The sequence below is a fragment of the Oryctolagus cuniculus genome, chromosome 6 (assembly GCF_051225735.1).
Source record: "Oryctolagus cuniculus isolate XC-2025 breed Fujian yellow rabbit chromosome 6, ASM5122573v1, whole genome shotgun sequence".
In the NCBI taxonomy this organism is placed as follows: domain Eukaryota; kingdom Metazoa; phylum Chordata; class Mammalia; order Lagomorpha; family Leporidae; genus Oryctolagus; species Oryctolagus cuniculus.
The window spans coordinates 78,417,382-78,561,560 of NC_142872.1; the positions used below are offsets into that span (position 1 = coordinate 78,417,382).

General features: G+C 39.4%; 1 pseudogene; it reads right to left on the reverse strand.

Annotated features, from left to right (window-relative positions):
• Positions 1 to 41,512: 41,512 nt before the first annotated feature.
• LOC103348058 (epithelial cell-transforming sequence 2 oncogene-like pseudogene) lies at positions 41,513 to 96,883 on the reverse strand (annotated as a pseudogene).
• Positions 96,884 to 144,179: the final 47,296 nt, after the last annotated feature.

Below are 144,179 nucleotides of genomic sequence, written 5' to 3' on the forward strand. Positions count from 1 at the left end.
AGAATAAAAACAAGCCTCCAAAGAATCAAACCATCCCCTAAATAATGTACCTTATTCATACATTTATTTATTTTAGTGTACTTTCTTTTTCTCTAAATTTTATTTATTTATAATTTGAAAAGCAAGTTGGGGAAGGAGAGAGTGGAATTTCCATCTGTTGGCTGGGTCAGGTTGAATCCAGAAGCCAGGAACTTCACCCATATCCCCTCTGGTGGCAGGGAGCCAATTACTTGAATCATCATCTGCTGCCTCCAAGAGTGCACATTAAAAAGAAGGTGGAATGGAAGCAGAGGTGAGTCTTGGTCCCACACAAGCAATCCACGCAAGCAACCGTGTCATGATGCCTGACCCAGAACAAATTTTAATACCCTTTAAAAGAAGAAAAAAATTTAACATTAAAGACATAAAATTAGCAATGTCTAGAATTTCATATAAAATTGCCAAGCATGCAGGTAAGTAGGAAAACACTATCCATAACCAGAAGAAAAAAAATCAGTAAGCATGGGTGGATTCATGAATAGCAAAGATACAAAGATGGTGGGATAAAGGACGTTAAAAGAGTGTTCATAAACTCAATGACCTAAACAAAAACATTAATATGATAAGGAGAAAAACAGAAAATCTAAAATGCCCAACTTGATAATCAAGAAATGAAAAATACAACATTTGAAATGGAAAATGTACCTTGTGGAACTAATTATAGATTAGAACAAAAGATCTGTGATCTTTAAGGAAGAGCAATATATTATACCCACAGAGGGTGGTTTAGCATGTTAATCTGCCACTTGTTATCCCACATCACAGTACTTGTTGGAGTCCTGGCTGCTCTACTTTTGTTCTGTATCTCTGCTAAAGTACCTGGGAAACAGCAGATAATGGCCCAACCCTGCCAGTCTGTGGAGATCTGGATGGAATTCCTGGCTTCCTGCTTCAGCCTGGCCTAGCTCTGGTTATTATGGCCATTTGGAGAATAAACCAGCGAATGGAAGCTCCTGTCTATCTCTCTCTGTCTCTCTTCTCTCTCTCTTTCTGTATGTTGTTTGTGTGTGTCATTTTGCCTTTCAAATAAATAAATGAATATAACAAAATAATTTTAAAAAAGAAGAAAATTAAGCACGGACAAGAGAAAGATTTTAAAATTATGTATACAAGATTAATGACCCATGGGAAAATATCAAGTAGTCTAACATACATTTGATTGGAATCTCAGAAGGATTTGACGGGGGGAGCAAAAACGATTTCAAAAACTAATTTTTAAACAATTTTAAATAAAAGAAGTAAGCCAAATCTATAGACCCAAGATCAGTGAGCACAAACATAATAAATATAAATAAAATGTCCAAGGAATTTGAATTACTGTAAGCCTCTGATGAAGAGAAAATATTAGTAGTAGTCAGAGGAAGAAAAATCATGTTGTGTATTGCAGAATAAAGAAAGGAATAACTGACAATTTCTCATTAGAGGCAATTCAAGCCAGAATATGGTGAAACAGAATCTTTACTATTAAAGGTTCATTAATTTATTTTAGTTTTATTTGAAAGTGTGTGTGTGTGTGTGTGTGAGAGAGAGAGAGAGAGAGAGAGAGAGAGAGAGGAAATTTTCCCATCTGATGGTTCATTCTCTAAATGCTTGCAACAGCCAAAGCTGGACCAGGCCAAAGCCAGGAGCCCAGAACTCAATCTGGGTCTTGCCTATGGATGTCAGGGATCCAATTACTTGAGACATCACCTAGTGTCTTCCAGTGTGCACACTGACAAGAAGCTGGATTGGAAGCAAAGTAGCTGAGACTTGAACCTCACACTCTACAACAGGATGCAGGTGTTCCAAGCGACAGCTGCTGTGCCAAATGTTCACCTTGGAACAGCATCTTTAATGCACTGATAAATAAAAGCTTCCAACTTGGATTTAGAAATATGTGTCTTTCAAAACGGAAGTGAAATAAGACCCTCAGACAAACAAATTTTTTTTAAATATTTATTTATTTATTTGAAGGTCAGAGAGAGGGGAGGGAGAAAGAGAGAGAGAGAGAGAGAGGTCTTCCAACCGCTAGTTTACTCTTCAGTTGGATGCAACGGCCGGAGCTGAGCCAATCCAAAGCCAGGAGCCAGGAGCTTCTTCCAGGTCTCCCATATGAGTGCAGGGGCCCAAGTGCTTGTAGCATCTTCTACTGCTTTCCCAGGCCATAGCAGAGAGCTGGATCTGAAGTGGAGCAGTTGGGACTTGAACAGGCACCCACATTGAATGCGGGCATTGCAGGCAGTGGCTTTACCCACTACACCACAACACTGGCCCCTAGACAAACAAAACTTGACAGACTTCATTGCTTGAGGCTTGAAATATAAAAAATATTTGGGTAGGCATTCGTGTAGTGATTAAGATACTGCTTGGCACACCCACATTCCATGTCAGAGGACTTGGGTCCTAGTTTCAGCTGCACTTTTGATTCCAGCTCCCTGCTAATATGTATCCTGGAGGGTAGCAGGTGATGACTCAAGTATGTGGGTCCTAGTCACCCATGAAGTAGAGCCAGACAGTTCTAGGTTCCTGGTTTTGGCCTGATCCAGCCCTGACTATTGAGTGCTTTTGAGTATTGAATTAACAGATCGGAGTTCTCTGTCTCTCTGCCTTTCAAATGAAATTAAATTAAATAAATCATTTTTAAATGGATGGAATAAAATAAAATTATGTTAAAGAAAAAAATATTAAGATACTGCTTTGAGCCAGCATTGTGGCGTAGTGGATAAAGACACTGCCTGCAGTGCCGGCATCCCATATGAGTGCCAATTTGAGTCCTGGCTGATCCACTTCTGATCTAGCTATCTGCTATGGCCTGGGAAAGCAGTAGAAGTTGGCCCAAGTTCTTGGGCCCTTGCCCCAGTGTGGGAGACCTGAAAGAAGCTCCTGGCTTTGGATCAGCACAGTCGATTGGGGAGTGAACCAGGGGATGAAAGACCTCTCTCTCTCTCTCCCCCTCTCCGTGTAACTCTTTCAAATAAATAGATAAAAGTCTTAGAGAGGTCTTGGGCTGGTGCCACAGCTCACTAGGCTAATCCTCTGCCTGTGACGCTGGTACTCAGGGTCCTAGTCCCCGTTGGGGTGCCAGTTCTGTCCCAGTTGCTCTTCTTCCAGTCCAGCTCTCTGATGTGGCCTGGGAGCGCAGTGGAGGATGGCCCAAGTGCTTGGGCCCTGCACCCACATGGGAGACCAGGAGGAAGCGCCTGGATCCTGCCTTCGGATCAGGGCAGCTTGGTGGCCATGGCGGCCATTTAGAGGGTGAACCAATGGAAGGAAGACCTTTCTCTCTGTCTCTCTCTCTCTCTCTCACTGTCTAACTCTGCCTGTCAAAAAAAAAAAAAAAAAAAAAAAAAAGAAAGAAAGAAAAAAAAAGAAAGAGAGAAAGAGAGAGATCTTCAGCCTTCTGGTTCACTCCCCAGTTGGCTGCAAAGGCCAGAGCCATGCTGATCTAAAGCCAGGAGCCAGGGGCTTCTTTGTGGTCTCCTACGTGGGTTTAGGGCCCAAGCACTTCAACCATCTTTGACTGCTTTCCCAGGCCATAGCAGAGAGATGGATTGGAAGTGGAACAGCTGGGACCTGAACTGGTGCCCATATGGGATGCCGGCATTGCAGATGGCAGCTTTACCCACTATGCTACAGCGCTGGTCCCAATAAAAAAATCTTAACAAAAAAAGAAAAAAAGACATTGCTTATGCAGTAACAGAATGATTCCAGATGGAAATTAACACAAAGGAAAGAAGTGTGTTCAGAAATGACAAATATGTGGATTAAAAAAATTTCTCTAATTTTTAAATTTCTCCAAAGTATACAGCAGCATTTCAAGTACAACACATATAGAAACACAATGTGTGAAAATAATAGCATGCCAATAAGATGGAGAAAATGGAACACTATATTCCTACACTAGTCACAAAGTGCTTAGCATTTTCTGAAGGTAGACAATAAGATTCTAAAATATAATTAAAAGTGAAATAAAACAACTTAGAGTGACACACTAAAAGCATTAGTAGTGGCAGTTAAATAAATCATAATTATATTCAATACTGGAGAAAACAGAAAAGGGAGGGAAAGAAGAATAAGAACCAGATGGTACAAACAGAAAGAAAAAACAATGCAGTAGCTTAGACTCAACCATATCAATAATTACAGTAAACATAAGTAGTATAAACTATTTATTTGTAAAGGAAAAGACCATCATATCAGGTAAAAAGTAAGAGCCAGTTCTTTGCTTTCTGTAAGATATCTATTTTAAATATAAACATACATTTAGGTTAAAAGTAAATGATAGCAGAAGATATGTCATGCTAATATTTAAAAAATATGGATTGGCTGTTTTATATCAAAGTAGATTTTTAAAAGTTAATATTATCAGGGTAAAGAAATTTCATAAATAATGGGATCAATGCATTAAGAAGACCTAATTATCCTAAACATGTATGACCTATAACAGGGTCTTATAATAACACAAAATAAAAATTTGATAGAACCAAAAGAAGAGTCAAATCAGAATCGCAGACTTAAATACTCCTTTTTCAGTAAATGATCAACTAAGTATACAGAAAACCAGTAACATTTTCAGCTAATGAGCTAATGGATCTTTCAGATTAATTCATTCACAACAGCAGAATACTATCTTTCACTTACGTATTACCCACTTCCCCCAACCCCTCACATCCTGGAACGGCAGTACAGCAGTTTAAACTGCCACTTGCGACATTGGCATCCCATATTGGAATGCCAGTTTTAGCTCCAGCTGCTCCATTTCTAGTCCAGCTTGCTGCTAATGCCCTGGAAGGCAGTTGACCATGAGCCAAGTATTTGGGTCCTCACCACTCATGTGGGAGATCATGATGGAGTTTATGGCTCCTGGCTTTGGTCTGGCCCAGGACTGGCTGTTGTAGGCATTTAGGAAGTGAAGTAGAGACAGAAGATATTTCTTATCTCTTTCTGTATTTTCCTATCTCCCTGTTGCTCTGCTTTTCAAATAAATAAATCAACCCTCAATTACATGTGACCTATCCACTAAACTACACATGTATTTTTGACCTACTGTAACTTTTAATAAATTCTGAACCCCAAATATTTAGAAGGTACACTGTGGTGCAGCGGGTTAACGCCCTGGCCTGAAGCACCAGCATCCCATATGGGCGCCGGTTCTAGTCCTGGCTGCTCTACTTCCAATCCAGCTCTCTGCTATGGCCTGGGATAGCAGTGGAAGATGGCCCAAATCCTTGAGCCCCTACACCCACGTGGGAAACTCAGAGGAAGCTCCTGTCTCCTGGCTTCAGATCGGCAAAGCACAAGCCGTTGCAGCCATCTGGGGAGTGAACCAGTGGATGGAAGACCTCTCTCTTTGTCTCTACCTCTCTCTGTAACTCTGACTTTCAAATAAATAAAATAAATCTTAAAAAAAGGATATATTTTGAAATTAATGAAAATGAAAAAAAGATATGTGAAGTTTTTACAATGTTTTAAATCAATGATTTCAGCTTCCTCTAAACAAGATAAAGTATAGAAAATTAAATTTAAAATATTCAAAAAGAAAAAAGAAATAGTGAAGATAAAACTAGGAAAACATAATGTAGACCAGCAACAGAGAAAATTAGCAAAAACAAAGCTGGTTTTGAAAAGAAATAAACAAAATGTATCAACATCTCAATATATTGATAAAGAAAAATATATTTATAAAAAGGAAATTAATGACATTGGGACTGAAAAATGTGACTTCACTACAGACCAAGAGACATTAAAAGATTAATAAGGAGTATTATATTTTATTTCAACAAATTCATTAACTTAGATGAAATGGACAACTTTGCTGAATGATATAAAGTTAACAGTTCTTGGTAAAGTAAAAATCAACAGGATATCTCAGTATCTATTGAAAAGAACTTACATTTTAACTTAAAACATTTCCAAGAAGAAAGTATAAACAAATGATTCTGGCAAGGAATTCTGCTAAACATGTGAGCAAAAAGTAATGAATTATATTATGAGGGTATTTAAAAAGTTCAAGGAAAATGAAATTAAAAAATATGTTTATTTTTGGTGTAAAAATATGTGAAATCTGTGCTATTTCAAAAATTTAATGGAAAAGTCACATTAGAAAAAACTGTGTATAGATTTCAAAGCTTTTTGCATCAAAGTAAAGATATTTTAATTCCATTTTCCGCAAATCTTTTGAAGTATTCTTGCACAAACTTTTCCAAAAAAAAATGTAAGAGGAATTAGCACTTCTCAAGTCTTTAATGGGGCAAGCATTATTCTGATACTAAAGCTAACTAATCGTACTGCAGATTTTAAAAATTATGAATGAATATAGCTCTGAAAATTCTTAAGGACATTTTGGTATGTAAAATTCATCATATTCAGAAAAGAAAAATCATATCTGAGGTGCATTTATTTCAGAAATGAATGTTTGGTTCAATATTAAAAAAGTTAAACAATATAATTCACCCAGTAAATAGCCTGAAAAAAGAAAAACCATATTATTATCTCAATAGAAGCAGGAAAAAAATCATTTAATAGCCATTCATGTTAAATACTCTCAACAATTAGAAATAGTAAAAAAATCTTCCCAACATAATAAAGTACATCTCTGAAACTACCTAAATTATATAATATTTAATGGTGAAATGTCAATTCTCTCTTGATGATCTAAAAAAATTTCACTTATGCTTCTATTTTACAATGGTCTGGGGGAAAGTAATAACATTCCTTTGTATTGTAAAAATAGAAGTAAACATTTCTTTATTAATAAGACAATATTATCACTTACGTAAAAGTCCTTACTTATGTAAACAAAATTTATAAAAATGCTACTAGTGTTAATATGCACATTTATCAGTGACTTTGGATAAAAGGTCTATATATTCAAATGAATTGTATTTCTGTATTATTTCTGTATTGATGTGAAAACATTTTTTCAGTATCTTTAAAATATATTCTTTACTGAATTATAAATTTAGCAACAAGTGTGTAAAAATTACAAAAATTAAAGGAGATCAAATGGAAGACTATATGAGCAGTATTTTCATGATTTTGGAGACAATATTTTTAAGAAATAAATCACCAAATTGATCTATAAGTTCAAAACACCCCCAACTGAAATGAAAAGACATTTTTTTAGAAACAGAATCTGAAACTAAATTTTATATTCAAATTCAAATTTTTTTAAAGATTTATTTTATTTGAAGGGCTGAGCTACAGAGAGGCAGTGGGAGAGAGAGAGAGAGGTCTTTCATCCACTGGTTCACTCCCCAGATGGCCACAACAGCCGGAGCTGTGCTGATCTGAAGCTAGGAGCCAGGAGCTTCTTCTGGGTACAGGGGCCCAAGGACATGAGCCATCTTCCACTGCTTTCCCAAGCCATATCATATTGCTGGATCAGAAGAGGAGCATTTGGGACTCGAACCAGCACCCTTAGGGAATGCTGGCACTGCAGGCGGTGGCTTTACCCACTACACCACAGCACAGAGCCCTCAAATTAAAATATTGAAATAGAATAGCCAGAACATTTTTGGAAAGAAAAAATACAAAGTTGGTGGATTTAAACTACCTGATTTTAAGATGTACTATAAAGCTAGAGTAATTAAGAATAGTGATAAAGATAAAGAATAGACACATAAATCCATTAAGTGGAAGAGAGATTTTTCCATGAAGCTGGCAAGATATGTAATTGAAAAAGGGTCTATTTTCAGCACATGTTGTTGGAACACAAAAAAGAGTGAATCATAATCCTTACCTCACAATATAAATAATAGCTTTCTAGGGTTGCTATATCAAAGTACTGCAAACTTGTGACTTCAGATAACAGAAACTTACTCTGTCAAGTTCTAAGTGCTAGAAGTCAAAGTCCAGGCAGAGCCAGGCTCTATCTGAAGTCTGTAGGAAAGAACAGGTTTCATGCCTCTACCCAGCTGCAGGTTTTATTTGCAATTCTTGGTGTTCCTTGCCTTGCAGCCAAGTCACTCCATTCTTGTCCTCTGTTATCACATAGCATCCTCCCCTAGTTCTCTGTGGCTTTCCTTGACTAAGGTCCCTCTGCTTCTTGTGTCTGTGTTTTTCTCTTCTTTAAAGACACCAGACATACTGAATTAAGAACTTGCCCTGCTCTACCATGACCTCATCTTAACTAATTACATCTGCAAAACCTAATTTTCGAATAAGGTCATATTATGAGGTACTGAGGGTTAAGATTCCAATGTATCTTCTTTGGGGGACATAATCAATAACACTCCACCTTTGGCCTTCTAAAATTCATGTCCTTCCCATGTGAAAAAATCCAGTCACTATATCCCATCATCTTCCAAAGGCTTAGCGCATTTCAGTATCAATTCTTAGTCCAAAATCTCATTTAAATATAATAATTTTTAAAAATCTGAAATCTCAGATTCTAAATCAAACATGGGTGAGACAGACTCTGAGTGTGGTTATCTGAGAAGAAATTCCTCTATGTGTGTTAACCTTTAAAACCTATAAACGAGTACTCAAACAATATATTTCACTTTGTGTTTCTATGGGGGTACAAACTGTTGAAATCTTTACTTAATGCATACTAAACTGATCTTCTGTAAAAAAAAAAAAAGAAATTATCAATTCCCAACTTGACTCTCACTGGGATTAAACATGACAATAGGTCTGATCTGATTTCATCATCATTTAAAAAAAATCATCTATTATTTTTCACTTTATGTTTCTGTGTGGGAGCAAACTGTTGAAATCCTTACTTAATGTATGCTAAGCTGATCTTCTGTATATTAAGAGAATCGAAAATGAATCTTGATGTGAATGGAAGGGGAGAGGGAGTGGGAAAGGGGAGGGTTGTGGGTGGGAGGGACAGTATGGGGGGGAAGCCATTGTAATCCATAAGTCGTACTTTGGAAATTTATATTCATTAAATAAAAGTTAAAAAAAAACTATAAAATACTTTCAAGGCACAATGATGAGTCAGACATAACACAGACATTCTCACTTCAAACTTGAGATATTGGAAAGAAAAACAGTGGTCACCAATCTAAATCAAATTTGCAACTCAACAGGAAAATACTATTAGAGTCCAAGGCCTAAGAATAATTCTTTGTGACTTTATACTCTTTCCTCTGGGCTCACAGAGGTAGCCCCAACTGCTCAGTCCCAGGTTCACAGAGGTGTTCATGCCTCTTGGGTCCTGGATTATTGCTGCATACATTTTAACTAAGGCAGTAGCCCCTCCCCGTGAGTGCGTCCTGTCAGACAAGGTCTCTGTATTCAAGGCTCTGCGCTTAGAACCATTATTTCTTCATTTCATTTTGTCTCTGTACTTTTCATTCCAGACTATAATATGATATAATATAATATGATATAAAATTCTCAAAAATGTTTCAATCTTCTGGGTTGTTTATGGGATCCACACCATTAAATACAGATACTTTGTGGATGATCAAATGTCTTTCTGGGCCCTTCTGAGATAACTAGACCCCTAAATCACATGCCTAATTTCATTAGCAAATAGTTAATTATTCAGTCACACCCTTGATATTACTACTAGGTCATGCCATTTAGAGAGTCTGAACATTTTCCAAATCATCAAGAATTGATTCCTGGGCCTGGTGCTGTGGTGTAGTGTAAAAGGTATCTGCCTACAGCACCAGCATCCCATATGGGCGCCAGTTCGAGTCCTGGCTACTCCACTTCTGATCCAGCTCTTTGATTTGGCCTGGAAAAGCAGTGGAGGATGGTCCAAGTACTTGGGCTCCTGTACCCACGTGGGAGATACGGAGGAAATTTCTGGCTCCAGGCTTCAGATTAGCTGAGCTCTGGCCATTGCAGTCATTTGAGGAGTGAACCAGAAGATGGAAGACCTCTCTCTGTCTCTCAAGTAAATAAATGTCGCTCCCCCTTTTCGTGGAGGAACGACACAGGACCCTGCGCTGTTCTTTTGTCTGCTCAGCCCTCCCGTGTTTGCTGCTGGTTCTTCCCTGGTTGGCTACCGTCCCTTCCACCTCCATGGAAGGGCGGTTCCCCCTGCCACTTTCCCCACTTCCGCGGGGGAGCGGCACACCGCCAGCCGGCTCTCTCGGGGGCTGCACAGGTGTTCCTTCAGATAGATGTTCCTGGTGCATGTTGTCTCTCTCCTCCTTTATAGTCCTCTTCCACCAATCCCAACTCTGCTACCCCACGCCGAGTACGCTGCTCTCCTCCAATCAGGAGCAGGTCCTACAGTTTATTGGTTGAACTGGAGGCAGCTGTGTAGAAGCTGTTTCCTCCTCTCCCAGCGCCATATTGTGGGAGAGCAGATGCATAGAATAAGTCTTAATTCCAGTAACTTAGCCTAGTCTCAGTTGCTCCCCACAAATAAATAAATCTTAAAAAAAGGAAGAATTGGTTCCTTTTGTTGGACAATTCATTGCACCCCCCCCCCCACTCCACATTTTACAATAAATGCCAAGAAAACCCAGGCTGTCTTCCACAATTTTTCTTAAAAATTTCCTTGGTTAAGCATAAAAGTTTATCGCTTTTAAGCTCTACTTCCCACAAAATAGTAGACTACAACTCAGACACTTTTCTGCCACTTTATAATAAGGATCATTTTTCATCTAGTTTCCAATAACATGCATTTCATTTCTATCTTAAATCTCAGCAGGATCATATTTAATGTTCATATTCTTAGCAACTTTCTGTTCATGACAATGCATGTATTTTCTGAGATAATAGGCACTTTCTTTACAGCTCTCCTATTTTATTTGGGTTTCACCACAATATCATTTACCATACATATTTCTACCAACAGTCCTCACAAAGCAACCTGAGTTTTTCCTATCATGAACCCGAAAGTTCTTCCAAACTCTATCTAATTCCAACATCATGTCTGTTTTTAAGATATTTCTTCCAATTATCCAAATCTGTATTAGATTCACAGGCTTATCACAGCAAACTACAATGAATTAGTGACTTAAAATAAAAACCTTATTCTTTTACAACTTGGAGGCTAGAAGTATACAATAAAGGTGTTGACGAAGCCATACTGGAGCTAAAGGAACAATGGAAGAATTTGTTTTATGTCTCTTCGATAGCTTCTGGTAATGGCCAGCAACTTTTGGTTTTCTTTGACTTATAGCCACATCATTCCAATCTCTGTTTTTGTTGTTACATGATGTTTTCTTATAGGTATTTGTGTCTTCATGTGACTATCTTCTTTCTGTGCCTATTTCACTATGCCTGTGCCTATATTTTATACACACACACACACACACACACACAGATTTTCTATCTGCTGGTTCACTCTCCAAATGCCTACAATGGCTGGAGCTGGGCCAGGCCAAAGCCAGGAGCCTGGAACTCTGTCTAGGTCTCCCATGTGGGTGGCAGGATCAAGTACTTGGACTGCCACTGGCTGCCACCCAGAGTGTGCATCAGAAAGAAGCTGGATTAGAAGTAGAGGCAAGACTTGATCACAGGTAGTCCTTCTGATATTTGATCCAGGCATCCCAAGAGGCTGTTTAACTTGCTGTGCCATGATGCCTGTCCCAATCCAGTATGACCTTATGACCTCATCTTAATTAGTTATAGCTTCAGTAAATTAATTTTAAAATAAGAGCATGTTCTGAGATACTGGGATTTAAGACTTCAGTGTATTTTCTTGGTGAGACCCAATTCAACCAATTAACAACATATAAGTAATTAACTAGAATTAAATAATAGAACTGCACACAAAAGCTATAATTACATAACCTCTGAGAAAAATGGGAGGCTTTGTGATTTTGAGTTAGGCCAAAAAATTTTAAACATAATACAAAAAGTGCAAACAATAAAATAAAATGTTTCTGGTGAATTTGACTTCATCAGATTAAAAACTTATAGTCTTTTAATGACATTTTCAGGTAAATGAAAAAGCAAACCACACATGAAACACATATTTGAGAAAGGACTTATGTCTAAAATATACAAAGGACTCAATTTAATAATGAATCAAACAGCATGCATTTTTTAAATGGGCACAAGATTTGAGATATTTCACCAGAGAAGTTAATTGAATGATAAAGATGATCAGGAAAATATCTTTACCATCATTAGCCACTGGAAACATAAATTAAAATTACATCACATAAACCTACAAAACCAACAGAGTGGCTCATGTAGACAATATGACAATATTAGGTTTAGAAAGAATATGGAACAATTGGAACTCTCACATATTTCTGGTCAGAATGCAAAATGGTACAGCCATTTTCAAACTAATTTTGCTACTTTCTTTCTAAAAATAATTATTTAGGTATTTAAATTGAAAGGCAGAGTGACAGAGAAAGAGAGTGGAGAGAGAGAAAAAAAGTAAGAGAGAAACCTTCCATACACTGGCCAATTCCCCCAAATGGCCTGCACAGTCATGCTGGCCAGGCTGAAGCCAGCAGTCAGGAACTCCATCCAGCTATCCACACTGGTGGCAGGGACTAACATACTTAGGCCATCATCTGCTGCTTCCCAGGCAAATGAACAGGGAGTTAAATCATCAGCAAAGTAGCCAAGAATTGAACTGGCACTCTGATATGGGATGTGGCACTCCCAAGTCGCAGCTTAACCCATTGTTTCACAACACCTGCCCCATTTTGTTTCTTACGACACAAACATCCACTTTCCATATGATTACAGTGTAGCAATTTACTCCTATATTCCCAAGAAAAATTAAAATATATATCCCCAGAAAGACTTGCAAATGAATTTTCATAGTATTTTCTAATCAATAGAAAAAGCTAGAAATTAAACTTATGTCCATTAGTGGTAAATGGATAAGCAAATGTTGGTACATCTATACAATGTTTATAACATAAGTGAATAAACTACTGATATACTAAGCAACATGGATTGCTTTCAAATGCATTATATTTAACAAGATTTGCTGTATATAGAAATACTATATTCTGGGGCCAGCATCTTGGTGTGGAGGGTTAAGCTGCCACCAGCAATGGCAGCATAACATATGGGCGCCTGTTCAAGTCCCAGTGCTCCACCTCTGATCCATCTCCCTGCTAATGCACCTGGGAAATCAGCAGAAGATGGCCCAAATGTTTCATCTGGGAGACCCAGATGAAGCTCCTGACTCTTGGTTTTGGCCTGGCCTAGTTCTGGTCACTGAGGCCACTGGGGGAGTGAACCAGTTTTGGAAAATATCTCTCCTTCTCTTTATGTTTCTCCCTCTCTGTGTAACTCTGACTTTCAAATAAATAAGTAAATCTTTTTAAAAAAGAAATACTTATTCTACATCATTTCATTTATATGAAATTCCTGAAAAAAAACTATAGTGATACAGTATAGATCTCTATTTTTGCTAGAGGTTATGAGTAGAGAAATGATATTGAGTGCAACAGGACCTGAGGGACTATTCTGGAGTTTGGGGTGATGGGAGTATTTATATCTTGATTGTAGTGTTGATTACACAATAGTGTGTCTTTGTCAAAACTCATCAAACTGTACACTGATTTAAAGAGTTTTTTTTTTTTTTTTTTTTTTTGGACAGGCAGAGTGGACAGTGAGAGAGAGAGACAGAGAGAAAGGTCTTCCTTTGCCATTGGTTCACCCTCCAATGGCCGCTGCAGCCGGCGCACCGCACTGATCCGAAGGCAGGAGCCAGGTACTTCTCCTGGTCTCCCATGAGGTGCAGGGTCCAAGTACTTGGGCCATCCTCCACTGCACTCCCTGGCCACAGCAGAGAGCTGGCCTGGAAGAGGGGCAACTGGGACAGAATCTGGCGCCCTGACCGGGACTAGAGGGACTAGAACCCGGTGTGCCGGCGCCACAAGGCGGAGGATTAGCCTAGTGAGCCGCGGCGCCGGCAAAGAGATTCTTCTTTTATGCAAGTTGTACATTAATAAAGTAACTGAAAGTAAATTAAGTTAAAAGTCATAAATAGATATGAATAAATGGGATGATTACTTTACATTGGCTATAACAAAGTGTTAACAGATCTCCAGCTACTGAATTTTCCAGACGTAATTGCTATCCAACACTAGAGTTGCCTTTTGGTGGACAGCTTTCTCTCATTCAATAATTCAGGGACTCAAATATTTCCTATAAGACTGATGGCAAAAGAGCAAAAAGGAGCACAAAAACAATCTTCTGGGCTGTGACTAGAATTTGTACATACCACTTGAGTTCACATTAGAATGTACAGAGCTCACTCGCCTGTCCATATCTAAATACAGAACTCATTTGTGTGGCTAAGAAGAAGGAGATACAGATCTTGGTGAACAGCTAACAGGCTTCATCTGAAAGGTCACTCTGTGTCCATTCATAATTGTATTTCACATATGTAAAAGCCATCATCCTATGCTGTGATTTGAATATGATTTGTCCACCCAAACTCATGCAGCAATTAAATCCCAAAAGTCATATGGTAATGGTATTAAGGCAATGGAAAAAATGCAACTATGGTGTTTAAAAGTGATCTTTTAGGAAGTGATTGGATTAGATTAGATTAGGTCCTTAGGGAATAGTCCTCAAGATTGAATCCTAGTAGATCTGTAAGGAGAAAGAAAGAGAGAGACCACACAAAGATGCATGTCCACTGCCACCAGTGATGTAGTCTAGGGGGTCACTGTAAGTGCCTGGGCTGTGTTTTCTGGACAGTTTACTTTCAGAACGCTAAATCAAAATAAACCTTTCCTCTTTTTAAAGTAACCTGCCTCAGGCATTTTGTTATAGAAATTAAATGTCTAATAATACTTTCTTCTTTAAAATGAACAACTCAACTCTTATGCACCTATTGTCTTCACCTGAAATTCTGCTATCTCCATTTGATGCACAGCCTTCTTTGTTAAGTCATGATTTTTTTTCATACCTTAGTACCTATGAAGTAAGATACAAATCACCTACCAATACACACACCCAGCATGCAATGGAGCAAGGACTGTGACTCTTGCATGGTAAAGGATAAACAGGGTACACAGAGCAAGCCTTGGTTCTTGGTAATTGTGGAATCCTCCTAGGTAAGTGTTATAATCCTGATGATAGAGAGATCCATAATTAGACTCCAGGCCTACTTTCTGGAATGAATTCCCTTGCTAATCTGTCCCTTGTGTCCATCCCCTGGGTAGTGCATCATTTTTTACTTTCATTGGTCACATCTGAGATGAACATTCATTAAGTATAGGAGTGATGATCATAGGGGAGGAAAAAAAATCTTTCTCCAGCTGGACCCCTCCAAATTAGACTGCTTGAAGATAAACAGAGTGGGGCCAGTGTTGTGGCAGAGCAGGTAAAGCTTCTGCCTGCATTATGGGCATCCCATATGGACTCTGGTTCATGCCCTGGCTGTTTTACTTCTGATTCAGCTCCCCGCTAATGACCTGGAAAAGCACTGGAAAATGGCTCAAGTGTTTGGGCCTCTGCCACCCACATGGGAGACCTGAAAGAAGCTCCTGGCTTCTGGCTTTGTCCTTGCCCAGCCCCAGCTGTTGGGGCCATCTGGGGACTGAACCAGCAGATGGATGACCTCTGTTTCTTTTCTTCATTCTTTAACTCTGCATTTCAAATATATAAATAAAATCACTAAAAAAAAGACAAGTGAGCAAGGCAAAGCAGAATTTGTTCATACATACAATGTACAAACAGGCAAGAGAAATTCAGTGTCCAGTAATTCAGCGGGGTGGTTACAATGTGGGTTAACTCAGCACATTAACAAAGAATGATACATGTAGAGAACTGACAAGAAAAAGGAAGGCTCCAGGGCCGCAAACTTTGGGGAGGTAAATTCGTGGAGAAAACCAATGGAGTTAGGTTTGTTTGTGCAGGTCCATTTTGGCACCAACATTCCATCTTCTTCATGACCCTAAAACTTCTCCAGGAAAGGGAATTTATGGTTCACCTTGTTTCTTAGAGTTTTCCACTATTAAGCAGATAAGAAATTTCTAGGAAAAACTTTATTGTATAGGTCAATCTCAAATAAATTCAACTCAAAAGAATCCTATGCCAAATGGAATATTTGGGGCTGTCATACTTTTGATCTCTTACATGAATACTAACTAACTTTAGAATTTGTCAAATTAACTTATGGTAAATGTTAAAGGTATCACTTATAAAAATGGACATACCAGGGGATTCCAGTTCAATCCCAACAAGGTGGCATGTACCAATGCCATCTCACTAGTCAAAGTGATAAGTTTCAGTTCACAATTGATCATAATGAAAGGATTAAGAGTCAAAAGGATCACATAAACAAGACTAGTGTCTGCAAATACTAACCAATAGAATCAAAAAGGGAGAGAATGATCCAACATGGGAAGTGAGATACACAGCAGACTCATAGAATGGCAGATGTCCTAAACAGCACTCTGGCCTCAGAATCAGCCCTTAAGGCATGCAGATCTGGCTGAAAAGCCCATGAGAGTATTTCAGGCATGGAAAGCCAAGACACTCTGGAAACAAACAAAAACAAAAACAAAAACAAAAACAAAAACACCTAAATGAAAGATCTCCGCGAGTGAGATCCCACTGGAAAGAACAGGTCATCAAAGAAGGAGGTACCTTTCTCTGAAGGGAGGAGAGAACTTCCACTTTGACTATGACCTTGTCTAAATATGATCAGAGTCGGTGAACTCAAAAAGCTTCCATAGCCTTGGCAACTCATGATAAGAGCCTAGGGTGATTACTGATACCATAAACAAGAGTGTCAATTTGTTAAGTCAATAACAGGAGTCACTGTGCACTTACTCCTCATGTAGGATCTTTGTCTTTAGTGTGCTGTACATTGAGATTTAATGCTATAACTAGTACTCAAACAAAATTTTTCACTTTGTGTTTCTATGTGGGTGCAAACTGTTGAAACCTTTACTTAATATATGCTAAACTATCTTCTGTATATAAAGAGAATTGAAAATGAATCTTGATGTGAATGGAAGGGGAGAGGGAGCAGGAGAAGGGAGTGTTACGGGTGGGAGGGAAGTTATGGGGGGGAAGCCATTGTAATCCATAAGCTGTACTTTGGAAATGTATATTCATTAAATAAAAGTTAAAAAATTAAAAAAATGAGATGTTATCTATAACTCCCAAATCATAGGAAAAAAAGTAGGAAATATAAAGATTTGGTCAAACCAATTCAAAACAGGATGAAAAGAAAAGAAATCACGTGTGTTAAATAAAACACACGAACTATTTGGTAGAAAACCAGAATATATCCCTACAATACAATAGAGCAGTGAAAATTACTAAGAGATATTCTTACATTGGCTAAATTACAAAAATCCAGTTACATTCTTTTTACAAGATGATCACAGAAAACACAATTACTTGAAAAAGGTACAAGTAAACAGATGGCAAATGGTACATGTTGGTTGCAACGCCTCTGCAAGTGACTAAAATTAGAAATAAGGTGAGTATGAGAATTAACAGTAAAACTATTCTTCAAACAGTACTTTATACTTTGTGTGTCTATGTGGGTGCAAACTGATGAAATCTTTACTTAGCATAGAGTTAATCTTCTGTATATAAAGACAATTAAAAATGAATCAATAAGGAATGAGATGGGAGAGGGTGTAGGAGGTGGGATGGGAGTAGGGGTGGGAAACTGGGTATGGGGGAAAGAACCACTACATTCCAAAAAGCTATGCCTATTAAATTTATATTTATTAAATAAAAGCTTTCAAAAAAGTGAAATACCTAAGCAAATATAGTTATTGCATTTGATGTGTATGGACCAGATTTACTTGAAACAACATGTATAACTCTTAAAAACATAATGTGAATAAAACCTAGCGAGGAAAGAAGATGTTTAGTATAATACCAATTATTTAGAAAAACTTATGATATACACAGTGTAAGTATACAGAAGCATAGCAAAGTGTAAAGGTAAGGCTACAAATTATCTTTAGGGTGGTGGAAACATATATGTAGGAAGCAGAAAGAGATACAATTTGGCATCTCATTTAATAATTGTTATTTTATAGGTCTGTATATTCAAAAACATCACAATAATAAATATCAAGGTACATTAGACTCATGTCCATACTTAAAATGTATTCGATATCATTATTACTTTTTCTCCTGAAAAATGCCCTGGTTATTATTTCCTTTGTTCCTAGCATCAGTAGGGAATTAGCCCATGAACAACTCAATATAGTCTTCTTTCTAACATGACGTTTGATGCCCAAGTCCCCTTTGTGTTTCTAATCTCTATTCCAAAGTAAATGGCGATCATGGAAATGTGGGTAAGAGTGCCTTCGAATCTGAACTCCTTGCTCGCCAGAACAGAAAAGTCCTCTAGATATTTCTAAATGCTAAATTTAATAGCTAGTGGGTGGCACAGAGAAGTAGATTTAGAGGAGAAAGGCAATCTCAAGGAAGAAATCAAAGAAACAAATATAAAGACACAAATGTTCAAAAGGAAGTCATTTGATAATTATTGCTTTTTAGCAAAATTATTATTTTCTTTTAAAAATGTTCACTTATTTATTTTCATCTATTTTAAGGCAGAGCGAAAGAAGGGCAGAGGGAGAGAGAGAGATTCCATTCACTGGTTCACTCCCCAAATATCTATATCTACAACAGCCAGTGCTAGGCCAAGCATAAGCCAGGAGCCAGAAACTCCATTCAGATCTCCCACATGGGTGACAGAGACACAGATACTAGAGCTATCACCTGCTGCCTCCCAGGATTCAACAGTAGGAAGCTGGAGAGTAGAATAATAGGGTTTGTATAGAAAGTGAGTGTCCCAACAGGCAGCTTAACCCACTGTGTCACAATGACTGCCCCTATGCAAAATGATTGAGGTGGGTGAACTGAGGCTTCATAATGATATAACAGATCAAAACAAAACAAGGTCTGACAATCCAAGGTATTTGATGTTTAAGATTTGACCGCAAAATTATAATTCTTAGAAATCATATGGTATTGGAGCTGGCATTGTGGTGTAGCAGGTAAAGCAATGCTCACATCCCAAATGGGTGCTAGTTCATGTCCTGGATGCTCCACTTCCAATCCAGCTCCTTGTTAATGTCCTGGGAAAAGCAGCAGAAGATGGCTCAAGTGCTTAGGCCCCTGATAACCAAGTGAGAGACCTGGAAGAAACTCCTGGCTTCTGACTACGGCCTGGCCCAGTCCTGGCCTTTGTGGCCATCTAGGGAAGGAACAAGTGGATAGATGATCTCTCTCTCTCTCTCTTTCTGTCTCTCCTTCTCTCTATAATTCTGACTTTCAAACAATCAATCTTAAAAAAATGTAAAAAAGCATGGGGCATTTTAGATACTTTCTATTGATGATAGGCTTAAAAATGGTGAATTCATTGCTTTACACAATGAATTCAAACAAAGGTCATTATATAAGAATGATTTTTCCATAAAATTAGATGTTTATACCTTACTCTAAGAATTTTATTGAAAATATAATTTTGTGAATAATGTTGGGGGAGAATTTGTCTTTATTTTATCCCCCACAGCCTTTAATGAATTATTTTTAAACATTTCTATGAAAGATAAATAGTACATTCATTGGCATTTTCAGAACTTCTTTGCAATTTATTTCAATTGGTGAAACAGATATTTGTACAAGCATCTGATCGTATTTTGGCTTCAAAGAGTCACATTTCCAGAGTTGGATGTCACCCCACTTGTAGATACTGTGAAGATGCTGTCATTAAATTCTCATGGAGCAAAGAATCTCAAGACATGCTGTCTGAAATAGATTTAAACATTAAACAAGCAAGCAGGATTAAAGATCAAGATGCCAGGATTTTAGTTAATATTTTCAGAATAGTATGAGATAACTACCATTTTTCAATACACACAAACCTGCTTGATAGATATACTCAAGTGTTCAATGTAATAATTTAAAAGAAAAAATTTAATAAGTAAGCCAAACAATTTTACAATATTGAACATTTAATTCTTCAATGACTAAAACCATTTAAATTAGTTTGAAACCAAACACTGGAGGTAAGCCCTATCCTTAGCCCAACATTAATCCTGACCCTATAAAATAATACTTAGATAAGATTATAATTTTTTTTGACAAGCAGAGTTAGACAGTGAGAGAGATAGAGAGAAAGGTCTTCCTACCGTTGGTTCACTCCGCAAATGGCCACCACGGCCGGAGCTACGCTGATCCAAAGCCAGGAGCCAGGTGCTTCCTCCTGTCTCCCACGCAGGTGCAGGGCCCAAGCACTTGGGCCATCCTCCACTGCCTTCCCAGGCCACAGTAGGGAGCGGGACTGGAAGAGGAGCAACCAGGACAGAACTGGTGCCCCAACCAAGACTAGAACCCGGAGTAACAGCGCCGCAGGCGGAGGATTAGCCTAGTGAGCCGTGGCACCGGCCAATATGATTATAATTTTTAATGTGTGTTCTTACCTTCCTATTTCTTCTCAGAAGTAAATAATTAAGTTTATTGAAGGAATTTCTTTTACAATGTACACGGGTACTTCAATGAGTTAGTGGAGGGACCGGCGCTGTGGCGCAGTGAGTTAAAGCTCTGTCCTGAAGCGCTGGCATCCCATTTGGACACCAGTTCCAGTCCCGGTTGCTCCTCTTCCAATCAAGCTCTCTGCTATTGCCTGGGAAAGTAGTAGAAGATGGACCAATTCCTTGGGCCCCTGCACCTGCGTGGGAGACTTGGAAGAAGCTCCTGCCTCCTGGCTTTGGATCGGCGCAGCTCCGGCCGTTGCAGCCATCTGGGGAGTGAACCGGCCTATGGAAGACTCTCTGTCTCTACCTCTCTCTGTAACTCTGTCTTTCAAATAAATAAAATAAATCTTATAAAAAAAGAATTTGTGGAAAATTAAATTAAAAGATGCTTTTCATGAACTTTTGAAAGCTCTCTCATGTATTAATTCAATTAAAAGAGCTTAAAAATAGTTACTGTACTATAAGGTGTGACATCTATAGTATTTGGCATTGCTCCAAGGCATACTTGTGCTCAGATGCACATTTAGTGGAAGGCATTTCAACATTCTGGTATACAAGGAAGACCTTTGGGGGACATTAGGACTTTGAACAATATTCCATGAATGTTTCCTTTTAAGGTGTCCCTGACTTGTTCATTCTCCGACTCCCAGTCCCATGCATATAGTCTTTATAATGCCATTGCTGCTTGTACCTCTGACTTTCGTAGAATTTCATAAGGTAGGAAGGGTACTACAGAGCAAGGAGATCATGTTAGATAGATGTAGTTTCAAAAGGTTGCTGAAATGATGCTGCAATAGGCAGCTTCCCATGGCCCAATGAATAGGGTATGCAAAATGAACACCTTCTCTCCAGAACATGCCATTTACGTCTCAACAGGTGATTTAACAAGACAGTAATGATAGTTTTCTCATGGCTATTTATTTGAGGATTGGCATTTCAAAGCCCTGACCCACTGTTTCTGGAATATTTTAAAGTACGCTTTTACATGAAATCATTAGAACTACCCTTTCCTTGGAACGCAATCTTTAATGCCTCCTGATGATCTGTGATTATGAATCCCCAGTGATGGCTCTTGGCCCCTGATCAGGCACTCCATCCAAAAGTAAGTGCACTTCATTTATGCTGGAAGGCCTCAGATAAGTGAAGTCAAGTAGTTTTCTAAATAATTGGCCTGAAACACACTGGATTTTCGTTCAGCACGGCATGTAATAGGAATAAATTGTCCCATTTCTGTGCAACACAAAAAAAAACTCCATATTTTATCACAGTTACAGCATTTCTGCCATTCTGTCTTCAGTCATACCTTACCTCAGTTCCTCAAGGCTACTGATAGTTATTTTTATGTCTCAAACACTTAAACACAGATGGTGACATGGGTCAAATGTTTAATTATTGCATATTATAGACTAAATAACTTTCACCATATTCAAGTATAGGATAATTTAAAATGTTTATGTGCATATGGTTCTATGAAGATTCTTCAAAAAGGCTGTGGAAAAAATTGAATTAAAAGATAATTTTTTTCTGTTTTTTTTTTAACTTTTATTAATAAATTAAATTTCCAAAGTACAGCTTTTGGATTACAGAGGCTTTTCCCTCCCATAATTTTCCTCCCACCCGCAATCCTCCCATCTCCTGCTCCCTCTCCCATTCCATTCACATCAAGATTCATTTTCAATTATCTTTATATACAGAAGATCAATTTAGTATACATTAAAAAAGATTTCAACAGTTTGCACCCACACAGAAAAACAAAGTGTAAAGTACTGTTTGAGTATTAGTTATAGCATTAATTCACATTGTAAAACACATTAAGGACAGAGATCCTACATGGGGAATAAGTGCACAGTGACTCCTGTTGTTGACTTAACAAATTGACACTCTTCTTTATGGCGTCAATAATCACCCTAGGCTCTTGTCATGAGTTGCCAAGGCTATGGAAGCCTTTTGAGTTCACTGACTCTGATCTTATTTAGATAAGGTCATACATAGTCAAAGTGGAAGTTCTCTCCTCCCTTCAGAGAAAGGTACCTCCTTCTTTGATGACCCGTTCTTTCCACTGGGATCTCACTCACAGAGATCTTTCATTTAGTTTTTTCTTTTGCCAGAGTGTCTTGGCTTTCCATGCCTGAAATACTCTCATGGGCTCTTTAGCCAGATTCACATGCCTTAAGGGCTGATTCTGAGGCCAGAGTGCTGTTTAGGACATCTGCCATTCTATGAGTCTGCTGTGTATCCCGCTTCCCATGTTGGATCGTTCTCCCCTTTTTCATTCTTTCAGTTAGTATTTGCAGACACTAGTCTTGTTTATGTGATCCTTTTGACTTTTAATCCTTTCATTATGATCAATTGTGAACTGAAACTTATCACTTTGACTAGTGAGATGGCATTGCTACATGCAACCTTGATGGGATTGAATTGGAATCCCCTGGCACGTTTCTAACTCTACTGCTTGTGGCAAGTCCAACTGAGCATGTCCCAAACTATACATCTCCTCTCTCTTTTATTATGGTGCAAAACATTTTTGAAATCCATGTGTGATTTCTTCACAACAAACATTTTCCATGAATGACAACTCCTACTATATAAAGGTGTTTTAAAATTTTAATATGTTGTAAGAATGATTAGAACCTTAATGAGGAAGAGGATTCAAGTGAGAAGAGCTACCAAAAGGAAGCCAGATAAAGATTGATCTGATCATTCCATACTCTGGAAATGAACAAGAGCTGGTAGCATTAAAGCAAAATATCTTAGTGAGTGGCCTAAACCTAGCTACTTTAGAAGCAGAAGGAAGATTTCCTCTGTTAGGTCGATCTGGGCTGCCTGAAAGAGCTCCACGTAGCATGACCTTCAGGTTCACTTCTGCACCCCTTGTTCCCTAAAGTAGTTGGGGCAAGATGCAAGCTTATTGCAGAGATTTTGAGAATCATCTCCATAATTAGACATTGCTTTCACAACCTGCTAACCCAACAGCACAGGGAAGTAAGTCTTTCTCCAGAGAACCATTTAGACTGGTAGGTGAAAAGAGGTATTAAAAATGTAAGACAGGTAACTTCAAGCACAAGGAGGTGGGGATTCTGTATTCATTATTACACGAAATTTGTTGTATGACAAATCTAGGTTGAACCTCTTCCTGCTTCTTAGTAGATTTTTATCTGGACCAAATTTGGTGGTTTTTTTTTTTTTTCCTAGAAAATGAATACTGTAACTGGCACAAAGTTAGCACTAATAGTGGATCCTATTATTTTTCCATTTTTTTTTAATTTTTGACAGGCAGAGTGGACAGTGAGAGAGAGAGACAGAGAGAGAAAGGTCTTCCTTTGCCGTTGGTTCACCCTCCAATGGCCGCCGCTGCAGCCGGCGCACCGCGCTGATCCGATGGCAGGAGCCAGGATCCAGCTGCTTTTCCTGGTCTCCCATGTGGTGCAGGGCCCAAGCACCTGGGCCATCCTCCACTGCACTCCCTGGCCATAGCAGAGAGCTGGCCTGGAAGAGGGGCAACCGGGACAGAATCCGGCGCCCCGACCAGGACTAGAACCCGGTGTGCCGGCGCCGCAAGGTGGAGGATTAGCCTATTGAGCCACGGCGCCGGCCCTCCATTATTTTTATTACCTAGGAATGGCCTAGCTTGACTGGTGAGAATCAGAAAGTTCCTAGACAGAAGCAGAATGTAGCATGGAGCCTACCAAAATCAATATAGTTTATCCACATTAAGATATACACATTCTGGAAGGGTAAGGTTTTGATTTGGCTTTAAATAGTGACCAACTCCCAGTCAAAGCCCAAATCAACACAAACTGAAAGATGGTGGCTCAGTATAGCAGCTAGATAATGTCGAGTGATCAGGGCTACATAGAACTGAACATAGGGAGTGGGCTCCAAAGGAGGCAAAGCAGTCATTTCATTTCCGTGTGCTCTCTAAAAAGGACAGTTTCCAGCAAAGATACCTTCATATATGTGGTCTGTCATTGACTAAAATGTCATTATGTGGTGCATGACTGTACCATAAGGAAAAAAATTGTTTTCATACCACATTTTGAAAAAACAATTCTGAGCTTTAATTCCCTTAATATTGTGAACCCACAACATTGTATGGTAAACTTGGTTGTTTTCTCACAACCAGGCTTTTCCAAGAGATGATGATGATGATGATGATGACGATGATGATAGCAATGACAAAAACTTGCTTTGTAGAAAATAATTGGAGTATATTTTTATTATGAAATTGTGGTCTCTTGAACATAACTTATTTCTGCTGAAGTTAATAACTACTATCTGTTGGGCACCTAATGTGTCTCAAGCATCTTGAGAGGCACATTTTATGTGGAGCCTCGCATGCTTCTGTCTCTGTCGCATGCCATTAAGGAGTATGAACAGTGCAGAATGCAAATGAATTGAAAAGTATTTCCTTCTTTGGAAAGTTTTTTTTAAGACTCTGACAGAGTTTCTCATTTATAGTCTACAGAAAAATTTCTCCCAGTATCTTCCTTTTTCCCCTCAACTGTTTTGAACCCTTGCAGAGCTTCTCAAAAAACTCTTCTGCCCGTTGCTTTTCCACTGCGGTAAAGAAATCTTGGCCTTCAATCAAATGTTTTCTGGTCTCTCATTGTATGTGTTAAAAGGCATATGATAAGAGCCAAGAAGGATGCAATTCTACTTAATGGGTGAAAGTACCGGTTATTTTTTCAGTACAGCAAGACGTGACAAGCTGTCTGATTTCAGAGAAAGTAAATTTTAAGTATATATTTGTCTGCATAGTCTGCCTTTCAGACTAAAATTCAGAGGATAAATGTGGTTCATCTTCTAAAGCATCAATTACAAGTGATTGAAGACATTATTTTTTAAAAAAATAAAAACAGGTACAAATGTTTTATGATATGTGTCCAAAACTTCAGGTTATTTACCAAATATACTTTCTCATTTTCTTTTTTATAGATCCCTGTGTTTATTTTAAATGGCAACATGCCTAGTTAAAACTTTGCATTTCTTTACCTCCAACAACAAGCTGAAGCTATCAGGAAGGTCGTGGAAAACTCTTATATAGAGTTATTTTGGTTGTTTGAGTTCTTCTTGATTTTTTACTCTTTTCATACTTGCATCAGGGATATTTAGGTTCTAGATGTCATCTTTGAACTTTAAGTTGACCTTGAGAGTGGAAGCTGTAAGCTAAGGATGAAAGAGCAGAAGTAGCTGAAATTTCAGTTCAGATTCTAGCATTACAGCTAAAATAAAAAACATGTAAATTAAATTTGAACTTTAGACACATAATAAGTATTTTTATTATAAGTATATACCAGGTAATATTGGGGAGATATTTATATTAAATTTGAATTTCAGATTAGCAATAAATAATTTTTAGTATAAATATATCCCAAATATTGCATAGAGCACTAAAAATGTTCCTAGAAAATTTAAATTTAACTAGGAGACATTTTGGTTTAAAAATCATAAATTCTTTAAATTAACAAAATCAGAGTACAAAAATATGGCAAAGATAGTCTTTCAGTCTATGTGTATGTGAAGTGAGTTTTCTGGAAAGTATATAACAGGACGTTTTATTTTGGACGTTTAAAATTCTAGTGAAAAAAAAAGAAAAGCAGTATAGAGTTATCCTACCCCACACAAAATTTCTCTATTTTTATATTAGCATGATATCTTATTACAAGTAATGGAAAAAGATTAAGAAAATAATGTTAACTAAAATCTATAATCTATTCAGATTTCCTTTTTTTAACCTAATACCCTGTTAATGTCCTATCTAGTATACCATATCATATTCTATTTTGCAATCATGTTTTCTGAGACTACTCTATCCGTAATACTTTCAGACACTTTCCTCACTTTTGAGGCCTTTCAAATTGTTAAGGGTTTATGGTCAGATATTTTGTAGAATATCCCTCAGCTGGAGCCAGTGTTGTGTTGCAGTGGGTAAAGCAGGCACCTGCTAGGCCATTATCCCATATGGAGTCAGTACCTGTCCTAGCTGTTCCACTTCCAACGAAGCTCCCTGCTGCTGTGCCTAGGGAATCAGTGCAAGATGGCCCAACTTGTTGTGGCCATACACTCATGTGGGAGACCTGGATGGCATTTCAGACTCCTGGCTTTGGCCTGGCCCAACCTTAGCCATTGCAGTCATTTGGGGGAGTGAACCAGTGGATGGAAGATCTCTCTCTTTCTCTTTCTCTCTCCCTCTAACTCTGCATTTCAAATAAACAGATAAATCTTTTTTAAAAAGAATATGTCTCAACTGAGTTTGTCTGGTATTTTCCTAATGATAAAACTGAAATAATGTGTTTTAGGGGAGAAGAGCACAGAAATCACATCACATCATAGTCAAGGACACATGCTATCAACATGACATCAACTCAATAATTTTTTAAAGATTTTTTTTTATTTATTTGAAAGACAGAGTTACAGAGAGAGGTAGAGACAGAGAGAGAGGTCTTTCATCTGCTGGTTCACCCCCCAATTGGCCGCAACGGCTGATCTGAAGCCAGGAGCCAGGAGCTTCTTCAAGGTCTCCCATGTGGGTGCAGGGGCCCAAGGACCTGGGCCATCTTCTACTGTTATCCCAGGTCACAGTAGAGAGCTGGATTGGAAGAGGAGCAGCCGGGACTAGAACCTGCGCCCATATGGGATGCTGGCGCTTCAGGTCAGGGCTTTAACCTGCTGTGCCACAGTGCCGGCCCCAATAATTTTTTAATTTAAAAATATTTTCAAAAATTTATTGAAGGAGAGATAGACAGACAGACAGGCTAGTTCGTATTCACGGGTTCACACTCCAAATGCCTACAACAACCAGGGCTTGACTGAGGCTCAAGTAAGGACCCAGGAAATCAATCCAGGCCTCCCGTGTGGTTGTCAGGAACCCAATAACCTGAATCTTCACCATTTCCTCCCAGGTCTGCATTAGTTAGAAGCTGGTATCAGGAGCTGGATTTGAAGATTAAATCCAGGCCCTCTGATGCAGGGCTTCTTAATCAATAGGCTAATTGCCTGCCCCAATTTACCACTATTGATGTTAATCCGAGCATCTGGCTGAGGGAGTACTTGCTCAGGGTCTTTTGCATTGTTACGCTTCCCCTCACTCCTTAAGTCATGTTTTGGGTGATTTTATATATACTCTGCCAATGTCTTTTTATTGACATATTTAGATCATTTACTTTTAATGTACTCACTGATATATTACTTGATATGTTAAGACTAAGTCTGCCATTGCATTTTGTTTGTTTGTTTTCTCTCTGGTTTTTCTAAATTTTCTTTTTTCTTTCTTTCTTATGGATACCATGAGTTTTTAGGGCTTAATTTATATTTATCTGTAGTATTTATATATTTTTAAGTATCTCTCTTTGTAAGACAGTTTTAGTGATTGCTCTAGGCATTACATTATAAATAACTTATGGTCTGTTGATGCCAATAATTACCAACTTAAGAGTAGAAACTTTCTTCTTATAACTCTACCTTCTTCCCTTTATAACATAACTATTTCAAGTATTTCTACTATATACATTGGTGCCTATGCTACAGGGCCTTAAAATGCCTGTTTCAATCATCAAACACAACTCAGAAAACATGAAAAGGAAAGTGCATTATGTTTATGGCCAACATCTATGGTCACATGGCATTGTTGTCTAGTATGGTAACAGTTCATTCATGGGGATGCAGGATTGATTAGGCAGCACCTATGCCATCAGCACATAATATATCATGACAGGCCAGAGCTCCTGGGTCTAACTGTACTAACAGGGCCACCAGGAGAAGCAAGAGGTGCCACCAGAAAGCAGTAATACAGGCAGAGGGCTCTTGATGGAACAGCAGAGGAAGCAGAGGATACAAGTCAAGAAAAGACAGTGGTCTCAATCATGGGGTTCAGTCAAGAGAAAAAAAACCTAGGGGGGCCAGCACCATGGTGTAGCTGGTAAAGCCGCCGCCTGCAAGTGCTGGCATCCCATATGAGCAATGGTTCGAGTCCCGGCTGCTTCACTTCCTGTCCAGCTCCTCATGGCCTGGGAAAGCAGTAGAAGATGGCCCAAGTCCTTGGGCCCTTGCGCCCACGTAGGAGACCTGGAAGAAGCTCCTGGCTCCTGGCTTCAGATTGGTGCAGCTCCAGCTGTTGCGGCCAATTGCGGAGTGAACCAGCAGATGGAAACCTCTCTCTCTCTCTCTTTCTCTCTCTGCCTCTCCTTCTTTCTCTGTGTAACTCTTTCAAGTAAAATAAATAAACCTTTTTTTTAAACTTTTATATAATGAATATAAATTTCCAAAGTACAGCTTATGGATTACAATGGCTCCCCCTGCCCCATAACTTCCCTCCCACCCGCAACCCTACCCTTTCCCACTCCCTTTCCTCTTCCATTCACATCAAGATTCATTTTCAATTCTCTTTATATGCAGAAGATCAGTTTAGCATATATTAAGTAAAGATTTCAACAGTTTGCACCCACATAGAAACACAGAGTGAAAAATACTGTTTGAGTACTAGTTATAGCATTAAATCTCAATGTACAGTACACTAAGGACAAAGATCCTACATGAGGAGTAAGTGCACAGTGACTCCTGTTATTGACTTAACAATTGACACTCTTGTTTATGGCCTCAGTAATCACCCTAGGCTCTTGTCGTGAGTTGCCAAGGCTATGGAAGCCTTTTGAGTTCCCCGACTCTGATCATATTTAGACAAGGTCATAGTCAAAGTGGAAGTTCTCTCCTCCCTTCAGAGAAAGGTACCTCCTTCTTTGATGACCTGTTCTTTCCACTGGGATCTCACTCGCAGAAATCTTTCATTTAGGTCTTTTTTTTTTTTTCTTTTGCCAGAGTGTCTTGGCTTTCCATGCCTGAAATACTCTCATGGGCTTTTCAGCCAGATCCGCATGCCTTAAGGGCTGATTCTGAGGCCAGAGTGCTGTTTAGGATATCTACCCTTGCCCTGACTGTTGATGAACAACTTAATACGTTACCCCTCTTAGTATTTTTTGTTTGTTTGTTCTACTTAATAGTTTTGGTTGAATACTGTAATCAATACACAGTTATTCTTAAGTGTTGAAACTTAACTGAAGAGTGATCACTGTTAATTATAAGAGTGGGAATAAGAGAGGGAAGAGATGTGCAATTCGGGACATGCTCAAGCTGACTTGCCCCAAACGGTAGAGTTAGAAACATACCAGGGGATTCCAATTCAATCCCATCGAGGTGGCATGTACCAATGCCATCTCACTAGTCCCAGTGATCAATTTCTGCTCACAATTGATCATAATGATAGGACTAAGAGCCAAAGGGATCACATAAACAAGAATAGTGTCTGCAAATACTAACTGATAGAATAAAAATGGAGAGAACAATCCAACATGGGAAGCGGGATACACAGAAAATAAATAAATCTTAAAAAAAAAAAAAAAAAAAAAAAAACTAAGAGCCTCCTTGAACCATTTGGAGAAAGTTTCATAACTCGGATTTCTAGCTACTTTTCCTGACTATACTAAGCCAGGAGGCAGATATTGCTATTGTTGACTTGGTCTATTATACCTTCCTGGTTGATGTGACTGCAGAAACAGATATGTGTCTATTTGTATATTAAAGTTAGTTCATTGTAGTTAGTTGAGGAATTAATGATTATAAAATTGAGAATTCTATTATAATTGTTAGATATGGTCTTTTAACTTCAGTACTTCCTTGTAATAAGATCAGATATCATTGAAAATAAAGTTTGATGATAGAAATCAATGAAATAAAGGAAAATGAAAATACACCATGTTTATTAGTATTTCTGGTCTCAGAAATTTTTTTCTTCCTTTCTGATATTCCAAAACCATACAGTCCTGAAAGATACTTTTGCCAATTATAGAATTGAGTCAATGATTCTTTTTTTTTTTTTTTTTGACAGGCAGAGTGGACAGTGAGAGAGAGAGACAGAACGAAAGGTCTTCCTTTGCCGTTGGTTCACCCTCCAATGGCCGCCACGGCCGGCGCACCGCGCTGATCCGATGGCAGGAGCCAGGTACTTATCCTGGTCTCCCATGGGGTGCAGGGCCCAAGCACTTGGGCCATCCTCCACTGCACTCCCTGGCCACAGCAGAGAGCTGGCCTGGAAGAGGGGCAACCGGGACAGAATCCGGTGCCCCAACTGGGACTAAAACCCGGTGTGCCGGCGCTGCAACGCGGAGGATTAGCCTACTGAGCCGCAGCGCCGGCTCAAGTCAATGATTCTTTTAAGCACTTGAGAGTATTGTGCTACTCTTATTTAGATTGTAAACTGTTAAATCAACAACAGGATTTACTGTGCACTTGTTCCCCATGTAGGATCTCTGTCCTTAATGTGTTGTACTATAAGAATTAACAGTAAAATTAGCCTTCAAGCATTACTTTATACTTTGTGTGTCTGTGTGGGTGCAAACTGTTGAAATCTTAGTATTGAGTTGATTTGTATATAAAGATAATTAAAAATTAAGCTTAATGAAGAATAGGATGGGAGAGGGAGTAGGAGATGGGATGGTTTGTGGGGGGGGGGGTGGTTATAGGGAAAGAACCACTATACTCCAAAAGCTGTATTTTCAAAATTTATATTTATTAAATAAATGTTTTCAATTAAAAATAAATAAATAAAAGAAACATGCACAGAAAGAGAAAGTATTGTGCTACTTCCTCTTCCCTCCATGGATTCTGATGGGAAATTGTCTTTTGAATAGTTTTTCCCTTACAGCTAATATATTGTTCGTTTCTGAAGTATTCCAAAACCTTTTGTCTTAGTTTTCTGATACTTGACTACATGTTATCTTGGCACAGATTTATTTGGATTTTTTCTGTTCAGGATTCACTAAGCTTCTTGGCACTATACATTTATGGCTTTTGCCAAATTTAGAAAATATTTATCCATGATGTCTTCCAATCCTCTTTAACTGAATCCCACTTCTCATCTTTGGAAACTATCATGATATGAGTATTAGACTTTTTGTAGTGCCAAGGTTTAATTCACTTTTTCAGGTTATTCTGCCTCTGTAGTTAACTTTCACTGATTTCTATTGTTTCATTTTTTCATTAAGTGATTATCTCCTATGTCCTTTCATTCTGCTCTTAAATTCATATAGTGAGCTTTTCATTTCATGAAATGTTTAATTCTAAAACTTCCATTTGATTCTTTTTATATCCTTGATTTCTTTCTTGATACTATACATCTTTTTGATTGCTCCTAGCATACTCAAAATTGCTCATTGAATGGGCCAGTGCCATGGCTCACTTGGCTAATCCTCTGCCTGCAGCACTGGCACCTAGGGTTCTAGTCCCGTTTGGGGCACCGGGTACTAGTCCAGGTGCTCCTCTTCCAGTCCAGCTCTCTGCTGTGGCCCGTGGGGGCAGCAGAGGATGTTCCAGGTGCTTGGGTCCCTGCACCTGCATGGGAGACCGGGAAGAAGCACCCAGCTCCTGGCTTCGGATCAGCGCAATGCAGGCCGTAGCAGCCATTTGGGGAGTGAACCAATGGAAGGGAGACCTTTCCTTCTGTCTCTCTCTCACTGTCTATAACTCTTCCTGTGAAATAAAAAAAATTGCTCATTGGAAAATATTTATGATGTCTGCTTTAAAATCCTTATTTAATAACTTTAATGTCTTAATCCTCTCAGTTTTGGCATTTGTTTATTGTCCTTGCTTATTTGATATGTGAACTTCTGGTTTGTACAATGAGTGATTTTCTAGTGAAAACTTAGATGTTTTGGGTATAATGTTAAAGACTCTGAATCTTATTTAAATCTAATTTTTTTGTTTATATTTGGAAAAAATGGGATGTGAATCCTAACCCTAATTTCTGGGATATAAATACTACTAATTTTTTAAAACAGCTTTTATTTTTTTTTTTTTGCTTTCAAACTTTTATTTAATGAATATAAATTTCCAAAGTACAGCTTATGGATTGCAATGGCTTCCCCCCGCATAACGTCCCTCCAACCTGCAACCCTCCCCTTTCCCACTCCCTCTCCCCTTCCATTCACATCAAGATTCATTTTCGATTCTCTTTATATACAGAAGATCAGTTTAGCCTATATTAAGTAAAGATATCAACAGTTTGCTCCCACACAGAAACATAAAGTGAAAAATACTGTTTGAGTACTAGTTATAGCATTAAATCTCAATGTACAGCACACTAAGGACAAAGATCCTACATGAGGAGTAAGTGCACAGTGACTCCTGTTGTTGACTTAACAAATTGACACTCTTGTTTATGGCCTCAGTAATCACCCTAGGCTCTTGTCATGAGCTGCCAAGGCTATGGAAGTCCCCTGAGTTCACTGACTCTGATCATATTTAGACAAGGCCATGGTCAAAGTGGAAGTTCTCTCCTCCCTTCAGAGAAAGAAAAAAAGGTACCTCCTTCTTTGATGACCTGTTCTTTCCACTGGGATCTCACTCACGGAGATCTTTCATTTAGGTTTTTTTTTTTTTTCCCCAGAATGTCTTGGCTTTCCATGCCTGAAATACTCTCATGGGCTTTTCAGCCGGATCCGCATGCCTTAAGGGCTGATTCTGAGGCCATAGTTCTGTTTAGGAAATCTACCATTCTATGAGTCTGCTGTGTATCTCACTTCCCATGTTGGATCATTCTCTCCCTTTTTGATTCTATCAGCTAGTATTTGCAGACACTATTCTTGTTTATGTGATCCCTTTGGTTCTTAGTCCTATCATTACAATCAATTGTGAACAGAAATTGATCACTGGGACTAGTGAGATGGCATTGGTACATGCCACCTCGATGGGATTGAATTGGAATCCCCTGGTATGTTTCTAACTCTACCATTTGAGGTAAGTCAGCTTGAGCATGTCCCGAATTGCACATCTCTTCCCTCTCTTATTCCCACTCTTATAATTAACAGTGATCACTTTTCAGTTAAGTTTCAGCACTTAAGAAGAATTGTGTATTGATTACAGTATTCAACCAAAAGTATTAAGTAGAACAAACAAAAAAAAAATACTCAGAGGGATAACATATTAAGCTGCTCATCAACAGTCAGGGTGAGGGCTGATCAAGTCACTGTTTCTCATAGTGTTCATTTCACTTTAACAGGTTTCCTTTTTGGTGCTCAGTTAGTTGTCACCTATCAAGGAGAACAAGTGGTATTTGTCCCTTTGGGATTGGCTTATTTCACTCAACATAATGTTTTCCAAATTCCTAACAGGGATCACTTTTCAGTTAAAATTTAAACACCTAAGAATAATTGTGTGTTAATTACAGAGTTCAACCAATGGTACTAGAACAAAAAAACCACTAAAATGGATAAAGTATTACATTGTACATCAACTGTCAGGACAAGAGCTGATCAAGTCACTGTTTCTCATAGTGTCCATTTCACTTCAACAAGGTTCCCCTTTGGTGCTCAGTTAGTTGTCGCCAATCAGGGAGAACATATGATATTTGTCTCTTTGGAACTGGCTTAATTCACTCAGCATAATGTTTTCCAAATTCCTCCATCTTATTGCAAATGACTGGGTTTCGTTGTTTTTGACTGCTGTGTAGTATTGTATAGAGTACATGTCCCATAATTTCTTTATCCAGTCTACTGTTGATGGGCATTTGGGTTGGTTCCAGGTCTTAGCTATTGTGAACTGAGCTGCAATAAACATTAATGTGCAGACAGCTTGTTTGTTTGCCAATTTCATTTCCTTTGGGTAGGTGTGTTAGTCTCTTTTCTGGTATTAACAATGAAATACTTGACTCTGGGTAGTATTTATTTGGCTCACAGTTCTGAAGGTTCAAGGACACAGTATCAATATTAGAATGGATCTGGATAGGACGTCATGGCAGATAGAATCATGGCAAGCAGTCATGAGAAATAACATTGCAATTTAAGAAGCTAGAATGCAGGGAAGGCCAGGTTTTCTTTTTGTAGTAGACATCTCAGAACAAATAACTCAAGGACCCAAGAAAAATACTTTAATCTCTTCAAAGGGTAGAGTCTCCAATGACCCTGCAATAGGCTCTACCACCTGCCAACATTGCCACACTGGTGACCAAGCTTGCAATATATGAACCTAAGAGGATAAACTATATCCAAATCAAAGCAACGCACCTCCACTGATAACATTCCAGTGGGTTGAATATGTTGTTGCCTCATTACTGACAGGTAGAAGGTGAAATTTACTATTCTCTCCTTGGCCTTCTCTGGTACTCGGGATGAGGAAGGGTTATTGGAAGGAAGTAGGGTTTAGGTTCTTCCCTAACACTTTGCTGTGGCAGGGAAGGAGAAGATGCCTTGTTGCTGAATCCCACATGATCTCCATGGCACCATGTAGTTGAGGGTGGTCGTTACCCCACCACTTAACCACGGTGGAGAAGATAGGAAAACCTCATTACCTCTTGGATAAGAATGGAAATTCAGCTCCCCATGTGGTCTCCACTGGGAGTATGATGTGGAGAGGATTGCTACTGTTCAGCATGGATGAAAGTCTTAGCTTCTACTCAGTTCTCTGATGCCAACCCAGTGGAAGAGTAGAGGATCTCATTAGAATTGAGAAGGGAATGGGGAACACAGTGGCATAGTAGGCTAAGCCTCTGCCTGTGGCAGTGGCGCCCCATATGGGCACCAGTTCATGTCCCGGTTGCTCCTCTTCTGATATAGCGCTCTGATTTTGGTCTGGGAAAGCAGTAGAAGATGGCCCAAATGCTCGGATCCCTGCATCCATGTGGAAGACCCAAAAGAAGATCCTGGTTCCTGGCTTCAGATCAGCCCTATTCTGGTCGTTACGACCATTTGAAAAGTGAACTAGTGGATGGAAGACCTTTCTCTCTGTCTGTCTGTAATTCTACCTCTCAAATAAATAAAGTATTTTGTTAAGAAAAAAAATTGAGATGATGGAAGTCTGAACTCCCTGAACAGCCTTTGTTGGCATGAATAGCTTTTTCATTCAGTTGGGCTAGAATAGTATTATGCAAAGCCTGTGTGTCTAATGAGACTATCACTTTTCTGTTCCTTTGGCTAGAGAGACCACGATTTTGGGGGACTTTAAAAAAAAAATCTGTGACTAGGGGCCGGCACTGTGGCCACCGCTGTGGCCAGAGGGTTAAAGCCCTTGTCTGAAGTGCCAGCATCCCATATGGGTGCTGGTTCTAGTCCCGGCTGCTCCTCTTCCAATCCAGCTCTCTGCTATGGCCTGGGAAAGCAGTAGAAGATGGCCCAGGTCCTTGGGCCCCTGGTACCCAAGTGAGAGACTTAGAAGAAGCTCCTGGCTTTGGATCAGCACAGCTCTGGCCATTGCAGCCATCTATTGAGTGAACCAGTGGATGCAAGACCTCTCTCTCTGTCTCTACCTCTCTCTGTAACCCTGTCTTTCAAGTAAATAAAAATAAATCTTTAAAAAAAAATCTGTTCTCATTGCCAATTCGGGGTTCCAGATTGCCAGTGTAGAATATTGAAGCACAAAGAAAAAAAGAATTTATCACTATGTTTTTCCAAGTCCCTATGGCCCATAGGCCCATAGCAGATCTGTTTTCTCTCTCTCTCTCTCTTTTTTTTTTCCATTTGGGGGCTTCTTATATACTTATTTTTTTGAAATATTTCTTAAATTTATTTTTAATTGACAAAAATTTTATCTATTTATCACATGCAAATTGTCATTTTGAAATATGTATACACTATAGAATAGCAAAATTTAGCTCATTCATATAGGCATTTCCTACAATATTTGTCTTTTTTTAATGAGGACCCTGAAAAACTGTTCTAGCAATTTTCAAGAATGCAGTATGCTCTTTAACTATAGTTACTGTATTGTGTGCTGTGTTAGCTATCATTCATTGCCACAACAAAATACCCGAGAAAACTACTTTTATAAAGAGAAAAGATTTTTTAATGGTTTTCTCTTTCTTTCTTTCTTTCTTTCTTTCTTTCTTTCTTTCTTTCTTTCTTTCTTTCTTTCTTTCTTTTGTATTTGAAAGGCAGAGTGAAAGAGAGAGGGAATGACAGAGAGAGAAAAACATCTTCCATCTGCTGATTGATTCCCCAAATGGCTATTGAGGCTGGTCTAGGCAGAATCCAAGAGCCAGGAACTCCATCCAGGACCCCCACATGTGTGACAGGGGCTCAAAGACATGGACCATCTCCTGTTGCTTTCCCAGACTCATTAGCAGAGAGTTGGATGAGAAGCTGGGACCTGAACCATTATCTTGCTAAGAGATGCCGGTATTGCAAGCAGCAGCTTAATCCACTGAGTCATAACACTAGCCCCTAGAAAAAGTTTATTTAGCTTACAATTTTGGGGAGTCAAATGCATAATACAGATATTGGCTCTGGTACAGGTCCCATGACAGGTGGCAGAAGTGAATGGAAGAAGGATCCCAAATGAGCCAGGAAGCCTGGCTCGGGCTTTTATAACCCTTTTATAACCCTTTCTAAAATTTCCTTCTGAGGGCACACCCCCAATGACCTAAGGACCTCTCTGCAGGCCCACCTCCTAAGTAGTGTAATTTGATTAAGCCCTCTTAGCACCATTAACTTATGACTTTGGGATTAAAATTTCTTAATGAGCCCAGGAGTCCCATTTTATTCAAACTGAGGGAGATGTGATAGCATGTGCTATCACAACTTACTCAAGGCTAGGTAATTTATTAAGAAAAGAAGTTTCTATAGCTCACACTTTCAGAGGTTGAAAATTAAAGATTGGGTAGCTCCATTTGTTTGATTTCTGATGACTAGTGGCTTTACAATGGTTGAGTGTGAGTGTGTCAAGAAGAGGTGGTAAGACATAGAGATTCAGGTTTCAGACTTGCTTTTTTAATAACAACTCATTCTTGTGAGAATTAAGCAAGATCTAGAGAGAACTATATTAATCCCTTCCAAGTCTGGCGCCCCATGACTAATCACCTTCCATTAAGCTGCATCTTGTAAAGGTTCTACCACCCCAACCTTGCCACACTAGAGACCAAGACTCCAGCACATAGGCTTTGGGGTACAAGCCACATGCAAACTATACCATGGTAAAATACAGCTCTTGAACTTGTTCCTCCTATCTAGCTACAACTTCGTATGCTTTGACCACCATCTCTCAAAACAACCTCCCATCATCATTTAAAAAAATCATCTATTATTTTTCACTTTATGTTTCTGTGTGGGAACAAACTGTTGAAATCCATACTTAATGTATACTAAGCTGATCTTCTGTATATTAAGATAATCGAAAATGAATCTTGATGTGAATGGAAGGGGAGAGGGAGTGGGAAAGGGGAGGGTTGTGGGTGGGAGGGACGGTATGGGGGGGAAGCCATTGTAATCCATAAGTCGTACTTTGGAAATTTATATGCATTAAATAAAAGTTTAAAAAAAAAAAAAAAACAACCTCCCAGCCCCAGGCAACATAATTCTCTTCTCTACTTCTATGAATTCAACATTTGTAGATTCCATACCTAAGTGAGCTTTGCCAGTATAGTATTTGCCTTTCTGTGCATGGAATGTTTCATTTAAAATAATGTTTTTAGTATTTGCCTTTCTGTGCATGGAATGTTTCATTTAAAATAATGTTGTTGAAAATGATGAGATTTCTTTCTTTTTACGACTGAGTAGCATGTCATTTTATGTATCATATATATAGTATATATATAAATCATATATATATATATATATATATGGATTGAATCCATCCTTGGCTACTGTTAATAGTGTTCTAACTATGAAACTGAAAAAGGATCAATATCCAGAATCTATAAAGAGCTCACAAAACTCAACAATAAGAAAACAATCTAGTTAAGAATTAGGAAAAGGACTTGAACAGGCATTTTTAAAGAGAGGAAATTCAAATGGCCAACAGACAGTTGAAAAAATGCTCAGGATCATTAACCATCAGGGAAATGCAAATCAAAACCACAGTGGGGTTTCACTTCACCCCAGTTAGAATGGCCTTTATACAGAAATCAATAAAAAATAAATTTTGGTGACAATGTTAGGAAAAAGGTACCCTAATCACTGTTGGTGGTAATGTAAACTGGTGCAGCCACTATAGAAGGCAGTATAGAGATACCTCAGAAATCTGAATATAGACTTACCAAATGACCCAGCCATCCCTCTCCTGGGAATTTACCCAAATGAAAAGAAATCAGCATATGAAAGAGTGCTCTGTGCCCCCATGTTTATTGCAGCTCAGTTTACAATAGCTAAGATATGGAATCAACCCAGATGTCCATCAATTAAGAATGGATAAAAAATTATGATATGTATACACTGTGGAATAATACACTGTGGTAAAAAAAAAATGAATCCTGCCGTTTGCAACAAAATCAATGCAACTGGAAACCATTATACTTAGAGATATAAGACATTTCCCAAAGAGACAAATACTATATATTTTCCCTGATATGTGATAACTGATAGAGTACTTACAAAGTAATCTGTAGAACTGAAATTGACCTTTTGAGATGTGTTGATTTTTAACAACCCTTGTCTCTACTGTTGAGGTACAGTATTTTATTCCCTCATGGTATTTATTGAATTCTTTATTTAGTATAGGGTTAATTTCATGAGTATAAAGTTAACTAAAAATAGATCTTTGTAAAAATTAAGAGTGAGAGTAGGAGAGGAAGGGGAAAGAAGTGTGGGAACGTGGCCAGGAAGGAGGGTAGTATGGGAAGTATCACTATGTTCCTGATTCTTTATATAAGAAATACATAAATTCTGTATGTATACTTAAAATAATTTTTTAAAAAACAAAATACATATTCTAAAAAAATAGTGCTGCAACTTGAGGTTGCAAATATCTATTCAATAAGTGACTTCCTTTCCTTTGAATATATGTCCAGTAGTGGGGTTGCTGGGTATTTTTATTTTACATATAGTATCTAGGGATTTTAGTTGCACTGAGTGGAAGGAAGAGGGAAAATACTCATATTCCATCATCTCCAATCATCATCTCCAATGACTTGTGCTTTTATTTGCTAAGTAGCAACCTTTTTTTAAAATTTATTTGACAGGTAGTGTTATGGGCAGTGAGAGAGAGAGACAGAGAGAAAGGTCTTCCCTCCATTAGTTCACTCCCCAAATGGCTGCTACGGCCAGCGTTGCGCCGATCCAAAGCCAGGAGCTGGGTGCTTCTTCCTGTTCTTCCAGGTGGGTGCAGGGGCCCAATCACTTGGGCCATCTTCCACTGCCTTCCCGGGCCACAGCAGAGAGCTGGACTGGAAGAGGAGCAGCAGGGAATAGAACCGGTGCCCACATGGGATGCCGGCGCCGCAGGCAGAGGATTAACCATGTTAGCCATGGTGCAGGCCCCGCTAAGTCACAACCTTACTAGATTATTACTATGAATTTACCCTGTTAGCTCTATAGGGTCTATATCTAGAATCATTTTTATGTGGGGAAAAAAACCATCTTATATATTTAAGTCATTACTTTGAGAGTATATGTTATTCTTAATTGAATACATTCCATAACTCATCGAAGCAACAATCATAGAAATATTTGAGACACATGAGGAATGTCAAAAATATTACCATCTGATAACACATCAATAGACTCTGAGAGTTCAAATTAAGGTATTTTCATGAAAAGATTTGGAAAGTGGTACCCATCAGGAATACCCTACTTTAATTTTAGTGTGTAAAGCCTAGTAAATATTGAAAAGAGACACTTTTATGTTTCAATCTTTTGTAAAGCAACATCAAATATTCCTAATATTAATGTTCATTTCTACTTTATTGGATGCTTTCTAGGCTAGTGCCAGGAATGGATTAATGTGCTTTTATATTTTAGTTTATTTAGTTCTTACCATGATTCTGTCAGGCAGTTATTCCCACTGTACATATAAAGTGCTTGAGATGCTACGTATTAGGGAACTTGCTAGAACACTGTGGCAAATGTTTAAGCTGGGCTTTCTCTGATTCAAACCTATGCCATGTTCTTTTTTTTTTTTTTCTATGCCATGTTCTCCTCCTCCTGGGAGCACAGTGGACCTCACAGGCACTTACTCCACCTTCCCTCTCTAGTGTGCTCCTCCTATCATGTTGGCTTATTCTGCAGGCTTTTATCAAATCTCCCTTGTATGAGCTCTATTCACAAGTCTCCATTTTCCCATAGTTCTGGAACACTGCATTCAATAAGAAGCTTACTCCCTGATTAAGATATTCTTTTATTCACTTGAAGTCTTGTGGTATTATTAATAACACAGATGTTAAATCAGTGGTTATTTTGGTTCTGGGACATCACATTGAGAAATAATACTGTTTGAGTTACTTGATGTCCTTCGTAAGAAGGTATGAACTCCTGGGTGGAAAGCTTCATGCTTTTGTGGGTTTTATACTTTTCCTTTCATGATTTTTAATATATTGTTTGCAAGAGAAAATAAAGAAATGAATGTCTAGTGAATTTACAAATGTTCACAATTTAGTGCAAATTAACTGGAAGACAATGATATCATCTGGGAGACATCTAACTTAGCTTAGTTGTGAATTTGCTGCTCTGATTATTTAAACAATTTAAAATTCAGGCTGTAGTTTTTTCTTCTAATAATAGAGAGTCAAAGGAAGAGGAAATGAACAACACTGACTGGAGCTGCATGAAAAACTTCTAATTCCAAAACAATTTTACCTGACTAAAGCTGATATGGGCCTATACAGAAATAGAGATTGTCAGGAAGTGGATTGAATTAATTCACTCTGGGGTGTTTCACTAGAAATACAGTGTCTGGTAGCAACGAGCAGGCAATCAAGCTTTGCTTTGAATCAGCCAGGCCTGGACTGAATCCCTGCTCTCAAACTTCCCAACACTCACAAGTTTCAGAAAGTCTCTGAGTCTCATTTTCCTACCTAAAACATAAAGAGCAATATTTACCTTTGTGCAAATCAAATGATATAAAATATGCAGTGTTGGTCATATATTTGTTCAATAAAAGTCATTGTTATTGCTGTAGGTATGGTTATTCTGAGGCTAAATTTACCTGGGTTGTTTAATATATCCTCTCAACTAGGTTATAGAACTAGTTTGAAAATACTTCTTAATTCCTCCTGACTTGTGACTTTGCATGCCTATGCATCCCATCCATACATGCTCTATAGTCTCGTTGCATTTGGTCAGCCAGCCCTTCTGCTTTTGCAACAACTAAATTAAAGGCTGCTGACACCTGGGTGCAGAACAGTAGACTGAGGCACTTTTGTTAAAATTCTCTGGGTTATGTTATCTGCATATAGTTTTAGTCTTATCATGTCTCCTCAGGAAAGTACAGAAGGCTGGGGTCACTTCTCTGCACTTAATAGTTTTCAGATTGATGAGGTAATTGATGAAGAAGTCGGCATATGTGTTCAACTGGCTTCCAAACATCAGGAATATTTCCCCACACAGTGAGCTGGGCCCTACTCCTGCAATCTGAGTCCAGGTTATCTAGAAACTGCCTGTTGAGAGGTAAAACCTGCAGGATGTCAGAGAAAATGATCTACACATTTGCAGCACTCAGGATTGCTCTGTTCGACAACAATGCTGCTTTCAGTAGCACTATGTAAACGTCTCTCACAATCTGCAGCATCTGCGTATATTTCCTCTCATTCTGTATGAACTCCCTGCAACTCTGGTTCTCTTCTCCTGAGTCCATCTGAGGCTTTCTCTCCAGCTTAAGCAGCACCTCGAGATTTAGGTCATTTGTGCTGAGACAGGGTGTTGTGTCCTGGGCATTGTCTTCTGTAACTTATCTACCTTTCATCAATAAATCGCATGTTCTTCTTGGGTCACATTTTGTCAGAATGACATTTGCTTCAGAATTCTTGCTCTTATTATTATATTTATTTAGCAGAAACCAGGACAAAAATTCCAGAGGGTTGTCAGAATCTTCTTTTGACAATTCCATCAATCCCTCTGCCAGAGCTCTTGCAACTTCTTGGTTATTCAGAATGTTGGTCATACTCACAGCATCAAACATAAACTGCCCTATCATCCTACCACTGATGCTCTTCCTCAGCTCCCTGAAGAGAGGACATAACCATTTCCTCACTGCTGTCAAGGTGTCTTCCAGGAAGTTCACAAAGTGGGACTACATGTGCAGCTTGGCTTCCCTGAAATAGATAGAGGACATCCTTCCCCACGGAGGTCCCAGCTAGTCACTAAGAATGCTTTGGTTAGAGCCAGTTGCAATCCCTGTGGAGGTGGTAAAGAACATACCAGTTAGCTGAGACAGCTGACCAAGAACTTCATTTCTTGCCTCTGATGCTCCAAATGGCACAAACAAGTCTATATGCCCCCCTTCTTCTTCAGCAGCCACATAGCTTCCTAATTTCTCCTACAAGTCTCTCACTTCAGGCTTCACCAGATTTTTAATGCCAATTTTATAGCCTTGGAGCAAATTGATTTGCCTGCTATCTCCATCATCATATATGTCTACACTCTGCACCCTCTGCTCTGCCAGAGCTTTTCCTATGAGATAAAGCAGGCTCTCCTACATTGGCATGTAGGGCAGAAACCACCCAAACTTGATGCATTTGGGCATCCATATGCAATCCTATTCAGTTAAAAACTTCCAGGACCAGCTGACTTGGTCAGCTATATAGACAACTTTTGGATTCAGAAAAAATATATACAGAGAAATGAAATGTGCTAACACTGTAGAGAAATCCACTCTGGCTACCTGTGTCCTTTCCTAAAACCAGTCTTGGACAAATCTTAATTGTGAATTTATGCATTGTGAAAAAATTGTGTGTAGGAATTCTTGACATTGCTTGCTAGTCCAGAAGTCAAGCCAATAACTTATAACAGCAACTCTTTCCTGAGAGCCGTCTATTTAATGTTTCTAAAAGGTGTCCAGGCACTGAAACTTGTGTAGAAGTTCTCCATTTCCCAGCTGATGTCTTAGCAAATTATTTTTATTCACTTCTAGAAGCCACAGGTTTGTTTCAACAGATGTATGACTAAGATCACCAAGAAATAGCCAACATATTAATGTCCATTCGCTTTTTCTCTGTGTGATTTGTGTCTCATGCTCACAAAGAATGAGAAGCCCAGACAAGAAAGGGTGTATGAATCAGAAGTGACTTATTTAAAAAAATAAAAGTGAAGGAGCCAAAAAAAGCTCAATAGTACCAAGAGGACCCCTTAAGAAAGCAAAAGAGAAAGAGAAAAACTTCCAGGAGCACTGAGAGGGGCCTGCAAGAGGGAACCATTTTGAAGGCTGATGGGTTTTATAAGCTGGAAAGGTGGATGTTCTCTTTCATATACGTTTAAAAAATATCCCATAGAAGGCATACTCACTTAATTGAGAAACCTAGGCTAAAGTCTCAATCTTTCTTTATGATCATTTACTTCATTCTTAGTAAATCTGTTTTTAAAGATTTATTTATTTATTTGAAAGTCAGAGTTACACACAGAAAGAGAGGCAGAGAGAGAGAGAGAGAGAGAGGTCTTCCATCCTCTGGTTCACTTCCCAGATGGCCACACTGGCCAGAGCTGTGCTGATCTGAAGCTAGGAGCCAGGAGCTTCTTCTGGGTCTCCCACATGGGTGCAGGGGCCCAAGGACTTGGGATTGGAACCAGCACCCATATGGCATACCGGCACTGCAGACAGAAGCTTTACCGCTACACTACAGCACCAGCCCCTTACTTCATTCTTTTATAGTTAACTATGAACTTGGCCTCCTCGCTTACTATCTGCAGGCCCTCAAAGTTTTAAAATTCTCTACTTCTAGACACCTCATAAATGAAATAGAAGCAATGATGATGAGAACTGAGTAAAGCTGTCAAAAGGAATCATGTATAAAAGATAGATTTTCATTTATTCCAACATAGTGACCAGCCAATAAATGTCAACTGGTTTCCATGGTGTTGAACGTAGTTCTATGGGGCCTGCACTGTGGTTAAGCCACTGCCTGCAGTGCTAGCACCCCATATGGGCACAGGTTCAAGTCCTGGCTGCTCCATTTCCAATCTCACGTCCTGCAAATGCATCTAGGAAAGAAGCAGAAATTGGTCCAAGTCCTTGTGCCACTGCACCCACTTGGGAAACCTCACTGAAGCTTCTGGCCTCTGGCTTTGGTCTGGCTCAACCCTAGCTATTGCAGCCATTTGAGGACTGACCCAATGGATGGAAGATTTCTCTCCCTTTGACTCTCCCTCTCTTTCTGTAACTTTGCCCTTCACATAAATAAATAAAAACCTTTTTAAAAATGAAAATAGATCTAACTCTCTGAGATAAAATAATAAAGAAATAGACAGGAGTTCAGAGAGGAAGCTGCTAGAGCTTTGCAAATTTGAAACATAGATATCAAAAACAGTAAGACCAGCTGGATCCTCTGCAGGACTTCAGTCATTGTCACATTCTCACTTTCCCGTTACTCACACACAGTTCTATTGGTTGGTGCTGACGTAGGTCTCAATTTCTAATCTATTCAAGGAAGTGGTTGAACTGAGTACTTCAAAAATATGCTTTTAGTTATTACATTAGATTCTGGGATTTTTTTAACATTTATGTAACATTGAAATGAGAAGTATAAATCTCCTCTTTTGTCATCATCCCCTTCTAACATCTAACTCTGATTTCAGAACCTTGTTCTTGCCAAAGCATTGTTTCTTACTCACACCACATATCCCTATCTTCTCCATCTTTTATGTAGAATTAAAATCGTGCTCTGTCTTACATCAAAATCTTGCTGAATAAAAGCCTGAACCCTGGCCATGGAGAGAGAGAGGAAAAGGTTAGTGAGCTGGTACAGACAGAAGTCAGTTCTAGTGTTCTATTGCACTGTTGGGTGACTGTGTTTCAAAAAAAAGCTAGAGGTGGCTGGCGCCATGGCTCACTAGGCTAATCCTCTGCCTACAGTGCCGGCACCCCGGGTTCTAGTCCCGGTTGGGGCGCTGGATTCTGTCTGGTTGCTCCTCTTCCAGGCCAGCTCTCTGCTGTGGCCCAGGAGTGCAGCAGAGGATGGCCCAAGTGCTTGGGCCCTGATCCCGCATGGGAGACCAGGAGGAAGCACCTGGCTCCTGGATTCAGATCTGTGTGGCGGGCCAGCCACAGTGTGCTGGCCATAGTAGCCACTTGAGGGGTGAACCAAAGGAAAGGAAGACCTTTCTCTCTGTATCTCTCTCTCTCTCACTGTCTAAATCTGTCAAAAAAAAAAAAAAAAGCTAGAGGAAAGGACTTTGAATTTTTCACCACAAGTAAATGATAAGTGCTTGAGGAATTATCTATGCTTACCCTGATTTGGAAATCATATGTGTACATGTGTATCAAAATATCAAATAGTACCCTTTAACTATGGACAATTTCATTCATCATTTAAAAACAAAAGCCTGTGCCTCATCTGCCCCTATGCAAATATAGGCCACATTGAGATCAGATTAATCTCTAAATATTCCTTTATCATATCATCTCCATACACATTGCTGTCTATAATCTCTCTTTTTATAAAAAAAAATTTATTTATTTATATGAAAGGCAGAGTAACAGAGGGAGAGAGAGAGACAGAGAGAAATTTTCCATTCTCTGATTCACTCCTCAAATGGCTGCAATAACCAGGGTTGTACTAGGCTGATCTCAGTCTCCTATGATGGTGGCAGGGGCCCAGTTACTTGGGCCATCATCTGCTGCTTTCCCACAAGGATTAGCAGGTAGCCAGAACACTAACCCATTCTCTGATGGGCGATGCTGGTGTCACAAGCCGTAGCTTAACTCTCTAACCATAATACTATCCTCTGTATTCTTTTTTTTAATAACAAATATAATGTCATTTCCTTGTTTTTGAAGTTTCTCATAAAATTACCCTATACTACATATTCAATCTTATTCACTAATATTTCATTTTTTTTTTGACAGGCAGAGTGGACAGTGAGAGAGAGAGACAGAGAGAAGGGTCTTCCTTTGCTGTTGGTTCACCCTCCAATGGCCGGCGCTGCTGGCGCACTGCGGCCGGCGCACCACACTGATCTGATGGCAGGAGCCAGGTACTTATCCTGGTCTCCCATGGGGTGCAGGGCCCAAGCACTTAGGCCATCCTCCACTGCACTCCCTGGCCACAGCAGAGAGCTGGCCTGGAAGAGGGGCAACTGGGACAGAATCCGGCACCCCGACCGGGACTAGAACCTGGTGTGCCGGCGCCAAAAGGCGGAGGATTAGCCTAGTGAGCCGCAGCGCTGGCTCAATATTTCATTTTTTTCATTAAGTTTTTACCAAACACTGCATATGCGTGAGTCTTGGGATTCAGTGATGGGAAATTTAAGTGCATTCTTTTCACCTAGGAAGATGACAACTTATAGAAAAAGCAAGTGTGTAAAGGAAGCAAGAGTCGGGTGTTTGGCATATTGTTTGAGATGCTGTTTGGAACATCTTCATTCCATATGACAGGTAGTACCTGGATTTGAATACCAGTTCCACTTCTCATCCCAGCTTCTTGCTAATGTACACTCTGGGAGGCGGCTGCTGGTGGCTCAAGTAGCAGGATGAGAAGACTCAGATTGAGTTCTTAGCTTCCAAACATCTGGGGGAAGGAACCACTATAGAGGAGATATCTGTTTGTTTTTCTGCCTGTCTCATTGTTTTTCAAATAAACAAAATAAAATAATAAATTAATTTTTAAAAAAATAATTACACTGAAGCGGATCACTGTTATATCAGTAACACGAGAAAGAATCACCAGATCAGGTAACTTAGCTGAGTTGGGGAAAGATCAATGAAGCTGAAATCTGCTTTCAACTGATGCTGTAAGGAAAGTATTTGTTGCTGCTGTAAGAGTGGAGCCAGACTGTTTCAGCAGAGGAACAGCCTGTGAGAAGGCCCCAAGAGAAAAGGGCTTTCAGTGAGCTGGGCATCCATCCAAACAACCGGACTACAGTAGAAGGACATGGAGTCGGACGAAGTCAGGAGCATAATCATACTAGACTATTTGGGCAATATTTTTACTAGTCTGGGATAGTACAAACATTCTTCAAAAACATTTATCAATCTGCTAATGTCTGTCCAATGTCCCACATTAGAATACCTGTGTTCCATCCCTAGCCTGACTCCAGATTTCTGCTACTGTGGATCCTGAAAGGAAACAGGTAATGGTCACTGCCACCTGTGTTGGAGATCTGGATTGAGTTCCCAGCTCCCAACATTGAGGGCATCTGAGGAGAGAACCAGCGGATATGATATTCTCTCTCTCTCTCTATTTTATACATATATATATGTATATATAAAATATATATGTATGTACACACATATACATACTTACACATATATACATACATACATATGCATATACACATACACACACTCTTCCGCTCTTCGTGGAAAGTACATAATCTGAAAATTATGCATGGATTTCAAAAATTTTTGCACCAAAACAAACTTATCTTTTATTCCATTTTCCTTGAACTTTTTGAAGTACTCTCACTTTTTGTTCATCTATCAATACTACAGTGTTTTCCTACTTCCATACCATGGGGCTTTCACACATTTAACAAATGCAAAGGCAAAAAACTCCAAATGTTTGGTTATATGTGACAAGGCTTTTTAGACATTTTTAAATGTTAATTTAAACCCAATTTTATTGCCTTTTCTCCATTTTCATAGTGTCTCACTTCATTCCTGACAAGTGAGATGATTTTCTATATTTGCTTGAGATAGAAACTTCAGCTTACAATTTCATGGCAATGCTGTTTCTTGAAATTGCGAAGTTCAAGAAGATAGTAACAGGGATTTTCTCTCAGTCTTTTCCCTTTAATTAACTTGCTTGACACCAGAATTTTCCCAAATATTTAATACAGGTTCTCTTCTTCTACAAGTAAGTAGGCAGATTGTGTGTGAATGGCATTTGTTTGCAAACTGCCTGCAGAACCCATATGTGCAAATGATTCCTTACCCAAACTGAATCCCCTACACAGTTTTAAACTTAAAGTTCCTAGCATGGGAAGATAAAACTGTTCATAAAACCAGTGGGGAAGTTTTCATGACTTTTGGCTACAGAAGGATCCACTCCGGTTCCCAGGGGTGATTTTGTCAAACATAAACAAAGCTGCACATCAGTTACAGCTATAGGAACAGATTTTATTCTGTAAGACAGACAACAGGGAAAAGAGCTGTGTTCCATTCCAATTTTCAATTTGCACAGAGGCGACAGGTTGAATGAGGCTTGGTAGAGTCAGAACTGAAAGATTACAAAGGGCTGGTTATGGTAAGTATGGTTAGGCCAGCTGGCATTGTCAAGTTTGGGTTCTGTCCTCCTGCAAACTAGGAGGCCCAGGTCCTGCTCTTCCTGATGATTCTATTTCCAAGCAATGGCTTTCATGTCCTTGAGAAACATTTCTGAGGTGTAGGCGACACATACAAGCATACTTCAAAATATTCACTGGAAAATGGAATTGAAGGATACATTTATTTTCATGCAAAAAAATATTGAAACTCTTGCACAGTTTTACATAATGTACATTTTCCATGAACTTTTTGAAGTCTTTAAAAGTTACAAGCTCTTTTTAGTAAGTGCTCCAAGAAAGGATGATTGGGGGCCTATGTCAAGTGTTAGCTGTAATGAACAGTACATTATTTTAACAGCTGTGAGCTTTCCAAGGCAGGAATTCAAAAGGTACTGGGTGGTGCTAAAGAATGGAGCACCTGCTGTTGGAAGCCCTACTAAGGCTGTTAGAACCTCTCCCTGGGATATGCCTTTCCTTGCTGAGGGTTCTGCTATTCTAAGTTTCACCCAGAGAAACTCAATCCTTGGCTTCCATATATGCACAAAACAGCTTTTTACAGTTCTGAGCTCCTTACTTCTGACTTCAAGGGCACTGGTTATCCTGATATCATAAACAACGTTGAAGTAAGCAACATGGTCATTTCCTAGCATCTTTTTATTCGAATATTTTTAAAAATTTATTTACTTATTTGAATGTCAGAGCAAGATAGATAGAAAGATATATTATATATAATATAAATATATATAAAATATAAATGTAATATATGTATATATTCATTCCATCTGCTGGTTTGCTCTGCAAATGGTTGCAACAGCTAGGCCTGGTCCAGGCTGATGCCAGGAGCTAGATACCCCATCTGGGTCTCTCACATGGTGGCATTGTCCCAAGTACTTGGACCATCTTCCATTGGTTTCCTAGGAATATTATTAGGGAGCTGAATTGGAAGTGAAGCAGCTGGGACTCAAACCAGTGCTCCAATAGAAGATGCCAGAATTGCAGGCAGCAGCTTAACCTACTGTTCCACACTTGATTATTTTTATGATGTGCTTCTAAGCTCTCTGATTAGGACCTAGGGAGTCTGAGAAAAAACAGAATAAAGGAGTGTATTTGCTCAACAAATTTCTACCTGATTCAGTTACTTTTAATTTCTGTGTATAGTGATCAAAGTATTGACTTAAAACACAAGGGGTATCTTGTTTTATAATTTTTTCAATTTCATAAAAATTTAAATGCATTCACTATTGTCTCATTATACTCTTTTAAACTATCTTTTGAAATAATTCTTTTGTCTTATAATTTATTTTCACCCAGGACAGATTTGTAAACACTCTTTGATTAGTTTTGTAGAAAATCAATAACCTCTAAAATTACGGAAGCCCTTTGCCTATCCCTCAAAATTATTTATTATCCAATTAAAAGATTCCAAAACAACCGCAAATGGCTCCTGAATTTTAAAAGTAGGTTGATGATGATAATAGCTCCCCATGAGACAAGCTGTCAAAAGAATGACTGCCACTTACAATAAATGCTTCCCCATGGGCATTTCAAATCACCAGACTGAGACACTCTATTTCAGACTGTGACTATTCCAAAGTGCAATGTTTTGGAAAAGTGCGAATTTCATTTTTAGACAGCCAGAAGGTCCACATCACTTTCATAAGAGCCATGTTTCAGGGCACTGTTAATGATCTTTAAAAGCCCATTTGCAATCACAGAAGGCAACGAATGACATTCATCTTGTAAATTAACAAGATGCTTTTACTGTTGGTACATGCTTAAGTATGCTTCTGAGAAAGAGAGAGAAAGACAGAGGGAGTCAGAGACAGAGACAGAGAGAGGGAGATAAAAAGAAGGAGAAGAGGGAGAAGAGGAAGAGAAAGTGGAGGGTGAGGAGCAGGAGAAGGAGGGAGGAGAGGAGGGTAACAGAAAAGGAAATGAGTGAAAATAGAAGTCCATCCCTCTTTTCTATTCTGCACGTATCTATCTGTTCAGATCCATTCCCCTCACCCCCACCTTTCCACATAATCCTGTAACCCTGGCATAACCTAGTTCTCTTTCTCTTGCTTTTGGTTGAGTCAGCCAATGTGAATGGATAGATTGGATGAGGCTAGGTGATATTAGCATCTTCATTCCCGACCTGTCACTCTGTTTGGATATAAATGAACTGAGCTCTTGGTAGTGACCATGGCATCTGTTGGGTGGTCCTCTCCAATTGCTTCACAATTTGTTTTTCTACTTATACCTGGGATCTCATGGGGAGTTCCTAAGGCAGGTCAACAGAAGAGTAAAGAATACAGCCTATTGTTGACAATGCTACAATGTAGGCTGACCCCCAGACAGAGGAGGGTATCCATCCTTCCACAGCATCCTCTAAAGTGACTGTGGAAAACAACTATGAGAGAGAATTGTCCCAATGGGCAGAATCTTAGGTAGTTGGTCTCTCCAGACAGAAGAGATGCTATGAGGTATGGATATGCAATGGTTCGAGGACAGTGGTTAATGGGTTATCCAGTTGAGCATGGACCTGAGAAGAACAAGATTGGAAAATACTGGAAAGGATATCTGGCAGGAGCTTAGCGGTTAAGCCCTTTTGTAATGGTACAGAATGTGAGGATAGTTATGCAGTACCATCCAGCAGCAGGCATGCACTATGATGTAGCCTCAAGACTCAGTCAGCCTTTTCCTGCCATGCTTGTGTTTGTTTTCTGGGTCCACACACAAAATCTTGAGAGTAAGGATGGAATGAATTCATCAGTCAACAACTCAGTGACTACTACAACTACTGAGCACCAACTTGGAGTAGCAGAGGCAAATACTGAACCCTCAATATAATGCCAAGACCCTGAAGAACCAGCTGATTGCCTAGCTGCATGTGGTTACATGCTTTTCAGAGTTGAATTTGCCCTCCTTGTGTATGGCACTGGAGATAGTCCCTGACTTGCAATGATTTTTGATTTTCTGACTTCATGATGGTGTGAAAGTGTTACAACATTCAGCAGAAAATTGTTCTTCAAATCTTTAAATTTGGATCTTCTCCTGGGTTAGTGATATGCAGTATGACACTGTCTTGTGTTACTGGGCAGGGGCAGCAAATACAGATCCCAGGCAGCCATGAGATCAGGAGGGGGAACAACAGACTCTCTACAGTGAACTTGTGTTGCTGAACAAGGCATTTTTGACCTGTGAAACCTGTGATACTTTCAGTTTACAATGGTTTATCAGAAGATAACCCCATTGGTAAGTTAAGAAGCTTCTATATCTGTGAACTAACAGAAGGCCTTCTTCATCAACAGGATATCCCTCACACTCAAAATTTTCTCGGATTTTTTTCTCTAATTTGTTGTAGTAGTTTTTGCAAAGAAAATGTGCAATGAACTCATGATTAATTAACATATCTTTTTTTTTTTTTGACAGGCAGAGTGGACAGTGAGAGAGAGAGACAGAGAGAAAGGTTTTCCTTTGCTGTTGGTTCACCCTCCAATGGCCACCACGGCTGGCGCACCGCGCTGACCCAAAGGCAGGAGCCAGGTGCTTCTCCTGGTCTCCCATGGGGTGCAGGGCCCAAGCACTTGGGCCACCCTCCACTGCACTCCCGGGTCACAGCAGAGAGCTGGCCTGGAAGAGGGGCAACCGGGACAGAATCCGGGGCCCCGACCGGGACTAGAATCTGATGTGCCGGCGCCGCTAGGCGGAGGATTAGCCTACTGAGCCGTGGCGCCAGCTAATTAACATATCTGACCCACTATTTCCATCAGTCAAAAGTAGCTACCCAGGATGGTGAACTATTTAGGAAAAGGCTCAGTTATTTTATCATCCAAGAATTTATACTATGTGAGTTTGAGACACTGCTTCTAGATTCAGTGTGTGCCTTAAGCCAGAGGCTGATGCATGGTTTTATTCCCTTTTATAGCAAGGATATTCTAGTCAAAAGTCAAGGGAAAAAGGAAATGAGAGTGGCTTCTATTGCTATTAAGATGGCACATCAAAAAGCTAGTGGAAAACTGAAGTGAAAGATGTTTATTTTGTTGGAAAAAATTTGAAATTCATACATAGTTTTTTCACAATATGCATTTTCCATTAACTGTTTTCAGAGTTCTTATATGCATGGATTTCAATTTTCACATTATAAAAACATCTTTTTTTTTGACAGCCAGAGTTAGACAGTGAGAGAGGGAGAGACAGAAAGGTCTTCTCTGTCGGTTCACCCCCAAATGGCCGCTACAGCCAGCGTGCTGCGCCACTCTGAAGCCAGGAGCCAGGTGCTTCCTCCTGTTCTCCCATGTGGGTGCAAGGCCCAAGGACTTGGGCCATCCTCCACTGCACTCCCGGGCCACAGCAGAGAGCTGGACTGGAAGAGGAGCAATCAAGACAGAATCCGATGCCCCAACTTGGACTAGAACCCAGAGTGCCAGCGCCACAGTCGGAGGATTAGCCAATTGAGCCATGGTGCTGGCCAAAAACATCTTTTAATTATATTTCCCCATGAGCTTTTTTTAAAAAATATTTTATTATTTATTTATTTATTTTTTGTATTTTGAAAGGCAGAGCTACAAACAGAGAGGGAGAAACAGAGATAGATTTTCCATCGACTAGTTCACTCCCAAAATGGCTACAAGAGTCAGGTCTGGGCTAGGCTCAATCAAAAAGCCAGGAACACCATCCAGGTCTCCCACTTGATTGGCAGGGGCCCAAGTACTTGGGGAATTGTCCACTGGTTTCGCAGATGCATTATAAGGAACCCATATCAGATGTGGAGTAGTTGGCACTCTGGTATTGTATGCCATCATTACCAGTGATGGCCTAACCTGCTGTGTCATGCAGGCCCCAACAAAATTTTTTAATTCCTCTCATACACGTAGTAACCCATATACAAAATTTTGCTTTCCTTCCTTACTACTTTGGAGAAAATAGATTTGGTGGTTCAATTGGTCAACAGAGGAATTCTTTCCCCAGAGAACACAATCCTGGTCTCATCAAATTGGAAGATTTGACAACATCCTAATCATTTGAAGCACTTCATACCACATCACCAAAGTCTAAGACATTTCCTTGGCTGGACTATTGACCCGAGTTACAGAGGGAAAATTGATTTGTTGATAGAAAACAGTAAAGGGCTAACTATGGAAAATGCAAGATTCTCAAGGATGACAATCTCAGGATCTTGGTCAGTCCCTGATTAAATAATTATATTCAATGAAAACTTTGGTAATTGCTGTGATTGGATAAGGTTTGAGTGTGCCCCCCAAAGATGCATGCTATTGGAGGTTCCATCCTCTGAGTGACACTGTAAAAAGCTGTGGAATCTTTCAAAAGTGCTCTTAGCCTAATGCAAGGTAATTAGATTGACTCTTCCCCAGTCTCCACAAATGATCTCTCCCTCTCTCACATTCTCCTACCATTTCAATGCTATCTACCATGAGGTCCTCGCCATAGCTGAGCCAATGTGGTGCCATGGTCTTGAAACTCCAGAACTATGAGCTGAATAAACCCCTTTTCTTTGTAAAATATCCAGTTGTGGGCATTTACTTATAGCATTGGAAAATGGATGAAGATAGGAACCTAACAAACACATTAACCCCAAAAATCTTGAATAAAGATTTCAGTCACTTCACTAACTAAAGAATCTTCAGCTGACAATATACCTGAGGTGCTATAAGAGTTATGGGAAGGCAGAATGTGTCATGGAAAAATATCTATTAGGGTGATGAATGGCTAACTGCAAAATCAGGGACAGGAGTAGTAAATCCTATGTTGATCAATTACTTTATCCCTTCCTTGCCTTACTTAATAATTGTCATTGGTGGTTGCTAACATTGTAGGTTTTGGAAGGGACTATGTTTGGATTGACATCACCCCATGATAGCACATCAGATACCACAGAGATTCAGGTGACTTCTGCATTGGAGACACAACATCAGCATCCATGCAAAGACGTCCTGATATCCTGAACAGAAGACAAGAGCAGGGTGTAGGGGAAAAGGAACTGCCCTGGACCTTCTTTGCTTGGCCCTCCTGTGTAATAGGTGCAGTTCTTCATCCTTCTCCACCTTTAGGCTCAGAGTGATATCACTAAGGACCCTTGCCTTACAGCTTCCAGTTGAGTTTTGACAATGGGAGTCACCAGGAGTTGAGAGGTCAGTATAGAGAAATGTTAAGGTGTTCAATTCCCTGGTCCCAACCTGATGGCCCTGTGGCTTGGCAGTGGCTAAATTCCCTACTGAAGGCCAGAGCTGTTCTCATCAGGACCAGAGTGGCAGCTGCAGCCTGTCCCCACCCACTGCCTGCCCTTCCCACAAAGAAGAGTCCTGAAGGGTTCCCGCCTCAAGCCTGTCCCAACATTGCAGGTAGTCCCTGTAATCATTTGTGTGTGTCTGTTACTTCAGCTAATAAATACACATTTCCATAGATTCCCTTTTGTAGGAAGGCAAAGATTCAAGAGGAAAATAAATTCATTTTAAAGTTCTCCAAGTAGACTTTTTTCAACTCAAGAGTGAAAAAATTATTCCTAAGAACTAGACCCATAAGGAGAGAATTGTCTGTGAATATCCCTCCAAAATCTCAAACACCTCTTTATAAGATGTTACCAGTTTCCCATCTACAAAATCTCCATATTTGGCCCTTCTTCATGTGTCATGAAGTCATATTATGCAATTAATCAGTAGTCAAGTAGTCACATACGCAAGTAAGCATAGATACAAAAAGTAATGCAATTATTCCATCTACAGGAGTGTCGCTCAACAGTGAGGCATCTGGAGTTGCTCAAAGTTAATCACATGAGGGGACAGCATTGTGGTGCAGCAGGGTGAGCTGCTGCTTGTGATGCTGCCATCCCATTTTGAAGTGCCAGTTTCAAGTTTCAGCTACTCCTCTTCTAATCCAGCTTCATGCTACTGTGTATGGTAAGATAGTGGAAGATGATTTAAGGGCTTGGGCCCCTGCCACTCATGTGGGAGATCGGGATGTCTTCAGCCTGGGCCAGCCCTGTCTGTTGTAGCCGTGTGGGAAATGAACTAACAGAAAGGAATCTCTCGTTCTGTCTGTCTCTCACCCTCTCTCTACGTTACCTTGCCTTTCAAATAAATAAATAGATGCATGAATAAATAAATATTTTTTTGACAGGCAGAAGGGACAGTGAGAGAGAGAGACAGAGAGAAAGGTCTTCCTTTTGCCGTTGGTTCACCCTCCAATGGCCGCCGTGGCCGGCGCACTGCGGCCGGCGCACCACGCTGATCCGAAGCCAGGAGCCAGGTACTTATCTTGGTCTCCCATGGGGTGCAGGGTCCAAGCACTTGGGCCATCCTCCACTGCACTCCCTGGCCACAGCAGAGAGCTGGCCCAGAAGAGGGGCAACCGGGACAGAATCTGACGCCCCGACCGGGACTAGAACCTGGTGTGCCAATGCCGCAAAGTGGAGGATTAACCTATTGAGCCACGGTGCCGGCCAAATAAATAAATCTTTTAAAAAGACTATCTTGGGAGATTTCAATCAATTTTCAGAAATGTTTGCTGTGACATAAACCATCGTTGCAGTAAGTTTGTAAGGATGTAAAGTAGCAATATAAATATGATATTTTAGAATGCAAAATTTACTTCTCAATTTTGTACAGATGTGACTTATAGTAGCTTATGAATAATTAAAATTATCATAGAACTTCATTGCCTAATATTATGTCATGACAAATGGCATTTTTCCTACTATATATTCTATTGTAAATAGCAATATTGGAGACATTTAGTTTTAAATAGATTACTATTAATTCTCAAAGAAACAAAGCAGTCATCAATCCTTGTTATTACACTATCTACAAAACATGGAATGAATTGATTTGATTAAATTATCTAGGAAATTAAGGCTATTTATACAACAATACAATCCACTTTGATTGCAAAATATTCTTTGTTGAAATTAAATTACTGCTTTCTTTTTTAAAAAAAATTTAAATCTGTATAAGGTGAACAAATTTCATGTATGTCATACATACAGATTTAGGAGCATAGTGATACTTTCCACCCAACTACTAGTGACTCCAACCTGTCCACACTCTCACAATCCCTTCTCCTTCCTGTGTTATCCTTTCTTTTAATATTTATGATAAGCATGATTAATTTGACATTAAGTAAAGAATTAAAAAGAAAAATTCCTGTTCCTTAACTGTACACCAAGGGCTGTAAACAAAGAGATTATGGGATATGTACAACATGGAATACTACACAGCAAAAAAAAAAAAAATGAAATCCTATCATTTGCAACAAATGGACGCAATTGGAAAACATTATACCTAGTGAAATAAGCCAGTACCCTCAAAACAGTTACCATATGTTCTCCCTGATCTGTGCTAACCAATAGAGTACCTAAAAGGTAATCTATAGAAGTGAAATTGACACTTTGAGTTACAAAGACTTTGAACAGCCCTTGTCTTGACTGTTGAGGAACAGGTTTTTGTTTTGTTTTTGTTTTTGTTTTTTTTTATACTGTTTGTTGAACTCTCTACTTAGTATAGGGTTAATCTTATGTGTATTAAGTTAATTGAAAATAGATCCAAGCAAAAAAAATATGAGTGAGAATAGGAGAAGTAAGAAGGGTGGGTGTATAGGTGGGAGGGATGGTAGTGTGAGAAGAATTATTATGTTCCTAAATTTGTATTTATGAAATACATGACGTCAGTATACATTAAATAAAAGGTTTCTGGGAAAATAATTGATTATAAAAATGTCTACTTCTCTACTGTTCTTTACATTGTTTGGACTCTTAGTTACCATAGATCAGGGAAAACACATTTATTTGTCTTTTACGGACTGGCTTATTTTGCTAAGTATAATGGTTTCCAGTTGTAAAAAACACTTTGTTGCAAAAAACAGCGTTTCATTTTTTTTTATGACTGAATAGTATTCCATAGTGCATATATATCACATTTTCTTTATCCAGTCATCGATTTATGGGCATCTGGGTTGATTCCATATCTTAGCTATTGGGAATTGAGCTGTAATAAGCATGGGCGTACATATAACTCTTTCATATACTGATTTCATTTTGTTGGGTTGATTTGCTGGAGTAGGTCAGCTTGGTCATATTGTATATCTGTGATCAGGTTTCTGTGGAATCTCCATTATACCTTCCACAATGGCTGTACTAGTTTGCATTCCCACCATCAGTGTATTTGGAATCATTTTTACTATATCCTTGCCAAGGTCTGCTGTTTGTTGATTTCTGTATGACAGCCATTCTAACTGGGTTGAGGGGAAACCTAATTGTGGTTTTTTTTCTGCCTTTTTTTAAACTTTTATTTAATGAATATAAATTTCCAAAGTACAGCTTATGGATTACAATGGCTTTCCCCCCATAACGTCCCTCCCACCCGCAACCCTCCCTGATGATTAGTAATCCTGAGCATTTTTTCAAGTTTTTGTTGGTCATTTGAATTTCATCTTGTGAAAAATGCCTGTTTGGGTCCTTTGCTAATTTCTTATGTGATTTTTTGTTTTGTTGTTGTTGTGGAGTTTCTTGAGCTCTTTACAGATTCTAGATATTTACCTTTTGTCAATTGCCTAGTTTGCAAATATTTTCCCCCATTCTGTCTCTTGTTTTTCACTTTGTTAAGTGTCTCCTTTGCAGTGCATAAATTTCTTACCTTGATGAAATCCCATTTGTCTATCTTTGTTTTTATCACTGGTCCTTTTCGTTTTTTTTTTTTTTCCCCGAGAAGTCTTTGCCTTTGTGAATGTCTTACAGAGTTTCTCCAGAGTTCTTCTCTAGCGATTTCATAGTATCAGATCATAGATCTAGATCCTTGATCCATTTTAGTTGATTGTTCTATAAGATAAGGGTCTTGTTCCACACTTCTGTACATGGAGAACCAATTTTCCCAGCACCATTTGTTGAAGAGATTGTCCTTTCTTGAGGGACTGATTTTAGCCCCTTTATCAAAGAATAGTTGGTTGTAGATGTGTGGAGTGATTTCTGGACTCTCTATTCTGTTCCATTGGGCTCCATGTATATTTTCATGCCAGTAACAACTTGTTTTGTAACTACACTGCATTATATGTATTGATCTGGTATTGTGATGCCTCTGGCTTTGTTTTTGTTGCATAAATTGCTTTAGTTATTCAGGGTCTCTTGTGTTTCCATATGAATATTAGCCGTGTTTTTCTAGATATGAGAAGAATGTTGGTATTTTGTTTGGGATTGCACTGAATCTGTTAATCGATTACAGTAGTATGGACATTTTGATTATATTAATTCTTCCAATCCACAAATGTAGAAGATATTTTCCATTTTTCATGTTTTCTTCTATTTCTTTCTTTAATGTTTTATAGTTTTCATTATAGAGATCATTCACTTCCTAGGTTTAATTAATTTCAAGATATTTAAATCTTTTGTAGCTATTGTGAATGGGACAGATCTTATAAGTTTTTTTCTCAGCCATAGCATGGTCTGTGTATACAAAGTCTATTGATTTTTGTATGTTGATTTTACATGCTGAAACTTTACTAAACTCTCTAATGAATTCCAACAGTCTCTTAGTGGATACTTTTGGTTCTCCTATCTATATAATCATGTCATCTGCAAATAGAGATAATTTGACTTCTTCCTTTCCAATTTGTATCCTTTTGAGTTATTTTTCTTGCCAAATGACTCTAGCTAAAACTTCCAGAAGTATATTGAAAACCAATGGTGGCCGACGCCGCGGCTCACTAGGCTAATCCTCCGCCTTGCAGCACCGGCACACCGGGTTCTAGTCCCGGTCGGGGCGCAGGATTCTGTCCCGGTTGCCCCTCTTCCAGGCCAGCTCTCTGCTGTGGCCAGGGAGTGCAGTGGAGGATGGCCCAAGTGCTTGGGCCCTGTACCCCATAGGAGACCAGGGTAAGTACCAGGCTCCTGCCATCGGATCAGCACAGTGCGCTGGCCACAGAACGCCAGCCCCGGCGGCCATTGGAGGGTGAACCAACGGCAAAGAAAGACCTTTCTCTCTGTCTCTCTCTCTCACTGTCCACTCTGCCTGTCAAAAAAAAAAAAAAAAAAAGAGAGAAAAAAAAGAAAAGAAAACCAATGGTGAAAGTAGTCATCCTTATCTGTTTCCAGGTCTTAGTAGAAATGTTTCCAATTTTCCTCATTCAGTAACATGATAGCTGTGTGTTTGTCATTTATTTCCTTGATTGTGTTGAAGGATGTTACCTCTATAGCCTTTTTGCTTAAGGTTTTTATCATGAAAGGATTTGTTTATCAAACGCTTTCACTGCATCTATTGAAATAATCGTATAGTTTTTGTTCTTCAAAATTTGTTAATGTGATGTATCACATTGATTGATTTGCTTATGTTGAAACATCCATGAAATGGATGCAACAAGATGGAGGAATTTGGAAAACATCATGCTGAATGAATTAAGCCAGTCCCAAAGGGACAAATATCTTCTCTGGTCATGTCCATTAGGAGTCCTATGCACTTCTTGTACTTTGATGTACAGGAAGATTTCCCTCCAAATTAAGGAAGATTTCTGTTATTATTTCACTGTATAGGCTTTTTAATCCATTCTCTCTTTTCACTTCAGGAACTTCTTCTTTTTAACTTTTATTTAATAAATGTAAATTTCCAAAGTACAGCTTTTTAATTACAGTGGCTTTTCCCCTCCACAGCTTCCCTCCCACCCGCAACCCTCCCCTCTCCTGCTCCCTCTCCCCTTCCATTCACATCAAGATTCATTTTCAGTTCTCTTTATATACAGAAGATCAGTTTAGCATATATTAAGTAAAGATTTCAACAGTTTGCACCCACACAGAAACACAAAGTGTAAAGTACTGTTTGAGTACTACTTATAGCATTAATTCACATTGTACAAGGACAGAGGTCCTATATGGGGAATAAGTGCACAGTGACTCCTGTTGTTGACTTAACAAATTGACACTCTTGTTTATGGCATCAGTAATCACCCTAGGCTCTTGTCATGAGTTGCCAAGGCTATGGAAGCCTTTTGAGTTCACCAACTCTGATCATATTTAGACAAGGTCGTAGTTAAAGTGGAAGTTCTCTCCTCCCTTCAGAGAAAGGTGCCTCCTTCTTTGATAGCCCATTCTTTCCACTGGGATCTCACTCACAGAAATCTTTCATTTAGACCTTCAGGAATTTCTAAGACCTGTGCATTTGGTCATTTGATAGTATCCCATAAATCTTAAACACTGTTTTCAATTTTTATTTTTCTTTTTTGGGGGGCTGTTCTGAGACATTTCTAAAGATCTGTCTTCTAGCTGGGATATTCTCAATTCTCCCTCATTAATTCTGTTATTAAGGCTTTCCACTATATTTTTGACATACTAAACTTTTCAATTTTTGTATTTCATCTTGATTTCTCTTCAAAATCTCTATCTCATGAGAAAATTTTTCATCCATGTTATTTATGAATTTCTCTAACTCATGAATTTGCTTCTCATTGATTCTGAATAATCCTATGATCATTCTTTTAAATTCCATTTCCTCACATTTTATCAATCTCCTTCACATTCTAATGGTGAAACGCTGTTGTGGTGCTTTGTGGTAGTCATGTTGTCTTCCTTATTCTTGATTATTCTATTTGTCCATTTATTTTTAGACATTTGTGGAAACATATTTGGTTTTATCCACTGATGGGTTTATCTTTGAACTACATGTCTATGGCTTAGTAGAGTGTCTGCTCCTTCAGTGAATACTCAGTGGTGTGTGCTAAGTGGAGTCAGGGAGCTCTGGTCAGTGCTCAAGGGTGGGACAAGAATCCAGGGTGACACCCAAGTTGGGTGGGGTATATCTACTCTATTGTCAGCAGCAGGTGATCAATGCCTGGCATTTACCCACAGTGGCTATAACCCTCACCCATGCTGGAGCATGAACCACACACACAAAGGATCTGTGCAGTCCTCAGTATAAGCAAATAACTATGCAATGATCCACTCCAGGCAGTCAGGGAGCTCTGAGCTTCTGATGCTAAAAACAATGATTACCGAGAGACCCAATTACACTCCATTGCCTTCTATGGAGTCACAGAACTCCCACAGTCACAGTACACAAAGTTCCTGAAGTCATGAGGTATATAGGCTTCCCTCTCTGCCTGTCAAGACTTCCCCTTCCGCAGAGAAAGCATATTCTTTTTTTATAAAAATATTTTATTTATTTATTTGAAAGGTAGAGTTACAGACAGTGAGAGAGAGAGAGGTCTTCCATCTGCTGGTTCACTCCTCAAATGGCTGCAACTGCCGGATCTACGCCGATCTGAAGCCAGGAGCCAGGAGCTTCTTCCTGGTCTCTCAAGCAGGTACAGGGGTACAAGGACTTGGGCCATATTCTACTGCTTTCCCAGGCCACAGCAGAGAGCTGGATTGGAAGAGGAGCAGTCGGAACTAGAACCAGCGGCCATATGGGATGCCGGTGCAGCAGGCAGAGGATTAACCTACTGCACCATGGCGCTGGCCCCAGAGCATATTCTTTTCCAGAGCTAGCTGCCTGTGTGTGCTCCACTTTGGCTGTTAGAGCCTGTGATAGGTTGAGAGGATGAGGGTACCTCACAGAAATAAGTGAGTTCCTTGCCCCCTGTCAACCCTCCCAGCCAGTCTCATAATCAGTGGGAAATGAGGATTTTTCCCCCTGGTAAAATTTCCTGGTCCCGTGCAAGCACCACTGTAGTCTCTATTGGTGTCAAGATAGTGCCTTCTCATTTCTGGTTGCCAGACATCCTAGTCAGAGGGTGGAGAGAAGAACTGTGCTTTTCCTTTGCTGGATTAGTTGGGTATTCTGCCCCTTGCTAGGGCTCCAAGATGAACTCAAAAGTCAGTTTGGTCTGTAAGGATCTCCCTCATGCAATATCACCAGTGGTTCTTGTTGCCACAGTTTGTCTTCACCTTGCCCTCGGAAGGTGATATCTCCTCCAGCCCCTGGCTGCAGGAGTTGTCTGCGGTTTGCCTTGTCACTGCTGCATGCCTGCTGCTTCCATGCTGCTCCACGATGTCTCTTTCTTTCTATAGAATTACCCCTACAAACTTCTTTCCAACTTTCCCCTGGGAATATATTTTCTACACTTTTCTTCTGTCTTCCTTTTTCAAAATCAACACATGTTTCCCCTATTCAGCCATCTTGGAATCATCTAAATTTGCTGTATTCATCAAATTGTTCTACTCATTTTTAATCACCAAAGCTACTCTATATTTTTCTCTAAGACAAAATCAAATCACCCTTGTGATGAAAATCTCACTTTTCCCCCTCCCCTAGCTCCTCTCAGCCCACAGTTTTTTCACTCTTCATGGTATTTCATGTCCCACCTTTTCCAACATTGCCAATACTTGGTAGGGGTCTTTGCGTGTTCAAGGTCCTTCTTATTGCCTTTCTCATCTGCCAGTTAGGATCACTTATTTGGTTACAGAGCTTACCAAAGAGTAACAAGTTATCCAGAAGCAGAAAGCTTCTTATGATGTACATGTAGGTTCCAATATGTACTCACACATAGAGAATACCACCATATAATCCAGCTATCCCACTCCTTTGAATATATTCAAAAGCAAAATCAACATATGAAGGTGTCGCTCCCCCTCTTCGTGGGGGAGCAACACTGAACCCTGCGCTGTTCTTTCGTCTGCTCGGCCCTCCCCGGGTTTGCTGCTGGTTCTTCCCGGGTTGGCTACTATCCCTTCCACCTCCGTGGAAGGGCAGTTCCCCCTGGCCGCATTCCCCACTTCCGCAGGGGAGCGGCACACCGCCGGCCGGCTCTCTCGGGGGCTGCACGGGTGTTCCTTCAGCTAGATGTTCCCCATAGATGTTCCTGGTGCATGCCGTCTCTCTCCTCCCTTATAGTCCTCTTCTGCCAATCCCAACTCGGCTGCCCACACGCCGAGTACGCTGCTCTCCTCCAATCAGGAGTAGTCCTACAGTTTATTGGTTGAACTGGAGGCAGCTGGGTAGAAGCTGTTTTCTCCTCTCCCAGCGCCATATTGTAGGAGAGCAGATGCATAGAATAAGTCTTAATTCCAGTAACTTAGTCTAGTCCGAGCTGCTCCCCACAGAGGAGAGCAGATGCATAGAATAAGTCCTAATTCGAGTAACTTAGTCTAGTCCGGATTGCTCCCCACAGATCCCCCTTTCTTTTTATTTTTTAGCGTTGATACGCGCCTGTCTTCGGTGTCCCGCGGCACACACTCTGCTCTACTTGCTAGAGTTGCCACAGGCTCTTACAAGTCCTATCAATCAGGAAAACCGAATCCGGGTCCTCTCTTCGCCGTGTTGTGAGGAGGTTTTTAGGCGCTGATGCGTGCCTGTGTTCGGTGCCCTGCAGCGCATGCTCTGCTCTGCCTGCAGGGGACTTACAAGACCTATCAGGCAAACCGAATCCAAGCCTTCTCATTGCCTTATTGTGGGGGAGACTTATTAGTGTTGGTTCGTGCCTATCTTCGGTGACCTGCAGCTCATACTCTGGTCGAGCTGCTTGCTGGCGCTTACCGCCTTAAATCAGGCAGACCGAATCCAAGCTTAATATTGTTGTATTGTGGGGAAGCCTTACTGATGTTAATTCGTGCCTGTCTTCGGTGACCTGCGGCGCATAAGCTGCTAGCTGCCCGCAGGTGCTCATCGCCTCACTTGATTAGGCAGACCGAATCCAAGCTCTCACATTGCAGTGTTGTAGGGAGGCCTTTTTATTTCTCTATTTCTCTATCTCCGGGCATTCCTATTTCTCCCATTTTACTTCTATCTTCCAGCATTCCTATTTTTCTCACTTTACTTCTAAACTTCTGTTTCTCTTATCCCCGCAGCTTTCCGGCACCTCGCCCCGCCGGCGGGTTCCCGGCTCTGCGCCGCTTCAGCCCGCGCGCCTCTCTCATCTGCGCAGCTTCCCGGCTTTGCGCGCTCCGCGGTCTTCACGCTTAACCCTTTCGCGTCTGAACCACGGCCTACGCCAGCGTTCCCTATCTATTCACGCCCCGTGCTCTCTCTGCACGCGGCGGCTTCCGCGAGTAACACAGCGTAGCTTGCGTCTCCGCCACTAGGATTCAATCTAAGTTCCCCGGGCTAGCCTGGCGAATTCAACCCAGCGTACGTCTCCGCCCCACGATTTGGCTTCCCGTCCTTTGCTCCCCGGGCTAATCAGACGGATCCCAATCTGGCTTACGTCTCAGCTTCTGGTTTCAACTTTTTGCCCCCTATTCCCGGGCTAACTTGAGAACCCCAAAGTGGCTTTCGTTTCCGCCTTGGCCTGCCCCCCGCGGCTTCAATTTCCCTAACATTTTTCTCTACCCGGTATGTTTTCCCAAGCTTTCCTCCAACAATATTCCTCCCTCATTTCTCCTGGCCTCTCCCCACAGTCTGCGTCCGAGTCTGTTTGTTCTAGCTTTCACTTTCGCTTTCGACCTTAGAGATTTCTCCCAGCTTCCCCCCGTAGTCCGTATCCGAGTCTATGCCTAGGCTTTCAATAGCTTCTTCCGGCACCCTTTTCGTCCGGCTTTTCCCTAGGCTGTTTGCTAGTCTCTCTCTCCGGTAATTTCCCAATTCTTCCCGTTTCTTCCCGTTTCTTCCCTCCTAAGTTTTCTATCCGTCCTAGGTTTCCTATCCGAGCTAGGTTTCCTAATCCGAGTCACGGCACCATTATGTCGCTCCCCCTCTTCGTGGAGGAACGACACAGGACCCTGCGCTGTTCTTTCGTCTGCTCGGCCCTCCCCGGGTTTGCTGCTGGTTCTTCCCGGGTTGGCTACTATCCCTTCCACCTCCGTGGAAGGGCAGTTCCCCCTGGCCGCATTCCCCACTTCCGCAGGGGAGCGGCACACCGCCGGCCGGCTCTCTCGGGGGCTGCACGGGTGTTCCTTCAGCTAGATGTTCCCCATAGATGTTCCTGGTGCATGCCGTCTCTCTCCTCCCTTATAGTCCTCTTCTGCCAATCCCAACTCGGCTGCCCACACGCCGAGTACGCTGCTCTCCTCCAATCAGGAGTAGTCCTACAGTTTATTGGTTGAACTGGAGGCAGCTGGGTAGAAGCTGTTTTCTCCTCTCCCAGCGCCATATTGTAGGAGAGCAGATGCATAGAATAAGTCTTAATTCCAGTAACTTAGTCTAGTCCGAGCTGCTCCCCACAGAGGAGAGCAGATGCATAGAATAAGTCCTAATTCGAGTAACTTAGTCTAGTCCGGATTGCTCCCCACAGAAGGAAATGCCTGAACTCCAATTTTTACAGCAGCTCAATTCACAGTAGTGAAATGTAGAATCAGCCTAGATGTCAATCAACTGATTACCAGATAAATAATTGTGTGATATATATATATGTATATATGTGTATATATATGTGATATATATATATATATATGATATATTATTCAGGCACAAATAGAATGAAATCCTGGTATTTGCAATAAAAATGAATGGAGCTGGAGATCATTATGCTAAGTGAAATAAACCACATTCAGAAAGACAAACTTTTTTTTCTTATTTCAGGAAATTAATATGGACAGAGTACAGAAACTGTATAGATGTTATATCATTCAGCATTTAGTTGTAAATATTGTTTCACTGAATTTTCTCCTGTACATGGCACTATGCCATTATTTCCCCATTTTCAAAAATGAAATAAATGCTCAATAAACATTTATGTTAATTTTTGGATAAATAAATGGTGTCATTTACAGCTTTTCACTTCATTTTGTACTTGTGAACATGCACAAGACCAAGTCCTGCTGGGCCACTCCACTGCTTATGCAGAGTGTCTCTTTAATTGAACACTGACCTTTGACATGTAGGAATAAACCTGAGCTCACAATGAATGGCTTTGAAATTTAGTGCTGGCATAGTTTCTAGCCTAATGTGTTCTATGACTCAATTTCCTTATTTGTGTCACAAGAACTGAGATGATTTTCCAACCACAGAGGACTTTATTGAGACTAAAATTATATAACAGATAAATGACTGCCAAAAAATATCATTAATCAGAGTTGATTTCGGACCTCTCCTCAAAGGGAACCATACCCCAGGCTATTGTGCTCCTATAGCTACAACTATAAAGGATGAATTTTATATCCAGAAACTATTCTCCAAATAACTGCTCTGGTCTTCATTGATAACTTTCTTCCAAAGGCTATCCACTGATTACATGCACTGATTGCAATACTTTAAGATCAGCCTGGTTTTGGTCTATAACAGAATGATTGGCAGGTAATCAAGAGCTTGGAGATTCATGGAGTCTGTGGGGAGCAACTGGGAGCAACTCGGACTAGACTAAGTTACTGGAATTAAGACTTATTCTATGCATCTGCTCTCCCACAATATGGCGCTGGGAGAGGAGGAAACAGCTTCTACATAGCTGCCTCCAGTTCAACCAATAAACTGTAGGACCTGCTCCTGATTGGAGGAGAGCAGTGTACTCGGCGTGGGGTAGCAGAGTTGGGATTGGTGGAAGAGGACTATAAAGGAGGAGAGAGACAACATGCACCAGGAACATCTATCTGAAGGAACACCTGTGCAGCCCCCGAGAGAGCCGGCCGGCGGTGTGCCGCTCCCCTGCAGAAGTGGGGAAAGTGGCAGGGGGCCCGCCCCTCCACGGAGGTGGAGGGACGGTAGCCAACCCGGGAAGAACCAGCAGCAAACACGGGAGGGCCGAGCAGACAAAAGAACAGCGCAGGGTCCTGTGTCGTTCCTCCACGTAGAGGGGGAGCGACATAATGGTGCCGTGACTCGGATAGGAAGCCTAGGCAGGGTTTAGTGTCGTTCCTCCATGAAGAGGGGGAGCGACATAATGGTGCCGTGACTCGGATATGAAGCCTAGGCAGGGTTTAGTGTTGTTCCTCCATGAAGAGGGGGAGCGACAGGAGTCTACATTTTCTTCATAATCTGAGGCTATAACTTCATCTGATAAAGCAGAAGTTGTGTGTTTAATCTTCATGATTAGGGAGTTTGTATACTGTCAAGAGAAAAATGACTGTACTATCTTCTAATTACACAGTGAACCAATAAAGTGCAATACTATAAGACATAAGTTAAATGACTTTGCTCATTTTTTCTATAAAGGCTGGAATGCAGATCATATCTGACATAATTGAGCAGTGAAACTACCACAACAAAATCTAGAATAGAAGAAAAGCAAGGGACTGTGTTTTTCTCTGGCTGTGCCATCCCAACTGCTTGAGCTGTACAAACACATACATGATTTTGCACATGTAGAATCATACTCGTTTTCCATTGCTTACTCTTTAAAGTTTCCTTCTGAATATGCTAATCTCAAGGGAACCGTGGGGATAGAGAAGCTTCAGAAATCAGGAACATGCCAGAGCTGAACGAAGAAATGTGCTTCGGAGATGGCAAAAGGTGTTTCCTGTCTCCTGCTCTTTAAACAAAGAGAAAGAATTCCTGAGAGATATACAGTCTGGTCAGCCCTAGGCATGTCTTGTGTGATTGCATACTCCAAGCTTATTGAAGTCATCTAAGCAGCACCCAAGTATTTGTTTTAGCACTTATATGTCATACACATTTCTAAATACAGTGAAAATTATTTTGTCATAGCATGTTGTCAAATATATTACAGTCTTTAATTCCCTTAGCCTTATATTGCGAACACAAAACATTGCATTGTTAACTAGGTTATATTACTGCAATTGGGATTTTATAAACAACTATGATGATGACTTAATCTGAAGGATAGTTATACCATATGATTTAGCAATCCCACTTCTGCGTAAATATCCAAAGAAAAGGGGAATCATTGTGTTGAAGAGACATCTGGGTTCCATGTTTATTTTAGAACTATTCACAAAAGTAAAGATAGGAAAATAACCTATGTCTCTATCAACAGAATAGAAAAAAAAACCTATGATATACATATGGTGAAATATTATTAGCCCCCAGAGAATGAGATCTTGCCATTTACCACAATATAGATGGAGCCAGAGGACATTATGTTCAGTGAAATAAGTCAGACTTAGGAAAATAATTTGCATTCTTACTCATACAGGGAATCTTAAATATTGGTCTCATAGAAGTAGGAAGTACAGCAGTGGTTACCAGATCCTGGAAAGGCAGGAAGCAGGGATAGGAAGAGCTTGGTTACCAGTGCAAAATTATAATTAGGTAGGAAGAATAAGCTCTAGGGTTCTAGCATAATGTAGTGAACGTTTCAAAATAGGTAGAAGAGAGGATTTTGAGTATTCTCATGACCAAGAAATGATAAATGTTTGAGAAGATGGGCACACTAATTATCCTGATTTGACCACTATGAATTTTATGCATATATCAGCATATAACACTATATACCATGGATATGGATAACTTAATGTATTATTTAAAAATAAAATCCTAAATAAATAAGATCTTAGCAAAAAAGTAGAATGTGTTTTAATATGGAGCTATACCCTCCTGACCCTGGCCCTGATTTCTGCTATGAAATTTATTCAGTAGAGAGTTACTGTATATCTCCATCTTAATTTTTCTGGAGGGAAATTTTAGAAGCATTGGTTAGAAAGACTGTCTTTAATGTTATGATTATAGGAGCAAAGGAGAAGGCCATGAACAGAGAAGTGTGTGGGAGTCAGAGACAGATTTCAGTTCCTCTGAGGTTGTCTTTAGAGTATGTCTTTTTCAGAAAAGTTATGTTTTTTTCTGTTTTTGTTTTGTTTGCATTTTCACATCTACCCTGCTCAGCAATTGGCCTAAGGACTTAGGATAAAAGAAGAGAGATCATGATTGCCTGTTCATTACCTGTTGTGCCTCCATCCTAATGCAGTATTTGACAACTACACATCTCTTGCCTCCGGCCTGAGATCACTCTCTTATGAGGTATTTACTACTCTATGAGCTATTTGGTGCCCTATTTATTCAACCTTGAATTCCAGGTAAGTTAACATTCTTTAGAGTAGTCATTTGATTACTAGGAGTTAAAAGTGACACAGATAAAGTGCTCTTCTTTTCTCTCCTGGTAGGACCATGACCAGCAGCTTCTATGGCTTTGTGGAAGCAAGTGCACCTGGGACCAAGCCAGGGCCAACACAATATCCTACCCTCTTTCCTGCCTCCTCTTTGTGCTGACTCATACTTTTCAGTATTTTTCACACCTTCATAATGTTAGCATACACATTTTTACCTCAGGCTCTATTTTTGAGAAATCTGAACTAAAAATGGGAGTGTCATTAGATGTGAAGTGAAAGTCATGAAGTTAATAAGGTAGAGGAACTTTGAGCTGGATGAAGGAGATACTTCTATATCAACCTTGAAGTCAATCAGGAAGGCAAAAAGATTCAAGTTGATTTTTTAAAAGTTCTTTTTGTAGGGAGAGAATGATTCTGCGGGGGAAGCAGGATACACAGCAGACTCACAGATTGGCAAATGCCCTAAACAGCACTCTGGCCTCAGAATTAACCCTTGGGGCATTTGGATCTGGCTAAAAGGCCCATGAGCGTCTCACAGTCATGGAAAGCCAAGACACTCTGGCAAAAACAACCTGAATGAAAGATCTTGTTGAACAAGATCCCAGAGGAAAGAACAGGCCATCAAAGAAGGAGACATCTTTCTCTGAAGGGAGGAAGGAACCTCCACTGTGATATGGCCTTGACTAAATAAGTTCAGAGTTGGTGAACTCAAGAGGCTTCCATAGCCTTGACAGCTCATGGCAAGAGCCTCAGGTGATTACTGACGTCATAAATAAGAGTGTCAATTGTTAAATCAACAACAGGAGTCACTGTGCACCTGTTCCCCACATAGGATCTCTGTCCTTAATGTGTTTTACTATGAAAATTAACAGTAAAACTACTAGTCGAACAGTACTCTATATCTTATGTGGTTGTGTGGCTGCAGTCTGTTGAAATCTTTGCTTAGTATATACTAAGTTGATCTTCTGTATATAAAGATAATTGAAAATGAATCTTGATGAAGAGTGGGATGGGAGAGGGAGTGGGAAATGGGATGGCTGCAGGTGGGAGGGAGGTTATGGGGGAAAAAACCACAACAATGCAAAAGTTGCACTTTGTAAATTTACATGTATTAAATAAAAAATTTAAAAAGTTCTTTTTGTATATGTTGCTATAATCTCAATATCAGCAGATTGTGGCAGTGGAAAGGGACTTGATGGTACAGCAGAAGAGGAATAGATTGGAAGTGGCATTGGACTTCAAGAGGATTCTTGAGCACGGAGTGAGCCATGGCAAGTGAGAAAACACTTCCATCAGAGATGGGATATTCTCCTCTATAGCATGCATACAAATAATATAAAATTTAATTTAATTTTCCAAGAAAGTCAGTTTCTCCACTCTTTGCTTTCTTCAGTGTCTCCATAACTGTAGGTTTATTTAAGTTCCAACCTCTGCTCTCTTGTCTTCCTTACTCCCTTCAAGATTGCATCTAGAAGGGACATATACAAGTAGGGAATGTGTACAGTTTGAGAGGAGCCACTTCGTTTCTTCTGGAATAGACACAAGCTTCTAAGGTGCATTAGTCCAACTTTTCCAGACAGATATCACCAATAGGATAGATACACAGATTTAGCTAGTGGATGGATAGATAGATGATACATAGATGATGATGAAGATGGATGGTAAATGATAACTAGAGGTGATGGATAGATAGATAGATAGATAGATAGATGTACATGAATAGATAGATAGATGGCTAATAAAGAGAGAACTTATTAGGAAAATTGACTAATGTAATTATGGATGAGATGTAATTATTGACTGACATAATTGTAAGATGTCTGATGATAGGCAGTGTGCATGCCGGAGACAATAGGATGCCAGTGTGCAGCTCAGTGTAAACTCCAAATCCTTAAAACCAGTGAAGCCAATTATGCAGTTTCCAGTGTGAAAGCAAAGGCCTGAGATGGTGGAGTGAGGGGAACACTAGTGTAACTCCTGGAGACCAGAGGTTAGAAAACCTAGGATTCTGTAGTCCAAGGACATGACAAGAAAAGAGTGCCAGCTCCGAGAGAGAGGAAGACGGGTGCAGGGGTGGGGTGGAATTCTCTTTGCCCTTTTTTCTTCCATCTGGAGCCCAGATGATTGGATACTGCCTGTCCTATTCATTCCACTGACTTCCTTGCCTATCTTCTCTGGAAGCATCCTCACAGACACACCCAAAAGTAATGCTTTACCAGTTTCCTGGACAGTTTTTAACCCTACTATGCTGATACCTAAAAATCATTTCACTAGGGTAAAGTGGAGCCAACCAAAAAGGAGGTCCCAGAATCACAATAAGAAGCAGTTTTAATCTTCCCTCACTATAGAAAGCCAGAATTGTTTGAATTAGTGCCACTTTCTACCAATGGTTGAACTAGTACTGAAACAGTGTTTTTACACTTTGTGTTTCTGTGTGGGTGCAAACTGATGAAATCTTTACTTAATATATACTGAATCGATCTTCTGTATATAAAGAAAATTGAAAATGAATCTTGATGTGAATGGAATAGGAGAGGGAGTGGGAGATGGGAAGGGTGCGAGTGGGAGGAAAATTATTGGGGGCGGGAAGCCAATGTAATCCATAAACTGTACTTTGGAAATTTATATTTACTAAATAAAAAAAAGAAAAAAATAGCAGCAAAACCATCCACATTAATTCAACATGCATCAGTAGGGAACCTTGCTTTATTCCAGGTATCAAAGGGGCAGAGATAATGAACCAAGCATTGCTACTCTTTTATTGTAGCAGGTTGGTTCTCCAAGGGGACTTTTGAACTATCATGACTGTAGTAGGGTTCAGGGTTGACAATTATGCAAAAGTTATTTACCCATTCTCCTCAGCAGTCCATCTCGAACACACACAACATGTCATTCTACGAAGGGAAATCATACTCTAAACATCTAAGCTTAAAGGAGACTCTTTTCTTTATTTTTACTGCCTGATAGCCTCATTTGCCTAGCATGTATTAAACTCTGTTACAAAAATGGGCTATGATATGTTTACTTGGAATTCTCTAACTTTATTTCTCACTAGCTAGAATTTTATTTTTTTTCACTAAATTATCAACTGAATTTGTCTTGTTTCCATTCCCACACAGGTAGGAATATACTCCTATTTCTAACAATGATAGCTTCATTCCTAACACCTCAATTCAAAATACTGGTTCAGCTTTGACGAGTCTTTTTCCCTTGTCAAAACTCAGTCAAAAATTCCTCATCTCAGTCTTGTTCATTTCCAGTGTTACCATTAAAATCAAATCAACCCTTGAACTCAGCAGCTAAATTTATAATTAAATAACAAAAACTAATTTAAATAAATAAATGAGGGGCAGACGTTTGACAGAGCAGCTAACCAAGTTCCTGTTTGAGATGCCAAATTCCATGTGAGAGTAACCGATTTGAGTCTCATTTCCTCTGCTACCCATCCAGCTTCTTTCCAATGCATACCATTGTTGGCTCAAGCACTTGGGTCTCTAGTACTCATGTAGGAGATATGAGTTGAGTTCTAGGCTTCTGGCTTGGGCCAGGCCTAGCCCTAGCTTTTGGAGGCATTTGGGGAGTGAATCAGTGGATGAAAGATCTCTCTGTGTCTCCTTTGCCTCTGCCTTTCAAATAAAGTAAAAATAAATAAGAAAAAATTACCATTTAACCTCATATTTTGAATACCTCTCACTCTAGTGTGAGCCCAGCTTAAACATCCTCTGTGTCACAAAACTCTTCTAGTCAGAAGCCTCTTTTGGGTTTCTGTTTCTCAACCAAGTCACTGGGATTTAGTTCAAATCTACTGAAGAGATAGCTTCAAATCCTGGCTTCATCACTGACAATTTTTGTGACCTTGAACTAATTGCTTAACTTCCTTGGATCTCCCTTTGTTCATAAAAGTATAAAATTCCTACCCTGTAATATTATAGTGAAGGTTAAAAATCTACCCAAATTTTATACATTTTCTAAATTTCAAGTCAAATGTTATACCCTGCATGGATTGTTAATACTCTACTCCTCAGTCATTGCCCTACTCTCCGAATTCAATCAAAGTACTTTGCTGAGCCAAATATTACATAATAGTTGACAGGGTGTATTAAATGTCCCAAATTTGTTGTTTTTGTATTCTCAAATACTTTGAAAATAGCTTCTTTTATAATTCTCTGTATCTCTTATAAATGGCTTGGTGCAGTAATTATTCAAATTTACTTCAATCAATACTTGCTGATTAATTGAGCAATTTATTAAAATTGGGCTTGCTCATCTGTTGTACCTATAATGGTAAGCTATAAAATTCTTATCTTTTCTTTTGCTTATAAGATCAAAACATAACATGCATCTTTTAGACACTAGAATTTATTTATTACATGACTACTAGATACCAGGCATTTTTCCAGGAACAGAAAATTCACCATGACACCAGAAAGAAAAGAAAAATCAATGGATAATTTCTGATTTTGTAGAGCTTTTATTCTTGTAAAGAAAGAAAGAAAATTAAAATAACATATCTACCATGTCAGGATGTGACAAATATTAAGTAAAAATATAGACCACAGTACGGCGACTCAGATGTGGGAGGGGGTGAAGAGTGGGGTGGACAGCAGATAGGGTAGGCCTCACTCCAAAAGCGATATTGGAAGTACGGTATGACCCAGGTGGTTGAAGGATGACTGCCTACTGTGTGAAGGCCAAATGTGTGCAAAATACTCTCCTTATGAAATTATCCAAATTAATATTCACAGTAAATATCTATGCAAGTATGAACTATTCTTTCCATTTTTGAGATAAAGTACCTTAGGCCTGAAATATTTTTAAGGCTCTTGGATGTTACAACCTTCTGTATATTGAAGATGATTCAAGTCATTGCCTAAAAACTTTTTAAATTGCCTTCCAGAATTTATGGAGCTAAATTTTGCATTTTTATGTGTAAAGAAATTTCTTTTATCTTATTTAAATCATGTAGCCATTTTAAGTAGTAGGTGTTTTGTTTGTTTGTTTAAACACTGCTACAAGTGAAAGTTGAAACTTAGAAAGTTTAATTTTCAAAAGTCTTATTGCAGATTTAGGTTTATAATTAAGTTTAATTCAAACTGCTGCTGTTTCCACCAATTCAGTTAACTTGTTTACTAAATATTCTTCAGTACATCCCAGGAATACACAAATTATGTTCCAGACTCCAGAATTTCACAGGGAAGACAGACTAACAAAGACTCATTTAGAGCAAGCAGTGTGGTGCATCAGGTTAAGCCACTTTGGATTGCCCATACCCCATACTGGAATACTTTATTTGAGTCCTGGCTACTCCAGTTCCAATCCAGCTTCCCACTATTGCACCCTGGGAGGCATCTCATTATGGCCCAAGTGCTTAGGCCCTTGTCACCCAAATGGAAGACCCAGACAGTGTCTGTCCTCTGGTTTTGGCCTGGCCCAGCCCTGGCTGTTGTACATATTTGGGGAGTGAACCAGTGGAAGGAAGATTCTCTCTGTGTGTCTCTCACTGTCACTATGATGTTCAAGTAGATGAAAATGAATAAACATTATTAAATAGAGCGACACATATAACACAAACCAATAAATTCAGTGATTGAGGCATGATTTTTGGTAAGATTTTAGTGGATTTATTAGTATAATCTATATACAAAGTTATGTTATTTACAAATAGAGATGCTTGATTTTGTTCTTTCTAATCTGAATGCATTTTATTTCATTTTCTACCCTAAATATTCTAGAGTAGCATCTCAACTAGAGCTGACAAGAGCTGACATTCTGTTATGTTCTGAAATTTAGGGAGGAAGATATTAGTTTCAATCATTAAATATAATCCTAGGATGCCCTTTATCATGCTGAAAAAATTATAGTTTGCTAAGGGAATTATGATGACAACTTTTGTTAAATATTTTATTCATCTATTGAAATGATCATTTGCTGTTTTTATCCTTTCTTCTACTAATGTAATGTATTGCATTAATTAATTTTCATAAGTTGCATTCTTGGGATTAATCCCACTTGTTCATGGTATGCAATCCTTGGCTACAATGCTTCTAATTTTCTAGTGATTTGCTAGTAACTTTTTTTGAGTATGTTTTATCCACAGTTACAAAGGATATTGGTCTATAATTCTCCTTCTTTGTGATGTCTTTGTCTGGTTTCAGTATTAGAGTAACATTAGATTCATAGGATGAATTGGAAAGAAGTTCCTATCCCTCTGTTTTATTGAACTAGTTTTTGAAAGTTGGCATTAATCCTTCTTGAGTCAGTTTTACTAAATTGTTTGCTTCTGAAGTTTGTTTTATTTATGCTATCAGACTTTATGCATTAATTACTTATAGCATTCATTGTAATCATTTTGCTTTGGTAAGATTGGTATTAATGTCTCCTTTTTCATTCCTGATTTTAGTGGTTTAAATATTTCCCCTTTATCCTCTTTTTTTCATTGGTCAATCTAATTAAAGTTTTGCCAAATCTGTTGTCCTTCAAATAATCCAACTTTTTCTTCTGTTGGCTAGGTTTTGTGGTCAAGCTTAAACAGTAGAGAAGTGCCACCCAAGGAAAAGACCAATGTATGAGTTAAGGTCACCAGGAAGAGACAACATGCACACCAGATTCAGGCAATACAGTGAGGAGAGACAGTATGATATAGCACACTGAGATGACTGAGGAACACTGCACAAATGCTTAGGCAGAACAAAGGAGCAAGATATTCCTAGATGAGCTCATATACTTGGCACATATTTGGGGCATTCTTTATCAGTTAGAGAGGGAGGGGAAGCCTTTGACAAATTTCTGGGGCTCTCAATAAGTTGATTCTGACAACTTTTATTCATTTTCTAATAACTTATAGTGAACAGAATTTTCAGAAATTCCTATCCCACTGTTTTCACTGATTCTACTCTACTTAAATGTAAAAGTTACTTTAAGAATTATTCTTGAGTATCAATGGTATTTTTAGTTATATAGATTTTAGCATTAAGATAAGTTACCAATAACAAAAAGGTGAAACATTATAAAAGTGGGTGTGGAAAATGGTGAAAATTTTGGCCAATTAAGCCTATTTCCTTCTTAAATCAATTAATTTTAGAATGCATTGTATGTGTATATGGTATATTATTAAATAAAAAAGTTTAAATCTGTTGATGTCTTTACTTAATATATACTAAATTGATCTTCTGTATATAAAGATAATTGAAAATGAATCTTGATGTGAATGGAATGGGAGAGGGAGCAGGAGTTGGGAGGGTGCGGGTGGGAGGGAAGTTATGGGGGGGAAAAAGCCATTGTAATCCATAAGCTGTAGGTTGGAAATTTATATTTACTAAATAAAAGTTAAAAAATAAAAAATAAAAAGTTTAAATCAATATTTTCATAAATTATCAGAAAAGTATTATGGGGGCTGGTGCTGTAGTATAGCGGGTAAATCTACCACCTGCAGTGCTGGCATCTCATATGGGCACAAGACCTTTCCGGAATTCATAGTGCATGTTCTTTGCAGAATTGCTCCTATAACATTACCTTAATTGCCTTCTTTTCTTTTTTAAGATTTTTTATTTATTTATTTGACAGGTAGAGTTACAGACAGTGAAAGAGAGAGACAGAGAGAAAGGTTTTCCTTCCATTGGTTCACTCTCCAAATGGCTGCAATGGCCAGAGCTGTGCCGATCTGAAGCCAGGAGTCAGGAGCTTCTTCCTGGTCTTCCATGCAGGTGCAGGGGCCCAAGGACTTGGGCCATCCTCCACTGCTATCCCAGGCCATAGCAGAGAGCTGGACTGGAAGAGGAGCAGCCAGGACTAGAACCGGCGCCCATATGGGATGCTGGCACCGCAGGCGGAGGATTAACCTAGTGCGCCATGGCGCCAGCCCGGCCTTATTTTCAATCTCAGTTCTGTAAAGCAAAATCCCGTTTCTTAACCATTTTTCTTTTTCCTCACACATTATCATGATAACTTGCCTGTGTGGTAACTAAAAAATAAGCCTTCCAAAGTCCTACTGTATAGTTTACTCAGTATATAGAAATAATATCTATAAGTGAGTCCATTTCTTTTACTTTTATAACCTGATTTAGCAAAGAACACTATAACATTTTACAGTGATCTCGTTTCTGATGTGCTTTTGTTGCATAATAATCCTGAGGTTTTCAAGATTCATTTTTAATATTATTTATACTGCCCATGATCATTTTTACAAAATGCTGCATTACTGTCCAGCTCAGAGAGTCTAAATCACGTTAAGAAGCTGAGCAGTAGGAACTGGCCTCTTCTGCCCTTTGATCAGGCGCTGACATGCGGAAAGCATTTGTAATTGCTGTGCTCTGCACCCTCTGCTTGAAGTTAGTCCAGGACTAACAAAGAGGACACAGCTGCTATGTTAATGACAGAGGGCCAACGTTCCCCTGGAAAATGGAGGTTTTTATCTGGGTGACAAAGGAAGAAAAACATATTTCCAAAGTAGCCTTCTACAGGGAGGTCAGAGCCCGTGGCAGACAGCAGGATTCCAGGCAAAGGGCAGAAGACAAGCTTCAAAACCAAAGGCAGACGGAGGATACTGACTGAACAGAGTATGCATCCTTTTAATCTTGCATGCTTTGAATCTTTCAGGGCTTTAGAAATGAGTGAAGATTATCTTGAGTGCTCACTCCTTGCCAGAAACACTTTCCATTATTTCTACCACCTCCTCTGAAGAGTGTAAATAACCAGAATGGAAAGCGCTAAGCCAACTACTTGTGATTGGTTTGGCTCTTTCCCGTGGGCGTGTCTGCTACCCAGGATTCTGAGCACGTCCTATTTCCTTCTTCACTTTTCGTTTATCTCTGTGGTTAGACAGTGATTACACAAAAAGGGCAGTGACACATGGAAAGAAAAAAGGAAATGTGTGATTTTCTTTCACAGAGCAGTTTGAATAAAAGTGATTTTGCTTCATTTTATTTTATCATTTTACTTGCATGAATAATTTTGATTTTCTAATGGTTGAGATCTTCTAAAGTGTGATGGCAGATACATTTGTATTTTATGTCTCCAAATCACACACGCAAGGAACTTTGCAAAGGCAGACTGCTTTGTCTGGCAATGGCATACTGTCACAGAAACCTTCAGGTGGAGATAGGGCAGCTCCCCAGTTTCAATGTCTCTGTGCTTTCCTGGAGAAGAAACAGGCTTCTGATTCATTGGGAAACTGACCTCAAATAAACATTCTCAGTTATAAACAACAACAGCACATTTTGTGTGTAGATTTTCTAACAAAATCCCAGCCTCGCATTTATGGAGAAAATGCAAAGTCAAATCAGGAGATTCTGCTTTAGATCATATTATTATCTGAATTGCCACCAGTAATTACCTTTTTTTTAAGTGAATGGAGCTAGGATTTGTTTATGAGAGAAAATGAATTAGAGATGTCTAAGCATCCCTCTGAGGACTCTCAGGAAGGGATTAAAGTAGTGGTCATGCAGGCTCATGGCCCTTTAAGGACATCACAGTAGAGGGTGGTGTGGCAGTGGTAATAACAGAGAAGCAGGTGATGTGAAGTGCATTTTATTCTGGGTAAAGACTGACTTAATTAGGTTCACATTTAAGCACTTTTTAAAAAGTTATTTGTTTGAGGCCGGAGCCGCGGCTCAATAGGCTAATCCTCCGCCTTGCGGTGCCGGGAAACTGGGTTCTAGTCCCGGTTGGGGCGCCAGATTCTGTCCCAGTTGCCCCACTTCCAGGCCAGCTCTCTGCTGTGGCCCGGGAGTGCAGTGGAGGATGGCCCAAGTGCTTGGGCCCTGCACCCCATGGGAGACCAGGAGAAGCACCTGGCTCCTGCCTTCGGATCAGCGTGGTGGGCCAGCCGCAGCGACCATTGGAGGGTGAGCCAACAGCAAAGGAAGACCTTTCTTTCTGTCTCTCTCTCTCACTGTCCACTCTGCCTGTCAAAATAAATAAATAAATAAATAAATAAATAAATAAATAAATAAAAGAAAAGAAAAAAAAGTTATTTGTTTCAAAAGCAGAGTGACAGAGAGACAAAGACCTTCCATCCACTGGTTCTTTTCCCAAATGGCTCTACTGGGGATGGGCCAAGCTGAAGCCAGGAGTCAAAAAGTCCACACTTGGGCCGTCATCCACCACTTTCCCAGGTGCAAGCTTGATTGGAAGCAGAACAACTAGTTCTGGAACCGATACTCTGATGTGGGATGCTGACATTTCAGGCAGCAGCTTAACCCACTGTGCCACAACGCTGACCCCTCACATTTACTCATTTAGAGCTTTGTTCCAATAGATATTTGGACTACATTTTCAGGAGTTGGCACTGAGCTGGAAATTGGGATTATAAACTTGAGTAATAATAGTTATTATTCTGATCAAATTGAGATTAGGAGCTGAAAGCTTAGCCAAATATGTAATGATTAAAAAAAAAAGTCCTCTCCCCACCCAAACATTCCCAAAGTGCTGCCACCATATGAAAAATGCTCCTACACCCTAGGGTGGTTTTGTCTATTTTTCCTCTACCTGTTTTATAATCCTGGAATTAATGGGCACTTGTAGAAGTACCTTCCTTAGAGGCAAGATATTGCTATTGATGGTAAAAAAAGATTCTTTTTCTTCAGTAAACAATTTTATCTTATTAAAAACAACTCTGTTCATAGATTAGGACTTGATTTCTTAAAGTATCTTAACTATTTCTGAGAAATGTTACATGTACAAAATATTTTCTAGGAGAGTGTTGCTATCAGTTTGAATGTATTTGTTTCTCAAAACAATTTAGAAATTGTGAACCATTGAAGCAGCTACTTGGTATCTCAATTTTTATGCTTGCTAAGAAATTAGAGTTTTATGAAGCATCAATTCTTCCATTCTGTGCTGAAGTTAGTGTCCTTTTGGGAATAATTTTATATGAAAAGAGTAAGCCAAGGGTTTTGCCTTAGAATTTTTCATATAATCACAAAGGCTTTTCTAATTTTCCCCAGCATAGCTCAGTGTAGCAACATAGCTTCTTTTATTATCAAGGAAATGGAGATAATTAGTCAATGAAATTTTAGAACAATTCCTTATTTGTGTAAGTGCATTTAAGCAACTTAGCTTTTTAGCATCAAGGAAATGGAGATAATTAGTCAATGAAATTTAAGAATGAGTCCTTAACCGAATAAGCATATTCACGAGGTAAATAATTTACTTTAAAAATATCAGAAAAGTTTAGGCTTATTTTACATAAACATTGATGTAACCCACCTGGAATGCGTTTGCTTCATTCCTATCTCAGGAGATTGTAATTAGAAATTGTCTCTGGCCACTTCTATGGCTCAGTAGGTTAATTCTCTGCCTGTGGCACCAGCATCCCATATGGGAGCCAGTACTAGTCCTGGCTGCTCCTCTTCTCATCCAGCTCTCTGCTATGGCCTGGTAAAGCAATAGAAGATGGCCCGAGTACTTGGGCCCCTGCACCCATGTGGGAGACCCGGAAAAAGCTCCTGGCTCCTGGCTTCAGATGAGCACAGCTCCAGCCATTGTGACCATTTGGGGAGTGAACCAGCAGGTGCAAGACCTTTCACTCTATCTCTCACTCTCACTGTCTATAACTCTACCTCTCAAATAAATAAATAAAAGCTTTTTTTTAAAAAAGGAATTGTCTCATTTATTCCTTTCCACCTACAATCTGCATTTTTAATTCAATACTTTCGGAGATTTATCCTTGTTGATATTTGCAGTTTGGTTTCATTCATTTTAATTTCTGGTTAGTACATTGGTGAATCAACATAACATATATTATTTATCTACTCTGTTAATGCTCATTTAGAGTCTCTGAAAATGTTACAAATAATGCTTCAAGATACCCTTTTGACATGACAGATATAGATAGATGGTAGATAGGTAGGTAGATAGCTAGCTAGATAGATGAATATATTTTATTCAGGAAGGTAAATATATCTCTTCCAAGGAGAGTATAGGATAATCTACAAGAGACTGAAATAAAAACTAAATTTTAAAAGTGTGTGAACAAAATTAGAACACCAACAAAGATAAAATATAAAAAAGTGTTGAAGAATATGATAACTTAATTGAAAGGTTCACAAGTAGGGTTCAACAGTAAAGGTGATCAAACAGGAGAAAGAATCAGAAAATGCAAAGATAGATCATCTGAAATGGAAATGTCAAAGGAGCAAAAAGATAAAAGGATAAAGAAAAGGGGCCGGCGCCGCGGCTCACTAGGCTAATCCTCCGCCTAGCGGCGCCGGCACACCAGGTTCTAGTCCCGGTCAGGGCACCTGATTCTGTCCCGGTTGCCCCTCTTCCAGGCCAGCTCTCTGCTGTGGCCAGGGAGTGCAGTGGAGGATGGCCCAGGTGCTTGGGCCCTGCACCCCATGGGAGACCAGGAAAAGCACCTGCTCCTGGCTCCTGCCATCGGATCAGCGCGGTGCGCCGGCCGCAACGCACCGGCCGCGGCGGCCATTGGAGGGTGAACCAATGGCAAAAGGAAGACCTTTCTCTCTGTCTCTCTCTCTCACTGTCCACTCTGCCTGTCAAAAAAATAAATAAATAAATAAATAAATAAATAAAAAGGATAAAGAAAAGTGAAGAAAACCTAAAGAACTTATGGGACATCATTTTGTGGATCAATATATGTGTTATGGGAGTTTCAGTAGCAGAAGAGAGGGGGAAAGGACAGAGAGAGTATTTGAAGAAATAATCAACAGAAACTTCCACAACACTGAAAACAAAATGGATATCCAAATTCAAGACTCTCAAAAAACTGGCAGTAACATAAGCCCAAAGAGTATGACAGTGAGATACATTATAATCAAACTGTAAAAAATTGAAGGTAAAAGAAAATAAAGGAAGAAAGGAAGGTCACTAAAATTTGAAAGGAAGAAGTAGGGTTATCTCTTTTTGCAGATAACCAAATCCTATACAGAGAAAACCCCAAAGATTCCACAAAAGAAATGACATAGATAATAAATAAATTCAGCAAAGTTACAGTATACAAGATCAACACATAAAAATCAGTTGCAAATCTATCATCTAACAATGAATAATCCAAAGGGAAAATCAAGAAACTAAACCAATCAAAAGAGAGTAAAGAATATTTAGGAATAAACCTAATGAAGATAGCAAAATACTTCTACATGCAAAATATCACTGAAAGAAATTATAGAAGGCATAGATAAATAGAAAAGTCCTGTGTTCATAAATTAAAAAACTCAGTATTGTTAAAATGTCCCAGTGACATTTTTTACAGAAATATTAAAATTCATATGGAAATAAGAACAGTGTCTGCTAATAATAATTGATAGAATTAAAAAGAAGAGAACAATCCAACATTGGAAGTGAGATACACAGCAGACCCATAGACGGGCAGATGCCCTAAACAGCACTCTGGCCTCAGAATCAGCCCTTAAGGCATTCGGATCCAGCTAAAAAGCCCATGAGAGTATCTCAGGCATGGAAAGCCAAGACACTGTGGCAAAAATGACCTAAATGAAAGATCTCTGTTAATGAGATCCCGGTAGAAAAAGGGGTCATCAAAGAAAGAGGCACCTTTCTCTGAATGGAGGAGAGAACTTCCAATTTGACTATGGCCTTGTCTAAATAAGGTCAGAGTTTGTGAACTCAGGAGGCTTCCATATCCTTGGAAGCTCATGACAAGAGCCTCAGGTGATTACTGACATCATAAATTAGAGTGTCAATTGATAAATCAACAATAGGAGTCACTGTGTACTTGCTCCCCATGTAGAACTTCTGTCTTGAATGTGTTGTACCATATGAATTAACGGTAAAATTAGTCTTCAAACAGTACTATATAACTTTGCATGTCTGTGTGGGTGCAAACTGTTGAAATTTTTACTTAGTGTATACTAAGTTGATCTTCTGTATATAAATATAATTAAAAATAAATCTTAATGAAGAATGGGATGGGAGAGGGAGTAGGATATGGGATGATTTGTGTGTGGGAGGGTGGTTATGGGGGGAAGAACTACTATAATTCAAAAGTTGTACTTTCGAAATTTATATATGTTAAATAAATGTTTTCTATTAAAAAATTCATATCGAATCTCCAAGGTTTCTCAATAGCAAAAGTAATTTTGATAATAAAAAACAATTTAAGAGGTCTCCAACTTCTAGATTTGAAACATATTACACTATGGTAATAAAAACAATGTGACATTGCCATAAAGATAGCCATATAAACAAATGGAACAGAATACATAGCTCAAAAATACATCTTCACATGTAGGCACTCAAGTGATCTTAAACAAAAGTTGAACACTACACAATAGGGAAAAGACCCTCCCTTCAATGAATGGTCTTTGGTCAACTGGATATGCAAAAGATTAAATATGGACATTATGCCATACAAAAGACACTCCACAAAATGAGTTAAAGGTCTAAACATGAGATCTGAAATATAAAATTTCTATAAGAAAACATAGTGGGTGAAGGTACTATTTTAACATAAAATGGTGAAGGTACTATTTTTTTAAGATTTATTTATTTATTTGAAAGTCATAGTTACACAGAGAAGGAGAGGCAGAGAGAGAGAGAGAGAGAGAGAGAGGGAGAGGGAGAGAGAGAGGGAGAGGGAGAGGGAGAGAGAGAAGTCTTCCATCTGCTGGTCCACTCCCCAGTTGGCCAGAGCTGCACCAATCTGAAGCCAGGAGCCAGTAACTTCTGAGTCTCCCACATGGGTGCAGGGCCCCAAGGTCTTGGACCATCTTCTACTGCTTTGCCAGGCCATACTGGATCAGAAGTGGAGCAGCCAGGACTTGAACTGGCACCCATATGGGATGCTGGCACTGCAGACGGCAGCTTACCCACTATACCACAGCACCAGCCCTGAAGGTATTATTGAGCACAGAATTCAAGTTCCTAAAAAATGAGATCACCAAATTATCCAACAATCCCACTTCTGGGTATATATCCAAAAGAATTGAAACAGTATCTTGTAAAGATATATGCATTTTCATTTTGTGGTAATATTATTTATAATGGTCAAGATGTAGAAGCAACTTAAATGTCTATTGACAGATGAGTAGACAAAGCGAATGTTTTATATACATAAAATGGTATATTATTCAACCTTAAAAACATAAATTTTGACACCTGTTAAACATAGATTAAGTTTGTGAACACTACGCTAAATAAGTCAACCACAAAATACCAGTACTGTATGATTTAATTCATATGAAGTACCTAAAGTAACAAAACTCACGTGGACAGAGTAGAATGGTGGTTGCCAGATGTTCAGAGGAGGAGGAAATGGAGAGTTGTTCAATGCAGAGCTTCAGTCACACAACATAAGCAAATTCTAGAGACTTATTTTACAGCAATATGAACATGTTTAAGACTATATATTGCATACTTAAAAAATTTTAGGAGGCATATTTATGCTGCATGTTATTTTTTTAAAGATTTATTTATTTATCTGAGATGGAGTTGTAGGCAGAGAGAGGGAGAGACAGAGAGAAAGGTTTTCCATCAGCTGGTTCACTCCCCAAATGGCCCCAACGGCAGAGCTCTGCTCTGATCCGAAGGCAGGAGCCAAAAGCGTCCTCTGGACCTCCCATGTGCGTGTAGGGGCCCAAGTACTTAGGCCATCTTCCACTGCTTTCCCAGGCCATAGCAGAGAGCTTGATTGGAAAAAGAGCTTCTGGGATATGAACTGGTGCCCATTATGCTACAGAACTGACCCCAGTACATGTTATTTTGTATATATAGAGATTTATTTATTTATTTATTTATTTGAAAGTTGGAGTTACACAGAGAGAGAAGGTGAAGCAGAGAGAGAGAGAGAGAAAGAGAGGTCTTCCATCCGCTGGTTCACTCCCCAATTGGCTGCAACTCCCGGAGCTGTGCCAATCTGAAGCCAGGAGCCAGGAGCTTCTTCCAGGTCTCCCACATGGGTAGAGGGCCCCAACGGCTTGGGTCATCTTCTACTGATTTCCCAGGCCTTAGCAGAGAACTCAATCAGAAGTGGAGCAGCCAGGACTCGAACCAGTGCCCATATGGGATGCTGGCACTGTAGGTGGCGGCTTAACACACTATGCCACAGCTCTAGCTCCTGCATGTTATTTTTAGTATGGTAAAAAATGTATAATTATTTTGAAAAAGCCACATATTGTATTATTCCAATTACACCAGTTCTGAAAAAGATAAAACTATGGGGAAAGTATTGTAGATTAATAGTTTCTAAGGTTAGGGGAAGAGAGAGAGATGAATGGACAAGGCACAACAGATTTTTCAGGCAATGAAATTATTTAGTATAATACTATAATTGTGGATATGTATCATTATCCACTTGATCAAGCCCACAGACATACAACTTCAAGAGTAAATTCTAATATAAACTATGGAGCTTGGGTGATAATGATGTGTCCACACAGTTTCTCCAACTGTAACAAATATTCCACTTTTGGTACAGCTTACTGATAGTGGGGGAGGCTGTACACTGTGTAAGTGCTGGGCAGGGTGAATGTGGGAACTCTGTAGCTCCCACTCAAATTTGCTGTGAACCTAAAACTGTTCTAACAAATGTAAAAACAATTTTAAATTTTAACCAAAGCTTAGTCTGTATTCCTGAAGCATGCTTTCTGTCAGGCTATCATCCTGAGGGTGTGACAACCTAGCTAGTCTGGGGCTGTCCTAAAAAAAAAAAAAAAAAAAGAATGACACATCATAACCTGGATAGCCAGGGTGGGTCCTGAATTTTCCAAAATTTCCAAATAAGCCTATCATCCTCTATGCCTTTCATCTTGGCCATGACCCAGTAAGTGGCTTAGAGGAACTCTTTCATTTCCTTGAACTACTGCTTAAGTTAGTGGTGTATATGGATCAGCAGAAGGTGAAGCAGAGAGACATGTTCATCAAATTACATCTGACCAGGAAAGCCAGGCATATCACACAGACGTCGAATGACAACAGATCCATGTTGGTAATAGAGGCATCCTTTAAGAAGAGGAGGGACTATGGCAAGAGGGAGAGTGTGCCAACAAGAAGGTCTGCAAGCAACTCAAAGTTCAGGCAGAAGAAAGCTTTTCTCTTATGTGCAGGAGTTAGCAAGCATAGGAAGAACTGGAGGTGGCAGATGAGATGAAGGAGTGTTCTGATGGGATAGTTGGTCTGGGAATGTTTTTCCCTGAGTCAGCCATTAAGTAGAGGTCGTTCTGTGTTTAGTGTTCAAGGGTAGTGCTGAGCTCAGGGGTTGAGGAGAGGAGAGAAGTCTAATCAAAGACTGAGTAAGTAGAGTTTGCAGGCATTCTGTTCACTATAATTAATCAGCAGGACAAAGAGTTCAGCTACTCATTCGTGAGGCAACAAATAGGCTGTTGGAAGAGTTGCTTCAGCTTTGTCATAGGTGCACAAAGGGAGCATCTATGAGTCTTATCTGAGTCATATAGACTAAACTGGTCTTTTGTAGAAATATGGTTCTCCCAACCATTGAACTGGAATAAATTGGCCTAAAAAGGCTTCTGTACATGAACCAAAATTTATATGGAGAAATGTAGTGAACTGCAACCTAGCTTGGTACATAAACAAACTGTAACCCACCCTAAGAAGATTCCCTTGTAAACCAGCATCTGAGTTTCAGCCAATCATAGCAGCTGAACTTCCAGATAATCAAAGGCTGAAGACTACAAAATTAAGCCGAAATAAGGCAAACACCAGATTGCACTTACTGGGTCATCTCTGTGTATCATTTCTTGTCTTTGTGCTTTAAAGGTAGTTCACATGGGAATGAGAGGACATTCAGAAATAAGTATTCTTTGGATTTAGAGTACTACACTGTTCCAGAACCTTTGTCTTGTGTGAACAAACTTTGTTAAATCGATCTGCTTTTAGTTTTTCTTTAAACACAATACAAAAATATAAAAGGGACCATGACTGCTTCTGGAAGCAAGGGCTCAGGTAGAGCAAGTAGAGCTTGTCATTGTCCCAGAGTCACTTCTAGAGTCATGTGAGTCCAGTAATCTAATCAACAAGTAGGGTCAACAGTGATCAGCCCTGAGAGATGGTAGGGGTTGTGGGCACATGCTCCATATCATATGGCTTCTCCTACGCAAAGTCAACTGAGCATTATTGTCATGTTTGAATCGTCCAGATAAGACAGAATCTGATCATCAGCTCATGAGTGAGTTCTCATAGTGTTTGATTCTGAATAACAGGGTTCTTTCTTTGTGCCCGTCTCCCCCCCAGGCTGGGAGTGAGGCAGTAATGGTGGTGATCTGTAGTTGCAGCCTTATCCTGTCTATTCCCTCCAGTACGCATACCTGGCTATAGACAGCTACGTGAGTCAGCCAGACAGCTTGATCAGTAACCACAATCTTCTTTCATAGTTCACAGCTGGATAAAGGGGTGTCCTTAATATGCAGGGGTTAAGAGTCTCATCTCTGCCCACTGCTCAGTTTGACATTGCTCAGACTCCATTTCTGGAGTTTCTGCTTAGCTAAACACCAGCATATTAGCCTGAGGTATTTGTGTGGGTGGGGGAACCTCTGTGAACTGAGGATCTCATTTTTTTAAGATATTTATTTATTTATTTGAGAGGCAGAGTTTCAGACAGAGAGGGAGAGAGACTGAGAAAGATCTTCTATCTGCTGGTTCACTCCCCAAAAGTACACAATAGCAGGAGCTGAGCAGATCCGAAGCCACAAGCTAAGAGCTTCTTCTGGATCTCCCACACTGGGACAGGGGCCCAAGTATTTGGGCCATCCTCCACTGCTTTCCCGGGCTATAAGCAGAGAGCTGGATTAGAAAAGGAGCAGCAGGAACATGAACTGGTGCCCACAGGGGATGCTGGAGCCACAGGAGGAGGCTTAACTCACTATGCCACAGTGCCAGCCTGAGGATCCCATTGAGTCAGCAGTTTTACTTCAGGGACCAGAATGAAAGGTAGTTTCCACACACAGGGAAAGCTAGTGCTTGCTTATGTAAAACTCAGGTGCCAGAGGGGACAAAGCAGTGGTGTTCATTAACTATTCCCTGTGTGATTATAAAGGAAACTCCTTGAGTTCTTTCCACCCATCAGTTGTAGAGTCCCAAGTAATCTGTTTGGTTACCATGTCAGAATCCCAAGTCAGGAACTCTGGTGGGATCCCTCTGACTGGAGACTGCTGACTCCTTTCTCCAGAAAGTCAGATCAGCAAACATCTTCATCAGTTACAGACACTTGTTCCATCTGGTACTCCCAAGGGAAGAAAGTGAGATCAACCCCACCATCCACCAGGCCAAGTGGCTGGGAAGCCACCCTTCACATGATTTTCTACCTGGCAGGAGGCTGCTTCTGGACCTTCAAAGTGTGTGTCCACTCTGGTTTCTCTCTCCTGCAGCGAGCTTATTTCTGTGCACCCATAGGGAGCTTGTACCTCACATCTTCTTAATCTGCCAGGAGACAGTCCTGTCACCTACATCTCTACCTGCTGCTCTCCCCCATTAGGACAACCTCTCCATACACATATGAGATGGGAACTAGAACACAGTGTTTCTATTTCAGTGAAGAATTCACATGAAGAAACAATAAAAACAATGCAAAGTTACTTAATCTTCTTTTACATTTTTTCCCTTTATTGTAAGTTTAACTAAAACTTTATAGCTTAAATTCAACTTTTCAAGAGCTATGAGCACAAGTTCCACAAGTATGGTTATCTCCTTTCTGGAGATTAGGAAATGGGGGTGGTGGTGGTGATTGTTACTGAAAGAACAACTGATACCTGATCCTTTTTGGCTCCTCATCTGTCAGGGTCTTAAGCCTGAGGCTGGCCCCTGACCAGCAGGGGACAGCACAAGCACTCCCTGACAAGGCAAATGGGAGAGGTAAGGTCGACGGGTCAAGCACACCACAGCAAGCACCCGTGAGTTCTGTCGAAGCAAGAACTACTTTATTGAAGAAGTGTATAGGCTTATAAAGCTTACGAAAGACATGCGCAGTAGGGGAACCAATCAGCGAAAAGGTCATGCAGGCATGGGTGGACCACGCACAGGGGCACATAGGGATCATGCACTGTCCACGTGTCCGGAACTAAAGCAGACCTATCCCTGCAGGTGGTCCGATCTTGTGTGGCTTAACTGCAGCGGCCACAAACACACACCCCCGAACATCCGCCAGGCACCATGTTGTTAGGGTCTATTTTAGACAATGCCCAATACTCATTTGTTCATCCTCTAGTGTCTGGGGAGGGGTCCATGGATCCAGGGACCCTTTCTTCCCCAATCCATTCATCAAAATTCCACCTTATACCTCCATCTTCATACCTTGCATACTTTTCCCCTTGGATTCCCATGTCCAAAAGAACTGTAAATCCAGTCTCTCCATTTCCTGAAGTCTGCCAGCATAACTGGCGTTTAAGAGTCCTTGACCATACCTCAGCACTGATCCTTCCAGCAGCTGAGATCAAGGTTGAGAGAGCATGAGGGACTGAGGGGTGGGAGAGAGTGTCTCCACACCACTGAGTCCCTTGGCAAGTTGGAAACGGCTGTGAGAATTCCTCAGCTCCCACTCTCTGATGCTGGCATGAAGAGCAGCCTAGAAGACAGAACAAAAACCAGAAGAAATAATTGACTGCTGTTTCAATCTCCGGCCAATCGCCTTAAAAAAGACATCTTTTCCTATCATGATGAGTGAGAGGGAGAGACAAAAAGAGGAAAAAAAGCCAGTGCCGCGGCTCACTAGGCTAATCCTCCACCTTGTGGTGCCGGCACACAGGGTTCTAGTCCCGGCCGGGGCACCGGATTCTGTCCTGGTTGCCCCTCTTCCAGGTCAGCTCTCTGCTGTGGCCAGGGAGTGCAGTGGACGATGGCCCAAGTACTTGGGCCCTGCACCCCATGGGAGACCAGGATAAGTACCTGGCTCCTGCCATCGGATCAGCGCGGTGCACTGGCTGCGGTGCGCCGGCCGTGGCAGCCATTGGAGGGTGAGCCAACAGCAAAGGAAGACCTTTCTCTCTGTCTCTCTCTCTCACTGTCCACTCTGCCTGTCAAAAAAAAAAAAAAAAAAAAAAAGGAAAAAAATGTAGTTCTGTGGATGAAAAAATATCAATTCAAGGTATGTGGTTTTATTCCACTAATGTTGATTCACTCCCAGAGCATAGTAATGTTGTCTGGAATTTCCCACCCTCACTGAAAGAAGACCAAAGTTGCACCTTCAATGCGGATGAATGCGAGGATGGAGGTGAGGATAGTTCTCAGGCTAATGTGCTTCTAGGCCTCAAATAGCTTTGAGAGAGTTGGATGATATTTCTACCAGATTAGTATAAGCTCTTTAGGGGTAAAATGTTCCAAAGAGAAGGATAGAGGATCCTAGAAGAAGGGGGAGAATAGAGGGGTAAATCAGGGTATCCTTCAAAGGCAGAAATTCGATTGGAAGATTTAAAAGGAAAATAGTAATTTAGCCAGGAAGTCATGTATTATTTTTAATGAATTATTACAGACATTTTATGTGCATGTAAAAATGTGTATGCATTTTTAGGATTAGAGATGGATTGTCCAAGGAATTTCATGCTCAAAGCAGCTTTCACTGATGCTTAGACATTTATCAGCTCCCATTAGGAGTAAATTACTGGGAAGCTTGAGACTCCGCTTTAAAATAATTCGCTGATTTATTCAACAAGCATTTACTTAGCATCTACTGTGTGTCTAATCACTTTTTATGAAATGTGTAAAGTAAAATTTGTATTTACAAAGTAACTTTATAGGAGTTATATTCAAATATAAAGGAGTTATATTCAATAACTCCTCTTAATAATGGAAATGGGGCACACCATTGCCTGACTGATTACTCATAAATGAATTAGCTTTTGCAAAATCCCCCAAACAACCCCTATTTCTCACAGGGATTCAATTCCAAGCCTTTCTGCTTATTTTCTTCTTCTTTTTTAATATTTATTTATTTGAAAGGCAGAGTTACAGAGAGGCAGAGGCAGCAAGCAAGAGAGGGAGGTCTTCCATCCTCTGGTTCACTTCCCAGATGGCCATAAAGGCCAGAGCTGTGCCAATCCAAAGCCTGAAGTCAGGAGCTTTTTCTGGGTCTCCCATGGGGGTGCAGGGGCCCAGGGATTTTGGCCATCTTTCATTGCTTTCGCAGACCATAGCAGAGAGATCATAGCATCAGAAGTGGAGCAGCCAGCATTATAACCAGTGCGCATATGGGATGTTGGCACTGCAGGTGGAGGCTTTACCTGCTGTGCCACAGCTCTGGTCTCTCTGCTTATTTTCAGGCAATACACTAAAATCTAGTCTGGAGAATCTTTTACCAAACTGATTTTTTTAAAAAATCCTATCTCTGATCTGGTCAAACTGGAGTCTTCAATGCTCCAAACTTGGACATATAGAAGACTCCTTGCAGTCACATCAGAGTTCGTCTGCTTCTTCTCAAACACAGCAGCTTACAGGACTTGGCTGAAGGGGCCAGTGCTGTAGCACAGTGGATTAAGCCATGGTCTGCAGAACTGGCACCCATTTGAGTCCCAGCTGCTAGACTTCTGATCCAGGTCCCTGCTAAGCACCAAATGCTTAGATCCTTGCAACAATGATGGAGACTTGGAAAAAGCTCCTCACTCCTAACTTTCAAATAATAAATCAATCTTTAAAATTATTTAATGTTTGCTTCAATCTTCATTGTATCTCTCACTCCTCTGGTCAAGAAATTACTTTTAGTCTGTATATTTGAAAAAAATCAACCTATGGGATCCAGTATTGTGGCATAATGGGTAAAGCTGAAACCTTCAGCACTGATATCCCATATGTGTGATGGTTTGTACTGGCTGCACCACTTCTGATCCAGCTGCCTGCTAAAGGCCTGGAAAAAAGCAGCATGAGATGGCCCAAATGCTTGGGCCCCCACCACCCACCTTGGGAGACCCAGATGAAGTTCCTGACTCCTGATTTTGACTTGGCTCAGCCCTGGTCATTGTGGTCCCTTGGGGAGTGACCCAGCAGGTGGAAAAACCCCTCCCTCTTTGTAACTATTTAAAATAAATAAATGCATCTTAAAAAAGAAATCAACCTGTATCTTAAAATTTAATGTACATTTTTTTCTTGTTGGTTTGTCTACCTTTTCCAAGGACTAACCAAGGAACCATTATGCATCCCTATTATTTAGAGCTTACAAATAATTAGATAATTTTTCTATAGACCATAAACTACTGATCCTAGCACACAACATTGAAATACTAGGAGGAAAATCAAAGCCCAGGGAGGGCAGCCCTATTACTTTTAGTTCTTTTTTTTTATTTTGACCTTTTGTTTGCTGTTCCCATCCAGTAATAGTGACCATCATTTCTCAATCCCAAACTGAAGCTCCTGGTTTGATAAAAGGTATATGTGCTGCTTCTGGGACTGAGACAACTTAAGCCATAAAGGAGAGGAAATTATGGTACATCTTTATATTTTAATGGGACAATGTGGCAACACATTTGAAACTGAGACTGTTCTCAGCAGGGAATTTGCACTTGGTAATTGCTGAATAATATTTTTGTGGAATCAAATGAAATCCAAATAGATACAGGCAATCTGGGATGTAGCCTATGTTTTTTTTTTCAGCCCCCATAACGCGGATGATTCCAATACCAGCCTCAAAGTAGAGTAAGGGCCCCTGAGAGTGAGGTGGGAAGGCAAACAGTCAGCTCAGACATTCACAGCCAACCTAGCATTTTTCCCAATGCAATTTAGCATTTCCAACAGTAGCTGCTCATTTGTCTTTATGAGTCTCATCTCAATGCTTTCTTCAAGGAACCCTGGTTTCTGCTGATGTATTAGGTACATCTACAGACAGGATCCTACAGATGGCAAGCACTCCAATATGCACAGGTTGCTGGGAGAGGAAAGCTCTGTTAAGAAACTCTTTCTCATGAGGCATCTGGGAGCAGCTGCCAGCTGCTGAGCATGGGGGTAATGATGGGCAATGACCACGTCTAACTGCTCCCAGAGATGCCTGAAGTGGTCGAATGGGAGCCCAGGCCCACATACACTCCTAGACTTCAGTACCATGATTCTGCCTAGAATAATGTCTCTACTTGATTTAATCAGCGAGAAGGTTCACAGTTAAGAGGAATTTCTTCTGACATTTAGCCACAAATTATGTCCAAATATTTAAGGAGGTTATGTCACCCATTATATGGTCCCTTTAACTAATGTTTTCTGGAACAATGAATAATTTATAAATCTGAAAATAGGATCATAGTATGTTTCCTAAGCATGCAGTACTCCAAAAAGGGAGAATTAGGTCAACAATCTGATCTTACTAAGTTAAAATTATTTATAGTAATTTCTTTTCTGTTCATTATGTATTTTTTCTTTTATAAGAAAGTAATAGCAATATGAGGGTGACAACTTAATTTAATGCTTTTTAAAGGCTATTCATCAAGTTCTACAAGTCCTACATAGCTAACAGACTTAAAAGAAAATGTTGCTTATGTTCTCCTATGAATCATCTTATAATGGAAAAGTATTAATCAACTTTATGTTAATTCATTTAATATAAATCTTGTCATGTGATGACAGAGCATTCAGGCCAATGGATTAAACTGTACAAGACATTATTTGAAATGCTAGGGTCTCCAGACAATAATTAACTAACTAAATCAATTCAAAGTATTTCCTCTTTTTTAAAAGCTTTCACCAATTTGGCCCACCATAAAGGCATGAATGAGTGATGTTACAGTGATGATGGAGTAAGTCACCTGAGCATGGAGAACTTGATTATTTGTGGCACGAATTGGCCCACCATGGTGTAGGTCTCTGACTCCATTCCCTCTCATAATTTCTTTTCCACATTGAAAGGTGATATGTTCTGGAGAGACAGTCATCAGCAGGCATCATTTCTTGAGCTGCTAAAATTAATTTAATTTTAGAAAGCATTTAGAGGGATAAATCTGTAAATATTATAATTGTACCTGTCCTGGATATTTTATGTTTGTATCAGTATGAAACATTTGACTATGTAGGTTATATTGTCATATGTTTTTTTTTTTTTTTTTTTTTTCAGTCTATTTATTTGAAAGAAAATAACTTAGACAATTCCTGGAAAATGGGCTTTTTCCAGTTAATTTTTAAAAGATTTATTTATTTATTTGAAAGGCAGAGTTACACAAAGGCAGAGACAGAGAGGGAGGTTCACTCCCCCAAAGGCCACAACAGCCAGAGCTGGGCAGATCAGAAGGCAGGAGCCAGGAGCTTCTTCCAAGTTTGCCATGTGGGTGCAGAGGCTCAAGAACTTGGGCCATCCCTCACTGGTTTTTCAGGATGTATCAGAGAACTGTATCAGAAATGGAGCAGCCAGGACTTGAACCACCATCCATGTGAGATGTCAGCACTGCAGGCAGCAGCTTTGCCAGCTACACCATATAGCCGGCTCCTCCAGTTAATATTTTTAAAGTGTTCTCATTTGGTTCTCTTTTCTATCCCCTGAAGAGATTTTATTATTTTATGTTTATTTTTTATTTTTTTGCTTAAGGTATACAAATTTCCTGTATTTCATACATACAGATTTAGGAACATAGTGATACTTTCCACCCTACTCTCCCTGCCACCCATACTTTCACCCTTCCTCCTCCTTCCTGTGTATGCCTTCTCAATTTTTACAATGATCTACTTTTAGTTTACTTTATATCCATAAGATTAACCCTACACTAACTAATGAGTTCAACAAATACTAAGAAGAAGAAAAAAAACACTGTTCCTCAACAGAAGAGACAAGAGCTGTAAACAATCACTGAATCTCAAAATGTCAATTTCACTCCTATAGATTATGTTTTAGGTACTCTATTAATTACAACAGATCAGGGAAAGCATATGGTATTTGTCTTTTTGAGACTGGTTTATTTTGCTAAGTATAATGGTTTCCAGTCGCATCCATTTTGTTGCAAAAGATAGGGTTCCTTCCTTCCTTCCTTCCTTCCTTCTTTCCTTCCTTCCTTCCTTTTTTTTTTTTTTTTTGATTTATTTATTTGGAAGGAAGAAAGAGAACTTCCATCATTGGTTCACTACCCATGTGGCCACAAAAGGCAGAGCAGGGCCGGGCTGAAACCAGGAGCAAGGAACTTCATCCACATCCCCCATGTGTGTAGCAAGAACACCAGTACTTGAGCTAATAGCTGGTGTTTCTCAGGCTGACTGACAGGAAGCTTGATCAGCATCAAAGTAGCAAGGACTCCATCTGGCTCTCTGAGGGGGTATGGACATCCCAAGCAGTGGCTTAACATGCTGTACCATAACTGGCCATTGTCACGTGTTTTTTGACCATGTCAGTAGGCTTACAATGATAACATGAAATATCAATGTCCATGCAAAATTGTGTTTCAGAGAAAAAGATAAATGTAACATTGTCCCTGAATCCAATTTACATGTTTTTGTAGCAATTAAATCTACTTTTTTTTAACAGATTTATTTTATTTATTTGAAACACAGAGTTATAGAGAGAGGTAGAGACACAGAGAAAGGTCTTCCATCTGCTGGTTCACTCCCCAGATGGCCGCAATGGCTGGAGCAGTGCCTATCCGAAGCCAGGATCCCGGAGCTTCTTCTGCTCTCTCACGTGGGTGCAGGGGCCCAAGGACTTGAACCATCTTCTACTGCTATCCCAGGCCATAGCAGAGAGCTGGATCAGAAGAGGAGCAGCCGGGACTCGAACCGGCACCTATTAGGGATACCAGCAGTTCAGGCCAGGGTGTTAATCCACTGCGCCACAGCACCGCCCCCCACCCCTGAGAAAACTTAAATAACAGAAAGTATTATCTTGTGCCAAAGAAGCATAAATATGTCCAATATTTAAAATAATAATCAAGATAATTAAATGACTTAATTTCAATGTTTTATTGACTACACTTTAGGTATTTGTGAGTATATGACTCTTAATTTTTTGAAAGAAGGAAGGAAGCATGGAGATGAAACTTAAAGCTCCCCAGATATTGTTATTAATTTAGTTATATTTATTTCCTTCTACTCAACAAACACTTTCGTGGATTTTCCACATTGTTTTTCACTAGAAAAGAGCTCTCTGAAATTAGGGACTATTAGATATTTGTGGCAGAGGCACTTTGGGGTATGTACTGGACCTGAAATGTATTTGTTCACTCAGCTGGAGACTAAACATTAAAAAATTATAGAGTCTCAGCCCTTAACCTGCTATGTAAGACCATGTGGGGGTTGTGATAGAGTAAGAAATATGTATTTGTTTTTTTCCCAGTTCCTGGCACATAGCTTCTAAAACCCTGGTAATCTAAAAGTGATGAGTGGCTTCTGTGTTCCGATTAGATAACTGATAGGTGAGTCCAGTGGACAGCTTCAGGATAGGGGCTGGTCATCAAAGGAGCTGACTGTGTGAATGGTGAATGTACAAGGGTATTAAAATAGTTTATGGAAAATGGAATTAAAAGATAAGTTTATTTTGGTGCAAAACATTTAATATAGTTTTAGCATAATACATATTTTATGTGAGTTCTTTTGAAGACCCCTCATATTTGCCAGGTTTGTGTTGTTGTAACAAAATAGCTGAGTCTGGGTACTTTATAAAGAAGAGATTTATTTACCTGGAAGTTCGGGAGCGCCAAGAGCATGGCAACATCATCCTGGTGAGGAAGCTCAGGAAGCATCATAATGCAGCAGAGAAGTAGAAACAGAAGTGGCCACATAAAAGGGGCAAAATGCAAGGGGTGGCAAGAAGTAGTTTCACTTTATAACAACTTCCTCTCTTGAGAAGGAATTCATCCGAGTTACCAATATTCATCGCTTCTGGGGCAGTGCTGCCATGACCTTGTTACCCTAGGCCCTGCCTCTTAAAATTCCCATGACTTTATTTTTTTAATCAATTAATTAATTTTCTAAGGAATACAAATTTCATAAGCACAACTTTAGGAATATAGTTATTCTTCCCACCATACCCTCCTTCCCACCCACACTTCCACCCCTCCTCTTCCACCCTCTCCCCTTCCCAGTCCCATTCTCCATTAAGATACATTTTCAATGAACTTTGAATATGGAAGTCCAACTCTATACTAAGTAAAGATTTCAACAATTTGCACACACACCCACACAAAATAAAAACTATTTGAGAACTAGTTTTACAGTTAACTCTCATAATACAACTGAGACTGGCTTATTTCACTGAGTGTGATGTTTTCCAGATTCATCTATTTTGTTGTAAATGACCAGATTTCAATTTTTTAATACTGTGTAGTATTATATAATGTCTATATCCGATAATTTCTTTATTCAGTCTTTGGTTGATGGGCATTTGGGTTGATTCCATGTCTTAGCTATTGTGAATTGAGTTGCAATAAACATGGGGGTGTAGATAAAATTCTTTTACTTACTGATTTCATTTCTCTTTGGTAAATTCCCAGGAGTAGGATGTCTGGGTCATATCCTATACCAATATTCAAACTTTTGAAGTATCTCCATATTGTCTTCCACAGTGGCTTTACCAGTTTACATTCTCACCAACAGTGGATTAGGGTACCTTTTTCCCCACATCCTCACCAGCATTTATTGTTTGTTGGTTTCTGGATGAAAGCCATTCTAACTGAGGTGAGGTGAAACCTCATTGTAGTTTTGATTTGCATTTCCCTGATGGCTAGTGATCATGACCATTTTTCATGTGTCTGTTGGCCATTTGGATTTCCTCCTTTGAAAAATGTTTTAGTCCTTTGCCCATTTCTTAACTGGGTTGTTTATTCTGTTGTTGTGGAATTTCTTGATCTCTTTGTAAATTATGGTTATTAATCCTTTATCAGTTGCATAGTTTCTCCCATTCTGTCAGTTGCCTCTTCATTTTCTTGAGTGTTTCTTTTGCAGTACAGAAACTTCTCAATTTGATGTAATCTCATTTGTTAATTTTAGCTTTGATTGCCTGTGACTCTGGGGTATTTTCCAAGAAATCTTTGCCTGTGCCAATGTTTTGCTGGGTTTTCCCAATGTTCTCTAATGATTTGATGGTGTCAGGTCATAGATTCAGATCTTTAATCCATTTTGAGTGAATTTTTCTATAAGGTATAAGGTAGGGGTCTTGCTTCATATTCTGTGTGGGGAAATCCAGTTTTCCCAGCACCATTTGTTGAAGATACTGTCCTTGCCCAGGGATTGGTTTTAGCTCTTTGGTCAAATATAAGTTGACTGTGGTTGCTTAGATTGATTTCTGGAGTTTCTATTCTGTTCTATTAAAGTACCCATGCTTTAAACACTCCCATACTGAGTACCACACTTGCAGCACATGAACTCTTGGTGGACACTCTCAGACCATCTCTATTCCACATTCCCAGCCACTCCTCCACCCTCTAGGAGAGAAGAGATGCTGTAGACAAAGATAATCACTACTGGCCAATTATTTAATCAATTGTGACTGCATAATGGACCCTCCACAAATCCCTAAACAAAAGGTATAAAGAAAAACCTCAATGGTTGCTGAGCACATGAAGGTGCTGAGAGGGCAATGTACCTATAGAGGGCACACAAACTGTGCTCCTTCCCCCTGCCCCACAGCTTGATACATGTATCTCTTTCCATATTGTATATTTACAATAAACCAGTAATTTCAATACCAAGTAAAGCCTTTCCCTAAGATCTCTGAGGCATTCTGGTAAATTATTGAACATGAACTGAAATGAGAGGCAACTCCTGATTTAGAGTCAGTTGGTCAGAAGTGTGAGGAGGCCCAGGAATTCTTAATAGTCCCTGAAGCAATAGACATCTTCAGGACTGAGCCCTTTAACTTTTGGGTTATGAAGCAACTGCAGGTAGATAGTGTAGGGATGGAATGGAATGTTACTGAATTGAGTTGTATTGAATTGAATGACACCCACTTTGTGTCTGGAGAGCTGGTGAATTGATTATTGTGAAAAAACATCCTACACATTTAGAGTTGGAAATGTGATGATGGAAAACATTTTGTAGGAGTAGAATGGGTAACTCTGTACCTAAAGGTATCACTTTGTGAGTCCCTATAGAACTACTGATGTAGTAGAATATGCATTAAAAAAATCAGAGTTTAGTCCTATTTCAGTATTTTACTAACTATGTGCTCATGACTAGAATCTTCAGAGACCATGAAGAGAGTTTGCAAAGCCCCATAGTATAGATCAAGGTCCCCATCTATTAATGGGTTGTAGCTGAATTCTTTGTTATTTGTTTGGAACTATGAACACTTCACTCATGGAGATTTTTGGCTTAATTTGGAAGCGTATTTAACAGCTAATGTAGCCATGCTGTAGTCCAGTTCTGAAACCTCCTGATACTGAAAACACAGCTCACAGTCTCTGAATGCTACAGGGTACCAGCAGGTCCTCCTTCTATGACTATACCAACTACTCAAAACTGCACAGTGTGTTCAGACAAGGAACATGCATACAAACACTCAGCCCCCAGCCCACTTCCCAAGCAGACCACTCTCCTATGAGACCAGCTAGCTACATCAAGAAGAAAGGATAATTCTTCCTTCCCTTCATGTCCTGTTCCAAAACAGCAAATGACCAATTGTTTGATCTTTCAATTGATGTGCTAGAAATTATATCTCAGTGTTGGTGTTTAGCATTTAGTTAAGACACTGGTTAATAAATGTCATCCAATATCAGAGTACTCTGATTGAGTCTTGGCTCCAGATTCCTGCTGATATGCAACCTATGATATAAAGGATAGCTTAAGTAGTTGGGTTCCTATAACTCATATGGGAGACCCAGATTGAATTCTTGGCTTCTGTCTTCAGCCTAGCGTGGTCTTGGCTGTTGTGCGATTTTACTTTATCCTCCCATTCTTTTTCTGCACCCATCAGATAAATAATTAAAAAAAAAAAAAACAGAAATTGATTGTAGGCACTGGTGTTGCGATGTAGTTGGTAAAGCATCTGCCTGCTGTGCATGCATTCAATATGGCACCAGTTCTACAATTTCAACCATTTCATTGTGAAAGACAGGACTTCATTCTTCTTTATGGCTTACTAGTATTCCATAGTGTACATACACCACATTTTCTTATCTAGTAATCAGTTGATGGACATCTGGGTTGATTCCATATCTTAGCTATCTTAGCTATTGTGAATTGGTCTGCAATAAACATATGGTTATAAATAAATCTTTCATATGCTGATTTCATTTCATTTGGATAAATTCCCAAAAGTGGATGGCTGGGTCATGTAGATCTATTTTCAAGTTTCTGAGCAATCTCCACAATGTCTTCCATAATGGTTGTGCTGTTTTACATTCCCACCAACAGTATTTTAGGTTACCTGTTTCTCTACATCCTTAGTAGCATTTGTTATTTTTTGATTTTTGGATGATAGCCATATCAACAGGGGTGAGGTGAAACCTCATTGCAGTTTGAATTAGCATTTCTCTGATGGCCAATGAGCCTGAGCATCTTTTCATGTGTTTTTTTGCCATTTATGTTTCTTCCTTGAAACACTTGAATCCACTTCTTAACTGGATTGTTTGTTTTGTTGTTGTTGAGTTTCTTGAGCTCTTTATCTATTCTGTATATTAACACTTTATCAGGTAAATAGTTTGCAAATATTTTCTCCAATTCTGTTGGTTCCCTGTTTACTTTGTTGAGTATTTCCTTTGCTATGCAAAAGCTTCTTAGCTTGATGTAATTCATTTGCCTATTTTTTGTCTTTATTGCTTGTGCTTCTCGACTCTTATCCAGGAAGTCTTTACTTAGGCCAATGTCTTGCAGTGTTTCCCTGCTTTCCTCTAGTAATGTGATGTTTTCATGTCTTAGGTATAGATTCTTGATGAATCATGAGTTCATTTTTTATAGAATGTAGGATAAGGGTCTTGTTTCATACTTCTGCATGCAGAGATCTAATTTTCCCAACAGCATTTGTTGAAGAGATTATCCTTTCTCCAGGGAGTAATTTTAGCTCATTTGTCAAAGATTAATTGATTGTAAATGTGTGGATTAATTCCCTCATATATTTTTAAATTGACATCTAAATTCTTATCTCAAATGTAATAGATGCAATTTATAGTTTTTGTATATTATATGAGATTTAATATATTTTAAAATGCACTTGATGTAGCAGATTGAAAGCCCAATTTATAAAACCTATCTGCTATACAAAACTTCACTGAAAGTCCTCATAGTAAAATAGTTAATTCAAAATTGTTTTGCCATAAAATTTTCAGCTTCCAGGAAAAATGCCATTATGTGTCCGAAACAGCAATTTTTCTGAATCTGAATTCTAATACACATAAGCTAAAATAAGGTGGGCATAGAATCTTTTCCTGGGCTTATTACCTGAATGAAATCGTATATGTATATATATATATATATATACACACACACACACACATATATATATATATAAATGGTATATATAAATCATATATATCATATATAATAAATATCATATATATACATCCTATATATAAATATTTGTATGTATATTTTTTCAGGAGCTTTATATTTTTGAAAAATCTCTCTGTTTTGGTCTCTTAGTTTTTTATACCCTGATAAATGCATTATAATAAGATTCATGTTGTGAAGGTGGTGCACTTTTTTTTTTGTAAAAAGGAAATGATCAATGAAAAAAGGGAGGTAGGAAAGGAGACAAACTGCAGGAGTTGTTCTCAGATAGATCAGCTTTGAAAAAGACTGCAAGGAGGTTGAGCATTTAAAGAAGGATTTCCTTAAAGTTGTCTAAGCAATATACATCTGAAAAGTATTCAAGTATCCTCAGGAATATGCATACCTCATTTAAAGATATTTAGACTGAGAATCCTCACAAGGTTAAAAACAAAATGTGCAGTAGCTAGTTTGTCTTCATTGGGAGAAATGAGACAGAAAGAGCATTTAAGAAAGTGTTCACTCCTGTGAGCTCCAGCACCTGCAAGTCCTCAGAGTAAAATTGTTTGCCATAACCATGCACACAAAAGGCAAAGGGATTTCCTAATAGGACTACTGTCACTGAGTGGCTTGATGGAATGCTTACAATGAGGTTGTGAGGTTGTGTCTGTGCTCTTCAGAAAATTGCAGTTGATTAGCAATATTCAGCAGAATGGGAAAGTGGTTACCTAAGTCTCACATCAGTCCTCTCACATTAAAATCAGAATAATTTGACCAAACAAGTATATTTGAATTTTATTTGGTTATCTGTTTAGCATTTGGTTCCTATAATTTTGAATGCAGCTACATCCTAAGAATGTACTTCTTAAATGGGTACTATACAAGATATTTTTACTTTACTATAAACATGATATCATATGTAAAATTTCACTGCATAAGAAGAATTTTCAGCTCTTTTATCAATCAAATGGAAAAAATAAGATTTATTCACTTACTTATTACTGGATAGATAATTTAGGAAGAGCATGCACATGCTTTATTAAAGGAACTTAGTTAATTTTAATGTTGCTGGAAAATAAAGTGCAAGATATAAGCAGTAGAGAAAAAGCTGGACTGATTAGAAGGTACTATGCATTGAAGGGTTTTGTAAGAATTGATTCTTTTTTTTTACCTTTTTTTTAAGCAGGACTCTAATGAATTTCAACTACTTTACAACAGAAATAAGAACTGTGTTAATGGAAATGGGATGCAACCTGACTCTAAATGTGTTAGTGAAAATTTCATCCAAAAGTTTCTGAAATAAATCAGTACAACTTCACCACTGAGCAATCTCACAAAGAATAAATCAGAATTTTGATGTTTAAACTCTCATCTGAAAGAGCTGGACTGCTTTTATTTGTTGTTTCCTTAATACCAATTTGGGCAAAAACAAAAAAAGAAATGCCTGTATGTATCAGTATCAATACAAATGGAGTTTTGTCACTTTGTTTTATATCTTCACCACACCAGTAGTTGAGAATAATATACTATTAAAGTTTTAATGACCTATGACTATTTATAAATTTACTGTATATAAGTTAAATAATCATCTTTTCATTTGGTTATTGTTTACAACCTTTGCCTGTATTTCTAGTTGATTATGGTCTTTTCACTTTTCAAAAAAAAATTTCTGGGGTTTCTATTCCATTCCATTGATCCACATGTCTATTTTTGTGCTAGTACCTTATTGTTTTGATTATAATTGTACTGTAATATGTCTTGAAATCTGGCATTATAATGCCTCCAGCTTTTTTTTGTTTTGTTTGGTTTGGTTTGGTTTGGTGTGGTTGTTTTTTTGTTTACAATTGCTTTAGCTTTTCAGGGTCTCTTGTGTTACCATATGAATTTTAACATCATTTTTTCTAAATCTGAAAAGAATATCCTTGGTATTTTGATAGGCATTGTATTGAATCTGTAAACTGCTTTGGGTAGTATGGATATGGTAGAATTTTTTCCATTTTAGGATATCTTCTTCTATTTCTTTGTGTTATTGGTCTTATTGTTTCTTAGGAATACCACCCGGGGCTATTTTTTTTCAAAAAGATTTACTAATTTATTTAAAGTCGGAATTTCAGAGAGAGAGGGAGAAACAGAGAGAGATCCTCCAACAACTAGCAACCTCCCCCCATGGCTGCAAACACGTGGCCAGGCTGAAGCCAGGAGCTAGGAGCTTCATCTTGGTCTCCCATGTGGGTGCAGGGGCCCAAGTACTTGAAACATCCTGTTACTTTTCCCAGGCAATTAGCAGGAAGCTGGGTCAGAAGTGGAGCAGCTAGAACTCAAAGGAGCCCATATGGGGTGCCAGTGATGCAAGCAGGGACTTTACCCACAACGCTGGCTCTCCTGGTGCTATTTTAAAATTTAGTGCTTTGTTTAAGCTTAAAATACTCTCCACAGTTCCACATTTCTCTCTCCACAGTTTTGTGTTTCTCATATCTTCTCCATCATCTTTTGGAGTTATTTTTTTTTTTTTACTTCTTTTTTCTCCCCAGAATTGTTTTACTGCTTTCTGGGTCAAATAATTTCATGTGTTTTTTTTTGTGTTTTTTTTTTTTTTTTTTTTTTCCCAATGGTCTCTGAGATTTCAGTCGTGCTTTAAGAAATATTCCACACTATAGGCTATGTTCTCAGTCTGGGCCTGCCCTCTTTGGCTGCTGGACCACTCAAATGAGTTCCTATCTCCTGTTGCTCTGAGATCTGAGACAGTGCCAATACCACAGGAGTTGGCTGGATGGGGAGACCTGGACTGTTTCTCTATAGCTTCCCATTCTCAATGAGGCTTCAGCCTAGGAAAGATTCGGTCCATCCATCCTCCTCCCTCCAGATCATTGGAAGGTCAAGAGGAGTTTGCATAACTAAGCCAGTGGGCCCCAAACTTCTCCTTGGGATTCCCAGAGCATGAGATATTAAGCTCTTTCTGGGATTTATCAGCACCATATCTTGAACTCTAGTCTCATTTTTGTGATTATCGATGTCTATCAACAGATCTTCAGGGCTGTCCATGTCAGTCCACAAGTGTCAGCAGCCGGCTGCCCAGGAGAGGCCAGTGGCTGAAGCTAGGCGTTGAGGCACTAGAAGCTGGGGAGAATGACAGCTTCATGAGTTGAGTCTTTGTCTCCAGAAACACAGCCTGCATTTTTATTTGTTTAAACCTTGACTTTTACCTCTTGAGAACATTTAGGATTTTCTTCCTAAACATCCTATGTATCTATTGTTTACCTTAAGTATTTATCTCTAAGTGTTTTTCCGTAAGTATTTTATTGCCCTTATAGATATTATCAGTGAAATGTTTGCTTCTAATATGATTATTACCACTAGTTTGTTATTTATAAAACATTTTTAAGATGCATTATTAATTTATTTGCAAATAATGTACTAAGTTAAATAATATTAAAGGAAAATAGCTATGCTTGCCTTGATTCTAACTTTAATGAGATGGCTTCCTGCATTTCCCCATTAAGCACAATGCTTAACAGATATGTTTTATTGGGTTTAAAAAGTTTCCAACTATTTATACTGCTATGCTTTAAGTGTTTATGTTCATTCCAAAACTCATGTTAAACTATTAAATTTCCAACATATTAAATTTCCAGTACAGCAACATTAAGAAGTGGGTTTTCAGCAAGTGGCTATTTCCTGTGAGCAGAGCCTTGATGAATGAGATTAGTACATGTAGGAAATACCTGCAAGGAATGGCACAGCATTTTAACCTTTCCATCTGCAAGTGAGGACACAGTGTTCATTCCCTCAGGCACACCAACAAGGTACCATCTTGTGGGCAGACAGCAGCCCTCCCGAGACACCAGGTACGGTGTCTTCTCGTGGACTTTCCAGCCTCCAAAACCATGAGAAAGTAGATCCTATTCTCTTTCTTTAAGATTTATGTATTTGAAAGGCAGAGTTGAGAAGAGAGAGAGAGAGAGAGAGAGAGAGAGAGAATTTATTCCATTTGCCAGTTCACTCTCCAAATGGCCACAACAGCTGGGAGTGGGCCAAGCAGAAGCCAGGAGACAGGATCTCCATCCAGGTCTTCCATGTGGGTAGCAGGGGCCCAAGTAGCTGGGTCAGCTTCTGCTGCCTTCCTAGGCACATTCCTAGGGATCCAGAGCAGAAGCAGAGCTTTTGAGAGTCAAACTGGTTCTCATATGTGATGCTGGTGTTGCAGTTAATGACTTAACCCACTGCGCCACAAGTCAGCCTCAAAATCCTATTCTTTGTACATTACCCAGTCCCAGATATTTTGTTATGGAAGCACTAATGGACTGAAACACATATGTTATTCAAATTTTTTGAATAAAATATATATTGAACTCTTTTTTTTCAATTTTTTGACAGGCAGAGTGGACAGTGAGAGAGAGAGACAGAGAGAAAGGTCTTCCTTTTGCCATTGGTTCACCCTCCAATGGCAGCCACGGCTGGCGCGCTGTGGCCGGTGCACCGCGCTGATCCGATGGCAGGGGCCAGGTACTTCTCCTGGTCTCCCATGGGGTGCAGGGCCCAAGTACTTGGACCATCCTCCACTGCACTCCCTGGCCACAGCAGAGAGCTGGCCTGGAAGAGGGGCAGCCGGGACAGAATCCGGCACCCTGACTGGGACTAGAACCCGGTGTGCCGGTGCCGCAAGGCGGAGGATTAGCCTAGTGAGCCGTGGTGCCGGCCTAGATATTGAACTCTTAAAAATATTTCAAGATGGAATGATACATATGGTTATTTTTGTATTTAATGATATGATAAATCTTTATTAATGTTTTTTTAATTGACAATACCTTCATATTCTTAAAATGAAGTACACTTAGGTATATTATTTTAAAAATATATTTTGGGGCTGGCGCAGTAGGTTAATCCTCCTCCTGTGGCAGCAGCATCCAATATGGGTGCCAGTTGTAGTCCGGCTGCTCCTCTTCCAATCCAGCTCTTTACTAATTTATGAAACCTTACCATTGGAAATAAAACTACTAATAAATCTAATCCTTGTCTTGATGTTTGATGAGATGGTAGTAGGAAGGAATGCACATGTAATAAGGATACCTAACTAAAGCTGTACAGAGTCCATTTCACTGATCAGGGAGAACATATGATATTTGTCCCTTTGGGACTGGCTTCATTCACTCAGCATGATGTTTTCCAGATTCCTCCATTTTGTTGCAAATGACCGGATTTCATTGTTTTTGACAGCTGTATAGTATTCTATAGAGTACATGTCCCATAATTTCTTTATCCAGTCTACTGTTGATGGGCATTTAGGTTGATTCCAGGTCTTAGCTATTGTGAATTGAGCTGCAGTAAACATTAATGTGCAGACTGCTTTTTTGTTTGCCAATTTAATTTCCTTTGGGTAAATTCCAAGGAGTGGGATGGCTGGGTTGAATGGTAGGGTTATATTCAGGTTTCTGAGGAATCTCCAGACTGACTTCCACAGTGGCTTTACCAGTTTGCATTCCCACCAACAGTGGGTTAGTGTCCATTTTTCCCCACATCCTTGCCAGCATCTGTTGTTGGTAGATTTCTGTATGTGAGCCATTCTAACTGGGGTGAGGTGTAACCTCATTGTGGTTTTGATTTGCATATCCCTGATCGCTAGTAACCCTGAACATTTTTTCATGTGTCTGTTGGCCATTTGGATTAGCAACAAAATGGAGGAATCTGGAAAACATCATGCTGAGTGAAATAAGCCAGTCCCAAAGGGACAAATATCATATGTTCTCCCTGATCGGTGACAACTAACCGAGCACCAAAAAGGAAACCTGTTGAAGTGAAATGGACACTATGAGAAACAGTGACTTGATCAGCCCTTGTGCTGACTACAGAGGAACAACTTAATACTTTATCCCTTTTAGTAATTTTTTTATTCTACTTCATACTGTTGGTTGAACTCTTTAATTAACACACAATTATTCTTTGGTGTTTAAATTTAACTGAAAAGTGATCCCTGTTAAATATAAGAGTGGGAATAAGAGAGGGAGGAGATGTACAATTTGGGACGTGCTCAAGCTGACTTGCCCCAAATGGTAGTTAGAAACGTGCCAGGGGATTCCAATTCAATCCCATCAAGGTGACATGTACCAATGCCATCTCCCTAGTCCAAGTGATCAGTTTCAGTTCATAATTGATCATAATGATAGGATTAAGAGTCAAAGGGATCACATAAACAAGACTAGTGTCTGCTAATACTAACTGAAAGAATTAAAAAGGAGAGAACGATCCAACATGGGAAGCGGGATACACAGCTGACTCATAGAATGGCAGATGTCCTTAAATAGCACTCTGGCCTCAGAATCAGCCCTTAAGGCATTCAGATGTAGCTGAAGAACCCATGAGAGTATTTCAGGCATGGAAAGAAAAGACACTCTGGCAAAAAAAAAACAAACAAAAAAAAAAAAAACAAAAAAAAAAACAAACAAACCAACTTCTAAATGAAAGATCTCTGCGAGTGAGATCCCAGCAGAAAGAACGGGCCATCAAAGAAGGAGGTACCTTTCTCTGAAGGGAGGAGAGAACTTCCACTTTGACTATGAGCTTGTCTGAATAGGATTAGAGTCAGCGAACTCAAGAGGCTTCCATAGCTTTGGCAACTCATGACAAGAGCTTAGGGGGATTACTGACGCCATAAACAAGAGTGTCAATTTGTTAAGTCAACAACAGGAGTCACTGTGCACGTACTCCCCATGTAGGATCTCTGTCCTTAATGTGTTGTCCAATATGAATTAATGCTATAACTAGTACTCAAACAGTATTTTTCACTTTATGTTTCTGTGTGGGTGCAAACTGTTGAAATCTTTTTTAAGGTATACTAAATTGATCTTCTGTATATAAAGATAATTGAAAATGAATCTTGATGTGAATGGAATGGGAGAGGGAGCAGGAGATGGGAGGGTTGCGGGTGGGAGGGAAGTTATGGGGTGGGGGGCGGCACTGTAATCCAAAAGCTGTACTTTGGAAATTTATATTTATTAAATAAAGGTTAAAACAAATAAAGCTGTATAGACTGTAAGACAACATTACTCCCTGAAAACATATTATTTGCCTATTTCAGAGATAATAAAAATTACTAGCTTTAATTTTCTCTAAAAGTTAAGCATTACTTTAAACTGAAATAGAAATGACTCTTGACCATTTGTCCATTCATATTTTAGACTAAAACTTTATTATATGAGCAATTCAATAAATAATCTTATGATTAACTGAAATTATTCCGAAGCCATGGGGATATTGCTGCATGATAACTTATGAAAAGGACACAGTGCATTCCTATTAGTTAACTGACTACAAGACACTCTAACATCTGAAAATTAAATAAAATATCTAGAAGATGGGCAAATGGGCAGCAGCAATTTATAAAGGGGACAAACTGGCAAATCTGTGGTTTCTCTATTGAACTACAGCCCTCTTTATAGGTAATGAGTGTCATGATATTTATGCTGTTTGCTGTGGTCGACAGAAATTTGTTATCCTTTTAATAAATGATTCCATCACTTGTTTAGTTTACTTTTGTTTGCCTGTTAATTTTTATTTTTTGCTTTGTTTGTGTACACTTAAGCAACATCAAATGAAAAGTTGACTAATTAACAAATTTTTATGATAAATAATAAATATATATTATTATTGAACCAATTCTTTGATCCGAATAACTACCTAACAATTGCCAGGTTTCAACCATCTTATGCGTTCAGAGAATCTGTCCCCTTTGGACAAAAATAATTGATATCTGTATCCAAATCTCTTTCTATATCCATATCTTGGAGGTTTAGTTTGACTGTTTTTATAAAGTTAGATAATGAACATAAATTCTTAGCATTTAGAACCTAATCTCTATTTAAATTGATGCAAGGTGTTTTGTTCTTGACCAAGTATTGGTTTGTGTTATGCTTTGTTCTTCACATATTTTCTCAGCATTTTATTTTTTCTCACTCTGCTTTAAGTTTGCAAAAGCTGGGAATTACAGTAGATGTTGAGCAAATTCATTCAGCATCAAACACTTATTGAAAGCCCTTTCCTACAGTAGGATCTGCTGATGTATGAGGGAGTCAAGATGTAAAAGGCTCTGTTTCTGTCATCCTACTGTGGAGCAGTCAGTACACGGACTCAGTCATTTTTCCTTTTTGAAAGAGTGAAGGTAATGAGGCAAATTTTATGACATATTCAAAAATCACCCCCCTTCTCCTGATTTTGACCAATTTCTGAAGATATTCTGGTTTACAAAATTACTGCTGCTCAGAACTGAATATCTTCTGAGACGAAACTTCAATCATAAATTCCAACCTATTTCTAAATTAGATAGGATCCTAGCAAGATACCTAAGACTTTTGCTGCGCAATAGTTCTACCTTATCCACAGCTGTCATTTCTGCATTTTAATGCTGTGCAGTCAACAATGGTATGAAAATAGTACATGGCACATTCCAGAAGTAGATAATTTGAGTTTTCAAGTACATAACATTTTGAGAAGTGTGATAAAATCTCGCATTGTCCTGCTCATTCCTCCATGGAATGTGAGCCCTCCTTTTGGTTAGAGCTAAGTAGGGTCAGCTATGAAAAGGAAATCTGGGTTGAGCTTCATGATAAAAGCCACTACTTGGGAGTGCCAGTTTGAGTCCAGATGCTTTCCTTCAGTAATGTCTTCCTGCTAATGTGCCTGAGAAGGCAGCATATGATGGTTCAAGTGCTTGGGTACCTGTCACTTATATGGGCAGCCTGGATGGAGTTCCAGGCTCCTGACTTCATTCTCGTTAAAGCCTGTTTTGGGAATTTGGAGAATGAACCAGTGATGGAAGACTTCCTCTCTCTCTGTCTCTACCTCACTCTGTGCGGCTTTGCCTTTCAAATAAACAAGTTTTAAAAAAAAGGAAATCCAGCTCAGTCCTCACACCCCTTTTCTTCACTGCACTCCCTCATGAATGTATAGAGAAAGTTGCACATCTTGGAGGCATCTATGCCTTTACTGGAAAGAGTCCTTAAAGAATGTTGGTGAATTTAGCTTTAATAGGAATACTATTGGAGCTCTTTTGAATAGCTCAAATTAAAATAGAGTTGCATAATTTTAGTGTATTAAAATAATAAACTCAATTTAAAACCTGTTTTTATCACTAAACCAAAAGAAATTTGTGTATATACAAGCCAAAAGTAGCGCTTGCCAGGGTTACCTATTTGTTTTCACCACTATTGTCTCTCTTAAATTACAATGTTTGAAAGACGTTGAAGAGGGAGCTTTGTAAGAGCAAACAAAGAAGACAAGTAAAGAAATTTTTATGTTTGAAGTGTATATTTAGTTACTGAGAGGGAACAAGTGAGGGAGTTCAGGGGTGAACAACAAACCCTTTTTCTAAGCACATAGAAGGGGAAAATAAGAGAATCAGAGAAATGTTACAGTTGGAAGGCCCTGAAAGAGTCTCACTGATGGCAAAACTCAGTAAGAAAATTCAAGGCCATGACAGAACTAAGGGAAACCCACATTTTCAGAGCAAGTACAGACCTACGTGACTAGGTCTTTCATATGTCTTGGATTCTAGTCTGTTGTTTGTTACTATAACACAATATCAGGTGCAGAGAAAAGAAGACAAATTAGTTCACAGTTCTGGAGGTTCAAAGAACTGACTCTTGAGGTTATATTTTCCCTGGCAGAATTCCAAGAGGGCACAGGGGTACAGGGTATCACATGAAAAGATACAGGGAATATATGTGTGTGTGTGTGTGTATGTGTGTGTGTCCTCTGGTCTCTCTCCCTCTTTTTATAGAGATACTAGTGTTTAATCATGAGAGCTTCCTACAGAAGACTTTACCAAATCCTAACCATTTCCCAAAGACCCTATCTCTCAACACCATAATTGGATTAATTTTCCACTCTCTTAATACTAAACAAGGGGATTACATTTCAATATGCAATCCCTTGTTGGACATCCTCAAACCAGATTCAAAACACAGTATCCTTTTATTTCACGTTCAAGTCACTGAAAAAAATTTCATGGTGCAAAATCCTTTTATATTCTTTCAAAGCCTATGGAAACTTCATTTCCACCTGCTAATGATTGACATTGGGCAAGCATACCTACTATCTTAGGTAGTATGGAATAAACACCTACATAATGAAGTAATCAATTTATATGTTTTCTGACTCTTTTGGCATGAGGGGAAAATTATCTTTTACTTGTTCCTAATAAAAAGCATGATGATACATTGCTTTATAACCTGTTGATGACAGCAGTATTTACTCTTTCAAACACAACATTGTATAGTTTTTCCAGGGGCCCAATTTGGCCATTGATAATAGCTACAAATGTTATCTATCCAATTTTCTATCAATTGCCAGCCTGTGAAGGCATAGAATATCTTATCTCTAGCTCAGACCTTTTCCACAGATTTTTAATATAAGTTTATTTAAGTGGGAGGGGGAGAAAGAGGAGATAAAGAGAGAGAGAGAGAGAGAGAGAGAGAGAAAGAGAGAGAGAGAGAGAAACTCTCCAATCCACATCACTGGTTCATTCCCCAAATGTCCACAACAGCCAGAGGGCTGAAGCTGGGAGCCAGGCACTCAATCCAAGCTTTCCATGTTGACGGCAAGGAATCAACTACTTGAATCATCCTCGCTGCCTCTCAGTGTCTGTATTAGCAGGAAGCTGGAGTCAAGAAATGGAGCTAGGTATCAAATCCTTTTATTCTGAAGTGGGATGCAGGCATTCTCACACTGGCATTTTAACTGCTAAGTGAAATACCCGCCCTTCCCACAAGTATTTGGTGATAACAAGTAGAAGGCCAGCAAGACTTACAGCCTCAGCTCAAAACTGAACCATCTGCAGCATAATGCAAATGCATTATATTTTATGAATATTATATTATATTATATTATGCTATATTCATTATATTATACCAGAATTTAGAGAAAAAGATAGATAACATTGTATGGTTTCCAAAGTCTAAAATATAGTGTTTTTTTTTTTTTTTGACAGGCAGAGTGGATAGTGAGAGAGAGAGACAGAGAGAGAAAGGTCTTCCTTTGCCGTTGGTTCACCCTCCAATGGCCGCCGCTGCAGCCGGCGCACCGCGCTGATCCGATGGCAGGAGCCAGGATCCAGGTGCTTTTTCCTGGTCTCCCATGGGGTGCAGGGCCCAAGCACCTGGGCCATCCTCCACTGCACTCCCTGGCCATAGCAGAGAGCTGGCCTGGAAGAGGGGCAACCGGGACAGAATCCGGCGCCCCGACCGGGACTAGAACCCGGTGTGCCGGCGCCACAAGGTGGAGGATTAGCCTATTGAGCCACGGAGCCGGCCAAAAATATAGTGTTTTTTTTAAAGATTCATTTTATTTATTTGAAAGACAGAGTTACAGAGAGAGGTAGAGACAGAGAGAGAGGTTTCCCATCCGCTGGTTCACTCCCCAGATGACCGCAACGGCCAGAGCTGCGCCAGTCCGAAGCCAGGAGCTTCTTTTGGGTCTCCCACGCAGGTACAGGGGCCCAAGGACTTGGGCCATCTTCTATTGCTATCCCAGGCCATAGCAGAGAGCTGGATTAGAAGAGGAGCAGCCGGGACTAGAACCAGCGCCCATATGGGATGCCGGCATCTCAGGTCAGGGCATTAACCTACTGCGCCACAGTGCTGGCCCCTAAAATATAGTTTAAGAAAATGAAATTTGGCCAGCGCTGTGGCTCAATAGGCTAATCCTCCACCTGCGGCTCTAGCACACCAGGTTCTAGTCCCAGTTGGGGTGCCGGATTCTGTCCCGGATGCTCCTCTTCCAGTCCAGCTCTCTGCTGTGGCCCAGGAGTGCAGTGGAGGATGGCCCAAGTGCTTGGGCCCTGCACCCACATAGGAGAGCAGGAGGAAGCACCTGGCTCCTGGCTTTGGATCAGAGCAGCGCACCGGCCTTGGTGGCCATTTGGGTGGTGAACCATAGAAGGAGGACCTTTCTCTGTCTCTCTCTTTCACCATCTAATTCTGCCGGAAAAAAAAAAAAAAAAAAAAAAAAAAAAAAAAAAAAACCATGAATTTCAAAAGTACTTTGCATCAAAATAAATTTACTTTTTATTCCATTTTCCAAGTTTTTTGAAGTACCCTCATACACAGTTTTAATTTCCTAAATGAATGGATTTTATTTGCCATCTGAGTTTCCATTAATACTTGCATCAGTAAGCATTCAGAGAAGCAGAGCTCTGCCGAGTCAGAGCCTTCCAACCAGAGACCATGAATAGGCTCAGTGCATATGCAAGAGAGTTTGCATGGGGCCTTGGTGCCACCATAAGGACTTAGGTATTATCTTTTGAACAGTTTGGAACCCTCAGAACTTTCCAGATATTCCAAATACAAGTAAAATGTTCCTAATGCTCAGTTTGTTTCTGAAGATATGTAATATTTTTGTGTTCATGCCTCAAACAGTGATTGTCATTTTAATTCATCTTAGGGATTTATTTTTGTTATTAAAGGAAAAAATCAGTTTCAGAAAGCCAGATTTTATATGATGTCCTTATCAAAAATTGGATGAGTCCCCAGGTCTCTGGATTACTAATGGTGTACCTCGTACCCTGGGGACTGAACTACATTTGTGGGCCCATACATCATCTGGTCCATTTGTTTCACTATGGGGACCACCTCAGGATGAAAATTCCTGAAGAGATGGGCGTTCCTTACACTCTGTTCCCTTGCTCCTGATACCCAAGGCTGCCACCACACCCTCCTTAGAAGCCCCATGCCATATGACTAGCTGTCCTCTGAGGGGTGGGGTAACCCAGCCTATTTCATCAAGATCAATTTCAAGATTGCTTTTCTGTCCTGTTGGGAGTTGATGTGAACACATCATGCTCTCCTGGGTCAGTTTCTATTCCTGATTCCAGTTACTTGCACCAGGCAACAGATAACAGCTCAAGTAGCGGCATCCCTGTCACCCATGTAGGAAGCCTGGCCCAACCCTGACTGTTGTAGATACTTGGAAAGTGAACCAGTGGATAGAAATTCTCTCTCTCTCTTTCATAAATAAAACCTAAAACATTTTTAAGTAAAAAAAAATTTGTTGGCTTCCGTAGATAAATTGTAAAGGACAGGAAGTTATTTGGAACAGGCGTTGAGTGACAACTGCCTACTTTCTTATTTTTGTCTCTCTCCGCTTCCAATCCGGCTCCCTGCTAATGTGCCTGGGAAAGCAGCAAAAGACAGCCCAAGTGCTTAAAATATTTTTAACAAAATCATGTAATGGTTGAGGAGAAACAAATCCATTTGTGTAGTTTTTCTGAGGACTTTTTTTTATTGGAGTGAAATGGGCATTTTGAGATTTGATGAGTGCTTACAGCCCTTGTCTACTGTCGAGGAACAGTGTTTTTTCTTTTTACTATTTGTTGAACTCTTTACTTAGTATAGAATTGACCTTATTAGTATAAAGTAAACTGAAAGTAGATCTTTGCAGAAATTAAGAATGGAAATAGAGAGAGGAAGAAGGGTTGGAGCATGAACAGGAAGGAGGGTAGGATGGGAAGTATCACTATGTTCCTAAATCTGTATATATGAAATACATGAAGCTTGTATACCTTAGGGGCTGGTGCTGTGCCGTAATGGGTAAGGCTGCCTCCTGCAGTGCCAGCATCCCATATGGGCGCAGGTTCAAATCCTGGATGCTTCACTTCCGAACCAGCTCTGTACTATGGCCCAGGAAAGCAGTGGAAGATGACCTAAGTCCCTGGGCCTCTACACTCGCGTGGGAGACCCGGAAGAGGACCCAGGCTTCTGACTTCAGATTGGCGCAGCTCCAGCTGTTGAGGCCAATGGGGGAGTGAACCAGCAGATGCATGACCTCTCTCTATCTCTCTGCCTCTCCTTCTCTCTCTGTTTAACTTTGACTTTCAAATAAATAAATAAAACTTGTATAACTTAAATAAAATTTAAAAAGCGATTTTTATAGAACGCAGTTTGAGGAGATGCAGGAACATCACCACGATTTAAACTGAAGTGGCAATCTAGCTTTAGATGAATAATGGGGCACTGATTTGATTCAGTGGCTTGAGGAACAAGAGGCTGCAAGACAGATAACTGCAGGAGACTCGGCTGTGGTGCCACAACCTAAAATAGTTTCAATGTGAAAAGTAGGAGGCTTTTGAGATGATTAAGGGGCTACATTTTAAGAGTAAGATTTCAACTCTAAGTTTGCTTTTCAAAACTGTCACTAATTATGTTATAGGCTATAGAGGAATCGACTTACTAAAATGAGGTGACTTGATAGACCTACCTGAAAATATTTCATTAAAGAAAAGAATTCCAAAATAGTCAGTGCCACCTCCTCAAAACCCTATCTAAGTGAACTAGTGTAGGGACATGGGGACAGATGAGAAATCTTTTGCCTCAAGTGTAGTGAATCTAGATGCTGAAGTTCTGAGACTCTGGGAATGTCAGGGGGCTAGGTCATGACCTTAAGGAATATTCTTTGGATGTCCTTGGCTCTGGGCATTGCAGCTGAAACTCTCATGCCTTTGTTTTGTTTCCAAGCCTCCTCTCTACCCCTCTAACCCTGGCTTGATTCTGAAAACCACATAATGTTTTGTTTTGTTTTTTTTTTTTAAATAAATTCTGAAGTAGCCAGAACTGATTGCCGGGTTTTGCAAACAAGAATACTGATGAATGCAAGCCCCAATCTTTGTTTATTTGGTATAGATTTAATCAGCAAATGTCTAGACATATGCATTTTAAAAAATAGTTAACAATGGTCACACCATTAATTACATAGGAGTTTGTGGATTTGACAGATATGTAACCGTTATCAATATGTTTTCTGTGAGAAAACAGGTTTCACACCCTATCGTGACTTTTCAAAGAACTTTGACAAAGATTAGCTATTTATTAGTAAAGGGTTTCTGAATTAGCAAAAAGAGGAGGCTTTTTTTCCAATACAAAGAAAATTAACTGCTTAAAAATAATTTTGTTCACAGTAAGCTTTCTGACTATCAAATTCCCAGCTTAGCTTTCTTAAAATGACTGTTATTATCTCAGTTAAGAGACTATATATAGGAGCTCAAATTTTCAGCAGATTGATGAAATGTCAGCTCCTTTAGAGAATAGATTTTCAGTAATCCATCTGGTAATGGTCTCTGTTTTTTTTAAAAGCTTGATATTTCAAAATAAAAGACAGAGGAAAATATTTTAATCTCTTTGCCTTATTATTTTGACATGATGGCATATTTATTCAATAGAAGATCTCCACAAGTAATTGCAGTTTCCATTAAAGCCATCTCTCATGTTCATCTGTCAGTCTGGATTTGCTGTAGTTCGCGTCTCATTCTCTGGTTTACCTACAAAGAAAATTTTGATTGGAATTTAGCACTTTCAAAATTTTCTTGTAACTCTTTGCCTCTTCCTCAGAAAGGAAATTCTTTAAAATGGTGGACTTGACTAGAAGTTTAACATGAATGCAAAGTTGATGAAAGATTATCTCAAGGTCCTGGAGCTAATCAGTGACAAAATCAGGATGCTAACAGAGATGTTAGGCTCCACGGTCATGTCCTATTTCCGGTAAAGTACTGTCTTTGCTTAGGTATCATTGTTTTAGATTATTTTCCTGGGTAAAATATTGCATTCTTTTTTCCTACTTGGACATGCACTTAGTGGTTTTTAATTCTTCTATACACATTAGGGAGCTTAAGTTAATAAATCACAGATTGAATTTATTTTAATATCATTTCTTCTGATACAAAAATTTAGAATTTTTTTCAAAAGTCATATATAACATATACTTGAGAAATCTAAAAGTTAACTAAAATTATTTTTAATGTTTGATATTACCATGTTATAATATTTAAAACGTTAATTTCAATGCATTGTGAGTATGCTAGACTTTTCCTTAAACACCCTATTATCATGTGATTTTTGTCCGTTTTGCATTTTTTTTTTTTTGACAGGCAGAGTTAGACAGTGAGAGAGAGAGACAGAGAGAAAGGTCTTCCTTCCATTGGTTCACAACCCCCAAATGGCCGCTATGGCCAGTGCACTGCGGCTGGCGAGCTGCACCAATCCAAAGCCAGGAGCCAGGTGCTTCCTCCTGGTCTCCCATGCAGGTGCAGGGCCCAAGCACTTGGGCCATCCTCCACTGCCTTCCCAGGCCACAGCAGAGAGCTGGACTGGAAGAGGAGCAACTGGGACAGAATCCGGTGCCCCATCTGGTACTAGAACCTGGGGTGCTGGCACGGCAGGCAGAGGATTATCCTAGTGAGCTGCAGCGCCGGCCTGTTTTGTATTTGATTTCTACATTAATTTCCTGAGGCTGATATTACACAATACTGTAAATTGGTGGCTTGGAATAGGAGCAATTTGTTGTCTCACAGTTCTGAAGACCAGGAGTCTGAAATCAAACTCCCTCTGAAGACTCTAGGGAACAATCTGCTCCAGGCTTCTCTCCAGTGTCTGCTAGTTCCCAGGACTCTGGCAGTATTATTCCAATCTTCACATGGTGCCAAGTGTTCTGTAAAAATACTTATCTGTCTGCCTGTCTGTCATCTACCTACCTACCTACCTATTGTTACATAATAGGAAAAGCAAAAGAGAGGGAGGGAGAAAAAATGAAAGAGAGAGAGAGATCCTTCATCCAGTTGTGTTGAGGTTGGTTTCTTCCTGAGAGGATTCGTTCTGAGAGGAGGAGCGTGGTGGGGGCAAGAGGCTCGGAGTCACCACACAGACGCCGGAAGTCGGGTGAAAGCAGGCCAGAGGCAAGCAACCTGCAGACTCGTTTATTTCAGTTGCTACAGCTACTTATATAGCCAAGGCAGCCAATCCAGTCAAGGGGCAGTCTATGCCCTAACAAATCACAGCCTGTTGCCAGGCAGTTTCCAAAGCCATCCAATCACAGCCTGTTGCCAGGGACTCTTGTTGCCAGGCAGTTTCTGAAACCATCCAATCACGGCCTCCTGTCAGTCAGGCTGTTGTCATGTGGTTTCCAAAGCCATCCAATCATGGCCTGTTTGCCAGGCAGTTTCTGTTGTTAGCGGCCATCTTGACAGGACCTTTTCACCTCAACGGCCATCTTAGCATGACTTTTTCACCTCCTCATTCCACCACATACTTGTTCACTCCCCAAATGCTGGCAACTGATGATGTTGAGACAGGCCAAAGCTAGGAGCTCATAATTCCATCTGCGTCTCAACCATGGGAGGCAGGGACTCAATTACCTGAGCCATCAACTGCTAAACCCATGATGCACATTAGTAGGAAGCTGGATCTGAAGCTGAGTAGCTGTGACTCCAGCCAGGAATTGGACACAGTACCTGGGACACAGGTACTGGGACACATGCATATAAAGATATGGTTTAACCCTCAGAGCCACAATAGATGTCCTTGTGTCCTTTTTAAAATAGACAGCAAACATAAGGGATTAGGAGCCCATCCAGCCCCAGAATGACTTCATAAGTAGTTAAATCTACAATGGCTGCAAATTCCAAGTAAGATCACATTCTGAAGCTCCAGGGGTTCGAATTTCAGCCAACACCATTCAGCCCATAACAAATTTCCAATATTGTTGGTGCCAAGTGATTACTCAAATCTAGCCAGTGTTTCTTTATCTGAAATCTAAGGATTCCCGTGCTAGCAAATTTTCTTCCATGTCTAGAAGTTCTCAAGTTGTGAAGATGTGATACACAGTGACTTCTACTTTAGATGAAAGTCCTGGGGATATAAAAGGGATTTGAATTATTTTATTGTGCTGTTATACCTGCATTACTTCCAGCTCCAATCTAAGCTCAACGACATCAAAATCAAGCCCAATTATTATAAATTCTACCTCAGTTTGAGAATAGGAAAGAGTATCTCAGCCAATAACTGAGGTAGTAAACAAGAAATGAAAGCGGGCACTCAGCAATGCCACATGCTAATTCCATTGAAAATCCCAGGAAATAAATATTTGAGAAAGGTGAAACCAGATCATAGGTGTAGCTAAAATAACAGATACTGGAGAGGTTTGGATTTGGAAAATATTGAATTGGACTTGTTCTCTACCTAAAGTTATCTTAAATTTTAAATCCTGACAATTGAGCTCCACACATTCCTCTAATAGCTGGAGCTATGTGGAATCTTGAGGTCTCATGAATACTATATTCATAAAGTCTTCTCCAAGTACAATAGGACTTCGTGGTCTCTGTTTGAGGACATGATACTCACATTCAGAAGGAGGTAGGGGCTTAAAAACTGTTGGATACAAACATAACAAAAGGGCTAGTTTTTTGTTCACTCCATTATTCCTAAAGCTTTTCTTGCCTTTTTTTTTTTTTTTTTGACAGGCAGAGTGGACAGTGAGAGAGAGAGACAGAGAGAAAGGTCTTCCTTTTTCCATTGGTTCACCCCCCAATGGCCACTGTGGCTGGCGAGCTGCAGTCAGTGCATAGCACTGATCCAAAGCCAGGAGCCAGGTGCTTCCCTGGTCTCCCATGCAGGTGCAGGGCCCAAGGACTTGGGCCATCCTCCACTGCACTCCCGGGCCACAGCAGAGAGCTGGACTGGAAGAGGGGCAACCGGCACAGAATCCGGCGCCCCGACCAGGATTATAACCCGGTGTACCAGCGCCGCAGGCGGAGGATTATCCTATTGAGCCACGGCGCCTGCCTAAAGCTTTTCAAAGAAATTACTTTTTAGGTTGAATGTCAAAGGCAAGACTAACATGTAACAGTTACCACACTAAAAATCTTATGTGATCCACCATTTGCAAACAAAGATAGAAATACAAGTTAATCAAGAACAAAAAGAGAAATCCAACTCCATACTATGTACAAGAAATCCACTGAAAACAAGTTATCACAGAATGGCTGAAGAGAATGGCTGGGTAAAGATGCTAATTTTATTAAGATTTATTTATTTGAATGGAAGAGTTCCATGAAGAGTGGAGATAGATGGGGTGGGAGTGCAGAGAGAGATTATCCATCCCTTGGTTTATTCCCCAAATGGTCACAATGGCTATATCTGGGCAAGGCCAATGCCAGAAGCCAGGAGCTTTATTCGGGTCTCTCATTGTGCATATAGCGGCTCAAGGACTGGGGCCATCTTGAGCTGCTTTCCCAGGTGCATTATCAGGGAGTTGGATCAGATGTGGACTTGAATCAGCACCCATATGGGATGCCAGCATCACAGGCAGAGATTTAACCTACTTTGCTATAATGCTGGACCCAAGACACTGTTCTTGATTACAGAAGAATATTGCTTTCTGTTGTGGTAAAGCAAAATTAAAGTTTAAAAAAGATTCAGTTCCCTAGCAATAATGGCTATATAAATATTAAAGACAGTCAGAACCAACTGTTTGCCCTTTGTTAAAAGGCATTGACTAGTCAATATTGACTGATATTTACACATTGAACCTAAAAATCCATTTGCCTTTGCTGTTGGAAGTTATGAGAATGTTAACAAGATCATCAGAACACACTAATGATGTGCTGTTCTTCAAAAAGAACGTGATGTTACCGACCTAAGGAGTAAGGTTTGAATGATCAAAACACTATATCTTTCTGGCAAACAGTATGACATGACAGTATTCTTATTGGGGGGGGCAGTGGTTGTTGGGGTTCAGGTAGAGTCCCATGCAGTCAAACTAGGAAGAAAAAGAAAAAGAGAGAGACAAGCGGAATATCTTCTTTTCTGACCTATTAACGTGAAACACGTGCCTTCTTGAGTATTTTCATAAATTGTAATTAGGCTGATGATTCTCACCTGTGACTCCATAGCCCAAATTGGTATAAGGGTCAATTACAACATTTGAAAAGTCTTTATTGCCAAGGGATTGGAGTTACTCTACTGTAAAATATCCTTCCAATCTCTGTCATTAAACTTCCTTCTTTGAATTAAGTAGACTCTTTGGTAAACCTTGGCTATGCATACCTCTGAACATGTTTGGCCTTTGTTTTCTGCCTGCACTCAGACTTGTACAACAAGGGACAACCCACCACATCTGAAGTGAGATGCTTTACCTTGATGTCAGTTGCACAATGGTATTGTCAATCAAGAATATATTCAGTGCAGTATGAAGTCAAGTGTACCAATTTGTACCCAGGAAAATCTGTGCCAATGGCCCTCAAAATCTGACTTGTGGAACTTCCAAGGGGTTGGTGAGGTCAAAAATTCTTCATACTAAATTCTCTACCACACTCTCAGGCAACACCAAATGCCAGTTTCACTTAAAAATGTCCTTGATGAAGCAGAAAAATAATAATTTTCTTAAATATTGACATAAGTATATATTTTAATATCATGTGTGATAAGGTGAGAAAGAAACACAAAACATTTGTACTACATACTGAAATACAGTGGTAAATTGCAAGAACAAGTGTATGCATGACTGGATTGTAAGTTGAATGAGCCATTTATTTTCAAAAATAACATTTTTACTTGAGACGATTGACAGATAAATGATGGGTATTTAGCCTTGAGTACTAGGCATTTTCTTTAAAATGAACAGACCAAGCCTGTCACTTCAATGAAAGTAACAAAACATGAGCTTTCAAGTGAGCATCAGAACTGTGGAAAGCCTGTACAAATAGTGCAAGCCTAACAGCTTCCTGATAGTTTTCTGGTGCAATTTGTGGTGGTATTAATGAAAGTGATTTTTTCTATTATCAAATAAAATGCGTCAATATTTAGAGGATCTGTATAACTCAATGTGCCAGGATCTTGCTGATGTGCATGGTGTGATGCTTTCATATCCCTTTGGCCAAAAGATTCTTCCACATTGCAATACACTTTAATGGTAGCATGAAGAACTCTCTAAAATAATTTCAGATTTAACATCATAAAAAAACATGTAAGAAAATTCTGCTTGTCTGATTTTGGTGTAGTATCAAAAGAGATCCACAATTATCCCAGGTGATTATTAAAATACTCTTTTGTTTACCAGCTACCTGTCTGTGTGACATTGGACTTCATGTATTTCAAATAAAAAATATATTGCAACAAATAAAACAGATAACTAAATATGAGAAGTGCTCTCCAATCTGAGTCCAGACATTAAAGTGACTTATAAAATTGTGAAAACTGTTTCCACATTCACTTCATACACAGATGTTATATACATACAGCTATATGCTACTTTTTCTTGGAAACAGAGATATGAATATCACCAAGTGGGGGATTCACAATAGTGACCTAATGTGGGGGAAAGAAGGGTATATTGTGACGTACATGGTATGATTCATTGAAACAATATTTGTAACTATATACCAAATGACATGATATTTGCAATTTGCACAATTTTTTTACTCTCTCTATATTATCCTTCATAAACAAGACTATAAAAAAGAAACTTATAAAATTTTTGAAGATTTTATTTATTTATTTGAGATGTAGGTTTACAGAGACAGAGAGGGAAAGACAGAGAGAAGTCTTCCATTCGCAGATTCATTCCCCAGATGGTCACAATGGCTGGAGTTGATTCCATCCCAAGCCAGGAGCCAGGATCTTTCTCCTGGGTTTCCCACATGGGTACAGAGGCCCAGGTACTTGGGCCATCTTCCACTGCTTTCCCAGGCCATAAGAAGAGAGCTGCACTGGAGGAGGAGCAGCAGGGATATGAACTGGCACCCATATGGATGTTAGCGCCGTAGGTGAGGCTTAGCCTACAGTGCCACAGCACCAGCTCCTATAAAAATATTTTAAGCAATATTTTTCATTTATATTTATCATATAAATGACTATTCTGAATGAGTATTTTATACAAGTAGGGAATGTTCATTTTGCTGTTAATTATTCTGAAATTTTAGAGATTCCAAAATTGTACTCACTTTACTGGAAATCTCATTGAAATACAAATTTAAATGCTCAGTTATCTTGCAACAAATTTTTGAAACAATGCCGCTCTTCTTATTATTTATTTTGCTTTGGAAAATATGATTATGTTTCATAAAATATGTTATTTATATTTAAAATTGATATGTTTATGTTTATAATTTTGAATCAATTAATACATATTTTAAGATACATCAGCTTTATTTTATAATATGGTACATATTAGTAGATATCATCCACACACATAAAGGCTCTTATGGATCATTAACAATTTTTCAGAGGTCAAATAGACACAATGTTCAAAAAGAAAAGAAAGAAAAAGAAATCCTTGACCTCCATAACATATAGAAACTCTATTTTTCAATATAAAATAAAAAGAAGAATTGGACTCATGACATAACTGAGACGTGATAAATATTTCAAATAAAAATGTTTTTTCTTCATTTGGCTTGTTCTTTCAGCTAAGATAAATTTTATAACCTGAGTCACCTAAAAATACCTGCTTTAATATACACTTCTTGTTCAGAATAAGCATCCAGATATAAAATTGTATCCATTAAAATAAAAGCAATAGCTCTATCAAATTCAGCCCAGGCTACTATTGGGCATGGTTGAAACCAGTGTATAATGAGAAGTTTCCTGGCTAAGGATTTCATTATCCATTATCAAGAACTGTGCTCTGTCTTCCTCAACACAACCAGATAAGAGACCTTTGATGGATTATCCACACAATTTGAATACACTCCAGACTCAGCATGATTTTTAAGAACTAAGACCTGTTACCTGCTCACTTTTCACAACATGTGATATTTTCTTACTATAATTTATAATTTATTGAACTGATACTCTTAGGGGTTGTGTAACATCTTCAAGCTCACAGTTATTGAAAAGGTTGGAACTTAAGCACCATTCTTCTGATCTAATGTCCCTGATGGATAGTTCCCCACAACAAAGAGTCCTTGAACTCTGGCTAGAATGTTAGCCCAGTACAATATAATCTCACCTGCCTTTTTAAGGCCTTTTGAAGGGATGTCATTATAAGGATGAAGGTTAGGGATCACTAATGGTGTGTGTTTCAGGATCTGGTATAAATTGTGCCCTGACTTATATATCCCTGTGTTTTGATATTGTATGGAAGAAATCTAAAACAGTGATCTACTTAAAACTATTTAAAGCTATGAATATTTAAGTTCCATCTGTTCCTCCCACCCCTCACCCAAAATCTGAATAACTCTTAGGTTTTTTTTTTTTTTTACATTTTAAGCTTTTATTTAGTGTTAAAAATGCATAGGAAAGTGAGAGCTTTATTAAGAGAGAGAGGTAAATCTGGGTTCATACGGAGCACCAGGAACCAGACACATGGAGGAGCATCTAGGCCAGGAAGCCTAGGGTGGTTAGCCTGAAGGCTATGCGCCCTGGAGGCACAGGGCTACAGCAAGCCCCCTCCTGGCAAGAGGCCAGGGAAGAAGAGAAGGGTGGACACACCATGTCCCAGGCTTTTAACCCACTTCCAAAGGGGAGTGGTTAATTAATCTGATTGGCTGGTGGGCACCCAGGTGTGGCCAGGTAGGACCTGAGGTCACACAGGGCATGGTGAAGGTATCAGGTAGGGCGTGAGGTCACAGAGGGGAGTGGCAAAGGCATGGTCTTCCAGCTCACAAACATAATCAATTTTAGCCTGTATGCCTGCCTACTTCATTCCCCTCTCAGAGACTCCATCCTTAATCCTAAGGGAAGTTGATGGACATTGAATCATTTCTTCCGTAACTGATTCCTGCTTATGAGGGGCATAGTGCAGGCCCTGCCTATCCAGGGTCTGGAGGTCTCTGCCTATCCTATCTAACAAATTTGTCTTGTGAGCTGGAACAGTCTCAGTCATTGCCAACGTCTATGTCCCTGCATGGTCAGTTACTCCCAGAAGTTCTGAAACATATAAGTTGTTAATTAGCAAAGGCAAAACTGAAGCAAAACCAATTGTAGGTGAGGTACCCCTTTAGATGAAAAGAATGTATTTTACAGATTCCCAGATAGTGGGTAGTCATAGGCTACCCTTATGTAGATTATAAACCCATTTTAAGTATAGAGAATTATAATACAAGAGCCCATCAGGTAGCTTTATTATCAGTAACAGTTCCCAGAGATAATCAAGGAAGGCAGGTACAGTATGTTTGCCTTAAGGTGTAGCAGTCTTGATGTGACAAAGGTAAAACTTTACTTATCCTTTTTGTTTTGAAGTACTTAAGGTTTCTGATTGGCTATAGGAACAGTCAGGCATGTCTTTCACATTCACCTGTGAAGACTTAAGAGGAAGAAGTTTAATCCTAATTTTATGGAGGTAGTTGTGCTCAACAGCACCTGGTAAGGTCTCTTTTATTTTATTTAAGTTGAATCTGATCTGAAGAGGATCTTCTGAATGGTTTGCTTAGGAATTTCTAATATTAGAGTTTCTCAAAAACTCCTTGATTCCTTGGAACACCTTTTGCAGCTCCCTTGTACAGCACAATGTCTGTTCCAGAGGCTTTTAAGCAAACACAAGGCTTAGAATCCAAATCCTGAAATCCATAACAACTTTTGTAGCTACCCTTTTCAGTATGGGGTCTGCATTGGGGCCTCTTTAAAGCTATATACAAAAGTTTGGAATGCAAATCTTGGAATCCAGATTCCATAAAACACTGTCGTCAGTAATTCCCAATACTGGAGCTTTATTTAGAAGCTCCTTAGTTCTCTGGAACAACTTTTTCAGCTACCCTTTTCAGTACGGAGACTGCATCAGGGTGTCTTTAAAGTTATACACAAAAGTTTGGAATCCAAATTTTGGAATCCAAAGTCCACAGAACTTTGCCATTCTCAGAAATCTCCTCGGCTGCCTTTAAATATCTTACCCTATGTTAAAACATACTAGATAGGAATTTCACAGAGGGACATGTATGCAAGATTTTACATTTGAGGCACTTACTAAACCTTAAATAAATATCTAGGAATACAGGCAATGGAACTTGACACTTAGAAATAGCTAGAACTTAGGATGCATAATATAACACAATAGAACAAAGTAAATCATTGGGATCAAGTTTTACCATTAAAGTTAATACTGTAGCTCTTTTGAGGATAGAGGTCCTACACAGGAAGTTAGTACACAGTGACTCCTGTTGTTAATTTAACAATTAACACTCTTAAGTGTGACGTCAGTGATCGCCCAAGGCTCTTGACATGAGCTGCCTAGGCCATGGAAGCCTTCTGAGTTCTGCAAACTCCATCAGTATTCAGTCAAGGCCATAAGCAAAGTGGAAGTTCGCTCCTCCCTCCAGAGAGAAGTACATCCTTCTTTAATGGCCACTCTTTTCCACTGGGGTCTCACCCAGGGAGGTTCTCCACATAGGGACACTTTCTGCACAAGTGCCCTGGCTTCCCATGCCTGAAATGCTCTTGTGGGCTCTCTAGCCAGACCAGAATGCCTTTAGGGCTGATTTTGAGGTCACTGAGTGCTACTTGAAGTGATTGCCACTTTATGAGTCTGCTGTACAGACTCCTTTCCATGTTGGAGCATTTACTCCTCTTTAATTTTATGATTATTAGTAGTAAACGCTTAATCCTATTTACATGATCACTTTAACACTTAATCCCGCCTATACGATCACTTTAAAATTTAAGATGTTACCATTACCATCTAGCCCAAGGGGATTTGTGATCCCATAGAAAATTTTAAACTGTACCCTTAGAAGTAAGTCCGTAAGAATAAATGCAGAGCTATACAGCTTTACAGTCTCTCTGTAGGACCAAGCACCAGGAACCAGCCACATGGAGGAGCATCTAGGCCAGGAAGCCTAAGGCGGGTGGCCTGAAGGCCATGCGCCCTGGAGGCACAGGGCTACAGCAAGCCCCCTCCTGGCAAGAGGCCAGGGAAGAATCAAATTGGCTTGGGTCAGTTTTAAAAAATTTATATCTAAATCTATTCTCAAGTATCATGAAAATCTTAGAATATGTCTAGTTTGTAAGTAAAACTGATACAAATAATAGAGTTGCTTGTCATTTGCCTATTTAAATAACATAGAAATTGGATTGACTTTCACTTCTTAGTTTACATACTTCTATATTCATCAAAATATAAAATTTTGATTATTAAGTACAATTCAAATTATAGAGTGAACACGTATTATATTTTAACAGAAAAAGGCTGAAAATAAATAAATAATAAAACTAAATTTAATACTGAAACATATCTACACCTACAACTTCTTGCTACAACTTCATAATTTCAAATTTGAGGGCAGAATAGCATCATTATTTATTTAATAACTTAATATGTAACTGTTATTTTTTTGAATTCATATTTTAATTTTATGTGAATATGAAATTTTAAAAAATATAGAATTATAATTCTTTTTTTCAAATATTTCTTTTTTATTTGACAGGTAGAGTTACAGACAGTGAGAGAGACAGACAGAGAGACAGGTCTTCCTTCCATTGGTTCACTCCCCAAGTGGCCGCAATAGCCGGAGCTAAGCCAATCCAAGGCCAGGAGCCAGGAGCTTCTTCCAGGTCTCACATGTGGGTGCAGGGGCCCAAGAACTTGGGCCATCTTCTGCTTTTCCAGGCCACAGCAGAAACCTGGATTGGAAGAGGAGCAGCTGGGACTAGAACCAGTGCCCATATGGGATGCCAGCACTTCAGGCCAGGGTATTAACCTGCTGTTCCACAGAGATGGCCCCAAAAACTAATTATAATTTAAGTTTAAAAATTAAAAGTAAAAGATGATGGCATATAGAGCATATCAGCAAAGATTTTCTTTTCCTATGTTTATTAAAACTTGGTGGTAGCAGGGATGTGTGTGGGAGAACTAGACTATAAAAATAACTCCAGAATTATTTAAAATATGCGATAGGATCAGACATTTCCCTGAAGATTGAGATGCTCCTAAGGCATCCACAAGTATTTCAGAGCACTCGGGTTCGAGTCCAGCTTCACCCCCAATTTTAACTTCCTGCTAATGCACACCCTGGGAGGAAGCTGGGTGATGGCTCTGATGGCTGTGTCCCTGCCATTCAGTGTAGAAGACCTCAGTAGGGTTCCTGGCTCCTGGCTTCAGCCTGGTTCAGACCTGGCTTTGTGAGCATCTGGGGTATGAACCAGCAGATGGGAGCACTTGCACTGTCTCAAATTTAAACATAGTAACAAAATAAAATAAAATATGAATAAACACTGCAGCAATGAGAGAAAGATCAGATTGTCACAAAGCAAACCTGTGGCTGCATAATTGTGTTATGGATTCTGACCTCAGAGCTCTGTACCCTTCCCATGTTTAAGAAAAGAAGAAATGTCAAGAGGATACGTTTCACAAACAGAATGAAAATGCAAGTAACCACGGTTCCTTCTATTGCCTTTCATTATTGCCAAAAAAAAAAAAAAAGGCTGCCATTTCCAATATCAAAACACATCTCTTCTATTTATCTTTTCCTTAACTCCCTGTATACTATGAAAATCCACAGACACACAAATGTAACGTATAGGAGTGAAACGGACACCTTGGTTTGATTGTTTTGCGTAGCCCTCGTCTGTCTTCCCATAGAACAGTGGTCTTTCTACTTTCTTCTTGCTGAATCCTTTATTTGGTGAAGGATTAAGCCTTTCACTATACTGTAAATTCACAAAAATTAAAAGAAAAAATAGAAAGGAAAAAGGAAAGAGGGGACAGAGGATAGGAATAATCATTGTGGGCTTAAAATTATATATATGAAGTATATGAAATATTTTATTTTATATAAATAAAAAATAAATTCAATTTCAAATAGCTGGAAATCTAAAAAAAAAGATCTGGTTACCTTAAAAGTCAACTTTTTTACTTCCTGCTTAGAATTCCCCTCATGAAACTTCCCATATGCTATCTTTGAAAAAAAAAAAAAAAGCAGACAGTAAGAAGAGTGCTCTTCCCTTATCAGCTTTCTTCCTTTTGAAATGAAAGAATCATGTCTTCTGTACTCTAACTGCACAGAACAACTCCAGTGGACAGTTTTGTTCATAAAACAAATGCCTTCAAAGCAAATGTTAATATGAACATTTTTTAATCCAAGAGAGCTTTTGGACCAATGCTTCACAGTTTGTAGATTTCATATTGACTTGTCAGATAAATTTGAAAATACATATTTACAAATGACATAAATTTTCAGGCTGATAGTTTTATAGCTGGCAAGATTTATTATTTAAACAGCATGTGCATTCATGGAAAACTATAAAAATGATTTACTGAAGAAACTGCATAGTTAAAATTCAACCACTGTTGCTCTATACTTGGAATGGATCAGAGTTAGCCTCAATAGTTCTCGTTCACAAGCCTATAGGACATTAATAAATTCACTCGTGGATTCAATGCACAGTGTACTCTACCATGTGTCTGCATAGGATGTAGTTTGAGAGACCTGCACGAGAGAAGGGGAGATGGTTTCGCATCTGACTTGTCTCATGAGTTGAAGACTTGGGATGATTCACTCACAGGAACCTGGAAAGTCTTCCTTTGTCTACATACTTCCTGGTGTGTGCTTCGTCATCTGAAATTGTATCATAATGTATGCATTTCTTCATGATAGTCTTCCTTCCTGAATTGCAATGTAAACACTTTTTGACATAATAACTTAACAACTATTACCAGTTGATATTATGACGATAAGATATGGGGGCCTGCCCGCCCCCCAGCCTGCCTCCCTGTTCACTGTGACCACCCAGGTCACTCAAGAGCAAATGCAAATTTCTACACCTCTCATAGAGTGTAACATGTTATCATACCAAATAATTCTGTGTAATGGTCAACCCTCTCTCATAGGATGATGGAGTGCTTTGAAGATGAGACCATGTCTTAATTTTTTCCAGAGCCAGAATCAAGCCTCTCTCCTAGCATGGATATTTAGGATTCAGCATGTGTTTTCCAATATTCATACTTTTAATATAATGGTGACATTTGTTCTTCTTAAAACATAAAGTCAAATCTGAGGAGTTGTGTTACAGATAAAAGATTCAGCATTTGTGAGCATTAACAAATAAAATACTTAATATCTAAACATTATCTTAAAATTTTGTTCTAATGGAATACTATATATCCATGAATAAGATTGAGATTTGTAGTCTAGGAATGATATGCATATAGAACAATCTCCAAAAGTATAAATATTAAAGTTATACAGAATATTATATATTATTATTTTGATGATTAAATATTTTAAATGTACATCTACACATACAGATTTTTGTGTGTGTATTTTATACATTTTCTAGTGTAGCCTCTATTTTTATAATTAATATGCTATAGTGGTCAGTGCCGCGGCTTACTTGGCTAATCTTCCACCTGCAGCGCCGGCACCCCAGGTTCTAGTCCAGGTCGGGGCACCAGATTCTGTCCCGGTTGCTACTCTTCCAGTCCAGCTCTCTGCTGTGGCCCGGGAGGGCAGTGGAGGATGGCCCAAGTGTTTGGGCCCTGCACCTGCATGGGAGACCAGGAGGAAGCACCTGGCTCCTGGCTTCAGATCGTCACAGCACTGGCCGTAGCGGCCATTAGAGGGGTGAACCAACGGAAGGAAGACCTTTCTCTCTGTCTCTGTCTCTCTCTCACTGTCTAACTCTGCCTGTCAAAAAAAAATGCTATAGTATAACAAAATATGATTATAAAATACATTGATATATTTAACAGTACATTATTTATTTAAATATGAATTTATTGCTTAATAGATTAAAAACAACACATTAAAATTATAATCAGTTGCTTTCTGCTAAGATAGATGGATCTAGGAGACAGAGGACATTACCTTTTCTTAATTTTGGATTTTGTACCATGTTCATATATTACCGACTTTTAAAATAATTAAATATACTAGCACGTAACTATTATGTGTGTGTGTGTATTTTATTCCTATTACAAATTTTTAGTTTATTTGAAAGAGAGACAGAGAACTTCTATCCACTGGTTTATTTCCTCAGATGCAAATACTGGGCCAGGCCAAAGCCAGGAGCCAGGAACTCAATCTAATTCTTCCATATGGGTACAAGATCTCAATTCCCTGAATCATCATCTGCTGCCTCCCAGGGTATGTTACCAGGAACACAAAAGTGAGACTCAAACCCAGGAGTTCTGATATAGGATATAGGTATTCCAAGTAACATCTTAACCCCTATGCCTAATGCCTGCCCCACAAGGGTACTTTGAAAGTTTGTGGGAAAATGAAATTAAAAGCTAAGTTTAGGAAGCATTCTTCTTTTTATTTTATTTAATGAAAATAAATTTCCAAAGTACAGCTTATGGATTACAATAGCTCCCCCCCATAACTTCCCTCCCACCCACAACACTCCCCTCTCCCACTCCCTCTCCCGTTAGGAAGCATTATATATGGGAAAGCTGGTTCAAGATCCAGCTACTCTGTTTCTAATCCAGCTTTGGCTACTGCATCCTGGGAAGCACCAGGTGATGGCTCAAGTGTTTGGGCACCTGCCACCCCCATTGAAGATCTAGGTGGAATTCCAGTCTCTTGACTTCAGCTGATCCACTCTTAACTGTTACAGGCATTTGGGGAGTGAACCAGAAGGCAGGGGTACTTTCTGTCTGTCTTCTTTTTGTCTCTCTGTGTCTGTATCTCTCAAATAAAAGAAATAATAATAATAAATCTATATTTATTTTGTGCAAAATGTTTTGAGATCCATGCATTTGAGGAGTCATCAAAAATTCAATGAGAAAAGCCTATTATGAAAAAAATTGAGTTTGGAGTTTAAAATTTCACTTTACTTAATGCATACTAAACTGATCCTCTGTAAAAAAAAAAAAAAAAAAAAAAGAAATTATCAATTCCCAACTTGACTCTCACTGGGATTAAACATGACAATAGGTCTGCTCTGATTTCATCATCATTTAAAAAAAATCATCTATTATTTTTCACTTTATGTTTCTGTGTGGGAGCAAACTGTTGAAATCCATACTTGATGTATACTAAGCTGATCTTCTGTATATTAAGATAATCGAAAATGAATCTTGATGTGAATGGAAGGGGAGAGGGAGTGGGAAAGGGGAGGGTTGTGGGTGGGAAGGACGGTATGGGGGGGAAGCCATTGTAATCCATAAGTCGTACTTTGGAAATTTATATTCATTAAATAAAAGTTTAAAAAAAAATTCACTTTTTAAAAATAAACTGATCTTTTATTTCAATTTTTACGCAGTTTTTGAAGTATTATATGTACATACTGAATTTACAATTAGCACATGATTATATGTATATCCATCTACCTATACATGTACAAAAACATATATGAACCCAATTATGTTAACGCTACAATAAAATAAACTACCATCTCTGTTTCCTGGAGTATAGAATTCTATCAGGATGGAATGGACTCAGACACGCTATAGTTGAAAGAGACATAACTGCAATGTACATGCAGATGCAAGTGCTGAGTTAGGTGGGAGGAACTCCATCAGGTACTCAGGAGTGCTGGTGTCAACCAAGGACCAAGCAAGGTCAGAGTCTGGCCATTCCAGCAGGGATGTCCTTGCTGGTGGGATGTTTGGAGGGATCCAGGCATGGCCAATATGCTGAGGTTCAGACAGGCATGTAGCTCTGGTGCAATAAGACGGAGGGTAATTTTGAAACCAGGTCATGGAATCAGAACAGACTGACCTAGTTCTATGTTACATAAGCTACAGAAATAAATGCTTTTTTTTTGGGGGGGGGGGTTGGGTGTAGCACATTTTGATGCAGCAGTCAAGACATTTCTTGAGATTCCTGGATTTCATATCAAAGTGCATAGTTCAAGTCCTGGCTCTGCTGCCAATCCAGCTTCCTGCTATGTGCACTGCAGGAGGCAGCAGGTGATAGCTCAAATGCACATCCACCTAGAAAACCTGGATTGAACTCTGGACTCCTGATTTCAGCTTGTCTTGGTCCTGGCTATTGTGGGCATAAGGCATGAACAAGTGAATAGGTAATTTCTCTGTCTCTCAGTGTTTCTGTAAAATAAAATGAAAATAAATAAATAAAACCTTTGTTTTAAAGAAAGAAGTAAATGCTGTTACAATCCATGATGAGGAATGGATTGCTCCAATTCCCAAAGAAAGATTGTGCCTGCAGCTGGGATGGTTGCCTAGTTCCATTTATTGGGGAAAAGAAGCATGGCAAAAAAGGAAATTCATCATTACAAAATATCTATGCATCGCATTTAGAACTCCATGCTCGTTTGGTGGCTCACATATTGTATAGAAAATATAAAGTAAGAATGAGCTGGTAACTTCACAATTCACTAATGTATACTTTGTTCCATAATTATAGCTAGTATAATAATTTAGTCTTACTTTAGTAATCAAAATAGCTGTATCAAAATAATTTGCATGTTAGTTCCTCTTTTATATTTTTATTATTGATTTCTTTTTATTTCAATAGAATTCCCCCAAACTTGGAGAATATTGATTTGACTTCCAGTGGCTAAATAATACATTTAGTATAACTCTAACCTTAAATGAGATTTTTTGCAGGAATACTAATTGTCTTGCTCTAAATAATAGGTATACTGTGCCTTTAGGTCTCAGAGCAATGTACTATTTGTTCCCCTACCCAGTGCCTCTGATTATTTAAAGCTGTAAGCAGTGTTTTATATCAACCAAAATAAGCTCATTTGATGCCAAAAATGCCATTCAGTGTCACCCTCCATGCCTACTTAACAGTTTGTATGTAGACACAATTAGAATGCTTTTCATTTCATTAGAAAGTTGAGAAAAATCGGTTTTAAGAAAAAAAAATCAGTTGAGATTGCTCTGACTGGTATGAAAGCAGACCTTGACTATACAGTGATCCTGTGGAAGAACTGAGCTCACAAAACCAAAATGTCATGGGATTTGAGGTCATGATTAGTGGAATAAGGTTCATGTTAGTGACTTGCATCACTCTTTGAAGTCTCTGGTCTCTCACTGGTATCTAGGTGGCAGCCAAGATACAGGAGGAACACGAAACAGCACTTTCTTCTTCTCCTCCTAAAAGAAGCTAAGAATAATCAAACCGAGAAAAGCAAGTTATGGAGGCAATATTGTTCCTCCTACTTCTAACATTTCAGTGAACATACACAACTTCCATGCTACATCATACTCTCTCATTGCCAACAGCCTCCTTTGATCCATTAAGTAATATTTACTTAGAAGGCTCGGGATGGAGAATTTTCCTATGCCTGGAGTTTAAACTCCAATATGTGTTGCCATGTCTCTGACAGGCTTAGATTCTGGTTTTCTATGCTTGTTTCCTGGTTATTATATAGGTAGTCATGATGTTAAGAACAACACTAGTATTTACATCACTGTGGCTGTGGAGCTGAAGTTAAGCACAAAGCACCTCAGTCTAATGTCTTGTTTTGTCATAAACATCTGTCTCTGATCTGCCTTTCTAGGTACAGAATTTGTGAAAGTCAAATGCAGTAAAATAGCTTTTGTTCTATGGAACACATACCATTTTGAGGAGGCAATTATTAGTTCTGTGTCCCCAGGGATTACTAAGTATACAGCCCATGGTTTCTGTTTAATTGTTCTGCCCTTCAAATTGAAAGAGCATCCTTACTGGTGGAAAATATTTTATTACCTGAAGAGGGATAAAGAAATACTTGACAGGAAGTGGGAAGGCCATGAAACAGAAAGATAGTGAAGCTCATTATGTGTGAGCTGTTAAGGAAGTCAAGAAATGGTGACCAAAGAAATGAATATGCTGCACATTTGGTGCTTTTCCTGCTACTTTTGGATGATCACAAACAATCCTTTTGGAACAAAAATTTCCCACAATATTATTTTTGAAACAACAAAGAGTATGTTTATGGAAATAGTACCCTCCACAGTGGTGAATCCTTATGGATGAAGAGCACTAAATCATAAGGAATAGTGATATCATTTGAATAGGATGTGTCATCATCAAAACTTATGTTGAAATTTAATTGCCAAGGTAATGGCATAAAGAGGTTGGGGCCGGCACCGTGGCTCACTTCGTTAATCCTCTGTCTGCGACGCCGGCATCCCATATGGGCGCCAGGTTCTAGTCCCGGTTGCTCCTCTTCCACTCTGGCTCCCTGCTGTGACCCAGGAAGGCAGTGGAGGATGGCCCATTTGCTTGGGCTCCTGCACCCGCGTGGGAGACCAGGAGGAGGCACCTGACTCCTGGCTTCGGATCAGCATAGGCTGCCTTAGCGGCCATTGAGGGGGTGAACCAATGGAAGGAAGACCTTTCTCTCTGTCTCTCTCTCTCACTGTCTAACTCTACCTGTCAAATAAAAAAGAATAAAGAGGTGATAGTTCCTTTAAGAAGTATTTGGGATCGTGAATGGATGAATGATTTTCTCATGGAAGTGGATTTGGCTATCTAAGGAGTTTGGCCACATTTTCTCTGTTCCTCTTGGCTGTTTCCCCTTTTTCCTCACTTTTCTGCCAGATGTAGAGTAACAGGTGGCCCTCACCAGAAGCTGAGCAGAGGTTGATGCCATGCTCTGGGACTGTCAGAAATAGGAGCCAAAATAATCCTTTTTCTCTTCATTAATTTGATATAGCAAAAGACCAATAACTCAGAAAAGGGAAAGGAAAGCAGTAGGCTCTGTGGGAGCCCAGAATGGCCAGTGCATTTCAGCATTTCAGGAGGCCACAGACATTGAGGCTGTGGACTGGGATGCAGTCACCTGCAGACCCATGAAACACATTCAGAGGAGGGCTGCATTGTATTCCCACAGCCTTGCTCAGGGCATAATGGACATAGTAACGACAGGCAGGAACTGAAGTCGAAAGACTCACATGTGAGTCTTGACTCAACAGTTTCTTAACTCACCACTTGGAACCTAGGTCTCTTCAGACTTTAAATAGCCACAATATAGTTTCCACATTTTTATGAAGACTAAGAGACATAATGAGAAAAGGCACTTTAGAAACCATACTATCTCCACAAATGTCAAGAGGTCAGCAACTACTCTGTAGTTTTGAAGAAAGAGGTAGATACTAGAAAAGAAGACAAAGACAAGCATTATGGTACTGCGGGTTAAGCTGCCACTTGTGACACTGGCATCCTATATCAGAATTTTGATTTAAGTGCTGGCTATTCAACTTCCAATCCAGGTTCCAGTTCTATGCCTGGGAAAGTAGCCCAAGTACTTGAATCCCTGCCACCCAGATGGAGTTTCTGGATCCTGGCTTGACCCTGACCAACTTTGGCTGTTGTGGGCATTTGGGGAGTGAACCAACAGATGGGAGATTTCTCTGTCTCTGTCTCTCTGTCTGTGTGTGTGTGTGTGTGTGCGCGCACACACACATGCATCACTCTGCCTTTCAAAGAAATTAATTAAAAAAAACAGAGGACAGATTGTAACAGGCACATACCTAGCTCTGTCAACTAAATTGCTTTCTTTGTAAAAACCAGAAGCATCACTACCTGAGTCCATCAGTTATGTTATTTAACAGTCTACACTAGAACAGTTCCTTAACTCCAACTAGCAGAACATGTTAAACCTTCCTTTTGTGTTTCTACTCATAAATTTTCATTCCATGAATTTTGAACAAGTGCCACAAGTCTGTTGTTCTCTAGGTTCTTTCAAAAGGTACTGTAAAACTAAGCAATAAGTTCCTTGTTTTTCTTCCTGCTTTCCATCCTGTTGTTGCAAGACATTTCCCTCATGGCTCAGTCAAGTGAGAAATATGCCATGACATGAAAATTATTGTAGATGTCCCGTTACACAACTTAGCCAGTTGAAGAAAGGATAACATCCTGATGGCCATTACTGCTAATTCCTGACAAAGAACTTGCTGTTTATGCCAGCTACTCATGGGATGGAGTGAGGACGCAGATTGGATCAATGCAGCAAAAACAACTCAACCAGGATTCAGCATAATTTAAGGTCATCATTGGGATCCCTAATGGATACTAGAAATCCATGCCTCAGAAAAATTAGGCACAGGAATGTACAGACAAAATGTTGTGCTATAATTTTAGGGATACATAGATCGTAGACCCATTACTTCTAATTTCAAAAGGTTAACCATGGCATAATTTATACTGTGTAACTGGTGCTTCTATTATGATAGAGTAAGAAAGAAGAAACACAGGTACAGTCAATCATCCCTCAATATCCAGAGAGGACTGGTTCCAAGATTCCCCATGGATATTAAAATCTCATGATGCTCAATTTTTCATATAACATAGAGCAGTATTTGCATGTAACTTGCATGATATACTCCCAGAAACTTTAAATCATCTCTAGATTACTTATAATACCTAGTGCAATGCTAATGTTACATAATTATTCCATTGTATTGTTTGGGGAAGATTGGCAAGAACAAAAGTTTGAAAGCGTTCAGTAGAGATGCTGTTTTTTAACAATAGTTTTGATCCAAGGTTTGTTGAATCCATGGATACTGAATTCATGGATATGGCAGGTCAACTTATTTAGAAAATGAACCTAATTTTTTAAATTGAGCTTGAAAACACATGTATTTCAAGTAAGTTTACAAAAAAAAAATCAATCAATCATTAGTCAACCCACCCAACTATTCAAAGTGTCCACTGTTGTAGGCACAGATACAATAGAAATTATTAATATATGGTCTCTGGCTCACAGAAGGAGGAGAACCAGAGCAATGAAAAAAACATCAAAGGTGGAAACAAGTTACAGAGAGAAAATATAGGAGTGAACCATGTCCTCTTATAACTTGGAACTACTAGTTCTTTCTGTTGCTCCCTGCACAGTTTGTTCAGGTGATTGAAATACTCCATCTGTTGGAGTATAATTTAATGAAGGATAGGTTTTCCAAGTCAAAGCATTCTAACACAGACCCCAATATACATTGTTAGAATTAGTAAATGGGGCCAGCGCTGTGGTGCAGCATGTTAACGCCTTGGCCTGAAGTGCCAGCATCCCATATGGGTGCCGGTTCGAGTCTTGGCTGATCCACTTCTGATCCAGCTCTCTGCTATGGCCTGAGAAAGCAGCAGAAGATGGTCCAAGTCCATAGGCCCCTGCACCCACATGGAAGACATTGAAGAGGCTCCTGGCTTCAGATCACCACAGCTCTGGCCATTGTGGCCAACTGGGGAGTGAACCTTCAGATGGAAGATCTCTCTCTCTCTCTCTCTCTCTCTCTCTCTCTCTCTCTCTGCCTCTCCTCTCTCTGTGTAACTCTGACTTTCAAATAAATAAATAAATCTTCAAAAAATTAATAAGTAATTGAACTAGGAAACCCAAACCCATTTTAATTCTGCTCAGATGTGATTTATTTATTTATTTTTAAAGATTTGTAGGGCCAGCACTGCTGCATCCCGTATGGGTGCTGGTTCGTGTGCCAGCTGTTCCACTTCCTATCCAGCTCTCTGCTATGGCCTAGGAAAGCAGCAGAAGATGGCCCAAGTCCTTGCACCCATGTGGGAGACATAGAAGAAGCTCCTGGCTCCTGGCTTCAAATCAGTGCAGCTACAACTATTGTGGCTAAGTGGGGAATGAATCAGCGGATGGAAGACCTCTCTCTCTGCTTCTCCTTCTCTTTCTGTGTAACTCTGACCTTCAAATAATCTTTAAAAAATATTTATTTATTTATTTGAAAGATGGAGTTACAGAGGCAGAAAGAGAGAGAGAAAGAGGAGTCTTCCATCCACTGGTTCACTCCCCATATGGCCATAACAGCAGGAGCTTGGTAGATCCAAAGCCAGGAGCCAGGAGCTTCTCCCGGATCTCCCACCTGGATGCAGGGGCCCAAGGTCTTGGGCCATCTTCTGATGCTTTCCTAAGCCATAGCAGAGAGCTGGCCTGGAACCAGCTCCCATATGGGATGCCAGAACTGCAGTCAGGCGGCAGCTTTACTCGATATTCCACAGCATCGGTCCCTCAGATGTCTTTTAAGTGCAGCCATCAGGTGATTAGCATCTCCAGGAAGAATCCCTGCAATGCTCTCCCTTTATGGAAAAATAGCTCAGGGTTTAGTCAGAATCTCTTTGGGAGAACTTGGGTCTTAGATTCCAGTAGGTAGGTATAGATTGTGATGACTGGTGCCTGTAAGTTCTCTGAGAATATCATTTTTGCCTGATCTCTCAACCCACTGTTGGGACTGCTTTATGCTGGCTGTGCTGAACACAGGACAATGACAGGGAATAATTAAAACCTGGGTCCAGCTTTCCCTGGCAAGACATTTAGACACTGCAGCCCTTCATGAAACTTAAGAGAAAAGTGAATCCCATAGGGTAATTTAAATAAAGTCACAAACATGACATGAAACAGTAACACCAAGGAAACTTCCTTTAGCACACCATGCCTTTAAGAACAAAAATTAGCACAGGCATTGAGGTGCAGTGGGTTTAGCCACTGCTTGGGACACCTCCATTGGGACAGGAGTAGGAAATGTCTGGCTATCAGGCTGTTTTTGACCCACAAAACCATTTAGTCTGCCAAGGCAATTTTAAGCAGGATTCAAAATCCAATAAATCTATAGCAAGCAGTTGATAATTTTGTATGGTTCGTGAATGCTGTTATAAATATACAAGTGCCCTTGGCAGAAAAATTGTTCCCCGCCTCTGCTTGTAGGTTCAAGCCCCAGCTATATGGCTTCCAATTCAGTTCCCTGTTAGTGTGCCTGGGAGGCAACAGATGATGACTCCCTGCTATCTATGTGAGACACCCAGATGAAGTTCCTGGCTACTGTCTTCAGCCTGTCCCATTGTTGGATATTGCAGCCATTTTTGGAGAGAACCAGTGGATGGAAGATTCTCTCTTTCTCTCTCATCATTCTTCCTTTCAAATAAACAAATCATAAAAAAATTTATTATGAAAACCAACATAAAAAATAGAAGCAGTAGTGCTATGAACTTTCATGAATCATTATATCATTGGCTCAACCACGGTCAATGTTGTTTTATGTAGAAGCCCTCACTACCATCAAATATCCTTTTATTTGCAGATATTTCAGGCTAGATTTGTGAACAATAAGTACTCTAAAATAAATAATTTTATTATAAATGAAATTGTAAATTAATGTTAATTCTTTCATGTCATCTAATGTATAAACAGTTTAAAATTTTCCAATTTTATAATTTATTTTTTGTTATTATATATAGGATATCATAAGATACATGTATCACAATTGCTTGATATGTCACTTAAATATGTTTGATTTCTAACTTGATCTGTATTTGTAGAGTTTTATTTATTTATTTTTACCTATTTGAAAAGCAGAGTGACAGAAATAGAGAGAGGTAGAAAAATATCTTCACTCCTCAAATGCATGAAATAGCCATGACTGAACCAAGCCAAAGCTTAAAGCCTGAAGCACAAAATTTGGAGTGAACCAGTGGATGGAAGATTCTCACAATGTGAGAAACAAGGAACCAATTACTTGAGCCATCATTTGCTGCCTCTCAGAGTATGCCTTAACAATAAGCTGAAGAGAAGGAAAGATGGGACATTCAACCCCTCACACTCTAATACGGAATGTAGACATCCCAAACAGCTAAGCCACAACACTTTCTATTTGTTTGTTCATGCAATTCATTTGTTGACAAAACTCACCACTTCTCCTGAAGGGGTATGAATAGTTGATTTCCATCATGTTCTTATTGGGATGTTCCTGTTCCCTACCTCCCACCTCTGATTCCTTTTCTTTATTGTGGAACAACGTATAGTACTAGGACAGACTAGATTCAAATTGGTCTTTTTGGCAAAACTACTTGGTGAGTGTTGGGTATACTTCCACTGGGAAAGGCATAGCCTGAGTCACTTCTTTTGTGATGTTAGTGGCTGTTGATAAATGTTGCCTAGGTTTATTAATTCATTGCAAGTAGACTATTCATTAACAGTAGACGTTGGCCTTTCAAGACAAAGAAAGATGTGGAAATTAGGGGATCTTTGGCTGCCTCTTCTGTTTCCTGGAGTCTCACTGTTGACTGGTATTCTGTGAGACACCTGACTCATGCCCTACAGAGCTTTGCCCTATCGGGTTAATTAAGAATGAGCCTAATTTTTAAGATTTAATATCAGAATCCAAGGAAACATAGGGCAGAAATGTAAATTATTTCTAATCATGGGCTTGATAAATGCTTATGTATATATTTATGTATGCATATAAATATTTACATATGTATTATTTTATGCCTTAGTTTTTTTTATCACTCTCTAAAGTAAATTTAATGATTTGTGGCTCAGTAAATTGTATACATAGTACAAAATCAAAACTGGATGTTATCACATTTCCCCAGTCCCTAAATTTTCCTGTCTGGGTGCAACTATTGTCCAAGATTGTGTATATTATATTTATTTATTTTACTGAGTATATAAATAAATAAGAATATGACTATAGCATTATCTATATCTTTAATGTGAGTTGTTTATGATATCTTATTATAGAGATAATACCTAACCACTGTGAAAAATCCAAATATAATAGAAAAATGTGAAGCATAAACTGAAAATTTTCTGCATTTATCTCAGATAAGCTGTGTCAATACAATTATATTAGTGGATTAGTGCAGGGATTCTATGAAGATAAAGCATTGGAGGTCCAACAAACATTCAAAATAAAAAAAAAGCAAAGTGCTAGACACATTTTTGAAATTCTTCAGCTATTGAAATCTGACCTGAAAGATACTGAAAAATATAAAACTATAGACAAGAGATTAAAAGATGATTAATTAACCCATATGAGTTAAAGAAGAGAGAAACTGTCTCAGATCAAAAATACCAAAGTGGATGAACCAAATAGGGATAGACATACAAACATGAAGAGAAATTGATAGGATCTGTTGGAGGACTAGTCACATGTTATTGAATGACTTGGGAGTTAAGATTATAGCACACTGTATGAGAAGTTTGCCAGTTTCTGTACATTGTTCTGTGAAAAATATGATGACTTAGATTTATAAACTTTTGACACTTTATTAACACTAAAAGTATCTGCCTTTTCTTTAGTAGAATATGTTCTTTGGGGAGATTATACATTTCAAAATAGTTTGAAGTTCATAATAAGTACGTATTATATTCTTTAAAAAACATTTTCTGAAAAACCATTGCAATTTTTTACTTTTTTACATACTGTGTTAAATGCTTAATTGTGGTATGTTTCAAAGATCCTTTACCTGAACCATGATGGACTCATATAGCTCATAAACATTGAGAGCTTATTGCAGATAAGGTACCACACTAGGTATTGGGGATATATTGGAAATTTTGGAGTGGTGCACTAAGTTCCTCAGCCAGGAAAGCATGAAAATATTTTCAGACCACAATACCTTGATCTCCTGCCCTCAGTGGAGCCCCTGGGTGGACACATTCTCACCCTCATACACATATTCCCTCACCCTGGGCCAAGAAGGAATAACAGCTGTGATCTCTAGATGAGGGCTGTGGCAGGAAAATTCAGGTTCCTCAATGACTCCTGATATTCATACCATAAGCAATCTCTTCCTGTTGGATGTGGCATTAGCCTAGTTCCTTACTTTTACAATAGAATATGGTAAAGTTGACTGGATATTCGTTCTAGGATAGTTCTCAAAAGTTCCTGACTACCATCTTGCTAGCAGTCTCTGTGTTGCCTCCTCCACTTGCAAGCAAGCTTCCATATGGGAGAAGCCCACAAGGCAAGCACTTGAAAGTAGCAGCTAGTCAAAAGCCAGTGAACATGGATACCCTCTAGGAGCCATATCCTGCCCACAACCATATAAGCTCCAAAGCCTATCTTTTTCCATCAAGCCTTCAGATGAGACCACATGCCCTCACCTGAGAGTTTGACTGCAGCTTTACCTATGTAGCTGTGCCAGCCTCCTGATCTATGAGACTATAGTGTATTTTGTTTTCAGTTTCTAAGTGTTGTTGTATTTTCACAGGCAGTAACAGATAATGCAGTACTGTAGAGCTTCATCCAAATCTACCTGACCTTTGTTCTCAAGAACATCTCCAAGCTCCGGTGAACACAAATGGAAGCAAAGCCTATGATTGGTAAAGAAGACAAAACCAAATCTTAGGAGATTTTAACTCATCCTTAAAGTTTACTGTAGCTTTTAATAATATTTTAAAATGACAACTTCTTTCTTAAGGGGAAATTGGGGGTTAAAGTGTGAAACTATGCCCCTGGTTGCTATAAATTCTTTGTCATAAATTACTTGAGATTAAGAAAAATGTCACAGAAATATAACAACCAGAACTAATAGCTTTAGGACACAGTCAATTGATATTTGAGTGAAACTTTTCTTTTTCCCTTCTAGCAACTTTCCATGACATAAAAAATAAAGAAGTGAAAGAAGCTTAGAGAAATAGACAACTTCTTTTAGGTTGCTTTGGGAAATTAGTTACTTTATTTAATACCTCTGTAGGTCCTCTATAAAACTTCTAATGTTGTTTTATTTCAAATTGGATTCTTCAAATTTATTTATTTATTTATTTATTTATTTATTTTATTTGAAAGGGGAAAGGAAGAGGGAAGGAGGGAGGAAGAGAGGGGGTGAGAGAGAGAGAGAAAGTGCTTCCCTTCCATCCATTAGTTCACTCTGCAAATCCCACAACAGCTGGGACTGGGCCAAACCAAACCAGGAGCCAGAAACTCAATCCATGTCTGGTGCACAGATGTTTGAGACACAACAGTTTGAGCTATCACCTGATGCCTCCCAGGGGGCATATTAGCAAGAAGCTAGAATTGTGAGTGGAACCAGGACTCAAACCCAGGTACTGTGATTTGAGAGACAGCTGTCTCAATTAGTGTCTCCACTGTCACACAAAATACCTGCTATGTAAGTTGCATTTTAATGATGAAATAACATTTTCTTACTGGATTTCCAAAAGGACAAGCCTCAAAATATGTTATATAATTGTTTTTCTACTTCTGTGTTTTTCCTATATGATTAAATAATGTATACAT